The sequence below is a fragment of the Corapipo altera genome, unplaced genomic scaffold (assembly GCF_003945725.1).
Source record: "Corapipo altera isolate COAL_440 unplaced genomic scaffold, ASM394572v1 52, whole genome shotgun sequence".
NCBI lineage: Eukaryota > Metazoa > Chordata > Aves > Passeriformes > Pipridae > Corapipo > Corapipo altera.
In genome coordinates, this window is record NW_020884930.1 from 2,820,714 (window position 1) to 2,964,892 (window position 144,179).

Genomic DNA, 144,179 nt, shown 5'->3' on the forward strand with positions numbered 1-144,179 from the left:
TTCAGATAAAACCTGTGAAGTATCTAAGTCCCTCTGCTATTTGGTAGTGAACTATTTATAGACACTCTTTGGAAAATATAGTGCTTAGGTCAAATCAGTTGCTTGTTGACCTCCTGCCAATATGATGTCCGTACATGGACAGCCATGACCTTTGTTCTCTATATATATTTATTTTTTCATACCACTCTATTGAATTCAATTCTGCTTTAATTGCCTTCTACAGCAATCCCCTAGTTCTGCCCACTTAGTGGAATACCAAGCCATTCTTGCCTTTATCTCAGCTTATTATATCCATCTACTGCCAGTAATTCTCTTGATATATTAAGGTACTTTGAATTAGCTTCTGCCATTAATAGCTGCAACTGAATCATATGTACAGAGCAGGCAGGGTATCTGCAAGCAGTTGTCAGCAAAAGGTACCAAGAGGAGAAGAGCATGCAGATTTCATATTCCTTTTTTCATTTTGTTTATTTTTCTCTCCGGTAGAGCACCTGTATTAGTTGTAGTGCTTGCTACAAATCCAGACAGCAAAGAGATTTACATTGGCCTACTGACCTCCCTCCACATATCTCAACTATTCACTCTCCAGAATATGTTTAGTCGTAGCAGACTTGACAGCATTCCCACATTCCATTCATATCCTCATTTCTCAGCTATGCAGTTTCTGAGCTCTGCTGGGTTGCTTGCTCGGCTCAGCTAACAGTGTGGTGGCACTTGGGTCATTTCCCATAGAACCACTTTACATCCTTGCACTGCACGAGCCTTGCCCCTTCCTCCTGTGGGACACACCTTTAGACAGGACTGTTTGGACCTGCTGCATCTGAGGAGGAAGTTACTGAAGCTGAAACATTTCCAGTTGACCCAAAATGTGCCTCGTTACCTTCTGGATGGCCTTGGCTGCCCTGAGCACATCAGCCCTGATTTCATATTGGCTCCTATTTAGCAACAGAGGTCAGTGAGGAAGATTTATTCCTAATACTCATTGTAACTATTAGATCAAATCCCAGATATACTAAATATTGAATTAAGACCTGCAAGTCACTAAGGTGTTTCTGCTTTTTTGGGACACTGCAGATTACCAGACTTCATGGGTATTTCAGTCCAAGAGAAATGTTCTTTCTTAGAGCTTTGAGGCCTTCTGGAGAGAAAGGTTTATTCAGTAATCTATATAATCTGATTCTTGTTGCAGGTAAGAATTTGACTGTACAACAAACTTTCAGAGATCACTGGGCCACCACAGGATCTGACCAGTCTCAAGTGTTGCTGTAAACATCATCTTTTGGAGGTCTTGGGAGCAGGATGGAATGAGAAATGAGGAGATAAAAACTCTCCAGAAAAAAAAAGAATGAAGATGTTTATTCAGCAAACAGTAATTATTTTCTTCCACAATAAAATGTTAACCCAGGATAATCAGATGAGCACATTTATTTCTCCAAAACACAGGACACTAGAAACTAAATAAGATGGAACTGCCCAGGAGAGGATCAGGGAAGAAGAAACGTGGCTATGATTTTATCCCCTCTCCTCTGTTATACTAAGTTGTCCTCCTACAGTTTATCAAGACAAACTAGGTAAACATTTTGACTTTGAAAGTAGAAAACATTTACTTTTACAAACAGCTTCACAAGCAATCTAGCTGCTGTCTGGGGACTAGTCATGTAGTAAATGACTGCCAAAACAGGTTTAAACTGTGGGAGTGTGGGGCAGAGAAAAGAATCCAAGAAACTATTTCTTTTTAAGACATTTCATGAGCTGACTACATGAAGTACCTAGTTTAGTAAGCACCATAGTATTGGATGCAACCTGCAAATAAACAGCATAAATATTGCTAAAAGCCATGCTGGCTTTACTGGAACTATTCCAGCCTTCTTCAGCCATGCATATTCTCAAAGTGACTTGTTTTAGGTTAGGGGTGAAATGTGTTGTTGTACATTCACACATCAATATACCAAGATTTGTAATTAAGATTACATGAAGATTTATCGAACTTTTCCTTTTTTTTAATTTACAAACAATGTGGTCATTACTCCTAAGTCTTTCTGTGTTGTTTTTTTTTTTACTTAATTTCCAATGGACAATATTAAAAAGAGAATAAACAGTCCAATATTTGTCTCAGAGAGCTCGGGTTTTTTTGTACAGGCTGAGTGAATCTGTCACTTCTGTTACTCTCCTCAGTGGCACAGTCCTACCACCACATCTGGAGTGAAAGGGCTGGTGCTCTCTGATGTGTCAGACATCTCAGGAAAGTGGACTGAATTTGTTCATTTGTGACTTGATTTTAAGAGGTGGCCTTTTGTTTCCCCCTGCTCTTTTTGCTGGTTCCCCTCATTTCCTAGCAATATGGACTGAGCAAGGTTTCCAGCAAAGTCCATCAACACAGGTCAAGCTCTTGATCATATTGAAATTCCTGTGAACTGTCATCCCTATGTGGTGTTACACAGAAATCAAATGAGCACAGGTGAATCCAAAAGAGTCATAAAATGCATATAAGCACAGCTACATATTGCAGCACTGAATGACTTTTTGTGGCTCCTCAAAGAGCCCTTGCTGAACTCTCCAACACTGACAAATATTCCAGTATGCCTTGGATGCCCTGAGAGTCTATAAGAAGAGCTTGGTGCATGTGCACTGGGAAGTGCTGTGATTATCAGTCTAAAGAAAGGCAAGTGAAAAGTTTACAGTATCTGAGCCAGCAGTAAATGCTCACCACATAAAACTATTCAAAGTCACATTTTAAAGGTTAAATGCAGGAACAAACCTGCTTACTTTCTACTTCTATAGAGATTTACTTTATATAGATTTATCTGTTTTTATATAGATTATATACAGATTCCCACTTCCAAATGCTGACCTGATTTTATATATGGTCCACACACCACTGAAAGCTGTGTCTTACTTAAGGAAAAAAACTCAGAACATAATAACTCTGCCTTCAGGGCAGAATGAAGCATGAAGCAGAAAGGGAAGAGAAACAACACACAGGAGATGCTGATATTTGACAGTTTTATGACAGTTTACTTGGACATCTCTCAAAGTGCTTAGAAACCAAACCCAGTAAGTTAAACTTTCAGATGGGAGTCTGTTGGAAATACAGTCTGCCACAAAGAAATTGTTCCTGAATTTCAGTTACTTTTTTGCTTTCCCTTCTCTTCAAGCCCTGTCTCTTTATGTTGTATGTATTATACTTCCACTGTAAACATCATGCAAAAAGGATAATCTCAGCCTCAGTACTGACTTCAATTTAATTTTCACCACACTGACATCATGGGATTCACCTGTCCCAAAGGAGGAAGGGGGTCTTTGTTTACAGGTTAGCATGCCTCATTGACAGAGTTTTAAACAAGACTTGAAGGGGGAGAGGATAACATCAGGCTTGCCTGTGACAAGTTGTTGGATGACATGCAAGGTTAGAGGGACACGGTGCTAGCAAGGGTCCTGTTGCTCTGAGGTGTGCTGGGTACCCTGCACACACTTCAAGCTTTACAGAGATGAGCCAGGAGCTCCTGAGGTAAGAGGAGCCAGGGGAGAAACACTGGTGAAATACCTAAAAGGAATTAAGATATATTCCTGAAGGATGGTTACATGTCTAACAGCCCAGCTGAGTGCCTCTGCACAAAGCATGGCCAGCAAACAGGAGTAGTTGGAGGCCACCATGCTGATAGAAAGCTATGACCTAGTTGTCATTACTGAAATTTGGTGGGATGAATCCCATGAATGGAGCGCAGCTCCGATGGCTACAGGTGAGAAAGGAGAGGCAAAGGGGTTGTCCTCTACATCAAGAAATGGAAAAAAGTGTGAAGAGCTGTTTCTGAAAAACAGCCATGAGTGGGTTAAAAGCCTGTGGGTAAGAATCAGAGACTGAGGCAACAAAAGGAACCCTGTGGCTGGTGTCTGCTACAGACCACCTGCCATCAAGGGGAGCCTATCATGAAGCCCTCTTGCTCCAGCTACAGAAGGCATTGTGCTCACAGGCTCTTGTCCTGCCGGGGGACTTCAACCACCACAACATCTGCTGGGAAAGCAACAACATGAGCTGTAGGCAATCCAGGAGACTCCTGGAATGCATGGAGGACAACATCCTAAGCCAGGTAACAGACAGCCCTACCAGGGGGGATGTGATACTGGATTTGATGTTCACCAGTTTGAGTAAACTGGGGACATCAAGATTGGAAGCAGCCTGGGCTGCCTCTGATGATCATATCCCGAGGGATATGGGTCAGGTAAGGAGTAGAGTTCGGCCCCTGAACTTCAGGAAAGCAAACTTCCAGCTCTTCAAAGAGTTAGTCAATCAATTGGACTCTCCTGCGAAACAGTCCTTGGGGGAAGAGGAGCAGAACAGAGCTGGCGGATCTCTAAGGATACTTTCCAAAGTGTGCAGCAGCTCTCACTCCCCTGGTGTAAGAAATCAGGCAATGGCTGAATCAAGATCTGTTGGTCAAACTAAAGGACAAGAAGGAAATGCACAGGCAGCAGAAGCAGGGACAGGTATCCTGGTAAGTGTACAGTGATGCTGCTGCCCAGTTTTGTGGGGACGAGGTCAGGAAGGCCAAGATGCAGCTGGAGCTGAACTCGGCAAGGGGCACAAAGAGTAATAGAAGGGTTGCTGGAGTATGTAAGCCAGAACAGGAAGATCAAAGAAAGCCTTGTCCCTGGAAACACTCAAAGGTCAGGCTGCACAAGGCTCTAAGCAACTTGATCCAGTTGAAGATGGCCCTGACCATGGCTGGGTGGTAGGACTAGATGATCGTTAAAGTTCCCTTCCAACCCAAACTATTGTACGATTCTAGGAGTCTGAGTCTATGATTCTTTGCTACAGCTATATTGCCTTTCTTGTTTAAGCCAGTTTTACCTGTAAGGTCCATGTTAAGGCTGAATTTTCATCCAGCTCAAGCATCCCTAAGCCACCAGAGGTGCTTTTGATGTTTGGGGATTTGAGACATAAGCTGTGCAATGAAAAGCAGTCTATCTACCTCTTTCTAAGTCTCAGTTCTTTAAAATTATGGTAAGAGGAGTGCTTTATGGTAAGATTTTTTAAGCCCATACCAGAATGATGCCTAGATATTTCAACAATAAGATTTTAATACATACTGTCTTTAGAACTACACAGTCTGTAATACATCATCCAGACTTTTCTAAACCTTCATATAATATTAAAGATACAGCTTTGCATTAATTTTTCGAGTGAGTCTGCTGCATTATAGAAAGACTGTTCATTCCCCTTCATTTTTATAATAGTAGAGGTCCTTTTTTCACACTGCTGAATATTTCTAAAAGGAATATGAGATTTGGGGAACCTAGAAAAGCAACTATAATTCAGTACACACACTACCTCTCCTGTCACTATGTAGAAGGATGTGAAAAGATATTTCTCAGTACAACACAAACGCAGCATTGAAAAAAAGCAGTCCCAGACCTTTATGCTTTTGAGGACATTCTGACAGCAATTGCCTGGGCAATGTAGGACAAGATGTGGGGATGCTTCTCCAAGGCACAGTGCTGTGCTGGCAATGGTGGAGCTGGGACCATGAAGGAGAGCACAGGATTGGATGCAGGAGCAACGTGGGATGTAGGGGACACACACACGGGAGCCCAGGGCACTGTGCACTGTATGTTTTTCATCCTGTTGACAGCCATGGCACCGTAATATTAAATTACAGGTTAAAGAAAGGATGTGAACTGACAGCAGCTCAGTCTCTCATGTGACTGGGAAGATGTATCAGCACAGGTCAAGGTAGGGGTAACGCAGCCTCCTGAATACAGTGCAGGCAATCCATTTCTGCTAATGGCTCAGGGCAGGGTGCTTTTGCAAAATAAGGTCCCTAGAAACAGGACACCAGTGGTAAATCTAGTCTTTTTCACTGAAAAGATGAGTGATGGATAGTACAGGCCTCCTTTCTGTAGCTGAACTTCCTTATAATGTTCCTTATAGTGTTCCATATAATGAAGAGAGCCATTTGAGACCTGAGCTAGTGATTTCATAGGAATGCCCTGCAAAGCTTAAAAAAAATCAAAACCAATAGATCTGAGTTTGCTCTAGGAAGAAAGGATGACCAGAAAAGTGAAAGGCTGTGGAACCATCAAAATAGGCTAGTTGACAAACACCATTAAAACTGCCACTTCTTTTTCAGAAAAGTCATGCTTCTGTAAAAAGTTTCAGACATGAAAATCTTCGCATTAACCTTCACAGAACTTGACTAAAGTTTTAATTGGTGAGCATTCAAAATTTTTTTTTTCCTTCATTCACTCTAAACTGGGGTAAAAGGATAGAAGAAAAGTTACTGAATTAGAAAATTATTTTAAGTTGTGATATATTTTAATTATCAGCACATCACTGATGCCAGATAAAAATAAAATCACATTTTCATCTGCTATAAATGGGAGTAGTTTATACAAGTTGACATTGCTCTATTGCCACGTAATAGTCCAACCAAGACATGAGGATTTAATTTATATTTTTTTTGTCTTTGATTGCTTGTAGTATCTCTTGTTCATTACCATCTCATTCCCAACAGCACCTAGAAACCAGCTTAAAGGTTTTAAAAGGTATCTGTATCTTTATTGACCTAAGTCCATAGACTTTTTGCTCTGATTTAATTCCAGACTTTTAGATTTATGAGACCTAGCCTGACAATTTTGCTCTACTTTCTCATTCCTGAGGGTGTTCTATATTTCTGTCTGTATTCACTCTTATGACATCCAGATTTGCCAATGGAATGGAGAGCTGCAAAGACCTCCTGCAGTCCTCACTAATACATCATCTCCAGAAGCAGGTTTCCCTTACTTAGTTCTGTGTAGACTTGATTCATATGGGGCTTTTCCTCCTTAGGAAGGAATGATAGAATGATTAGAATGATAGAACCATTTAGGTTGGAAAAGAGCTTTAAGATCCAGCACTGGCAAGTCCACTATTAAACCATGTCCCTAAGCACCATGTCTGTTGTCTTTTAAATACTTCCAGGGATGGAGACTCAACCACTTCCCTGGGCAGCCTGTTCTACTTTAATCAAATTAAAACACAATGTAAAATATATAAAATTATTAAAAAATATAAATAAGAACTACACTACTACAAATATAGTACTCACTCTTTTTTCAAAAGGAAGATTTAAATAAGATGCAGAAAAAAATTCAGACACTGCTATTGAGAAAGGCAATTAATCCTGCTGGTGAAACAGTTCTTGGCACCAGCACTAGATCTGCCCTATGGCCATTTTACAGAGTGTATTCTCAGGCTAGTACAGCTTTCTCAGTGCAGACATAACAGGGACATTTTGCAACTCATCCAGCAGAGCCCAGCAAAGCAGTACTCTTTTCTCCCTTCCATATTTCCTTTTCTATCCAGCTATTCCCCTCCCTTCCTATGGAGCTTGCAAGGGAACTTCTTTACCTCTTTCTCCTTCCATTCCCTTCTTGGTTTGCTAATTCCTCCTTACTGTTGCCCTAATGATTGCAAGCTGTCACATTATTGTCTATGCAGCTGTATTTCAGCCTTCATCTGTCCTTTCACCCAGTTTTGTTTATAAGCCCTACGGGATGTGGAAGCTTTTGCACAAGGTATTGCACTTGTGATTATTGGTGATTTTTGCAAACCTATTGTTTATAATGCACACAGTCATCCTAAGCTATTTGCAAGTTCCGAAGTTCACTATATTGCTGTATATTTACAAACTTTCAGCTAAAAAACATTCCTGACTGTTGTTGTAACCAAGTATGACCATGTAATTTAAAATTAATTCAAATACAACTTAATAAAACTAGACTTGTGCCAATAAATGGTAAAAAATGGCTGAGAAAGGCCTGATATCCACTTGTCTACAGTACAGTTTCCTTCAGAAAGAAGTAGGCTGCTAGGTCATGGAGCTTGGTTTACTGATTGTATTGATGCTGGCTTACTCAACTAATTAAAATCCTCATTAGCGAACTTAACTGAAAATTTGCTATTTTCAGGTCAGGTTTCTGTCTGCGTTCATTTGTCTGATCCAGGGGTTAAGGAACAGAGACTCAATAGCAGAAAATAGCTTTTCCCAGCTACCTCACTGTCTTCTGGTGCGACCTTGACAAGAGAGTTAATCTGTTTGACTTTCTTTGCCAGGGTGTAAATGTGAAGGCAAGAACTTCCCACTTGTCAGACACACAAAAGCCGATTTCCTAGTCTTTGGAAAATCAGATGTCAGATAAAAAGGTGTTGGTTGTATTTATTCAGTCATATGTCTGAGATGTTTGAGAGCATAAACAGGGTGACTGGGTAAGTACCCAGAAGACTTTGTGTTGCAACAGACTTTAAGCTGTGCATGCAGTTGTTAAAGCACCTCAAAACACCATGACTGAGGTACCTAGCAGTAATACTATTTTGTGCAGAGAATACAGACTTGCTCGATTAAAAAGGCAGAGCGGAGGACTCGCACACAGGTGTACAGGATGGTACATGAACACTGCTGTAAGTCAAGTACTGAGTCATCAGTTTCCCCTAAAGGACACTGATCAAATTAGTTTTCCTTGGCTTAGTATGTCTTTAAAGATCTGAAAGGCTTGTGTTCTTCAGGTAATCAGTTCACAATGTTGGGTTGATGCAGTGTACTTCAGGATTTCTGCCTTTAAAGAAATTATTCTGAGCCATGTATACTAAATGGAACTGCTAAGATTCCTGCTGATTTGAAATAAATGAACCTCTGCTAAATAAACTGAACATAGCTACATAAACCAGAAATGGTACATTTGAGTTTTATGCCGTCTACGTCCTCATTCTTCCATGAACAAAAGTTAAACTGGGTCTAAGAATATTCAAAAAATTTGTTTCTGTGGTGGAAACCTTACCCTGTTATGTTGTCAACAATGATGTTTTGCAGTTTGTTTCACCCACATTTGAATATGTGCAGTCCACAGTTGCACACACACAATTAATGAAATAGTGAATAAATCTTCCCTTTTTTTTTATGTTGTACATTATTTGTCTATAATGTACAACATATCTTTAAACATTGCTGATTATTACTTCATTTTCTAATTAAGACTTATTATCAGTTCCCTCTTGTAAAAGATGGGAAGCGCTAGTGTAAATTGTACTTTAATGGAAAATAACTTTTTAGCTGTTGCTTTATTGGAGAAGAATTGCATAGTACTCTCAGCTAATAACAAAACTACATGTTTTCTCTTGTTTTCTAAACATGGGAAAAAAGTTCTTTTCCAGATGACAAATCTGAATACTTTATAACCTGACATGGGTCATCCAGAATTAAACCATCTTTTTATATCTCCGGTAGGATATAACCACACAGACATATTCTGAATCATGATTTCAGAGCCTGGAAGAAAAAAAATCCTAAGCAAAGAGAATATGTAATTTTTTGCTAATTTAAATGATATGTTAGATAAATTATTTTCAAAATAACAACTGAAATGTTTCTTCAGTCAAATATTTGTATTTGTATATTTCAAGAGTTCTAAGTGACAACATTAGCTTTTACAAGCTGTATGATAGCATTAAAAATGTCTATATTCTGTTTTATTTTCCCTACTGAGTATTTTCTACCCATAAGTCCAGATAAAAAACATCAATACAGCTGCATGAATCAGCCCAGGGTTGTCAGAGAGGCTGAGTCACTGGGCAATGTAGCCATACCAGCCATTTCATCATACTCATGAGAGATGAAGCCTCACCAGTGCAGCAGTGCTCTGAGGCCAGTGACTGCGTCCCACGTCTTGCAGAGGAAGCTGTTCCTCCACTCCCAGTCAAACCCTTGGCAGAAACATCCCTGTGCTGCCATGGGAAGGGCCACCTCCAAGCTTTTGGGTATGGTGGTTACCGAGGACTAGTGCAGTCTGAGACAGACAAACTGTGTGGGGCAGCGGCACATCCCACACAACCAAATGGCTGTGCCTGAGTGTGCTGGGCAGGAGAGATCAGGCCTGTGTTCTGCACAGAGTGTAACCACATAACACTGCAAGTTCCATGAGATCTGGCATCTCTGTAGAGATTGGGGTCTGGCTGATATATGAGCAATCCCTCACAGCATCAGCCCAGGTTCTGAGCTCAGAGTCCTGTGTGAGGAGAAGGAGAGGACCCTCAAAGGTGTCACCCTGGGAGAGCCTCTTCAGGTATATTCTTGGTTGCTGGTTGTTTCCAGAGAATTTGTCTTCCAAAAAGCACTAAGAATTTATGTCATGTTATATGTTGTATTAAACACACATCATTAGCTTTACAAATGGATTTCCACAATGTATATGTCTCTACTTGGAAAGAATGGAATGATTCTGCTAGAGCCAGATGAAAATTAGAGAAAATACTGTGAGAATTTTTGTCACAAAAGAAGGTATAGTTTTAAAATAAAACATATCTGCTCAATATTTTGAAATCAGACTATAAAGTACAGGTCACAAGAGCTTCTATTCTTAAATGAGTATTCTCTAAATGCTGAAAATACCAGTACACTACAATGCCATTACTAAATACCGGAGGCTTTTCCATGTTCCTTATGTTTTTATTGGATGAAAAAAAAAAAAAAAAAAGGAAAGACATTTTGGGAACATATCGTTTTCTAGCTGGAGATAAAAAAATTCCACAGTTTGAATTGCTTTGGATGTGTCTGGCTTATTGTGAGAAGTAGAAAGTGAAACAACTTCAAGGCCAGGAAGCACTAGAGTTCAAAAACTGTTGCAACTCCCCATGCTACTTTTTACTATTATTTTATTTTCCCGTGGAGAAGTGTTATTTTTATCTTCTCAAAATCCACAGTTTGCCTTGATGTTTCCACTCTTTTTAACCAAACAAGCCTCCGAAAAAGTGCTGCCCAAACTGGAAACTTCCAGCATCAGCAACCAGAGGTTGCTGAGATAATTTTCTCAAATGTAACATGGTGAGATCAGTTTCACTGCCTTTTTCAAAATAACTACCAGCTATTTTCTCTTGTGTCCCACTAAGAAATGTGACAGCTTTGTGGAAGTTCTCCTACAAATCACTGTCTTCTCCAAATTCTGAAGAATTACGAGTGCTCATAGCACCACTTCAGTACATCTTCCAAGCTTTAACACTAAACAATATTCCTAATATTAATCAGTGTAATAGTGATGTTACAAGCATCACAAAGGCAAATTACCCACCTCTACTATCTACTTGATGAAACTCTAAAGACTTCACTCTTGTGGAAAACTTGGTCATGTAAGGGCAGAATATACATCTGGAGCATCAGGGAACAAGAATTTGAGGAAAACATTTGGCTGAAAGAGAAGATATCATGCGACAGCTTTACGAGAAACCAGAGAGAAGCAGATTACAGATCATTACCCAAATAGAGGAGGCATTTCTTGGAAAAGGCTAAAGTAGTATATACAGTTGTGTGGTTATTTAGACACAGATTGGGTGGACTACAGTGAAGAGGACAGTGTAGGCTGTTCACTTAGTATTGACACTGTATGTCAGCATTGCCAGAAGTCACCAAGAAGGACCATTGGTAGCAGAAGTGAAAAAGGTCGATGAAGATGAGGTTAACAAATATCAACAATGCTCATACACTTATCATCATGCTAGGTTCCTAACTGAACAGGAAGATTTAGGGAGAAGGTTAAATGTAATACTACTAGTAGCAAATCCTCCCCCACAGAGTGATTCAGATGGTTGCATAAATGTTGTTTTAATCAGAGTGCAATCAACATACTTGACACATGGTGACGCAGACTGTATAAAAGCTAATCTTAGCATCATTTATTCTATTTTCTTGCTGTTAGGACCTGTTTTTTTAAAAGGCAAGGGCATATTCTTTTTGTTTCTATGTATTAATATATTTTATACGACTGACTGCTACAAGTAGAAAAACAAGACCAACTGTTGGATATGCACAATGTCGAAATGTTATAGAGGTAGCAGATCATCAAGTCCTTGCACATTCTTCCCACTTGCAATTTCATGTACTGCAAAACACATACAAGCATTGAAAGATTTATCAGAAGACAATCCTCTTTTGAAATCAGATTATCCAGAACCACCCTTCTAATTACGCTGGCCTCAGTCTCACTAAACCCACTATGAGAGGCAAGTTGCCTGTGGCCAAAACAAACTACATGTATTTAGGCCCTTCACAAGTACAAAACTTAACCAGCATCTCTCCACAACAAGAACAATAAATATGCCTTTACACAGAACAATCAACTCCTGTGCCTGTACTTCTGGGGATATAATACCTTTCATCAGGTGCATTGAGTGCTCTTAGGGTAACTATGCAGGTAAAACTAAGCAACTGTTGGGCACCAAAAGGAATGAACATAGACAAACTGTAAAGAACATAAGTTTCCCAGTTATCAGGGAAAGAGTATTTCTCAGAAAATAATCATTGCATTTTGAATATCTTTTTGAGGAGAAACAGAAGAGAAAACAAAGCTGTAACAAGAGAAGGAGGTAATTTGTCAAACAAATATAGGAGAGAATACAAGCAAGAGTGAAAAAGGACATAAGCAAAATAAGTCAGGACTGTCAGGAGTGTTTGCATAAACACACACTAGGAAAATGGAAAAGGGAGGAAACAAAGGCATGCAAATATTTTTACTAGATGTACAAAAAGGCAAAAAAAAAATGCTGACTCTTAGAAACATGATGTAGATCAAAAGGACCTAGTGAAGGAGATGGAGGGGAATGACACACAGCAAGAGAGGAAGATGATTCCTGTGGCAGCATTGTAACCTCCATCCAAGACCACACAGCAAAGAGAAACAGAAATAATAGTTTTACTAACCATGCATCAGAAACAGAAATTTAAGAAACTGATTTTTATCCACTGTTTTCACATAACTTCTGTTTAAAAAAATGTTAAAATTTAATCTCAAACTTACAGCAGATATTATGAATCTCATTTGTTTCTAGACCTGATAAGTGTTTCACATATTCAGATTAGTTTACTTTATTAAATGCCTGATCTGCTAAAGGTAAAGCAAACACTGCCACATCAAACTTCTTTCATTGAATACTGTATTTCTTTCAGTTAGTAACAGCAACCTGTTTCCCAAGTGTCTATTTCCTTGAATAAGATGGCTATTTAAAGAAAGGTGTGGGGTTATCTTCACATATATTTTCAGACTTCCAGCTTGCATCCATCAGAGTTTTAGACGCACATTCATTCTTCTGCCTTCTCTAAAGGACAGTCATAACAACTAGACACCTGGATTCCAGCACAAGCATGCATCCCTACTGAGCGTCATCTTCCACCCAGATGCAATTGTACTCAATGGTCAGTGTTATAAAAAGAGGATTAGTCAAAAGAATTAGTCAAGAATGCCTGTTACAGTGCTCCACTCCATAAAGACATGGAACTCTAAACAAAAGCTCTGAGATATGTATGCATTATCTATTGTATTTGAAATACCAATTTGTGCTCTTCCTGAGGATATTTGAGACATCAGTCCTGTCTGAGCAGCAGGAAGATGGTATGTTTTCAAAAAGGCACTGAAATGACCAGTGGGAGCATAGTATGGTCACAAAATTTTCTGCATTAGTTTTCTTCTGCAAGGTAATGCTCCTCAGCTGACCCGTCGGAGTTTCTTTTCTCTGTTTCAGGTACCTTTGTCTTTGAACTTGTTCCTTCTTTCATCTTACTTTAAACTACCAGGAATTCATTTTTATTTCTCATTTATATTTTAAAATACAAACCATGCTTGCCAACTCTCTTGCATCTCATTTACTTTTTTAAAGTTTACAGTTCTCCTGTTAAAAATAAAACTCCACCACATTAAAAGCATACAAAATACCTCAGCCTTCATGTTACATGTCCAATTCCTTTTGTTTCACCTCTCCAATATCATACCACCTGCAAGCCACTGCAATGCCTACCTCACTCTACAACCGTAGACTGAGTCCCCCAAAACCTAAACTTTGTGGATTTGAAACGTTTCAAGTACTGCGTTAATATAAAACCACAAAGTTTTATAAAACCAAAGTCTCACCTTGTGAAGCCTCAGCAGCCTCTATGCCTACTAATCCTGAGTTTTATTGCCCTGGGGCATTGATAACATCAGGATAGGGCCTGCTGAAATCCTACTGAATGTACATTCATTTTTTCTGTGCTTTTTAGTAAGTCTCACACATCCACACAGAGAACTGAGCTAACTACACCAGTGGGTTAATACAAATCCCTCAGGTTTTTTCTCAAGAGGCTCAACAATTGCTAAAGATACTATGTTACAGAAAGATGTCTAATTTCCTAAAATAATGCTGCTATTTCTTGCTTTGTGGCCTATTTATCTACTGATATATCTTACGGGAGTATTCTCACAGGAATTCCTGTTGGATTTTCTGGTCATGCTTTTCATTTTCAGTTCATGTAATCATATTAATGAATTACTTGGGCAACAGCTTTCCTTCTCAAGAATGAGGTGTCAGTTGAGTTCACTTGTAATCTGAAGTATGTCCACTTAGCAACCAAGCTTAAAAAATGCTTTATTAAAATTCCAAAACCTTGTATTCAAAATTACTTCCAGAATTCAACAATCGTATCAGTTTATTACAGAAATAGGAAGTCTGACTGCAAATGTATGATGTCAATTTAGAACAAAACTATTTTAGGAATTTTTTTATTCCAATTCAGACAATTTTTTATAAAGGTTTCATTGTAGATTCTCTCAAAAAAAGAAAAAAAGCAAATAAAATATCAAAATTTTTGCTTTCTAGTGTCTCTATGTTAATACTGAACATCTATCTACATGTTGAACAGTTATGTAATTTAATATTTATGGAAATAAAAGTAATATCTTAATAGTTCTACCAATATAATAAACTTTGTACTGTTCAACATTTATTTTTATGATCATTTATATCTCTAAACTGTGACATATGATCCTTTAAACTCTTTTATTAGCTAAAATCTGTTTATGTATGAGCTCTTTCTTGACTGACTCACATTTAAGCAATTACTGAAATGCATGCTTGTAGTAAGACTACTATGCTCAGGTAACCAAGCCACAATAATGAATTCCCTGTCTTTACCAAAAAAACAGATGAAGGTTTCTGAGGTTTTTTGCAAGTAGTGTCTGTTCAAACAGTCATAACGTGGGACTTGATGAAAAGACTGTTCAACTAATCCTGTGATTTGCAGTGGAAACCTACTGCAAATACAAAAAAAAAGAAAAAAAATGTAGCCTGCAGTGGAATATGACCCCGACATCAAAATTCATCACTTTCTGTTGTAAAATAAATTATTAATAATACTTGCAGAAGAGACTTCTAAGTTAGAGCTTTTTCTACTTTCATTTTGATGAATCTGTTGGTATGGAGTCTTACAAAAATAAGATTTGTGGACTAAAATCTGAAAACATTTGCACCAACAGCACATTTAAATATTAATATTTGCACAGTTGCCATCTCATTCCTGTTTCTAACCATAGGCAAACTCTGCAACGATGTATCCACCAATTATATTTCTTATTTGAAACATAACTTAAGATTAGACTATGTTGATGTATACAGGTTTGTTCCTACTTGTCTGTGTGTAACTTTTTTACTTAAGGACTGTTGTGTTTCTGCTAACAATGTCTTCTGGAGAGCAGTGCTTAAACATAGCATTTAATTTTTAAAGCTGTCCTGCTTCCAGACCAGAGCAGAATTGAAATCTGACCACCATAGATTACAGGTTACCAACTGCCTTTCTGGATATACCATTTTATTGTTCTACAAGACAGGAGATGCCTTACGTAAAATGCATGCTTGGGGGTTTCTTTTCCAAGTATTTGGCAAAGTATAAAACTGAGAATCAGTAAAGTAACATTGTAGTAAATTCAATAAGGATATCTTTTGCAAACATAATAAAAAGTAAAACTCGAGAGGCTGATAAGGCTGAGAAGACTGAGAATCATTATAAAGATATATTGCTTAGACTATCAAATCTGATATGGACACAGTTTTTACAACATACCTCAGGTTTGCACAAATAAAAGAAATTCTGGCAATATTTTTCACCTAACCAAGAGTAACTTTTTTCACCTTCAGTACACACTTTGTATCATGTACACTTATTGTCTGATTGAATAAACAATTTAAGTTATATACTAGTGGTATGTATGAAGTTTTAATTTTCCACTAAGCTGAACTTGAACGTCATTTTTTTCCCATTGCTCTTTGTTCCAATTCGATAGCTCTTCTGAGCAGATGGCATCTTCAGAAAACAACCAAATTCCAACTGTTGCTACTAAAAGAAGGTCTGGATTCAAGGAAAAATAAAAAGTGTTTGCTAAATGCCAGTTACTACCAACTCCAGATGTGGTAATTTAAGCTGAACTCAGCTGACTTGGATGAAACAACAAATTGACCTACGGGCAAGAAAGAATTCCCGCAAATCTCTGCTCCCCAGCTGGCAACTAAAGTAGGATGAATGGTTTGGTCTGTTTCTCCAGAGGAGGGAAAGGGAAGTAAAAGGAGAAGGAACTATATCATTTTTTTCACATAAGCCTTCCAAAAAATGCTTGAGATTTAACATACACAGGAGAAGTGGTTTGAGCAAAGTATGCCATGATTTATTTGTAAATTACCACAGATGATACATAATGTGAACCTAGATTTAATAACAATGTCTACATGCTGAAAACATAGGTGTGCTGATGACACCAGGGAACTGAAGGGCTTTAAAGTGTAATAAAAAGGTACACAAAACATGGATGAGGATGTGTGTTTTACAGTTGCAACTCCACTGCAAGTAAGATGTTTCAATATGTCCCAAGAACCTTGGAAATTAAAAAAGTCTCCTCTGTTTAAAAATTATCTATTACTTTTGCAAGTTGGGGTTTTTTTTTGCTAAAGAAATTAATTGAACATTTAATCAAGTGTGGGAAGTGTTAAAATGCGATACTAAGAGCACTCCTCTTATTGCCAATTTGAAAAGTATGTATTACTTTGTTTTTTTCTTTCGGGGCTAAACACTGCTTTGCTTACAAGGTGAATGAGTGGTACTTGTGGACCAGTCAGTTGAATAGCCCTGTGATCATAAGACTATGAGATTTTCCAGTTATTTGAGTCACATTAGTAACAGCTCAGCTAATTAGCAATTTTAAAAGGATCAACTCACTAACAAATTAAAAGAAGTATCTGTATACAAAGAGGGATTGTTCGATTTGGCTCCAGTCTTGATAGTAATAAATAAAAGCATCTATTGTGTGAAAGCAGGGAAATGTCTCATCTGTAGTGATAGGGATTCATTTTGGAATGACACAGTCGCAGTTTCTATTTTCTCAGTGTTTTGTGGGGTATGTTTTGGTTTCTGCTTATTGAGAGTGAAATTTAAGGTCAGAGGCTAAATGATGTCAAAATGCCTTCCAATCATTTGATGTGACAAGGCAGCTGAGCTGTTCAGGATGTGTCCCGAACACTACAAATATGTGGCAGCATTTAAAGGAATAGTGTTGGTGGGCTTACTGCTTCTGCTTGAAGCTAATTTTTCAAAAGTAAAGTTATCAAGGACATCTCTGAAAATATTGCCATATCCCTCTAAAAAATGGAAATGCTTTTATTCTAACACAAAGAGATTGCGGTAGAAAAAGTGATTCTAGAGGCATTGGCTGGATGCCCCATTGCCCCAAGCACTGTGATGTCTTTTATAGATGCTATGAAACATTTCAGTTTGCCTTGGATTAGGACACTGGCAGTACAGAGCATGTGATTCCAGCCTCAGCAAAGCATTCTTTCTCTTCAGGATACAGCTATGGAGTGATTTTTCCTAGGAGATTAGATGAATCTAGCCCGGGCATCTGCAATACTTTTTTCTCTCACATAATGGAAAGCTTTTAATCAGAAAAGCAACACAAGCCAGTAACAGAAGCCCTCTTGGTTTTTTTAAAGCAAAAGCAAAGAAATCAAGCCAAATAAAAAACTCCAATGACCTTAAACTAGTATCCTAAATATGCAGCAGAGAACACTTATAATTTGGAGAAAACAAAAAGACACATGTTCCAAAAGGAGATTGTTACTGCAAGTTTTAAAATTATTCTAAAGGCAACCATGCAAGCTACTTGCTGGTGTAACATTATCCTTGCATTACAACTGAAAGCTTGTTAAAATAACTTCAGAATGCTAGTCTGAACATACCAGGAGTCCTATGAGCACAGTGCTCTGACTTTCAGGGGTCTGGTATCAGGCACTGTGGAAAAAATAGATGGCCAAGGATACAGGGCCTTAGTCTGTAACTAGTAAGTCAGTAGATTTTGTAAGCAAATGCCAGAACAAGACACACAGACCATAGCTCGGCAATTTCTGAGAGAAGATTATGAAAATACATTGCTTTTAATGTATTAAAGGCTATGCTGATTTTTCATTCAAAAAGCTCTGTCATGATCTGCCAACTCCTGAGGTGAGATCTTCCTGTTGTTTCATACTGAGAGCATTAACTCACTGCTGCCATCAGTAATATCACACTAGAAAAGGTAAAATTTTGGCTAGTGGATCTCCAAGGATTGATTTTATATTTCCCAAGAAGAGCCCAACCACAAAAGAGTCCTGTAGGTTTTTATTGTAGTTGGAATGATGTGCAGTTATATATATTCTGCTAAGATAGACAATTTCTTAAGGTGATGGAATTTCGTTGTTCTCAGTTTAAGCATTTCTAAACTCTGTTAGATAAATCAATAAAGCAAATAAAGAAAAGATATTAGCACAAAGGAGTCCTGTAGGAAAAGTAACAGTTCAATAGAAGCAACCCAAACACACACATTCATGTGCTGGTGGCCTGAGGGAAGAAGGGTAGGAGAAAGGGATTAGAAAAATTAAAATTGTTCTAAAGCAAGAGGAGGAAAGAATATCTGACATCTAAAATGAAAACAGTGTCATAAGCATCTTCAAGTATTTAAACCAAAGGCATGAACAGCTGAGGCTGAGTGGAATTTTTTTTATATAAAGAACACAAGAGTGAAAATAAACTAGTCCATTTTAGAACAGGCAACTTTAAGAAAATAAAAATCATATAATAACCTTATAATAACTATGGAATCAAGAAACTAAATGCAAACAAAAATCTGGTTTTCATACCTAAAATTATCAAGAGGAATAATTTTAATTGTAGCAACTCGAAAATTAAAATCACAAAAATGAAATTCAAAACAAACAAAGAGTTGCTTTTCTCCTTCACCTGTCTCTAATTTACTTTACACCATCTTTTAAATGTAGCATTTGCAAGCATGAGCAGGTCAAGGACCCAAAATGACAGCAAGTGCAAATAACACACTCTACACTATTTACATCACAATTTGCTAAAAATTCTTTGCTCATTTACCAATGCCTTTGCACCCAGAAGAACTAGATAAGGCAACACTCAGTAGGAAAGATGATGATTTTCACTAAATCAAGTGGCAAGCAGACCTGACTGGCTCCAGCTCCACTGATGCAGACTGCACCTAACTGAACTCTGTAGGTAGCAGCTAGAAATTGCTCCTGATTGCAGTACCAGGTGGGTTATAGGAGCTGCAGAATCTCATACTTTCCTTACTCTGCCAGTCAGTGTAAAATGAGCAAGCCTAAATTCTGTCTAAGGGTCCCTGGAGTTCCCGAAAATTTAAAACGATATCTTCATTTTCATCTGAATATGTGACAACAAAATTGAAAAGTATACAACATGCAGTTTTCCAAAGATGAGGTCACCAATATTGATTACAACAATGTGTATCTCTGCCATTTAGCAGTGTGGGTGCATCAGGGTATGTATTCAGATCCCATATTCCCAAGCAGTTCGGCTTTATGTGTACTGAAATGCTAAATGCTTGCAATTGTTTGCTGTAATATGCAAAGGCCAGTTGGCCAGCATGTAGAACAGTTAAGCCTTTATTGTTACTAGACTTAACATTTTAAGCAAGGTTGAAAAAAGCTATTATCATTGAGACTCTCATCTGTTGTTTCAGTAATATAGGATGGGGCTTTTTAAGCAAATGCTGAGATCTATGCACATTACTGAGGCTGAGCCCAAAACAAAGTCATACCAGAAACATTAAGCCACTTAAGAACATGCAAAATTAAGAGCCTTGTCTGCTTCTGTGTCAATTGTTCACAGCAACTTGTCCCCATAGAGTTTCATGCAATACTGCTGAGTAGCTACATGACTTTATTTCCAACATGCAGTCATTCAAAAATACTCTTCAAAGATACAAATCAGTATATCTGGTCACCAGGAAAGTATATTTGACTACTGGAATAAATACTTTGGGGATGTAACAACATCTGCTTTTATCTGGTACTGAACGCTGCTTATTCATTTAATTATATATTATAATAATATAATATTTATAATAATCATATAAATATATAATAATTATAATAATTATAAATATGCCTTTATATTGTAGTATCCCAACAATTACAATCCAGACTACAGTATACATGCTGTAGAAACAAAGAAGAAAACATGACTTTTCCCTCAAATTGAGTATAACTCAGCACTGAAGTGACAAAACAAAGGACAGAGAAGATCATCCTGTAAGCATTAGGAAAATAGAAACATATGTCATAAGCACTTTAAAGCATTATTATTAAATATCCCTTAGATATTATTTCCCTACTTTTTCCATCAAATTAATTGCTATTTTTTTCCTTCAGACGTAACTAAGGTGAAGCAAATCTTACCACTGGGTACAGGTAATGCGTCATGGTTCAATTTGATGGTTTTGATTTTCTTATCTAATTTCATCTTCTCTGTGTTAGTCATGCAGATTTAACGCAAAAATCAGATAGTCTGTTCAGGGTGGGGTTGCTTATTTGTCTTCCACGTCTCCAAAAACGATCTGCACTTCCACAGTTGAAGACTCCCTAAAGACATAAAAAGTACACCATTGAAATAACAGGTTCCAGCCTCAAAACATGAGTAGGAGGTAGCCAAATGTTTAACTTTGCTCTACAGTTTGCTGGGAAAAAAAAATTAAGATTTTCAGTGATAAAGTTGCTAATTTTGACAAACTGAAATGCTCTTGGAGGAATGAATGTCCTTATATAATACTGACCTTAAAGTATCTAATAAGTAGGTTTTACTAAGCTTTCTTTATGAAATTAATCACAGATATTACAGGTGGCCTGTGACATGGTCAGTCTTCTGTTTCAGAAACACGTGACATTAGCATGTTTCATACTATGCTATTATAGTCCAGGAGTTGGACTCAATGATCCTGATGAGTCCCTTCCAACTCAGTATATTCTGTGATTTTGCATTTGTCTTATGGGTTCTCTAGTTTAAATTGATTTGCCACGCCTCACCTCTGATATTAAATGCCCTTTGGTTAAAAAAAAAATTATAACAACATTGGGTCGCGTAATTTGCTTGGATTTTAACAGCTGTTTTGAAACATGAAAGCTTTAGAATAAAAATTTTAAATTGAATTATAAAAACCGAAATAAAAATAATTCCAAAACATATCTATACCAAAACACATCAGATGTATTCGTTACTTAAGTGCATATATATATATATATATATATATAAAATATATATATATGACTTTTTTAGAAATTGTGATGGAAAATTTTACTATATAAATCTAAGAAGAGAACCTGGCAATATTTAGATCCAAATTTTGTTATCTCCCAAGGAGCAAAACTGCATGAAAGAAATTGTGGCCCTTAGCATTTCACACCAAAAGGTCTGTCTTTACTCCTAAGATATGTCCTTGAAGTTGTAGTACATTCTGTATTTCTCCAACATGAGGTAAAGAGGAACAAGTGCCTTGCAATTCACTAAATACAGAACATTTTATGCAAACTACTACTACATTTACAGCAACAAGAGAGGAATAATCATATATACAGGCAAATAATCCTTTAGTCCATGTACAAGGAAATCAGAGAGACTTAAAAAAAAAAAAAAAAAAGAAAGATTTTGGAATAATCTATTTACTCAGACAGAAAAACATATAGTCAGTACTTATTTATTTATGTGTCTTTAGCTACACATTTTCTCAAACTGGTCCTTAAAAATGCCCATCTAGTACACTACGTATTTTCTCTAGAAAAACAAAGAAGCCATGAGAACAGTTATTACTGGCAAATGCTTCAAAAACTTTTGCCAAGTCACCACCCAAGTCAAATCCCATTCTATCCTCCAACACATGTAAAACCAAGTGCAAGCTGCACACCACTCCTGTGGTCTGAAAAACAAGACATAATGCAAACCAAAACACTGGGTTACAAAAGAGTGAGGAAAGTTATGGTTAGGCAGGCTAGTAAGAGGCTTGATAAAATATTTGGTACAGAAGAGAAAATCCTGTTATTGTTTCTAAAGGTTTCTGAAATAGTTGTTAATTGGCTGGTTTGTTTTTTGAACTGGATTTTGTAGTTCTTTTAGGTCACCTGTGTATAGTCAAAGCACACACACAGGTACATAGGTCATGTGAACACCCTTTTGGTTCCCTCTCTGCTTTCTACCCACTTATCCCACTACCGTCTGGTCACACCTTATTTCACTCTTTAAATTCCAGGGTTTGTGCAGTCTTATGCCTTTTACAGACCTGAAGGAGTTAACAGATGTGACAATTAAAATAGTTTGACTTGAAATAATGAGGCACATTCATATCAACTGCAAAGCGTGGTTAAAGTGTTGTTGCTACGGAGGTGCAGCTATAACCAAGCTGTCAGTGGGTACTGGGCTCTTAAAATATAGAAATCTAACATTTAAAGAGATAAAATGTTTTGGGGGACAGTTGTTTTGTTTCTTTTGGTGCTAATGGAAGGAAAGGCAGAAAGTTTGAAATAAGCATATGATAAGTGTTGGGTACTGTGAAAAGTGACTTCCCTTACTTTTTAGCAACTGCATCTCCCATTCTGTGACAAAGTTGCAAGTCACTGACAAGAGAGGAAAAAATCCAGTATTTGTCACTTTTAATTATTATCAGTCAACTTTAGGAAATGAGAGTGTCAGAATAAAAACAGAGTAGCATTTTGATCATCTTGCAGCAGAATCAAAAAAGTACTGATGGTCTCAACTACACTAAAAGTGAAACTGACTGTGACACAAGTGGTTATAAAGTTTAGTGAAGTGCCAAATCAGCAATAACTGTGCTTTTCACCAAAATATTTTGTTCATTTAGTTTTTTCCTTTTATTTTCATTGTCACTTACTGAGTTTGGTTTGCAACACAAGTCAAAAGGCTTAATCAGAAACAAGGTTCCAGAAGAGCAGTGCCCAACGAAACACACATCACTCTCCTAAGAACGGGATAAAAAATAAAAGGCTACAAATAGATGTGATAAAAGAAACAGCTGTTATTCTATGACCCAACAAATAATTACAATGCCTAGTTCAGTGAATGAAAGCTTCTATTTTCCTTTTTAATTAAATACCTTTAAGAGCTATTTTTGAATGCTCTGTCTGTCACTACTTGATACTCTTTTTTTGATGTTTCTCTCCTGCACTCTCCTTCACTCCCTGCTTGGGCAATACAACAAAAGTGTGATTTAAAGAAATGTGTGAAGTAGCAAACGCAATAGGATGCTTATGACAGCCGGATTTCAAATAGATGAAAGGAGGGAAGAATGCAGAAGCCGCAACAAAAAAACCCAGTAGGTTGGAGTGCAATAAGCTGCAACCTATTTCAAGTGAACAATTTCAGCTCTTTCAACCCCTGGGGTTTTGTCCTTGTTTTGAAAACTATTGTTATGATTCTTTATAATATTCTTCAAATCCCTTGTGCCTTCATATATGCCAGTCTTGATCAGTCTGCTTTGCACACAATCTTCTCCTTGTCCTTTTTAAACATGTGAGTACGCAAAGCTTCCCCATGGATCTGGCACTATCCCTAAGAGATGGAACGTGACTTTCAGAACAGGCAGGTTTGGCAGTGGCTGGGAACAATCTGTGTTTCAAAACAGAAGAACTGAGAAACATGAAATTCACATGAAGTCAGTTGCAATTTTGACATCTTTAGAATTATGTTACTCTTTTACGCACATCTCCTATGACAATTCTCAGCCTCTACACAGTGTGCCTGTCAGAGACTGAAATGGTTAATGATTTATGCATTCCAGGAGTTTGGAGGCTTTGACTGTTGCCCTAAAAAGGCAAGAAGATGCCTCAGATGGGCAGTTGGGCCCATCCCTCCCTCCAGTGCTAAGCCCTAAAAAGGCAAACAACTCCTCATCCCAGGGAGGTGCAAAAGCATGCTGAGGGTATATAAACTGACTGGTGACTTTGGGATTTCGGGTTCTCCTTCTCCCCCACCACCTGCGAATCAAGACCATCGCTCTCAAACATCACTGGATCCAGTGGGCGGTGACTATGTCCATTGCTTTTGCACTCTCAGCTTCTCTTTTCCATTACTCTCATCCTGTTTTTCCTCTCCCCTAAGCAGTTTCTCCCCCCACCCAAAGTTATCTGTATGTTGCATTGTTGTATGACAACACCCAAAACGCTAGCATACCTGTTGATACAAAATTGTTAAAATAAACTTTGTTTTCAGACACCGATTATTCAGTGTCGTTTCACTTTAATCCACCCCAAGGGAATTATTGATAAAAACCTCAGTTACCCCCCCCTCCCCTTTTCCTGGGGCGAGTCGTAACAGTGCCCCACTGACTCTCAGAAGGCACCACAAAACATCCGCTGGATACTGTCCAGAACAAGCTGTACATTCTCATATTTATATAAAAATGCTCTTAATATCACAGTGTTACATCTAAAAGAAAGTAAAGCAACACAATAGAGCTAGTCCCACCTATTGAAGAAACTATGAATCAGACTTATATAGACTTGAAATTAACGCATATTTTAGGAGTGACTTTTGACAAAGTTTCTGCACAATCAGAAGTATGACTGAGACATTTTTCCAGATTTTGGGGAGATAGAGTATTAGATTAAGCCCATATGATGATTTATCTCTAGGAGCTGGACTTTGGTAAACGAGTGAGCACAGACAAAAATCTGGCAGTACTGGGTAGGGAAAGTGGTAAGGATTGTTTGACAGCAAATTGATTAAAAGCAAGTCATCAGTCCACATTTCAAATAACACGAATCCACGACTACTTTCACTCTGCTCTGTTGTTTTTGAACCTGCTCCTGAACTGCAGCATTTTGTATTTCAGATCAGATACAGAATGGTTTTTAATAATTTATGTCTCTGTTCAGAATATTTTGTCTTTGTTTTATTTTTCCTTAATATAAGACAAGAAACCTCCACAGAATTGGAAGAGCAGATGTTCATTTGGGTCTATAAGAACTGGTATAACTGATATTTTTCTTGAAAACAGTATCTTGTGCTCATTACCAAAGGCAACTGAAGTTGCAACTCCATCTAGGAAAGACTCAGAGCTGTCTTACTGCCTACCAGAAACAGTGTGCTTGTATTAGTAGAATAATCCATATATTTACTATTTTCTAATAATTACTAAGCCTAGGTTTATGTTAGAACTCTTAAAAACAAAAATTCATTACAGGCTGTAGCTAGCTAAATGTATGCACCATTAAAGACATGTCAGAACACAATCTTTATACTTTCTTGGACATTTATTCATGTTACTTATCATGGATAGTTTTGTACACGAACTCCAGAGTAAAAAGTCACAAATCCAAAGCTAAATACAAACTGTACAAAAGATTCACTTGTTCTGCTGCTGAAACAGTTGCCTCAGGGATTAAACTGATTAAGTTTACAGAACAGGTCTAGTATATGCATAGACTGCATCCTCACCAGGTGTTTTCTACACACATATGTACTCTAGCAAACAAATCTGTGGCAATTTTGAATAATTTGCCTTACTCAGAAATATGTTAAAAAGTTTTTTTTCCTACCTTACAACATGTTGACTTCACACATTTGTTGAAACCATCAAATTCACCAGTTGCCCAAGGCTGTAACTTCTGACCCTACCACTTCTTATGAGTCTTTCAAGCATGGGAAGCTGCTTGCTCCTTTACACCCTCTTTCCTGGCACATAGCCCCTTCCCAGTCTCTCTCAACAGTAACTATATCCTGGTTAACTATTCTCTCTCCCATCAGTACCATCTTTCAAACACACTTGAAGTGTATTTCCCATTGTGCCAAAACAACAAAAACCTTTGAATGCTCAACAATGACAAAGAATATCCAGCTTTCTGTGATAACTAGTGCAGGGCCTGAATGTGGGTGATTTGACAGTCTGGAGTGGTCCCACTCCGTACAAGGGCAGGTAGCTTCTCCTGTGCCTTTCAGCAGTAGTTTGAGAAGAAGGTAATAGCTGCCATTCCAGTAAGCACAAAAGGAGACTAAGCTGTATCGTCTGTAATTGGAATTATATTAACAATGAAGTGCTCTCGCTGCATTTTTATCCATCCTTCTCTCTAGGTATTTGTACTTGGAAATTTTTTATCATTTAAGAGATTTTTACCAGTGTCTATACTAGCAGGTTAGTATTTATATTCAATTGCTTCTGGAAACTGATGTCCTGACACTCCACGACCATCAAGAAACTCCGAGAAGTTTTGGCATCACTCCTATTTCTTCTAGAGTCAGGTAACACCAACTCCCAATTACCTCACCATCATCTAATGTCTATTTAGAATTCTATTCCTCTACCTTGCAAATGACAATCATGATTGAATCAGAAGCACACATTACCTGCTCCCATGGAAGGTTAGATCTATAAACTTTTAAATGTCTACAAGACTGACAGCATCAGCAAACTTCAGGTGGTTAAATCCTTCCATGTGAACTTTTTTCCAGAGATCATTTATGCCTCTACCTATCTGTCACGCCATGATCTCTCAGGTTTTCTCCAATTTGATTTTATCCATCTGTTGAAGCAGTGCAGTTCGGTGCTAGGGAATGCTGATTCCTTCCACATACTATGACAGCATGTGGTACATACAATGATGCTATCACAGCTATGTAGTTTACCACTGGCTGGGAATTTTGACCAGGCATTGGCATAATTCTTCTCAAATCCTATTGTCCTGGTTTTGGTCGGGATACTACTGCATAGTAGCTGGTACAGTGCTGTGTTCTGAATTTAGGATGAAAATAATGTTGACAACACCCTGATGTTTTAGTTGTTCAGGACTAACACTACATTAAAGATTTTTCAGCTTCTCATACTGCCCTGCCAGCAAAGAGGCTGGGGGTGCACAGGAAGCTGGGGGGGACACAGCTGGGACAGCTGACCCCAACTGACCACAGGGATATCCCACACCATATGGTGTCATGCTCAGCATTTAAACTGGGGGACTTGGGCAGGGAATGGCAGGCCACTGATTGGGAACTGGTTTGGTACTGGAGAGCGGGTGGTGAGCAATTGCACTGTCCATCATTTTCGTATGTTGTTCATTATTATTATTAATATTATCATTATTATTTTCCTTTCCTTTTCTTTCCAATGAAATTGTATTTTTCTTAACTTGTGAGCTTGACCTCTTTTCCTGTTCTCTTCCCCACCCCACTGCAGGGCAGTGAGCAAGTGGTTGTGTCGTGTTTAGCCTCCTGCTGGGTTAAATCATTCTTCACCATCATTACAGAATACTACATAGACATCTTTTGGGATATTCAGGCAAATTGTTCTCTGAAGTGAAAAAGGTCAATAAAGACCCTCGTGTCAATACTTCTATGCTATTCAGATAATTTTTGAAACAGAAATTGTTGCATCTTTATTCTCCAAGCAAGTATTATTTCATTAGCACTCAGTAACATCTGAAGGGAGCTGCTGAAAATAATTTTATTTACAGATGATTAAAAGATTCCAGGAACCTGACAGGCCTGCTTCTTCAAGCTTGTTTCATAATTGTCTTTTCTTTGTCCCTCTTGACAATTATCTTGACTTTCTGTCAGGCTCTGTTATAGCTGCAATAGAACTGCTTGGTTGAGATCCTCCATCTTTACAATTTTTTTTTTTTAACTTGACCAGGCAGAAAATTGTTTTGCAGCTAGATTTCCTAGTTTTCATCTTGCTTAACAGTATTGAGCAAATAAACTCAAGCCTTCCTAATCTCTCCTGGCCTTTCTTCAGTGCCTCGTGCTTCAGGCTCAGTGCCATAGGCTTGTGGCAAACTTTCTGTTTGCTCATCTCAGAAAATGTTTCACTACATTGTCACTTGCTGGGCCTTGCAGTTCATACATCTTTCAGAGTCATTTACTGTTACAGGGAACAAGTTTGTCATTGAAGAGACATCTGTCCTGGGCAAGCCCCAGCACTGGGATACTGCATTATTCATCCAGACAGTTAGCATATTCCTGTGGTGATATCTGAAGCCTTGCAGGTCTATTTTCTACTTAGTTTGCAGCGGGTGGAGGCATGGGAATCTTACCAGGATGCCGTAGTGTTTTTTCTTGTTTCCCATGCTGTATTACAAGGTGCAGGTTGCATTCAGCACACAGCTGGTGTCATCCTTCAGTTACTCAGTGACCATGTTGGTTCTACCCAAGAGGATGAAGCCCTTTTTTTCCATTCTGTGTATCATGGCTTGAGACAACAGTCTCCTGCTCTGATGCTCTCACCTTATGCAGGACTTTTAAGAATTATGCAGCATCAAATACTGGTACTAAACTTATTTATTTATCAGTCAGTTGATCACGAGAAGCTATAAATATTGTTAAAAATACATTGTGATTAATAAAAAGCTATCTGTTTAATGTATTTTCCAACATCATTGGTTGAGATAATGACTTACCGAACATTCGGGGAAGAAATATTTTTAAATTCAATTTTAGAAAAAGATAATTCTTGAACAAATGCACAATTTTATTACCTAAATCAGTATAATGAGTGTTAGTGAAAGAAAGGAGATTTAAATTAGCTATTTGGCTAGCATGATTTAAAATGTAAGGATTTTGAATATACCTAGCAGCCAAAAACTCCTGAATCTGTTAACAGAAATGAACCCAACAGGAAATATAAATCCCTTTAAAATGTGATTAGTGTTTGTATATGGGAGGAAGTGTTTGCTATCATTTGGTGTGTTTTAGTCTCTTCCCATTTGTTCCTTCCTTACTGTTAAATAACTAATACAAAGGTACATCTAAAGAAAATATATTTTATCATGAGACATGGATTTGAAATAAATCCTAAGCAAAAATCTAAGACATCTGAAAAACCTAGGCTAGAATTAAAAGGAACAGAAAATTTTGCTTCTGGGAGAAACATTTAATTAATTGCAAATCAGGACATCTACACAGAATATAATTTCCAGAGAAGTCCTGTTTGTATTTTTTCCAAACTGCCTTTTTATATCACAAACTTAAGGTCCAGTATAACTTTTTCAATTTTAAATGTAAAAATATGCTGGGGAAAGACATGTCCCAGTCATAGGTGTGGACATAGGTATGGTTGTTTTTCTTCTCAAGTTTATGTCTACAAAGATAAGGGCACAAACTAATAATAGTACCAGTATAGCTGAGGTTCTGTGTTATATTCCAGATAACCAGATTTGTTTATGGGAGGAAATAAAGGTCATACTTAAAGCCAAATATGTCCTTAATACGTTAATTTTTAAGTCAGTGTCATCTGACACTGCCACCAAATAGCTAGTGGAACCTGGAAAACTTTTGCTTGATTATAGTTAGTTTCCTTGAAGTGTGAGGTCCACAGACCTGGAGATTTGTGTACAGTAGGAGGCTGTCCTGACTATGAGCAAGATATTATGTGGGAAAAAAGATAAGATTTCCTTTCAGTTTGTTTTGTATTTTTCCATAACTCATTGTAAAGGAGAATGCAATTTAATAAAACAGTATGAATACTGAAGGCAGTATTTTGGGGGACAGCACAAGCTAAATGCAGCTTCAGGTTCTAAATTCTGGTCTAAAGACATACTAGACCTGGTGCCGGGTATACTTCAAGAACAGTGTGTTTAACTGAATTTGTTTCATCCTTTGAAAATAGAAATTTTACATCAATATTCTGTATTTCCTCAGTGGTACAACTCAGCTCCTGTGTTCTTTTCCCTTAAGTTTTTATAGAGCACATATCTAATAAATATAAAGCCATCCTTTCTACTGGATCCAGAGCAGGGTTATTAAGCAGTAATTATTTGCTGACTACAGACATGACAGTCTGTTCAATGAATAACCTTGAGGTGAACTGGACTGTCAGCTACCAACAGCCACTTTCAGACACAGTAACTACAGCCGTTTAAGATCCTGCTATTGCGGATTTATGGAATAGATTCACAGAGAAGACATTTCTAATTGTCAAGTTTAAGCCTGAGTGAAAGACTGTAATTGTTTAACAAATAGTAATAGATTTTATTGGCATTCACCCTTATTGGTTGGTAGATTTTGAGAGAGAAAATCAGTGTAAGACATGGGGCTCTCACATAGCAGGCCAACTACTATGTGCAAAATCTGAGAAAGCTGGGACTGTTCAGACAGTGGAAGAGAAGGGTTAGCAGGATCTTAATCCATGTGTATAAATACTTGGTGGGAGAGAATGAAGAAGAGTTCATCAGAAGATGGTAGGAAACTCAGTGGTTCTCTAGGACAGGATGAGACTTAATGGGCACAAACTGAAATAGAGGAAACTCCGCATGAACATAAGGAAACACGATTTCATTGTGAGGGTGGTCAAACCCCTGAGCAGGTTGCTCAGGGAGATCACGAAGTCTCCAGCCTTGGAAATACTCAAAATCCAAGTGGTCATGCTCCTGGGCAGGGGGTTGGACGGGATGACCTCCTTAGGTGCTGCCAACCGCAGTCACTATGAGCGGGGAAAGTCTAGGTAAGGAATGCTGTATCGCAAATAAGCAAACCTGCAAAATATTTATAAGAAGACACAATTTAAAGCAAATGACTGATCATATATGAAGCATTGCTCCCGAATAGGCCAAAAGGTCAGTCAAAAGGTGCATCAAAAATTTTTAACTGGCCACCGCCGGGCGGTGTAAGTCGCCTCAGGACCCGCAGCTCCCTCCCCGGCCCAAGGAAGTGTCTCCCGCCGCTGCTTCGCCTTCCCATTCCCCCTTCCACCGCGCCAGGTCGGGGCTCCCGTCCTTCCCCCCCTTCCCGGGGAGAGGCGGCGCATCCCGCATCCTGCTGAGGAGAGCGGGCGCGCGGGGCCGCGGCGAGGCCGGGAGGAGGAAGCGGCGCTCTCCCATCCTCTCGTCTCCTCACCCCGCTCGTCCCTCCTCCCTCCCTCCCTCCCGGTGCTGGCGGCGGCTCCTCCTCCCGCGTGTGACCCGCTGCCGCCTGTGAGCGGGGCGGGGGGACGGCGCCGCGCCGGCCCCACTGTGGCGGCGGCGGCTGCAGGAGGCGGAGGAGCGGGATCCGGGGCGCGCTGTCCCCCCGCAGCCTCATCGCTGGGCCCCCCCGGCGCTCCCCATGCCCGTGTGGTGCTGCCGCTGCTCCCTGGCCAGTCACTTCAGGTGAGGCGGCGGCACGGAGCGGGCGGTGGGTCGGGGCGGTCGCAGGGGAGCGGAACGGGCACAGGGGCGGGCGGAGAGCGATGCCGCGGCCTCCGCGGGGCTGCTGCGCTGCCCGGCCCCGCACGGCCCCTCCGCCGAGGGAGGGGATGGCGGCGGCGGGGCCCGGGCGGTCGCGCCGTGACCTTGGGCAGCGCCGGGAGCAGCCGGGCCGGGGGCTGCCCGCGCCTCCCGGGGTGCGCGGTCGCCGCGGGGATGGCAGAGCGGCACGGCCGGGGATGCCGGCCCTGATGGCACCGCGCCGCCTCGGGCACCTGGAAAAAACCCAGCCGTCTGACGGCGTGAAATTCGCTTCCCGAAGTGTCAACTCGAGACCAAATTCAAATTCCGTTTATATAACGAGTTTTTCTGTTAACCGCCCATCACAGTCCGCTTCTTTCTTTTTTTTTTTCTTTTTTTTTTTTTTCTTAAAAGTACGTAGGGGATTCTAGGATCCTTCAAAACTGCTACCTGAAAATGGCACCACTTATTTCAATAACCTGCAGCTATTAGTAGGTATTATTAAATAATTATTATTACCTTTTTCAGATAGGAGAAAAATTGTTATATATATTATGTGATTTTCCTCTTAAAGATTTTTTCACATTAAAAAAAAAAATATTCACGTTTGCACATTTTTAGAATCTAGGCAGTTGACAGAATGTAATTCTCGAGGTTATTTGGTGTGACCAGCATAAGATAAACTGAGCACTAGCGTTGGAAGTGACTCATCTTGTACCCAATTCCATCTCCGCAGGACTAGAGCTATAGATAATTGTACCCAATCCCCACCACTGCAAAGCTGCCTACCATGAGTTTATCAAGATAAAAATTTCTGATATTTTGTGGCTTTCAGTGTTGTTCAGAGGTTAGGAAGATAGTGGCCCCTAACTTAAGGTCTTGCTGGGTTCTGATATGATGCTCTTGCAAAGGAAAAAACATGCTCCTGACAACAGTCCTTTGTATGCACCATAACTGAGAAACTGCTCATTGTATGAGGATGTTTCTGTGCAAAATTACCAGTTTGGTAGTTTGTGATGCACTGAGCTACACAGAAGCAACATTTTTATTGTTAAAAGATTCTTTTGTAGCCTACAGCATTGTGCATATAACCATGAAAGAGGTTTTGACATGTTTCTTTTGGTTTTATATTCCATCTGGCACAGCAAGGATGATAAAACCACACTAAAATGTGCATGCTTCCTTTAAGCCTGTCTTTCAGGTACGGTTGCCTGAGTTAACTCTAAACAAAGGGTGGAAAGTAAAATATTCTACCTATGCCTATCTAAAAGTGGAAGTGAAAAAATCAGTATGATAATTAGATATCCTCTCCCTACCTTCTTCTCATCCTCATCTAACTCATGCTGTTTGTGTGTTAGGCGTCTTCAAGAGCTAATGTGCAGCTGTACTCAAACAGTAAGCATGTACTTTGCAAACGTTTTTTGTTGTACTGCAGGGAATACAGATACCAAGTACTTTCCAAAATAAATGCAACCTTAGAATAGCACCCCGCTCTTTTTAACAAAGACATGGCCATCAGAGAGACGTATTGTGGAGTGTACTAGTGTTGTTGTTACTGTCCAGCTCTGTCTCTAGTTTACTTCAGACTTCCCTGTTGAGGAAACAGAACCTTCAGTACCGTGGGAGTTGAGGCAGTATGGAGTCTACATGGCTTCTTGAAGGCCATGGGAATTAGATCATTGTCTTACGATTTTGGTCCTGTGTAGAAAATAATTCCCGAAATGCTAAAATAGCTTTAAGATATGCAAATTCTTAGGAAATAGATGAGTACTTTTATTTATTGTTAATAATTAAAACTGTTTGTAAAGAAAAAAAATGTTTAGAACTGTTGATTTGGATATTTTTAATTAAAAATTTGTTGCCTTTATTTGGAAGACTTTACTGGTTTTAGTTTGCCTCTGCCTTTCTACCTAAACTGATAGTGTGTTCTGCTTCAATGTCCTGGAAAGGATTCGGAAAAGACTCCTAAATAACTAAAAAGAAAACAGTATAAAACGAGTCTTTGAAGTCTAGAAGCACATTTAGATGGTGAAGAGTTATGAGGGAAACTCAAGTAGATGTTGCTCAGAGAAAGAACTGAGAAATCTAGGAAAATGGCTAGGGATGAAAGCCGTCTGCTGTGCAGGAGCTGACCTGACTGCACGGCCATTCCTCTTGTAAAGGCTTTTCTTTTAACAGTGGTAGGATGGGTTGTGTCTAGGCCTTAAAGGGATCGCTTCACAAGGATCCATCTTCACACCACCGCCAGCTTTAACCAGCATTACTTCTCCCGGAATGGAAATTTGTTGAGGCGAAGTCCTGTGTGCTGCCCAGCCAGCGGGAAGAGGCACGAATACCTTAGCAGCTCCATCAGGCTTTGGCTGGCCTTAATGTTGTGAATTGGCTAGGCAGTGTGTATCTCCTGCTTTGATAAGGATAATGAGGAATGAGTTCTACTGGGTGGGGGATCAAAATAATGCTTGTGGTTATATTTTGGCTTTGTATAAACTGCAATTAGAAATATGCATTTCTACAGAGCCATCTGTGCCTTTTTGTTATCCTTCTGCAGACTTGGTAGGAGAAAGTGGACTTTTAAAAAATCTTCTGTTAGGAAAGCTGTGCTGAAGAGTAAAATTTCGTAGATTGGGTGAAACATATCTGTTTTGGTCTCGATTTTGCCAGTTTCACAGCTCTTAAAGTACAACATCAAAAGCGACTTTGTTTTTGAAGCGAGTGTTCTGACAACAATTCACTGTTTCATTTTAGTTTTCTCCCATCTGTTCTTCTTAATTAGAACGTACAGCAGCACTGAAACCGAGGGACAGCTTTTGAATTCCTTTGTCCAGTATTTTGGTGACAGCCTTGGGAGGAAGATTAAAAGAATGCCTTTAATTGAAGAAACTGTTCTGCCTGGAGACTCCCTCCTTACTCTGCCTGTAGTAATAATAGGTGAGTTTTTTCACTTTTTTAAAGATTCTCTGTCACTGACATTGGCTTTAGACCTGCTGCTTGCAATAATTTATCATTAAATAAGTAATGCTGAGCATCCTTACAGTGAAGATGTTTGTTAGAGTAATACAGTTGTTGTGATTAACAACAATAGCATGAAATTATATTGAGGGACTTGTGGGAGTATATTTGAATTCACGTTGTGCTTTGACAAGATGAGCTGTGTTATTTGGCAGCACATATGGGAGTCTTAATGGAAGAACTGTACTGATTCTAGGGTTTGATTAATGTGATATATCTGCTTCAGGATGCCTGGAGATTGTTGATGGTACACTGCTAGAAATTTTTGGGGTCATGGGACAGTGAAAAGCATAATGTGAAGTGTGTGCTGTGTGTTGGTCAGGTGCTACCCTCTCATTAATTGTCTTTTTCTCTGTTTTATCAATCACTAATGTCTAAGTATTTCCCCATCTTTTCCGAAATGAATCCGAGTCAACTCATCCAGTTTAAAACAGTAAATTGTAGTCTTGATTAAACACTTAAAGGCTAGTACTTGTAAAATGTTGCTGAATGACAGGATAGCAGAGGGAGCAGACTCCATAGGTACATAGCTTAATTCAGGGTGCCAGGGTGATGTGTATTGGACCAAGGTTTTTAAGCAACAGCTGGTCACTAGCTCCTTATCACCATGACTTCATGAGGGGATAAAGAAAAGATCTGGAGTAAAGAAGGTTTTCAGTAATCTAGTCCAAAGCTGTTGGGACTAGAGCAAGGACCGGACCTGCAAACAAGCAGAGATTGTGGAGATTGATATTTCAGCATAATCGTGTTCACAGTAAGTTTCCACAACTTTGAAAGACTGATGTTTCTACAATGCCTGTTCTCAAAGCTCTCTTCATGATAGTTTAAAATAGACTTAAGTGGATGTGACAGACGTGAGTCACTTGATAAGTTCTGCATCATAGTTGAAGAGCAGCGGTTTCCTGGCATTTTGTCAGCCTTAGGATAGGTTTGCCATATGGTTAATGACTCAGTTTTCACTGTTTAGGTTTGCAAATCTGCTTTATGCAAATACCTGCGCTTAACATTTGTTTTGTCTAGAGTGCCTTGCTAGGTGCTGACACCCAACACAGCTGCCTTGACTATTTCTTCTTGAAAAACAAATACATTGCACCAATGCTTTTTCACAGATATATTTGAACCACTGTGCAAGCTGATCTTCTTCACTGGCAGCCTGTTATCACTAATTCATTGTCTCACCAAAGAGCTTTCACAGGGATATAAAAATGATTTGATAATGTAGTAGAAGAGGATGAAAATAGAGTTGTCATGCCCCCCCATACAAACACACTGTGTAGTGGTTTAATAACTTCTGTGCAGTACCTGTCTCTCGGGAAGAAATGGTCCATTCCTTTTGAATGAGTTGGGATTGAAGAGTTTCATGCTGGAGCTGTAAGTTTGGAGCATGTTCTGCAGCTGAACCTTTATCTTTTGTGTTCTTGACAGCGTATCCTCAAGGAAATTTCTTTACCTTGGACACAGTCTGCTCAAAGAATAGGAACTGGGTTTGGATCAGCTCTCTGGATGGTCCCACGGAAGTTGCTAGGGAGCTCAGTGACAGTAATTCACCTTAACATAATCCCACCCTCAATAATTTCCTTGTCTTTTGCTAGCCCTTGTTTTTGCAACCTTTGTTGTCTGTTTGGTTCTTTTTAGTCTTCTCCAGTAGAAATAATCTTTAGCATGACATGCTTGGATATGGAACACATTTTTCCATTGTGGACTAGCTTTGTTTATGCCCCAGTAGGACAAAAAAAAAAGCTAGCTATGCACTTGTAAAAAGACAGAAAATTCTTTACTGTGCGCAAGTTTATAATTCTAAAAACAGTTAAGAATTTACTCAGTCGTGGGAATGCTTCTGGACTATTTGTGTGATTACAGTGTGTTCATAATTTCATATGATTTTGTTATGGGTGGTTTCACTATATTGCTAAGGTTCTCTCACTTCCATCTCATGTGGCAAGTGGGTGACAGGAGGGGCTTGTATCAGCTGTAAGCTTTAAATTCCTGAACTGGAGCATATCCAGCAGATCTTTTTGTGGGAGGACAGAACAGTGTGAGAGTAAGCAAGACCTTTTTCACTGTCTTTAGATTCTTTATTGGCTTTTTTGTAAATAGCAAAATAGAAATTGAAGTGGTTTGGGAAATAATATAGGCAGGATCACCAATATTTAAACCTTCTATTACAGACTTTTGATTTAATTATCTTATAGTATCTACTGATGGAAATCGACAGCTTTCCTAGACAGACTTTTTCCAGTGCTTTATGGCCTTTGCAGTAAACAGGCACTCTAATGCTTTTATTTTTGGGTCCATGTTTGGATACAAAAACTAAATTGTTTGATAGGAGCACTGTGCACTCTCACATGCTCACTTGGATTCTAGGCCTTTGCAGAAAACGTGCTTATGGAAGATTTCTTGTAACTTAACAGTCTTAGCCTTTGAAGAACTCATCTGTAGTGAGCCTGCTTGATTTTCCTGTAGGCCATGGCTGTGACCAGTCTGTGTGCACTGCACTGTAATAAACTATGGGATATTCTGCCACTGAGACCAGATGAGTGTAGGCTGGTGGAGGAGGAAAAAGAGATCCAGGGTATGAAGAGAATGAACAGGGTCTCAGCAAACTCATGGGGGATTTAGGAACTGAGGAATCATAAAAGGCAGAAGATGCAGGCGTTGAAGAAGTGAGATTTTTAACAGGTGATGAGAATAGTGTGTTCAAAGGTGCTGGGGAACAGGAAATGACATGTGAACTCTTGACATCAAGAGCTGAAATGGTTGGAAGTAAGAGCTAATGTCAGACAATGAGTACAAAAAGCATGAATAAATTAGTAACTTAAGCCCAGAATTTGCATAGTGTGTGCTAAATACCATGAGTGCCACTCTAGAAGGCAAACAAAGACAAAATACTGATGAGTGCCTCATTAGGAGAACACTGTGCTTTTCATTCAGTTAATGAGGAAAAGGAGCTATGGAATTAACAATACATAGTCAAATATTTAAATTCTCTATCATAGCACGTACTTTCCTGATTTGTGTTTTGCATAGCTTTCGATATCTGACTTTGCCACAGGAATGTTCCTTCTGTGTTTGCATGTGATAAATATGGTCTCCTACTTTGTTTAATGCTAGTCAAATAAATAGAGATGTTTACTTTATGGTAATGTTATGGTCCTATCTGTTTTATACCTTAGTAACATTTTAAAAATAAGTGTCTATTAAAATTGCAGCAATGCACATGTACAGATTATAAAATGCTACAAAGAGGATAAAGGTGTTTGACTTGATATTATTGCTGAATGATGAATGTGGTCTTACATGAGTTTCTTGTACTTTACCACTTAGTGACTGTATCTGTCTTCACTTAGCATTTATGTTGCTGTTTTGCCATGTCTGTAACTTCTCATCTGACTTCCAGTCTTCAGCTTTCTGCTTATCTCTTTCTTCCTTTCATTTAATGGGCAGACCTGAAGAGCATATACTCTGAATTGTCTTTCTGCTCTGTATTGTACAGTGCCTGTGGGAATACAGAGTTGTAAGATGGTAATAATATTCAGATATCACTGTGATTGACAGGCAGACTGTTATCCATTGGGCCACTTTAACACAAGAATAATGCATTTGACGTACTAAATTATGGAACTCCTTTATATGCATTTTGTTTTGTGATGTAAACAGTCATACAAAGGTTCTTTGTTATCTGGAAAAGATTTTGCTCTGTTTACTTGGAGGACAGTCCTATATAAGGCTTTATTTTACTGCAGGGTTTATAAGATGCTTTGGCTCAGGACAGTATGGCTTTATACTATTCAGTTTTATTTTGTTGCTGTATCTTTTGTGACTTACAAACTATATATTATTGAAATTTTTACTATACCAGTAACTTCTTTCTTTAATAGGAAATGGACCTTCAGGAATTTGTCTTTCTTACCTGCTCTCTGGATACAGGCCATATTTGTCTCCTGAAGCTATACACCCAAACCCCATTCTACATACGAAATTAGAAGAAGCTCGACATCTTTCCATTGTTGATCAAGTAAGCTTTGGTTGCCATCTTATCTGGCTCTTTTCCTACTTCAAGCAGGGTTATGAAACAGTGGGCTTTCTTTAATGACCCTGTTTAAAATGCTTTTGCAGCTTTATTAAGTAGTGCCGTAGACAAGAAAAGGCTTAATATTCTCACTCCACAAAGAATTAGAGCACAGTAAAGCTCAGTAACTGTGTGGCCTCAAAAAACTTTTATCTCTTGCTCTCTTTTTTTCCTACTTGTAAAATAACGAGCAGTATATACCTTCCTCAGTGGCTTGTAACAAATTACATGTAGAGAACTGCAGATGAAAAGAATGGATTATCCAAAAACATTCTGCAGATTGCGTCATGAAGAATCAGCCTATTTACCTAGTCACATTTGTAATGCATTAGTAAGGTATTTTGTTGTTCTGCTAATTGAAATAGAATCAGCTCATGACTATTAGATGCAAACCTGTGGCATGTGGGTGTTTTGGTGGTGTTTTTTGGTTTTACAGTCTTTGTTGTGTTTGTACTGCTTGACAGGAGTGTCTAAAGTTACCACTTGGTCAGTGAACGGCTCATGCAGGAATTGCACCTTTCATGTCCTGGGATGTTTGGGCACTGTCACCAAAGAACACGTGCTGCTAACACACTTCAAATATACTTAGTTCAAATTAAAATCTTCCCAAATACTCCAGTTGTCATTAAGATTTCAATTTTAGTAATATTAGGGGCATATATCCTCTGTTAATGCAATATATTTTTCCTTTAAGAACAGTATGCGTCCTTCAGTGTTTGTGTTGTACTAATAGTTGCTCTTGTTCTGTATTTGTTACCCTTGTATACATCCAGTTTTTCTGCCTGATTTGATAAGTTAAATCTTCTCCAATGTTTTTCACTCCACTTGTCATGTTATCATTGTTTTCTATTCGTTTCACTCTACTTCTGATGGATACTGACAATGCTGTCACTAACTGTATTGACTCCTTTGTGACTAATTTGTTTGAAATACAAACATGGATTTGTGTTTGTAGGGGGTAAGTAGGGATTTGTTTGGTTTTGGATTTTGGAGGGTGTTTTTGTTTCAGTGCTGTGCTGTTTGCATGTAATGTTTACATTAAGTCTCAAGGTCTTTTTTTTGGCAGGAGAGTAAGTTGCCTAAGCTTTTGGCTACAGATGTTTCATGTACTTCATCCTCCCCTGACCCCCTGATATTTTGCCTAATTAGGAAGCTAAACTGTCCCATCTTTGTCAGCAAAAATTGGCCTTATGGCCAATTCTTCCTTCAAATCTCTATTATCTCTCCAAATATTTGCTATTGCATCATTAACTTTTTAGAACATGGATTGTTAATAGATACTGAAATGTGAACATTTTATAAAGTTCTAGAAATTTTTCTCAACATTGCCTGCTTCATAAAGTAATCCTAATTTTAATGTTTAAAAATAATACTTATAATACCTCGATTATTTTAAAATATAGTAAAGTTAGTGTTGGAACTAGCTAAGAGCTGTCAAAGGAGCTTTTCTACTTGATGTTTAAAACTTAATGGTTTTAGATTCCAATTTTGCTTGATCAAAATGGGGCTCCTAAAAATATTAAAAGCAGTCTGGTGTATATATATATATATATATATATATATATATATATATAACTAAGTTGCTCTGATCTCTTAATGTTTGTCCATTGCTTCTTGTTCTACAAAGAATTTCAAACACTGACTTGCCCAAGTATTACTGGTTTATTAATATGTAATTTTTAAATGAGTGAAATGTATTATTCAGAGTTACAGAAGAACTGAATAATAGCAGTTATTCCTGAAAAGTATTTTGATTGAATCTCTACATAAAATACTTATCTCTACTTAAAATGCAACTTGAATTAATTGTGCTCTGTGTTTCAATTCAACTTCTGTATGCCAGAACAGCATGATGAAGAGTAGAAGTTGCATGAACATGTCACATTTTTTTCGTACTTCAGGACCTGGAGTACCTGTCCGAAGGCCTCGAAGGACGCTCTTCAAACCCGGTTGCAGTACTTTTTGATACGTTGCTTCATCCCGATGCTGACTTTGGGTATGACTACCCACCTGTTCTGCACTGGAAGCTGGAACAACATAATTACATTCCCCATATAGTGCTTGGTAAAGGACCACCTGGCGGGGCTTGGCATGTGAGTAAAAATTTCATATCACTTCTGGGCTAACTTGATAACTTTGTGGTTTGGGATTTTTTTTGCTGTCTAATTTTTATTTTTTTTTTTTACTTTCTATTTTTTTACTGTCTTTTACTCTCTGTTTTAGATGGTAATGCCAGTTGTAGTTTCAACTGCTTGTTTACCCAAGCCCAAATATGTTGCAGAAGTAAGAAAGGAAGGAAAAAATTGTCCTTTATTTGGGCATATGACTGCTGTCTTATATTATTATTATATTAAACTAGTTTTTTACTAGTTTAAATTTATTGAATTATAAAATTATAATAAAGAATATTTTCTGTAACCTTTATTCTCTTGTCTGCATTGTTCCCAGATGATTTTATATAAAATCTTGATGTCTTTATATGCTTCTGGTTTCATGTTTTTCTTCCTCTTTTGTGTTTTAAATAATTTGCTTTTAGTTTCCCTTTCACATGCTGTCTCTTTGCTTCCTTCTCTATTAGCTCATGTAGTTGCTCATTCAAACAGTATGTAACTGTAACACAGAAGTAGTTCATCAGTGCTTCATGTAATGTCCTGGTCTTCTGTTGTGTTCTAGTATTTTATTGCTCTAAATGAGTGTACAGTGAGAAGAACTTTTTTGTTTTTTACATAAATGTATGCATTTGAAATGTGTCTGGTTATGCATCTTCATTTTTTCACTACAGTCCATGGAAGGCTCTATGCTAACCATCAGTTTTGGAGACTGGATGGAATTGCCTGGCCTCAGCTTTAAGGAGTGGGCAGCTAGCAAACGCAGGTAGGGATTGCTTAATCTGTTTGGGAATCCTAGTTGCTATAAAAATCCAGATAACATTATTTGAAGAACTGGAAAACATTCAAACTTCACTGTTCACAGGAGGGCTTCTTGTTTTGTTTGTTAAATTGCCTGATGGCACTGGAAATTCTTTTGGTGGTGTGTGCTCTGATGGAAAAAAAATGGACAATGGTCAGGCAGAGTAATTGCTTGTGAGTGCACCGAAAGCATACATACTAGCAGCATTTCACAAAGAGGCACTGTTACTGAAAGCAGTTCTGATCAGAGTTGAGGGAAGATGGAGGAAGGAATTTCAAATCTACAGAAGTATTGCAAGTTCCTCTTTCAACACAGATGCAACAAGTTGCTATGGACACTGGCTTTCTTGTAATTCAGGAAGTTGTACATTTCAGTATTTGCTTTTACAGACAAAGCTGAACAACATCTGAAAAGTTGTTATATATGAATTTTAATTTTAAGAGCATAATTCAGTATTTCACAATGTTATTTTCTGGTAGTAAGTTTCTTGAAAAAAACGAGAAGAAAATTTACTTCAGTCATACAATTAGTTCATAAAAGTCTGTGTCAGCAAATGAACCTAGGAACACTCTATGTAAGCTTTTTCTAAAATTTTAATTTTTCTGACTTTGTTCTATCAATATAAAAGAAATTTTTCTAGTACTGTGTATGGGAAAAGAAGTAGAATTACTTAGGCATATGTCTTTAAGGGCAGACTGTACTCATTTCAGGACACCACTTACAGTGAAGAAACTGTACCTTTGTTCTTTAATTGTTTTCTTAGATAACCAAGTAATCTTGCTTCCTTACTAACTGAAATCCCATAAGCTGCTTATTATCAGAAGCTAATTTGTTTATTTTATAGTTTTTGACAGTGCTAAAACCAGAAATGCTGACCTGTTATACTACAATTAAACAAACATATTTAAAAGAATTGATGCTAGTGAAAATTTCTAGTCATTAGTTTCCTAAGTTTCTTTGTAGGAGGTGTCACACTGTCATGTTATGCTCTTCAATAAATACCTCATGAGGATTTTCACAGTAGTAACCTGAGCATTTAAAAGTACATATGCTATTATTCTGTTAGACTATGAGAATGAGTACTTATTTATAAGATTTTAAGTGTAATTCAATGTCAGTCCTGATGTTCACTGTTGTTTATTTTGCCTTCTTCCTAGAGCTTACTTCTAAAGAAGCATCAAAATTCATGCACTTGTTCCAAATAATTATACTGTCAGCTTATTTTTTTATAAATGAGAATGCAATAAACATGAAAAAAGCATAGATGTAATACCAGGGTTACAGTGCAAAAATGTTTTTTATTGGACACTTCAACATCACAATCCTGTTTGTATTGTTGCAGTAACACTCTTGAGCCATACTTGCTTTATGCATTCATGTGATACGGAAGTACTTCATTTGATACTTAGTGAACTTAGCAAAGGAGAGGTCTTTTGCAAACTATAATGAAAAATACCTGGCTCCAGTAAGGTATTGAACATAGAGTTTCAAAATTAGCACTTAACTATGATATTTTACTAATTACATCCTAAGTAAGTGTATTCTCACTGAGTACAGGTTTAGCCAGTATTGTATTGTTGATAGTTGTGATGTTAAACTGTCTTTATAAAACATTTCCATATGGAGGTACCATGATGCTGCAGAGCTTTGTTATACCTGATTAGTTAATCACCATAGCACTTTACATTGTATAAAGACTTTTAACTATATAAAAACCCACTACCTTATATTGTGTAACAGGAATCAAGACAACAAATAAATCAAATGCATTTAAAGATGCTGAACTCAGTGTCAGTTACACTGACAGATTTAATCCTCATAAATTTGACTTGTCTTGTGGCATGTCATATATGATATTCAGATTACCAATAAGGTCTGTATATTAACTGGAACCATTCAATTTTGTTTCAGAAATATAAAGAGTGATCGAGTAATGCCAGAGGAAATAGCTTGTTATTATAAACACTATGTTAAAGTCATGGGCCTCCAAAAGAATTTCAGAGACAATGTTTACATAACATCAGTGTCCAGACTTTACCGAGGAAAGGATGATGAAGACAGAAGTCAGCGAAATGAAGATATTTCAACACAGCATTTGGAAATGGAAGATGGACAGAAATCACTTACTAAGAGAAACTGGGAAGTCAGAGGTTATCAGCGAGCAACAGATGGTTCTCATGTGCCCTTCTGCCTCTTTGCTGAGAATGTGGCTCTTGCCACAGGAACCTTTGATTCTCCTGGCCGATTACAAGTTGAAGGAGAAGACTTTCCTTTTGTCCTCCATTCCATGTCTGACTTCGGAGCTGCAATCAGCAAAGGAAAGTTACGTGGGAAGGCAGACCCTGTGTTAATTGTGGGTGCTGGACTTACAGCAGCTGATGCAGTACTCTGTGCCTGTAACAACAACATCCCAGTAATCCACGTGTTTCGTAGAAGAGTTACCGATACAAGCCTAATTTTCAAACAGTTACCTAAAAAGCTTTACCCTGAATACCATAAGGTGTATCATATGATGTGTACTCAGTCCCATACTGTGGACTCTAACCAACATTCTGCTTACACTAGTTTCCCTGAACACAACGTACTTTCCTTCAAGCCTGAAATGAAATGTGTTCTTCAGAGTGCCTCTGGACTGAAGAAAATTTTAAAGTTTTCTGTAGCCTTAGTTCTGATAGGTTCTCACCCAAATCTTTTCTTTCTAAAGGACCAAGGACATAGCATAGGTCGTCACTCTAATCAGCCCATCACATGCAAGGGGAATCCTATAGAGATTGATCCATACACTTATGAATGCACTAAAGAAGCCAACCTCTTTGCTCTAGGTCCTCTGGTGGGAGACAACTTTGTACGGTTTTTAAAAGGAGGTGCACTGGGCATTGCACGATGCTTGGCAATAAGACAAAAGAAGAAACATGAATTGATTGAAAGTGGGGATGGAGGAGGTGATGGGGTACCATAAATGAGACATTAGAAATTTTCACATCCAGGATTACAGATGTAGTCTAACAGAACAGTCACTGGCAGCGAAAGTTGATAGCAGTCTCATTTCTGTCATGTGCAAGTAACCTGCGCTTGTATTGCTTGGTAAAGGATGCTGATACTACAATACTTCACCCTTTCAAAATAGAAAAACTTGATCTGCTATTTCAACTTATTTCAACTGGAATTATTTCCAGATAAACAGAAAATGAGACTAGACTAACTTATATTGACCTGCCTGTCATCTGCTCAGCTACGAGAGCAGATTTCCTTGGGAAAAGCAATGCCTACCAGAGTGGCTTTATATTTTAGTGTCCAATGTGACAAAAGCACTCTTACCATGAAATTAAAGTAACTTCTAAAAGCAGAAAGCTTGTTTAGTACAAGGTGATTCTTGGTCCCAAAGCAAATTAAGAGCCTTCTGCTCGAAACAAGGATTCTGTTTATTTGCTACAGTAATACTTGGAATGAGCACTTAGTAAAATGGTTTCTATTGTAAGAACGCTTTCTGTAAGCAAATATTCCTCTATAGTTTTAAGTTATCCTTATAATTGGAATAAAAGAATAAGCATTCCCATTTAATCTTTAACAATGATTTGACACAATTCATTAATGTTTTTTCACACTATGCCTAGAGTTGGTGAATACACAAAGACTACCATGACATGTTCCCCTACAGTGATATGAACATTTCTGAGAATACACATTAACATAAACAGTAATAAAGTACTGATGTAAGTGCTCTTATTACAGTGTCAATATAGTGAATATCTAGTGTACTATCAAAAGTTAAGTACATGAGAAAACTAAAGATTTTTTTGCTTCCTAGCTCAGGAAGGCTGAAGGGGATCACTTGGCTGATGAAGGTGGGCTGGGTGATAGATATTCTCATCTCCTGTTTGACCAAGGATTGTTTTTTTCTCTTTCTTTTTTTATAAAGCAGCACATAATTGTAAAATATTTTATCCTGCAGTTTTTGAAACTTAAGAAAGGGTCATTATCTCACAGCCAGCGAAAAAATAAACCAAACTCAAAACAAACGTGCCATAGTTTCTTTAAATCTTAGAGCTTGTCATGAAAGATAAAGGCAACTTGTACCTACCTCTGAATCCAAGTTTCACCCTTCTGCTCCATTATGTAAGACCTAGATTTCATTTGCTGGGTTTTAGAGTATTTAGTTTATCTAAACACACTCCACCATAGTGAGGTTAATCAGCAGCTAGTTAGAAAAGTGAACTTCCAGAACTCTCAATAGACAAAAGTGCTTGGGTTCAACTGATTTATTACTAAACGTCCAATGTGATGGAATAGATGTTTTTTTGTTTGGGACTTTTTTTGTGTTAAAGAATGTCATGTTAGTTCAAGGTATTGTGTTTGCATGATTAAAAATCTTCATATTAGAGCCTAGACAGATTTAAGAAAGGAAATAAGGCTTAGGCTTTGTGAAACTGCTAGTGCTTGCTGGTTTCCCAGCTATCTTAACTTTCATAAGTTATATATACCTGTATTCAATTCATGCCTGCTTTCTGTGCCTGCTGAATTACAGGGTTCTGTGGCTACTGCAGGCCCTTACGCATCTGAGTAAGTTACTCAGACTTTGGACATAGAAATTGAAGGTACAGTATGTAAGGATTAAACTTACTTACTTTCAGTGAAGTCCAAAGCAATTTATGACATACTACTAATAATAATTTTAGTTTAGAGCCACTTAATAGCATTAAAATAAACACAGAGGAACATTTCCATCAATTTCTGCATTGCCCACGTGGTTGGCTTTAATCATACATTGTCGATACTAGTTATGAAAATTTTTTTTACTGATATTTGAGCTGTTTTTAATTATGCTAAATTCTAGGCTTATTCACTTATTCAATTCTAGGCTTATCTCAAGTCAATTGAGATTCTGTAATTTGCCTTCTTTGGCAGAAGCTGTATATATAGAAACCTATTCTAAACCTGTGATATCTAATAATTTTAACTGAGAATTGGTTACAAGTGCAAAGTACTTGATTATAGAACTTATTGGGACTACACCTGCACTGTGATTAAATTCCTTCAGTTTTGTGTCAATATAAATATCCAAATACAACATACTGTGACATTACTGCTTTTTCATTTGTCATGAGACGTGTAAAATGCCAGCAAAACAAAGGAAGAATTTACTTAAAGAATTAATTTGCAAAAAAGGGAAGAAAGCTTCAAGCAGCCGGATTTCTAGCTGCAGCTGCGAACAAGCTGTGTGTGTTGTAGTGGCAAATTTGTAGCAGAGATCTGTGACCTGTGACTTATTATTACAGATTATTATCTTTCACTGCAGTCTTACGGCACCTTGAGGTTTAATTGCCTTTTTCTTTTTATCAATCTTATCATTTTTGAGATAAAAAGTTGCATGTGAGACTGCTTAGGTGGGCAGAGAAATTTTCTCAGTGTTAATGTTTATTAAGCCGTTATAAAGATACTTTTTTGAACCAAAGCTTTACCAAAAGATCATCCTCTTTCTTCTAGGAATTGCTAGATTTAAAATTGTAGCCAGACTTTCTCACTTTTGTGTTTCTTATTTTGAGAAAAATTTGTGTCTCTCTCCTCTTTGGTATTTTGAGGGACTAAGAGATGCAAAAATTCAAGCTTTGCCTTAAGACAGTTTTACCTAAAGCGCTGCATTTATTGTGAATTAGATGTTGGCACTGAGTTGTTGTCTTTTGGGGAAACACCTTGTTTCTCCGATTTAAAAAAAACACCACAAACATTTGAACTTCTGTGTTTTAATAGTTCCCAGAAAGGAGATTGCTTCTTTCAGCTCTTCTTTCAGTGAGAAAGATAAGCTTTTAAAAATCCTGGATTTTAAAAGGATGCTTCCTACTTAAGCTTTATTAATAAAAAAAGACAGGAAGAATATAATTTAATTTGAATTTAGAGAATTTGTGAAGCTGTCTTAACCCATACTATGTATTTGCTAGTAGGTTAGTGGAAAAACATCTCTTACATTTGGATTTGATTCTTAATGCTGTGACTGTGTTTGAGAGTTAAATTATTGCTAAGATTATTTTAAGTAGTATCCAGCTGTTGAACTGGGACTACGATTTGTCATAGTAGATTTCCTTAACAGTCTTTGTCCTTTCTGGTGCCTCTTTTGATTGAATTCTGCTTAAAACATTTTCCAGAAAGGAGTAAATCTAAGTTTAACTCGGATGAGTAAACGCGGAAATCCTTTTTGCAAGTAATCCAGAGAGTGGTGACAATAACACCAGAATTTTTCTCTCAGGAAAATGTATTGCTTTGGACTAGCAGCCTGGGCTTGCCAGTGAATGCATGGAATGTGTATGGCTGTACACCGAGTAAGGGACACCAAAGTGCATCCCACAGCTCTAGGTCCCTAGTCGGTCCCTAGTCCTCAGCACTTTTGTTGGAGGAGGTGGCTGTAACTTCTTTCTCTCGCAGCTCAAGAACTGTGAAAAGGTTAGAGCTAGAAATGCAGAGTACTTACTCAAAACTGGAGGATTAAGACCCAAACTTAAGAGCCAAGCCTGAGCTGCATATCCAGTTGAAAGAAAAGGCCATTTTTAGGCCAACTGCTCTTGAGAAAGAATGAAAGGGTGTAAAATTTGCAAACTGCTAGTGAGTATTCACTGATGACAAGAATGACGAGTGAGGAATGATGGGAGGAAAGCTGCAAAGAACCTTTGCAATCTGAACTGCAGATGTAGGGGTGCTGAAGTGTGTCCACACAGCTTTGACAGGCTGGTGGTGTCCCATCCTCTTGGGTCAGGATCTGTGTACTGTGACTGCAGAGCTCTGCACCGCAGCTGGTCATCCTACGTGTTGCTGTATGTGTTTAACTGAAGTGCACTGAAATGCAACATACAGACTACAAGCAATTGTATTTGCTCACTGAGCTGTAGGACTGATCAGTAAGGTGGTGTGCCAAGAGATAAGGCTTTGTTGCTCTGCTACCGTATTTTCTACCCTCTAAGAAAGCAAGCAGGTATCTTCATGTTATAACAGGATCTGGGGCTGTACAGTGCTCCCAAACATTTCTAAACAGCAAGACGTAATACACATATGCCTTAAACTCGATTTCATTATTGTCCATGTAGTAATGATTAATTCTAAGTAAGTTATGGAACAAAAAAAATGGAACAAAAAAAGGTTTATACTGTTATATTTTAATTTAGAGTATATTTTAGAGTCTTACAATAACAATGTTCTGTCATAATTTTCCATTCTTATTTTAAGGTGAGAGCAAGTTGGGAGCACTCAACTGAGAGTTTTTTGTACTTCCACCATTTCCCCTTGCCCAACCTGAAAGAAAAGTCATGCTTTGTTTGAAATAACCATAATAGTTGATTCTGTTTAGCAGAAACAATGGAAATTAAAACATCTTTGACAGAGAAAGGAAGGCTTTGGTGGCATTAGGGGTAAAAATTTGAAGTAAGACTTGAATTATAAAGCGCTCTTTTTCTGCAAAAGAGTGTCTGTTACTCTTAGGTGTTTCACTTAATTTCTGAAGCCTGAATTACACAGGGAATTGTGCAGTCAAGGATGAATTTGGTGTAAGGAACAAGGATTATGGGGGGAAAATAATTTATAGTATAATTTAGTCACAGTGAAGCTAAGCACTGTTGTAGAGATAGCTTTGTCTTTGTAGACACTGGAACATTTAATCTCAAGCAAACCTTGAACTTGAGTTCACATTATACCTGTCTGCCTATTAGCTCATTTTATAACTAATGATTTTGTATTTTCAGGGCACATTAAGCCAACTCTTAAAACTTAGTGGTCCTCAGGAGTCATCAAAACCAGGAAACTACTTGTTCTGGAGACTAAATTATTCTAATTTGCACTTTCCCATCTCTTTATTCTGAGATCACTGGCAATGTGTAAGTACCAGCCTATGCTGCCTGCAGTGGATGCTTCAATAAACTAAAATTCAGCTTCATGTTTCTGGACACCCTCTCTAGATTTACATGCCAGCATAAAGAAAATTAACAGCTAGGACTGGTATATATTCACAGAATATTACAGCATCCGGCATTTTTAGGTTCTTTTTTAACTAGGTATATAAAGAAAAAAATAGTCGTCCACAAAGACAAAGCTAGAGACAAGATGAAAGAGGTTTGATACAGTTCCAAGGGATACTCTGAGGAGAGGGAAATGGTTCATTTTTCACCAGTCTGGATGCTAGACCAGCTTCTATGTGAACATCAAGTTATTGCTGTTCATGAACTGATCCTGCTACCTTACATCTCCCTGGCACAATTTACAAAGATCTTGCCTGTTTCTCTCTTAGTCCTGGTATGCTTGTTGTGGAATTCCAGTTCTAAATTAGATAAAGGCTTATATTCATTTACCTATGTGCATGTTCACACACAATGCATCTGAGCTTGGAAACACTATGTAAAAGTCATTTCTGTGTGTGTCAGTGCTTCAGTTTTCTGCTTTTGCTGGAGTATGTTTGGGTTATACTATTTTTTTCTAAGATGAGCAATGTAAATGTGTACAGAACTTTTGCTGTCAGCGGCAAGCAACTCATGAGCAAAATCTCAGCTTTGATTAGACAACAAACATTCCTGAGGTTTGCATGCCAAGCTTGTTTTATCTTCATGTGTGAAAACTGATGGTGGACTGAACGTGCAAAATATTAAAACAGTTTCACCTAGAAGTCAATTATTTTGGTTTTGAGAAGTGGGGAACTAGTAAGTCAAAGGAAAGAACAAACTGGGGAGGAAGAGGCATTCATAAAGCTGCAGTGTTCAGGAAGAGGGAGAAGGCATTGGTTTGCATGGACCTGCTGCTGTAGCCAATGACAGAGATAACAGCAGTCAAGGTTGTGGCAGAGTGGTTTGGGCAGAGAGCTAAAGGAAGTGGCAGGGAAAGTTGCTAGTTAGGGAGATCTGATATTGTGTCGCATTTTTTTTAACTATCTCACTGGAATGTGGTAATGGCTGTCAAAGATTTTAAGAGGAAGAAGAGGAATAATGGTAAGGAATATGGTTCATGTTTTACCACACTTGGCTTGAGTTCTAAGGAGATACCAGAACAACCAGAACACAACTGGAATTTGTGAATGAAACACCAGGTGTGGCCAAATGTGACTAAGGATCAATACAAGAAATGGAACAGAGCAGGTGAAGAAGGTGCAAAACTCCCTCCAGTTTTATGAGAGAGGGAGAAAAACAGGAAAAATAAGGACTGAGAAATCACTTGTATAATATGGACTGGAGAGAGAGGTGGGAGAGGGTTGGAGGTAGGTCTATAGCAGAAGCTTCAGCTACTGTCTCAGGAATTAATATGTGGCATAAAGCCTCTCAGACACATCGGGGGTGAAGGCAATGACCTAGCACTTTAGAGGAAGTTGATGGGGTGGTCAGTGGATGAAAGAAACTGAAGCAAACACATTCCACATATGGGAACTGGTGCAATGATCCACAAGAGGCCAGCCCTGCTGCACCAGCCCCACTGTGGGGACTACAGGTATGAGAAAAAAGGGCAGACTCACAGATATGAATGGACAGAAATAGAAATCAGACTTCAACAGTGAGAATATTGTGGTAGTCTTGCCATAAAAAGGCAGTGGCTTCCCCAGTTGATGTGGGAAAGACGGGAAGTCAGCTGAAACTACTATGAATAAGCAGAAAATTAAGCATGTTGTTCCTGCAGGGATACAGTATCCATCCTTGGTTTTAGTGGTAAATGGAGTAATTCAATCTGCTTTAAACTGTTTTCATCAGCTAAGCTGCTGAATGCAAGACTGTATTTTAAGAGCCTTGCTAATAAAAAGTATATTTAGTTTATATATTGTGTGCATCTCCTTCCTGTGAGCAGTGGCAACAAAGATAATAAATGTTATAAAAAACCCAAACCAAACAAACCCTCAAACGGCATTACACACAAAAATGCAAGAAACGAGATCTGAAGTTTCTGCTCAGATGTATGTTCAGGTGAAAAACATAATTTTGGCAAAATGGTGAGTATGCTTGCAGACTGTGGTTTGTGGCAGATGAGAGAAACCTTAGATACCATCTCTGAGTTACTGAACTTTTTTTAACCTAAAGAAAATAAACACCACACAAGTTCTCTCTGAAAACTGAACTTACTGTTGAAACCACAGAGTACAAGCTCCAGAGTGAAAACAGAGCATACAGCAAAACTTTTGAATTGCAGAATACAAAGTTGAATGCCCTTGCTTGTGCTCAAAGCTTTTGCTTTACCTATAAAACTGTATCTCAATGCACGAGTTTTTCCACTTTCCCATTTCTACTTCTATGATTCTCCCATCCTGCTGTGGGGGAGCATGTGAGTGGCTGCATGGAGCTTGGCTGCCTACTGGAGTTAGCCCACAACAGTATGTTTTATAAAATAAAGGGAACATTAGGTGAAGTTAATGCAATATCTACAGGGGTAAGGCAAATACTGATGTGATTTATTGGATGTTCAGGCTCCCAAGACTTGGATCATGTAATCATGTCCTTTATCATCTACTTCAGAAACTTCAGTAACAGAAGGCCCAAACCAGTAAGCCAAGAAGTATGTTTCCTCTAATGTCTTGACCTGAAAATTGTGACAAAAGTAATTTAAAATGGAAGAAAGACTTCAGAGTTATGAATAGGACCTGAATTTGGAATTACAATTCAAACCATGGCTAAGGGGTAGAGGTTTCCATGTCTAAGTTTTTTGGATGCAAGCATAACTTCATGTTGAAATAGCAGAAGGCTCAAGTGTACTAATGTACAGGCTTCTCATCAACCAGACAGCAGCTGCAATTGGATTACAAACCAAACTATCATCTACTAGGCACCCTCAAGTCAGACCCAAAACAGGAACATAAACTGGGTGTACCTTTACCCAACTGCTGATCCTAGGCTCTTTTTTTTCTCAGCACTACAGTGGAAATCCCCACAATTCTCTACTCTCTAGAGACCACAGAGCTGCCTGTGAAAGACTGCAAAGAAATCTGATGTTGGAAATGTTGATACAGAGAAGACATCTCAAACTAGATCTATGAAGAAATCTACAACGGTTTGTGGATGCTCCCCATCACATCGTGGGATGAGTCCATCAGTCCTGGGACACAGAGTCACACAATATTCTGAATTGGAGGGGCCCCACAAGGATCATCAAGTCCAACTCTTAAATAACTAAATAAACCAGAAAACCTAAATTCAGCTGTCTGGGGAACTGGATTTGAAGAGTCCTAAATCATAAAAAGTGAACAGAAGAGTGCTCTCAGCTATGCCACCAGGGTTGCTTGAACCCTAGCAGACTGCAGGTCTGAGGAGCAAAGGACTTGGCCTTTACTTTCTCATAGAAGGCCTCTGTACATTGTATGTTTTGTCATTTCACCTTGGAAATTCTCAAGTTCTGTTTTTTGCAACTGTAAATACAACCTTTCTGAAGAATCTTGTCCACTGATATTTAATCACAGTAATGAAAAACGTCAGCAGTCTACAAGAGCTGCTCTGTTGGACCAGTGGGTCTTCAACCAGAAAACCTGGAGATTCTCACTGTGACAGCAGAAAAACTCACCTGAGGGTGCAACAAACTGCAGTCAGTCACCACCTCCAGCAAGAATTTCAGCTGCTTAAGAGCAGTCTTTTTAAAGATTTGGACAAGATTTGATGTGCCCTGATGCAAGTTACAATACCAAACTAGTGTTGTGGCTTATTGCATAACTCAGCAGTATTGGTGTGCTGTGTAACAGTCTGGACATCACTGACCAGGTGATCAAAAAGATACCAATTCAGACCTGAGGAAACACTGACTCTTGAAGACTAAATACTTTCTGCATGTTGCAACCATGTTGACTTCAGCATATCTGCTATCTTGATATACACAGATCTCACAGATTTTCAAATCTGATACACAACGGAGCATCTTCAAACAGCTCAGCTCATCTTGCTTGCATGCTCTGAGCTCTTGGCAGAGGAAGTAGTTTTGTTTCTGTGTACTTAAATTCAGTTACATCAACCAAATTACTTCCTCACATAAAGAAGGAGATCCTACCATCCTGCCTCTTGAAATGGATGCAGTGGAGCTACTGTTCATTTTTATCTGCATGTGATCGCTTCATACAGCTGAGTAGAAGTCTGGAAGGGTTTCCTCACTGTACTTCCAGGGGAATTTCTCAAATTGCAAACTCTCAGATCATTAAAATGAGGTCTCGTAACCCAAGAATGTGTAGATGTTTTGAAGCCATATATTCACACAGTGATTGCAAAAAGTAAAGGCACAAGAGAAAGAAATGGGTCAAATAATTAAAATTCCAAACTGGAATGCAATAGCTCTTGAAGACTTTCTCTGGCTTGGAAGTAGGTTTTAAGAACTGAACATTCACACACACCGATTTAAAGTTGCAAATGAAAATATTTCAGTTCCAAGATCTTCTGTAACAGTAACAACAGTACTTGCTGTAAATCATGAACCACAGAGAAAGCTATCATGATCAAGTATCAGCTGCATTTCAGTCTTTCTCATCAGACTTCCAATTCTTAAGACAATACCCGTGAAAATACCTAATTAACAAAGCCTTTCTAAAAAAAAAAAAAAAAAACAAAACAAATAAAACACAGCCTGATGGTAACTTCCTTTTTTCCCCCAAAACAGTACTGATTAGCAAACACTAGAAATAGCCTAAAATGAAATCCTAAGTATCTACAGTATTTTACTGAGCATTACTCTGAAGTAAGTAGTGTTAGTCTTGAAAATGTGCAATCCATAAGTATTAAGCAGTGAAAGAAATTTTTCTTTTTCTTTAATAAGAGCAAGACTTAAAAAACAAGTCTTACAATAATAGATAGTTCAAATGGTCATATGTAGGAACATCATACACACTGTAACACAAGAAACCTAAGGAACAGAAAAGCAGGTTTTGCTAGAGAAACACTGTAAATCCAGGTCACAATTTATCTTCTCCTTTTCACATTAGGATCATATCTGCAATAAAAAAAAAAAAGAAAATTTGTCCAAATAAGTTAATGATATTCAAAAAGTTAACAACATGATGTAAATAGCTTTGTTATGTACTTACAACAGTGTTCAATCTTTTCCCTGACTACACTCCTGTAATTAGCTACAGTTGCTACTATTTGACTGAAGGATGTGTAAGGTAGAACCTGTGCATGAACTAGAGATAACCTTTAATAAAATTTTCACTGACTTCCCAGCTACCTATAATCTTTAAATCTGATGCATGAACAAGTTTCTCCAAGTTTTAATGACCCAACATTAAGTTCCTTACTAAAAAAATCTCACCAAAAACCAAAAGAGGAGGAGGGGAAAGGGCTACTGTATATTCACACTAATATACAGCATTTGGCCACAAGTCATTCAGACAAAACCTTTCTGCTGCTTCCTACTCCTACATAAAACATTTCCTTGCCTTACCTTCCCCTTTATTACCTTCTAACAATCAGTTTCAGATTGATTGTTAGAAATTTAGAGCTACTTTCTGGATATACTAAATAGTTACCTGATTTACTGTCATTTGCTTAGAGTTTGCCTCTGCTTGACACTGCTATCCCTTGGCCTTCCCTTTGTCTTCATTTGTGCTTCATCACTCAAAATCCTATGTCGCCTCTTTGAAATTCTGATGTGTTTTGTACTCATGCATGAATAACTTATGGACACAACTGAATGATCAGGCAGTTTTACTTCCACTAGTTCTGCTCTCATTCATCAAGACTTTTTGCTTAGGCAGGAAAATGCAACAACTTGTGAGCCAAATTACATCACCACATAGCTGGAAGGTTATTAGAAGTCACTGTTGTTCCTATACAACTCAGACTTCTGACAAAAATAAAATGGATACCCTTTGAAAGAGATGCTCTACATTAGCTGTTAATTAACAGAGCAAATTGTTAATGTTAAGATTTTCTGAATGTGTTGATATGTAGTATCATGTTTCTTTGATAGTGATTTGAAAAAAACATCCTTCTTCACCATATATGTTTTTCTACCTAAACGCACAATTTTTAGTGTCAGTCAAATGCATTGCAGGTGAGAAGTCAAACAGTGGTCCCTTGTTTCTTCACATAAAAACCACAGAAAGTAACGAAATCTTTGCTAAACAAAATGAGATCCTTATATTAAATCTCAAACCATTTATTTGATTTTATTTCTGTAGCACTGTAACATTAGTTCTAACTAAATGTGTCCTGGGCACCAAATTCTGTGGAAGGGGAGAGGGGGGAGGGACAGGAAGATAAGCACATAGGAAAAGGGGATGATACATGATGGAAACCCCTCATCAGAATAACAGCAGCTTCAACCCTGTCTGTGACCGTCTAAAGAGATGCTGACACAGACAGTCATGAACTGTCTTTCCATGTTATATCCTCCACCTCACCTCCAGCCATTTTCCATGTTAAATGAAGCCTGGATGGTATTTGTTTTCTGGAGGGAAAGACATCAAACAACATTATCTGAAACTGTACAGTGCCTATGGCCTGAAAAGGCAAAAGGACTACAGAGAATCCACTACTGAGAGTGAATGCACAAAGAAACATAAGACCTTGTTAGGAACAGGGAGTGGAGGACACAAAAGGCTGTTACTGAACATAATCCATTTAACTGTACTGTTAGTAGATAGTATAATATACTTTCCCTTCCTCCTCTGTCTCAGTATGTACCCAGCACAGCTTTTCTTTCTAGCTCATCTTCTCACTGGAGTACTTCATGACTCTTTCTAATGGCATCTTCAAATGCATTTTCATGGGAAATTGCAGCTGTTAACATTATGCCAAGTAGTTTTATTCGAGATTAAGGTCAAAATTAGAAGGTTACAAACTGCTGAATGTTAAATTGTGTGTTTTAATATTTTTGACTGTAGAAACTTCATGCTTAGAATTAACTTTCATGCATGCAAATTATCTAAGTTTGCACTGTTGCGTTTCGAAAGGCAAAAATGAACCAAGACATTTCAAGCCAGTTAATATTCCAGCACAGCAGTTCAGCTGCATCACATTTTTATAAATGATAACTGACATATATATATATATATATATATAAAGGTTGCATTGCAGATGTAAAAACTGGATAAAGTGGCAAACTTGGCTTAAAACCTTTTCTAATTAGAAAGGGGTTAAAAATCATTAAATTAGGATTGCAATTGAAAGTAAATTGGATAGGAAATTAACTGAGCAGGATGATTCTCTCCTTCAAAAGAGACATTAGGGAAAGTGGTAGACAACTGAAGTGAAGGTTATTGAAAGAAAACTGCTGAAACAGACTGAATTTTAGAGGCAAATGTAATGTGTAATGGCAAAAAGTAAGGGCAAACAGCCAAGGAGAACCTGGGCCTATCAAAGAAATCTCCTGTGACATAAGAACTGATTAAAGCAAAATCAATAACTCTTCTACACTGTCAAAAGCACAGCATGATCCGTTTCAAAATGCCACCTCTGTCTGTACACTGGAAAGATGGTAAAATGTTGAGGGAGTTTCTAACAGTTAAAAAAAGGTAAGAGCTCTTTCGTTGTGAATGGGTTTGAAAGCAGCTTAAAGTCTCAAAGATAAGGGACACAGAGGGGGCATACTGAAGGATTTACTTATCTTTTGGGTTTTTTTTTTTAGTTTTTACTTTAAACTCTGGGAATCGTTACTTCAAAGACCCAAAAAGGAAAAAGCAGTTGCGCCAATCACTTTTTCCCAGAACTAGTACTCTGTTGCTTTAGCTCCCTCAAGTGACTCAGCACAGGGACAGACAAGTGCCATGGCCAGAATGAAACAGCGGCAGAACCCATCATTTTGTTTTCCACAATTCAGATGACTGACAATGGTAAGATCAAAATGCTTCATTAGGCTCTAAAACCACCCTGGAACATCTTCTGGCCTTTCTGAACAATCAAGCTTGTGCATATCAGCCAGGAAATAGCAACATTTCTGTTTGAGAATACTCTTATTAAAAAACTGAAGCAAGTCTGAATGAAATTAAAAGTTTAAGACATAAGAAAATTTAAGCTAAGTTGTTGAATCACTTTGCCTATATTCCCTACATGGGAATATGTGGAATTTTGAAAAGAATAGTCAAAGTAGTCTCTTACAAAATCAAAATCTGTCCAATAAAAAAAAAGATGTGATGCAAAAAATACACTTTCTTTAAGTACAAACATAAAATTCTTACCTAAAGAGATCATCAGCAAGTGATTCTTCTCTTGCATATCGGTTCTGCTCCTGAGAAAGTAAGTTTATTCAATATTTGATTGTTGAGGATGAAGCTAATGAACCATATAGCAACACAATATATTCTTGCACTAACAGTTTTTCCACTAAGTTCTAAGTTAATTAGCATTATTTATACCTGGATACCAATTAGACTGTAAAAACAGTATATGACTCATCAGCAAGTATTTTGAAGGAAACTACTGGGAAACAGTGCTATAGAACTGCGATGATAAAACAATATTTTTTTAGAACTTTTACATATAAAGGTGAATATTTCTAGAACAGAATTTTACTCAGGTATTTTCTGTTCTGTTCAAGAGTAGAGTATCAATTGTACTGCAAAACTATTTGAACACAGCTGACCATACAGAAGTTCCTTCTATCTCCCTGTCACGTTTTACAAGTCACAAGTTTCCACAATGCTTATTTTGCTCACCAAAAACAGGTCATTACAAAAAAAGTCATTCTCTTTTAGGTTACTGAATTTTCTTTACATCAGTATTTCTGATTATATGAACGTTACGCATAAAATCAATTCAAATAATCAGCAAAAAGATGAGCCTTTCCACTGACCTCTGACTTTCAGTGACTTTCCTAAAGTACATGTTCCTATGGGCACGTGTGGACAGTTTACTGGTTGAGGTTTTATTTAAAAAATAAAATCCTGAAGTACTTCAGTAACAACCACAGGGTAGTATGACCACTTACATAAGTCAAGTTTTTATTTGATCATCTTTAAGAAATAATTCCTTACCTCCATTTCTTGCCTTAACCACTCTTCTAGCTCTGAATTCCTTTTAGCATGGTGAGCAATCAAATCTGATCCTCCAATAATGTACGGAAGTTGTCCTGCCCCTGGATAAGCTACCTGTTGGACAATAAATTATTACAACTACAAGGCAAGCATAGTACAAGCAAAAGATCTGAGAAATTCAGAAAGTCTATTCAGATATCACAGAAGAAAGTCAGCCAGTCTTTTCTTCAATAACATTCAGAGGTCATATTTTAAAGCAACTGAAGTGAAAAAAGCATTTACAGAAAGCTGTAACTCCCTCATTTTACCAGAAGAAACAAACAACAAAAATCTGAGAAGTTAAATATGCTAAATAAATCTGATAGTACATCAAATGGAGTTTGAAATATTGGTAAAAATCACTTTATATTTTATTGTCCGACTGCATAGGCATCTATTACAAAACAGCAGAAAATAATATCAGAAATTTAAAATATTTTCTAAAAATGAGACCATGCTCCCTAAAAGTTAACAGTATAATATGGTATTTAAACTGTTTCTTTCTGTAGCTAGCAATTTATAAAAAAATAAGATAAAAATAAAAATCTTTAACATATTTCTACAATCTCAAGGCAACACTTTTTAGTATTTTTAAATAGTGCCATCTTGTGACCATTTCAAATACGCACTAACCTTTTTGAAGGTTTTGAAATTTTTCTTTCCCCCATAGCTGGTATTTGCAGTAAGGCAACTGTTCTGTCTTGGACGGCTGACAATCAGTGATCTAAACTCAGTCAACAGAAGCCTGCTAGGAAGACTGCTGGAGTCATCTTGCAGTTTGCTACAGTTCTTATGGGGGAAGAAAAGGGAAGAAGCATTCAAGTGTATGAACAGACGTACAGCATATCTAAGAGTATAAACTTTAGGGAAATTATCATGAGCAGGGTTTAACAAAAATTATGATTACGAAAGGGTGAGGGGAAGCAGCAGCAGTGCTAGAAGCTAAGAACATGTATGAACTTCTCAGCTCCTTATATACTATGGATAGAGCTGCGAGCTCAGTACATTTTCTCTCATATTTAAATACATTGAAAAGACAGGACCAGTAACAATGCTGAAGTCAGTGTACGTTCATTTCACTATGATTTTACTTCAGAATAAAACTTAAAGTAAGACTTTTTTCCCCCCATATTAGCTAATATCTAAGAGTTCCTTCTCTCCTCTTCTTCACCTTGTCTCTTACCTGGACTAATTCAATCAACCATGTTTACTCCAATGGCAACTCCAGCTAACTCCATGGAAGACAAAGTTAAACATCCTCAGCTCAATTCTAGCCTACAGATTTTTGGCCAGCTCTAGGACTGTAAGCTGAATCTGATCAATGAAGCAATTTTTTCTCGTACATGAGAATGTTCCTATGCCAGCAAGTTTGCATGCACACTTTGCTGCCTGCAGCTACATTTCTGTGGATTAAAAAGGACGTGTGGGCGCAGGACAAGTTCACAAGTAACAAACTATCTTTATGGACAGTTCCAGCCCAGATGCAGTACAGCTCTTCTACAGCAAAGTATAAACTAAAAGTCCTTTAATCTGAGCTGACCTTGCACAGCATTCCTTCTTCTTGGACTGTTCTCTGTATGTATGCAAAAAAAGGTATAATTCTGCCCCTTGTTGACTGGCTACACTCTACTTTTTCTCTTCAGAATTTTTCAATTCCAGTTTCATTTAGCCTCATCTCCTTTTCCTCTGCCTCACTGCCATTCCAAGAAATTCTCCTCTCGTTTCTTCCTTCACCTCCCCTATAACAAGTTAGCATGCTATCTACTGTTAATCAGTCAATATTACATCTATTTTCTCAATGGTCCATCTCTTCCATTCTAGTTGTGATCTCCTTAGAGCAGACAAGGAGATTATGTCCTTGGCTGATCTTTAAGCAGCAACCTAACAAAAACATCAGTACAAGCATTAACAACACTGAAGGATTAATACAATTACATTGTGTCTGTAGTTTCAGTCACCTTAAGCACCATCCAAACGCTGTTACAGAAGCACACAGATGAAATACAGGTGCTCTGGTTTTCACAGTCAGTAAGTTGGACTGTACTATTCAAATTTATGTATGATTATGTTAAGGAGTATGTCTTCTGAACCTCCTTTATTCTGAAATAGGATCCACAAATATTATGTTCTTAAAAGCAAAATTTTGATGTGTTTTTGTAATGCTTCTTAAAGTTCACTGTTCAAACTTAAAATTAACTGGTTTCTTACCGAGACTGGTGACTCTTGCTTGATCTTACATTTTATTTCTGAAGTTACAACTGATCCAAGTTCCTCTTCTTTCTATTTGATTAAAAATTATTTTAAATAAAACACTGAAATTAAACGGAAATTTAATTACAATAAATAGTTAAAAAAACAGTTTTCTGCTCTTTACAGTGCAATAAGCATTTTCAAAAAATGTAAATGTTTAGACAAGAAAAACTGCCTTGTACTTTAAAATTTTTATGATTTTATGTATATTTAACAATCATTAGCCTTTTTCTCTATTAAAAACTCACTAGTATTTTCTCACTTTTTTTTTCTTTCTTATACCAGTAGCAATTTTTGTCCATCTGTATAATCTTCAAAATCCTGACAGTTTCTGAAAACTGTAAAAAGTAGCATTTTCAATTTGATATTTTAAGTGTACATGTGTGCAGAAAGGACATTTTATTACTAGGATAACAAAGTATTCTGCAGGTTGATTACCTCCTGTAGCTTGAAACCAAATTTTCCTCACATAAATTATATTTTACATGCATAAAATAGGTCCTTATTAATTAAACTATTAGAAGACTTCTTGCCAGCAAAAGTCATTAAGTACACATCAGATAAAGTAACAGCTTAATTCGATATAAGGAATTTTTTCCTTCACAATCCTGACAAGAAGTTGGACAAAAAAATCTTTCCAGACCACAACAAAATTCAATAGACTATTGCAAGCAGTAATTTTAGTCTCTCAGTATGGTCAGGGCCAATAAAAAGCACCTACTATTTGACAGTATAAAGAGTAAGAAGCAAAATTCTCTAAAATTATATGATTCTTCTCTTAAAATTTGCCTGTTAGTAACACACACAAAAAACAGCATTATAATGAAGTTTAAAATTCACACTTTGCCAGAAGCAAGCTCCAATTAAGCATCACCAGAGTGTTAGGCTGGTCTGAGCTAAGGATGCTCAGACAATTACTAATTCTCCCATGATCCAAAGCATCTTGCAAATTCCAGTTACTCAATCATATATTCAAACTTTTAAACACTTAAACACTGCCTGCACCATATAAGAACTGGACACTTTAGGATATACATTTTATATATACAAAAATTAAACCTGTTCTTTTCTTTCTCTCTTATTCCCTTCTTCACCATTAATAGTCTAGCGCTCTCAACACTGTTTTCCTCTACAAATCTGCTTTTGGTTTTTTTGTTTACTCAAAATCTGTTGTCTTCTTCATATCTCTCAGAAAATACCCTTAGTCTCAAAAAGAAAACCAGAGCAATATTCAAGAAAACACAAACTGTGTTTTGGTTTTGCTGTTGTTTTTGTTGGGTTTGGTTTTTGTTCTAAAATTTCTCATACAGGAACTTTAATAATCTTTCACATGATGTCTAAAGATTCTGGCTTGTTCTGCTGAACACTACTGTGGTATTCAACAGAAGAGGTCAACTGAAAGTTTCTTCAGAAAATTAATGACATAAAGGTAATTGAGTACTATTTTAGTATAAATGTCAACATTATGATTAACACAGTAACAAAAAATATGAGAAGTTTTTCTTGGACCAGGGATATATTCTGCTGTCCTACCTACAGTATTTCTCGTAAAAAGAGAGGAAAGATTTCAGAATACAAGCAGCTTTCAATTCACAAAGAAAAAATGCCCTGAAGATAAAAAGACATTTAGGTAGGTGGAAAATTGCAATATTCACATGTAATAGATTAATCACTCTGAACTGAAAATTGTTGTATAAAATTTAAGCAAACTTTACAAAGCCATTTTCTGTATGCAGGCAGCCTCATCCTTAAAGGAGCTAACTGCATCCTTCTAACAGAGTTGCAAATTTCAAGATTAGGCATACGAGAAGAATATAAAACTTACCAATATTTTATTCTCCTGTCTCTGATTTACATTTACTTCCTGAATCCTGCTTCCTTTGGCTTCCAAACATCTTTTTTTTCGTGTATTTCCTTGAGCTTCCTGGTCATGATCTGCCACTTGATCTTCCCAGTCCAGGTCTCCACTTCCAAACACAATTTCCAGTGCTTCTGTATCTTCAGATAAATCATCTAACTCTTTTCTCTTCTGTGGTGCATGACTTTCACTCGAAGTGGTTTTAGTGTCTGTTTTATCACTTGTTACTTTGACACTTTCCCTCATAAGCTTTATACCCATGTCTTCTAATGCAAAATTTGGGTTTGGGTCCAGGATGTTATTTTTCTTTTGATGCTGTTTTGCTTCACTATTCCAGACTGATGAAGTTGTGGGTTCAGTGCACTTGGAAAGAGGCGATGACCTTTCTTCCAGTTTTGCTAGTTTGGGTACAGATGTTTCCTCTTCTTCTTCAGCTCTTTCCCTTAGCCAGAAAGAAAGTACAAAAGCATTTTTGAGTATGACCAGCTGTATCCGCAACATAACAGCTTCCTCGGCTTTTAGGGACTGCATTGTGAAATGTAAATTACTCTTGAGGAAAAGCTTGCCATTCTAGGAATCTGATCTAAAAGATTACCTTTTTAAGTATGTTTCAACCTGAAAGCACACTGATTGAAGTAAAATTAGTTTCCAGAAACAGCACCAACATAACAATAAGGGAAGCAATGTCAAGAACGTTTCAACGTACCTCTTTCTAGCTACCTGGAAGTAATTTGTAATTGAGTTGGACTGGTGACGTGAAGCACACTCGCTGGGTTTACCAGCTTCTGAAATTTTAGATGGTGAGACAGGTTGACTTTTTTGACTCAACCCAGATGTTCTGTTCCCTCTAAATATGGCTGTTCCTGCATTTACACTGCCACTTGTCCTAGTGTTTTTCTTTACGGTGGTTGGATCCTGGAAAGCCATTTTCCGTTGTTTATCCATCTGGGGAGTATTCTCTACCTCCATACTAGATTAGAGAGAAAAAAAATACTAAATGACACACAGGAAGTTACCAGAGACACACTGAGAAAACCACTTTTTATTAAAGCTGTATCTGTACTTTATATTTATAAACGATGTGCTAAAAACAAACTGTAAAATCTGCTATGATCAATATATTTTTATAATTGTGAAATGGCTTGAAAATTTGTAACAGTTAAGACAGTCAAATCAGATACACAGTATCTATATTTGCATCTGCAAAAGTGATGCAAGTTCTGTGTGATGAATTTTGCTATCTAGCACTCAAAAGCAGAAATTATCTCACTGCAGACAAGTGACAGCAATTTAGTAAATGCCATTTCTAACACTGTGTATCTTTGCCCTTGCCAATGATACAGTTCCTCTGCCACAAAAGACTGCTTTATTTGCAAATACTAGAACCTATTTCCATGAATACTTTACCATGTCTGCTCTTCTGTATCAGCTATGTACAATGTGCTGCTATCTGCAGCAGCTGGCATTATGGTTTCATCCACAGCCAAACTCTGAGAAATGGCTCGGCCCACAACACCTGATGCAGGAGTACTTTCTGTTACAGCTGCAAGATCAGCACAAGAGAAGAATTAGCAGGTTAATACCAAATCTGTGTTTCTTCGCACCTGTTATCACCCCCTAGTAACTGATCAGGTGAGATATTTGTAAAATTATCTTAGAGTAATTTTAATATAAAAATTAAGCAGATTTATTAATTTAAAAAACATGAAAAAAAAAACCCAGTTCCAAAGGACCATGTTCTTGGATTCAGCCTTAGTCAAATATTCCACTAAATTAAGTAATGGAATTTTGCTTAAATAAAAAATTAAGCATAATGAGAAATCATACATTAACACAGATATACATAATAAATCACGTGATACATATTTTATGCAAAACTGTCAAAGCACAAAATTACATTTACTCCTTTATGGTGTTCTCTAACATGATTATTGTATGTGGGATACAATTTTTTCAGTTGTAAACATAGCTCTCTTTAAAAGCCTGATATACAGTTCACCTACACAACTTAACCAGATGACAACTTTTACCCAACTGAATCATTCAGACTGGAAATAAGTCAGTATTTCTGATTCATTCAGTGTTTGCAGGGTAAGAATTTTAAAAATTTAATCTGAGAATTGTGTATTATTTTCTAAACTAACTGTTCAGACAATACATCATTTACAAGTTATTCATACAAGAATATCATTTGACCAAAATATTTTTCATGGCTCTGCAAGGTACTGCATGTATGTCTTACTCAAAAATGTGTTTTGAAGAGAGAAAGTAATGCTCCCACATGTAAAGACAAATTTATGGGTTTTTTCTTTTGATTTTTTTAAAAATAATTGTAGGATTTGCTACCTGATACAACACTTCGTAGAACAAAGAGAACCTGTAAAACATAACTGTGAAAATTTTACAGAAACAAAATACAGAGTAACATGAAAAGAGACTTCAACAAACAAAACCTCTTTTCTGTCTCTCAGATTTTTATTACTACCACATTAGCAAATACAAGCCTCAAGTCACAATTTGGAATGTCTACCCCCAAACTATTACTTTAGCTAATATGACAATTGTGTCTCATTGTTTTTACTTCTTTTGACAGGATTATTTTTACTTTTGAATTGGGTAGGAGGTGCTTGAATTTTCCTAAAGCCAATTCCTTTTTGTGCAATGACAAAAAAAAAGCAAGCCTTTACAAATTAATTCCACTCTTATTCTCTTCTAACATTGATCTTTTAACCCCTCTATTACCCCAGTCTTGTATGAAAAGATAGAACAGCATGGAATTCAAACTACTACATACATATGAATTCAATGGCCACTACAAATATGGACTTCAAAAGATTTTTTTGAAGTACCTTTCTTTTCAAGATCAATGTATCTCCTTTTTATGCTATTTTACATCTACTTTTTATTTACATCTAAGCCATGTAATTTTCATTGTAATTTATTGTAAGACCTCTAAAAAACAATTACCTCTTCAGCATTGCATACTTTTTTCATTTTAGTGGTCTTGCAAAACAAAAGAACTTGAACATTAGCTGTTCATGACGCCCCTACACAAAAAGAAATTTTGCCTCTTTAAGGCTGTTAACTTATTACTACCCTTCTTCCAATTACCTTTGTTGGTACCAGCCTGCTTTTGAGGGTTGCAGTATTTTTCTGTAGACATGAAGATAACTGCCAATCCAATTTCTGCCTCTGGAATAGCCCTGAGATTCTTGCTGTTAATATACAAATAATAAAAAAAAAAGACAAAAAAAAAGTTTCTCAATACATATTCAAAGATGACTAGGCAAATGGGCACAGGTATGGCAAAGTACAAAATGTTCCATTCCTCCTTTCAGCCTACACTACAATTTTTCACAATACAGTAAATCAGCATAATTATCCTTTATTAGAGCCATGCCCTACACGTATGAACTCCCATGTTTCCTGCTCCTTTAGCCACTGTCTAGTCCCAGTAATCTGGTCAATACACCTCTCCCTTCCAGAGTTTTGGGCATCTAACTAACTGTGCTCTCCCTCTGATTCAAAAATGTGTGAATGGAAAAAGTGGCTTGAAAGATCTAAGCACTTCTTACAAGTCAGGTGCACACCCCCCATATCCCCTCCTTCCTCTGTACTGCAGCCATAAGAAGAGTTTGAGTAGTCTTCTCTATCTACTAGGACAATTTAGGGAAACTAGGTTTATGTTTTCTTTCATTGTTTTAATAAAATGGCATAGTGAAAATCCTAAAATATATAAAATATGCAGTCTGCCCTCTCAAAGAAAACCTACCACCAAAACAAAAACTTATTTTCATGAAACAGAAGCTGCTCTTCAGAAAAACTGTATGTAAATAATTACACAATGATGAGCCACACGACCTCAAGGTGCCATCTCATTTCTTTTTGATGAAGTACATACACTTATTGAAATATCATAATTATCTATTTTCCATTCTTAGACTATATTGATTTTAACTTCTTTTAAATAGTAGAAGAAAAACTATTTGCTGTCTGTAATTTCAAAGAAACTTCATGACAATGAATTTTTGTAGAACTGGATCCTCCAAAAAAGAAAAAGAAACAATATCCCCATCAAATCCTCACAGAACTGCCAAGTCTCTTCTTTCCTGCTTCAAGAAATTTTAGTCCTGCTAAGTACTGAAAGGAATGAAAAAATGCCCCCTTTATAAGCAGCCTCCTGCTGAAATACGTATGTGAACACCATGACTAAGTCTCTGCAGAAATTCTGAAATTACCCTTCTGCTGTACAAGAAAACAATGCTGCACCTTTGCAAGAGAGTCAGAATGGAATCAGTCCAGTTTCTCATAGAGTCAGATCCTGCAATCTGAGAGTTTGTCAAACCCACATCAACAACACAAACTTCAGGAGAAATCAGTAAAGGTGTTTCTTTTCTTCCTTCTGTCATCAACTTTATTTCTCCTCCTCCAAGAATAATTGCTGGACCCAGTTTCTTGTGCTAAAAAGAGATTGCAAATAAAAAAAATAAAATCTTAAAATACAGTCAGCTTAGAAGCATCAGAATTCTGAACTATGATCATAGTGCTTGTCACTGACACACTGCTGCAGATGTACTGTGTTCTGTTTCTCCCCTACACTTCATCTTACTTAGGCCACTGTATTGTAGGATAAGTACACAGAAATCCTTCTTTCCCAACAAACGCAGAATGAGTGTGAATTCAGAATATGCTGAGTTGGAACAAAACCACAAGGATCATCAAGTCCAATTCTTATCCCTGCACAGGACCATCCCCAAGAGTTACATCATGTGCCTGAGAGTGCATAATTCAGAGAGAACAAATCTGTGCTTAGCCACCCCTGCAATATTTTTGCAATGTAAAGCCTGATTACCTGCTTAGCAGATAGAAATACAAAAGTTTTTCCACTGAATATTGTTTTCCTTTCATGATGCTCAGATAAATCCAGTTTTTCAGTGCCAATGGAAGGCTCATCAACTGGAGGATAAAAGCTGCAAGAACAGAAAATTAAAGTTACAAAATTCAGATGTGCTTATCAGTACTGACTCACAGTCCTTTCTGTTTTAGAGTAAAGCTCTGAAATTAAAATACTGCATTGCGCTGTTAAAACTATTTAGATAAATATTTTTTTCAAAATGATTGTTAGGAAGAAACAGAGCCCCTGATTTCTAAACATCTAAGATTAGACCAAGACTTTCTACTTCAGTAACTAAGACAACAACACTAAGGAATGTATTCAACCAATCTGCTGCATACATATTCACATTCTCACTAACAATACTGACAAAACCCCTCATTCTCTTCTGCTGTGTCAAGAAATCCTGTACCACTACACTCGATAAGAGCCAACTTATGTGACAGAAGGCAAGTACACTTTTCTTGCTAGTGGGATAGAGAATTCCCCTGCAAATTCTCAACTGTTTTGTCCAATACAAGCAAAGTCAGCAGGAGTTCAGCTGGGGAACAGATTAGGCAAAAGTAAAATTTTACCCTGAAGCTCTCATTTTTGTCACAGCCTGTGATCTCAGCTCCAGGTAATGATGGCATGCCCACACCTAAGACAAGCATCTAACTCATAATTTCAGCATAGTATTTATGGGATCTTTGAGCCACACACTCACTACTCCAGCAGTCCTGACAGAGCAAGCTGAAGGCACATGCTAGAAAGAAGGGAAACTATAGGTCAATTTTAACCATATTATACTACATCTGTACCTGAACAGCAGTTTATGTACATTGTCTGGCTGATGACAGAACTACTTATCTTTATTCTGACTACTGATTACACATTCTTCTCACACTATTACATAGGAAAAAAAAAAGATCCTGAAACACACTAACAAAATCTGCTTTAACAGCAAAGATTAGCAGACTCTAAGTAAGAAACATATTCCATGAAATACTGAAATATTGAAGTTCTTGGAAAAAACAGAGAACCTGTAAACATAAAACCATTCCTCAGACACTGAATATTCATATACTTTTACCTGAAGAACATGCATGTAAATTTTCTACTGCATCCAAATACATAATTCAATTACAATAGATTGGATCGTACTACATAATTACAGTTCCTTTTAAATAATCTCTTCTTTTGTGTTCTTCACAATCAATTCTTCAAGCTTTATATACTCAATGAAAATTAATCAGCCTGAATCCATCAGGTTTCAAAACAAGAGTATTTGATAAGTTTCAGCAGCCTGTTCAAGGTTTACAAAAATACTGTTCCACTGAAATTGAAATAGATATGAAAAAGCCTACTAATTTAAGGAAACAAATAGGGCAACTCAGACTTTAGTTATAAGGCCAGAAGACTTCTGACACTGAGTCCCATAGAGACAGTTATTAAGATAAATACAGGGAACAAAGTCATCTTTAAAGACAAAAGGATGAATACAAAAGGAGAAACAGCAGTTTCCACGACACTGAAACCAGACTGTAGTTTCTCTATAAATACATTTCAAATCTATGTTTTTTTAATTTCAGCAGACAACTTCAACTGATCGTCTCCTCCTCAAAAAAACCTTTGATTTTCCATAGAAACTCTTATCCAAAGCTGATCTGTGCTCAAAAGACAACAGTCTTTTACCGTCTTAGGATTCCAAAGTGCTCCTTGTACTCAGGTCCCATAGGTTTTTAATACTAATACCAGTATCCAGAAAAGACCCATTACAATCTTGAATCTCTGAATGAACAGATTTTGATTCTTGGTGAGTTTTTGTTAAAGATTCAGTTACTTTCCTATGTTTCCAAAGCCCTGCACTATTAACACTGGACTGCAGGAATAAAATATATTATTTTATACAGGGTTGCACTTATGCAGCCATTAGTGAAATTTTCAGTTATTGTTCTACCTTGTACAGGTTGTCAGAGAGTACCAGAGGACTGGGGCAATGCACTTCACCATAAAAAAACCTGAAGTAAGAAGTCTCACATTCACACAGGAACTGTAGGTTTGCAATTCCGTGAAGTCTTAGTACAAACAAAAAAGCAGCTCTTTTTGGCTTTGTTTTGTTTTTGAACTTTAGCATAATATTTCCCTCGATTTTTTCAGGGGACCAGATCTCCAGTAACAGTAAAGATTTAGTTAACAGTGTCACCCTGTATTACCACGTCAATATACTTTTCTTATTTCATACCCAAACTAGCATTGCCCCAAGTGGTTTAGTGTCCTGCAGATGTACCAGCTCAGGTCAGCTCTAGCTACAATGCACAATGTAGAGATTCCCCGTCAAAGCTAGAAGTATTTCTGGAAATCAAATTAAAATAGCTGCTACATAAATTTTCAGTATCTTCCCACAAACTACATCTCAAAAATATTAGCCATTTAAAATACAGCAATTATTTTAAACATAGATCTGTGTATGACACCAGCTGTCTCATTTAGCTTGATGCAGAGCTCTCTTTGAAAGCTACACGATGGATATAGTGCTAGTGTCACTCAGTTCCTCTCAGGGTTTTAAGAGGTAGCAGAAACATTTAAAAAAGTGAAACATATCTATCTGCTTCCATTTTAGCAGCACTTAACAGCTCAATTATACTGTCACTTCTGTATTAAAGGAATGGACAACACATATTCCAGTTTCAAGAACCTGTTTGCTTGTTACTGTAACAGACAGGAACAGCAGTTTTACAGTCAGGGAACATCAGACCAAGTAAGTTTCAGATTGCACAACCAATTAAATAGCTTTTGATGGCTTGCATAACCTGTACTAAAAAAAAAGACCAAAACCCCACAAAAGATCTGCCAGAAAAAGTATTTCAGAGAGGACTAAATAGTTTGTTTAGTTTTCTCACATTCTTATAAAACAAGGCAGACTTCTAAGTAGAAGGGAAAGTTATAATTCATTAAGATTCTGCCTTTCTTCTGAAACTGAAGAGCAAATGAGCTTTAAACCACTCACAGATGACTGATTTGACATATTACATAAACCCTGCAAATGTAAAGCAGCACCTAGAAACTAAAGAGTACTTCCTACCAATTGCTCCAGATTGGCACCTGTATTGTTCTAACCAGGTCCTGTCACGTTCTGTGAAATATACTTTACCATATACCAAGAACAGTTTATTGTGAAACCTCTGTAGTTTTGTGTCCATTACCACGTGGGCACCACGTTTGCTCAGCTGCCCTTCCCCCCAAGCCTCTTTCTTCAAACTGTTCTTCAACTATTCTACCAGCAGACCCACTAAAGAAAATATTTTAAATTGCTGTGTCCAAACACATATGCCTATGGATACATATCAGTGTATATCCATAGAGATGTAAAATCAATTAACTCCCATTATTCTTCACCACTTATTTCCCCCAACTTGAACGAGTAGCGTCCAGCATTCACCTGGTTGTAACAACACATGCAGAAAAATCATGATGTCATTTACAGTAATTTTACAAGTTTTTAACGTCACTTAACAGGAAGAAAAGTTCAACACTATTTTTCAAATGCCAAGTACCTTACGATTTCCATTCATTACCTATTTAATTTCACAGTATTGTCCAAAGCATGAAGAACATGAAGAACAGAAGCAATAAAAAAATGTACCCACGCGGTTTACCTCTTAAAAATACATAATGAAAATTTCTCACCTGCATAAATCATGTGTTCCTACAAAAAAAAAAACCAACCACCACAACCCCCAAACAAAACACAACCCTTTTCAAGGTAAAAATAGTAGCAACACAGGCTCAGATAAAATTGTCAAATACAATAATGGGACTATTTTACACTTTCCCACACAGAGAAAATAACCAGAGGGTTATTTCATCATATTCCACGGTATTTACTTATTCCAAAGTAAGAATTCCCTTTTCAAATTAATTTAACCATGAAAACAATGAGTATTTAATTCTCATCTAGTGAAGATCAATGCATATTAGTATCACTTCATTTCATAACAGATAATTAAAAACCTCTGATGTTTCAGAGAATTCAAGGGTCAGACTAACTCTGTTTTGACCAAAGTTTACCATAAACTCAGTAACTAATCACACACTGGGAAAATATGTTTACATAATGAAATAAGCTTGACAAAATTTCTTTTATAAAAATGTAATTTATTTTTATGTATCGACTCCCAAAAGTGTTTGAATCAACATTTAAATTCACTAACAAAACAAGTTCTTATTTAGAGACAGTAACACCTGTAAGTGTACAGTCAATTCCAAGAGCTCACTTTATAAATCTAGGCACAAGATCAAGAAAATGGTCTGACTATTAAAATATGTGTCATGTTAAGCATTCTTCCACAAACCAAGTTACTGTGAATCATATATTCTATCAAAAATTATCAGATAAACTGTAGCTTTGATAATCTAACTCCCATGAATTTAATTCCGTGACATAGTAAAAATGATGATCTGGCAACTTACCTTTCATGATTTGGCAACTGTTGCCTGGACTGAATAGCTCTGATTGATTCAACAAAAAACTCTGGTTTTATAATTGGTCGAGCACAAATCAAAGCACATATAGTCTGAAAGGTCAGAAAATATATATTTACTGCATGGAAAAAATTCATACAGAATATGGTTCAACTGACATTAGCTTTCTGAGATCTTAGATGTCGAAAATGTCACACAAACAAATAAAACAATACTGATTTTTGCTACCAAAAAACAGGATAGTTTTTCTTCTAACAGCCTAGCTCTTTTAACTGGTGTCTTGACAAAAATTATGAAAATGTAGAAGGCAACTGATGAAAATCAGTAACTCTTCAAATTTGGCTTTTTTTGTTTTCTTTCCCTCCAATCTCCCATCGACATATACCTCTTCTAAACTTGGAAGAGCTGAGTGCATAGTTTTGTAGAGAAAAACCTTGAGCAGATCTAAAATTTAAGTCGCATTTGTGGGAAAACTGCGAAGCACCACTATCGATATGCAAAAGTTCAACATACCTTAACAGTAACTTTTACTGATACCATGACAAGGTGGGTACACTCTTTTGTCCATTCATTCACTACAAGGCCTCCAAGTTGCTGAATGGCTTGATTTAAAGCAGTTTTCTGAGCTACATCTAAACATGAGGAGCAGACAACCAAAGGTTCATACTCCACTCTGCAAAGAACAAGTAAAAGTGAACTGCTTTAGTTATTCCAGCCAATCATTACGATGGACAGAGCTGACTTAACTGTCATGTTTGTGTCTCAGGGAAATCTGAAGTAAAAATAAAAAGACCCATACTCTTACCTAGACAAAAGACTGTGCTATAAAATTTCCTGAAGAGAAATTAAATACCAATTTTTATTCAGAAAAATTGATGACACTTTGACCTGAGGTCTCAAATATTTCTACAGACTTTTGGATCTTTCACAGACATTATGCAGAATTAGTGCATCAAGAATATTGCAAAGTCTGGGAATATCAAAAGAAATTTGAGTGTGTGCTTCCAAAAGTAAAAGTATGTTCAACACAACAGTTCATCAACAGATTAGTACTTAAAAAATACAAGTGTCATAGAAGGTGAGTTCAAGTAATTTTTTCCTAACACTGTCATTACCCTCGACCATAAGGTTATTTATAGATCTTCCATATGGAACTCAGCATATCAAATTCCATTATTTGATTTGTTTTAGTCTACAAAGTAGAAAGAAATGTAGTACAACAGCCACGATGTATCTGGTCTCATGGCATGAATCCTGTACCACATTTCAGGTATGTTTCTCTAAAACACAAACAATAATTTATTATAGTACTTTGAGGAAAATGCTGGGGTCTTTTCTAACAAATAATACCAGCAGCAGTGATAAAACTGAATCAAATTTTAAGGCACAAAGCCACCTGCTCATTGCTTTAACATTGACTTTGATGGTCATTAGACCTTTTCTGTTTACCTGCCACTTCACTTCAAGGAATGCTTCCTATATGTAAACAGCACTGGTTACCATGTAAATTTGAAAACAATAACAAGCTGGGTTTGCTGAAGAGAGCAGGCATACGTCACAGGAACAAGCATTCAACAGCTAGTACTGCACAAAGCACCCTCCAGCAATGTCTGTTCTTTCCTCATTACATTATCAGCAGCTAACAAGGGCTCAGAAAAGCTCCCTCCATTCCCTAAACCTTCCTTAGAATCATGAATGTTTTAGGATGTTTTTCTTTGCCTATGATAACTTGAAAACACTCACTGTACATGATACACCTTCTAAAATGCCAATGCTTTACTATGAACAATTTAAACCTCTTAATGTCAAAATAAATTATACTATAAAAATATAATGGAAGACTATTTCAGAAACAGGTGTGCAATACAGGCAAAATACTACTCGTCTCCTTCGCTTTCTAAAAATTCATCACTGCTGTATTGCTTGCTGAGTTATATGATGTGCTAAAATACTCTTTTCAAAAACTGAACTTTTTTTACTTGATATTTTATAAACAAAGCACTTACCTAAACTTACTCTCAAATACTCCAAAGTTGATTCTGTCACCAGATTGCAAAGACACTGAAGTACCATTGAGTTTTGATCCATTAACAAAGGTACCATACTTAGATGTATCTTTTACTGTTAATATAGGGACTGAGAGAGATTGACTCTGAAAATAAACATAAACAAATCATTATAGTTTATCAGAATACGATAGTTTTGTCAGAAACAGGTTACTATTATTATGGATCAAAGCAGTGGATAAATAAGAAGTATCCTACAAAATACCATCTTAAATAAAGACTTTGGACAATAAGGTTGACTAAATTATTCACCTTCTGGTTTTCACTGTGGAAGAATGAGAGAAAACACCTGTGTTTAGCTTCAGACTGTCTGTGCTTCTTACATTCAGTCTTTCTGGAGACTGTGCAAGGCAATCATTCACTGGCCCAAAGCATCTGATAGCGCAATTTAGCAAGGCTCCCAGATTTATTATCGATATTTTTCCCTATATTTCAGCCCTTTCCCTCACTTCCTTCCACAAGGACTGCTAGTCTTCCCCAAGCTGCAGGGCATGGAGACATTGGTTTCTTTTGAGAAGATGTTAGACACTGCCAGATTTCCAGAATGGTTCACAAGCCAATGAGAACATTGTTAGCTTGGTTTTATGACATTCTGCCACACAGTTACACGTTCTTTCACAGAATCACAGAACGGATAAGGTTGGAAGGGACCACTGGAGATCATCTAGTCCAACTGCCTGCTCAAATAGATTTCCTTAGAGGATGTCACTGAGGGTTATCCCCAGGCACTGTTGTAGTATCTCAGGAGATGGTGACTCTACAACCTCTCTGGGCAACCTGTTCCAGCGCTCGGTCACTCACACAGTAAAAAAATTTCTTTCCTCGTGTTCAGGTGGAACTTCCTGTGTTCCAGTTTCAGTCATTGCCTCTTGTCCTATTGCTTGGCACCACTGGGAAGAACCTGGCTCCATCCTCTAGACACCTTCCCTTCAGATACATATAGACATTAATAAGGCCCTCTTTCAGCCTTCTCTTCTCCAAACTAAACAGGCCCAGATCACTCAGCCTTTCCTCATAAGTGAGGTGCTCCAGTCTGCTCATCATCTTTGTAGCCCTCCGCTGGACTCACCTAGTATGTGCAGTATTAAAAGGACAAATTCATGTTATGTATTTTATTTTAAACTCAATATAAGGTTAATAAATTAAATTCCTACTGACTGGCCTCAAAACATCCACAAACGCTGCAACACCTAAGTAACAGTAAATTGCTGTTTGTTAATTCTCCTCAGTACATTTTTATTTTCCACGCCCTAGGCAAATACAGAATTAATGATGTGAAATGAAACAGAAACTAAGCCTGCAGTAAGACAACTGAAGCACTTTCCAGAACCAAGACTTAAAACTTGTCTATATAATGAAATTTAATTGCATAAATATCCTGCTATGATTATTTTAACAAAAATTGCTAGTAAATCTTCACTCTGGGATAAAAGGGAGCTTGGACCACTAGAATTATGCCACTATATTTCTCAACAAAGGCAAGCAAATCTAAGGAAACAACAATAAATTTCAAGATTAAAAAAAGGCAGGTGATCAACAGTTCTACTCAGGGCATAAAATGCTGGTGAGAGGAAAATGAGAGTATGCATGGTCATGGCAGACTGAATTGTCACACAGGCCACTGATAATGCAGTAGAATGCTGGCTACTTACAGGGCTTGTTTCAGGACGACTTACTGTCAGAACTGCATGACTTCGACTGATGGACTGATCATCCTGAATTAAAATGGCACAGTTTTTGCGTCCAACAACATATTCTGTACCACTTAAAAGCCGATATGGCTCTCCTGGAAATAAACAAGAAACGGAAAAATATCAGTTTACAAAACATGCTAAAATACACAAAGCACATAGACATTCAGAAGTTTGTAGTATATCTGAGACTCAACTCTGTAACTAATCATTTATTAGGTTGACTAGAATTATACATCTAGTTTATAGATGAAACATCTTTCTTCCTCTCTCCCTTGATTTGTCCATCATAAAAGGACACATTTTATGATAAACAAAGCAGTTACAAAAGGGGCACAAAGCAGTTACAAATGGGGTAACACATTTTTTTCAAAAACAATATATTTTTACTAATACTCTGTCTTTTAACTTTTCTCTGGTATTACTTTTTGAAGACTAAGTGCTGCATATGGAAGAAAAAAAGATTATAATGTAAGATACCTTTTCCAAACAACACCTTTTTAAGAGTACATCATTTTTTGAGGGTATATAATTTACTTACATGACTGATTAAGAGATTAAGAGAAAAATGTCCTCTTAATGAATCTAAGGAGATCTGCAGCGTAAACCAAACTGATCCTTAGTAAGTTCAGCCTCTGACCAATGCTTTAGCATATCTGTGGTACCTGTCACCTGGACTGCATGGTGGCTTCCCAGTGAATGGACTGACTCGATCCTAAACATGTGCTACTACTGGTAAACAGAGCCAGGAATGCTTCTTAATGGAAATGAGTAACTACAGATTAAATTCTAGTTTTCAACCCTGGGCAAATAACTTTGCAAATGTGAACTGTGCAGAAATAATCATCCTGAATACAATGAAAATAGTAGTGTTTTGCCTCCTCATTAAGATTTTCCAGGCAGTAAGAGATAACTCAGTTCATTTCAATAGGATTAGGTACTGTTGCCACTAGGAGATACATCAAACATCCCAAATTCAGTCCCAGTGAACTAGGAAATAGAAAGCAGATCCAATTGCGATAGAACTGTTCCTTACACAGCAAACACTTAAGAAGGAAAGTATATATTGCATGATACCTACTATTAAAGCTCCTATGGACAAGAAACAGTACAGGGGCAATTTAGTTTCAAAACTCTGCATCCAAGAAACTCCCTGAAGTTCAACACTTAGTCCTTGAAACATCAATACAATAGTTAAACATCGCTTCTGAAAGACACCTGAGGTTGCTGCCTCAAAGCTCAACCCTTCAGGCATTTCAAAGCAGAACTTGAAGACACCCCATACGGGTTCGAAAAGAAGCCCTATTAGATTTAACAGGAGCTGTGGTCTGCAGTGCTCCAGGGAAAAGAGGAGGCTGAGCCGTGGACGAGCACCCAGGGCAACGAGGACTTGGTCACCAGCGCCCGAGGCGGCCCTTCCCGAGGAGCCCGGCCGGAGCCAGCCCCGGCGGCAGCCGAGACAGCGGCACTCCCGGCATCCGAGGGCAGCGCCCGGGCCCGCGGCTCCGGCCTCACGCCACCCGGGAACCCGCGCAGGCGCCAGCCAGGCGGGGAGGGGGCCCGCCGTGCTCGGGCCCAGCCCGTCGGAGCGGCAGCGCCTGGTGCTCCCTCACCTTTTCCTGAGGCGGGCACCAGCTTCCACATCCTGGAGCTCTCCGGCGAGCCGGGACGAGGCCGGGACGGGGAAGGAGAACCCCGCGCGCCACCGCGACCACGCGCGCGGGGCCGGGCCGAGGGCGGGGCGGGGAGGAGGGCGCCGCCTACCGGGGCCGTGGAACTGCTGCAGCCACCGCCCCTCGCGCGTGCGCGGCCGTGGGCCCGGCGTGTCCCGGCGCGGGCCCGTCACGGCCGTGTCCTTGTCACGGCGGCAACCCCCGGCACCCCCGGGGAGCTGCCGGCCCCTTCCGCTCCGTGTCAGCGTGGGCCCGGACTGACATCTTCAGCCGAGGCCCTGCGGGTGGGTTGTGTCCCTCTGTCCCGCCCTTCTCAGGGCGCTCATATCCCTAATAAAATGCATTGCGTGCGGAACAGGAAACGCTCTGGACATCTCTTAACTGAAAGAAAATTTTGGAAAAAAAAAAAAAGAATTTTAAATAAAAAACACCTGGGAGTTCGAAGGCCATTCGGCAGATTACCAAAGACTTGTCTTACACTGACTTTTCTGGAAACAGCAGAGGAAGCCACACGTGCATGTCTGCAGCCACACACAGCTGAGGAATGGCTCAAAATACCAATTTCTCCTTGTGCTCGGCAGCTCACGGGGAGCAGGGGATCAAACTCCTCATGTCCGTGATCACATCAGCCGCAGCTGGAGAGCAAATTCCTTCCTACCGGGCAGTCGGCTTACTTCTCAAATAATGAATATTGGTAATTGTTTGCCCCTTGACTTTGCAAAATAGTGAAATCTTTTGAAGTTACAACCACAGTTAAGAAGTTTTAGTATATAAAAAAAAAACCACTGTGGAGTTGAAATGGGGAGGGGAAACTCAGGATAACATTTTTCTAATAGAAAATATTAATCTAAACCATACAGAAATGTTAATGTGAGCTGTCAGAAATGTTTCTCTAGTATCATAATCTGTTTAATCTCCATGTGACTTTAAGTATCCTTGGTTCTTAAATGTTCATTTAGATACCTTTTTATATTTTCCTATGCTTCTAAGATAAATGATCAGTCTCCTTAATCTCTTTCCTTCTGAGTTTTCTCCATTTTATTTGCTTGTTCTTTTTAATCTCTCATAATTTTGCCATTTCAGTTTTGAGCTAAGGTGACCAGAAATATACAATATAACCTGAATGAGACTATTTCTCAGCTTTATATAACTGTACTTAAGTATTTTCTGTATTGTTGTCATTATTTTATGTCTTATTTATCCTATTGGCTTGACTTCTGTGACCAACTCATATGACAAATCATAATCATAAGAAACTGTATGAATCATATAAACCCCTTTAAATTTTCCTGTATTTATCCAATTTTATTTTACTTTATTTTTCTGGTATCATGGTTTCCCATTCATTTACCTTCTACACTTTGTGAGTTCTTGCTGTCTGACTGACCTAGCTGTCTGTCCTCTAATATTTGTTGGTTTTCTACTTGTTCCTTTTTTCAATTCACAAATAAATGATTCAGCAGAGTTCAAAAGTTAGAGACTATCAGAGCAGAAAGGGGTGTTTCAGACACTCATATTGTGAGAAATAGAAACCCAGTCGGGTGATTTCCAATTAGAATTTATTATATGATAAAAGCAAATTCAGTGCTGGGTGATCAGGGAGGGGTTTCAACAACTCCCAACGCCTGTAACACCCAAAGAAGACAGTTGTTCCACATTTATTTCCAACTAATTCATGAATATTCATTATACATAAGCATAAACATTACATATGGTTAAGTCAGACATTCAACAGATGTTTTTCTTAGACAAGAATATTATCTGTAAGTATCTATAATATTTTGTCAAGTCAGACATTCAGCAGATGTTTGCTTGTTATCTATACAAAGTTATAAATTTTTAAGAAAGGTGCTATTATCTAGCTAACTAAACAAAATTCCTTCACTATAAATCTTACACAAGGTAAAAGGGAGGTAACTTGTTTTATCTCTTTATAGGGGCCCAATTAAGTTTTACGATTTGTTTTTCTTTTCTCTCTCCAGGTCATATTGACCTTACACTGTTTTCTTTTAATTAGCCCGAATCATTTTCTCAGTTTATCACAATATGGACCGCAGGCTTAACTTGCATCTAACTTTTGAAATAGTACCAGAGTTGACGCCTGTGAAACTGTATCTAAACAGAATATCAACGCAATCTTTCATTAAACATTTGCTCTCAACAGAAATTTAGGTCAGCATTATGTCCATATTTTATTCCTGACCTAGGATTATTTTTTTCCTTAGTAGTCTTTTGTGTCAAAAGTCTCTTTTTTATTTTTAAACTTTATCATCAGGTGCTGTGCATTTCTTTCAACAAGGTAGTTTGAGTGGCAGAAACAGCACTGGCATGCAAGTTTACAATGGTGACTGAGGTTTCTGCTGAACTCTGTTATACCACTTGGCTTAATCCGTGAAAGTCTAAATTATACTTGCCAGCTCTTACATATTCATCACCTCTTAGGTATTTCTGTAAGAGGTGATTAAGACATCATTACCTTTGCAGAAGTCTAGTGACAGACAGACACTTTCAGATCATGCTTTTCTAGGTATTACATTTTTTGATTACTTTTTCCCCTACAGATGTTAGATTTAGTCTTATAATTTCTCATGTTATCCTGGAAGATTAAAAAATGCAAAAAAAAAAACCCACCAAAAATCCTAATAGATACTTTCTGCTTTAAACCTCCTGACATGCTTTAAAACAGAGATTGGATGCTTCAATATTTCACTTAAGCTGTTCTTAAACTCTTTCTAAACTTGTAAATCACCCAAAATGAAGTAGAATTTTAGAAAGTGGGGTAGTAGCCTATTAAGCCAATTTATTTTCCTTATAAAATGCTGGTAGTTCTTCCTTCAATTATATTTTTAGATTTTTTTGGTTGGTTAGGTATTTTGGTTTTTTTTTATTTTTAGTTCAGTGATTACGTATCTCTTGAGACTCAGTATGTTTTGAATTAATTAATTTTAATGAAATGTTACCATGTAAATCTTAGAATGTCAGAGTCTCTGACACCTATCAGATATGCAGTTTTAATGGTACTGTGGAAACTACTGCCTAGTGGTGTGGCACTATTGCTTCAGTGGCTGCCAGATGATGTTCAGCAGTTACAAAGATGTTAGGTACTCTAGAACTTACTGCACCAACAGAGCATCAACATTATTTTTTTTGTTTTTTTCTAAATGTTGAACATTTAGAAAAATAGCTGTTTGGCCATTTGGCAATGAAGACTAAGCTGTAAGATGTGAAGTCTGATGCCTCTGAACTCCCATAGCAGCGTGTATTCAGTTTGCCCTGAAATCAAAAATTGACAGTATAGACCTAGTGATAGTTTTTTTATCTTTCATGTCAAGTTTTATAACTGCACAGATTCATCAAGTGTTGTCTCTTTCCCTCAAAACCAGCAGCTTTGTTAAATCTCTATGTTCTTACAGGTAACATTCATCTTCCCCACACCCTTACCCTCTCATTCCTTATGGGCAGATATGACTCTGCAGGTTTCTCTGCCTTATTACCCAGGCTGTGCAAATGGGTAGGTATCAGTCAGTCATTACCTTTCTGGTTGGCCAGTCTATGTGCTTAACACAGATAAATTGAATGTCTTGTTACCTCAAAATAATCCCCTGTCACGAATGGCTTAATGTTCACAGACTGCTCAGGCCTTTTCTGAACTCCCTTGGCAGTGCTGAATTTGAAATGAGGAATCTTGATCTTTCTGATAAACTTTGCCTCATGGCAGTCAGCCAGTGTTGGTGTGTGCAGTGGAGGCAGCACAGAGCCTCTGTGCTGCTGCCCAGGAGTGATCTGTGAATGCACAATCTCACCCCAAATCAGGCCACATGTTACCTACTCCATTTGAAATCCCAATTATCAGACAGCTGTGCCACCCCTTTTTGCGCATTCCTTAAATAAACAACTCTCCTCCCCCAAAAACACACACCAAAAACTGGCCACCATGCTAAGGGTAGAGGGCACAGAAAATCCTGGGTTTAGATCAAAAGGAAAAAAACAACAAAACAAAACAACAACAACAAAAATCCCAACCAAAAAAAAAAAAATTCAACAACCACAAAAGGAAGAAGATAGTCATTTAGTGTCCTTTAAGTAGTGTTGAGTAAATCACTTGCAATAATAAAACCCCAACTCAGTGAAGCAGTTAGCCTGAACCCTGACCCTCACAGCTGGAACTGGAGGTGCCAAGGTGGTGGCAGTGGCCATGAAGGTGCCCCTGTGTTATCCAAAATACGTTCTTTCTCCCAGTGTGCAAGAGGCCAAATCCTCATTGAGTCGAGGTATTTGATTGATTTACAGTTCTGTGCAGAAAGGGGTGCTGGGTGATAAATCCACAAAGCCAGCACAACGACTACCAAAACTTTTCACTGAGTATACATTTTAGCAAATAAAGACATTAACATTCATTGTCCTCTTTTTAAAGAGTATTCTATCTTCTACTGGTTAATGATTCTGTCACTTCTCAAGCTAATTAGTCCCCGGGCTCAGTCTTTCTCTTTTGGGTCCGTGGGCGTCTTCCCCTGCCAGAATTAACTTTTACCCAGTCGGAGTTGATTTCACCACAGTTGCTGAGTTGTCTTTATTAGTTTTTTTCTTGTCTTCGGGTTCTGCCAAATGTCCTTGTGGCCTGTAAATTCTGCATTCTTCGTGTCCACTATCAGTGCTACATCCTTTTTCCCGAACTTTGTTAACCTCCCGTCTAAGATAGCTGAAACTTAGACAGCCTTAAACCCTTAACAAGGCAATTTTACCGACAAGTAATTTGCCATTCTAACACCTGGACGTCGCTTATAGCTTGCTTATTAGCTGCTGTTTCACGGACTAAATCTCCTTTCTTGTCAATTACGCTTGAAAGTGTACAAAGATCAAACACCAAAGGACATGCTCTCTTAAGAAAATTTTTACGAATTCCACATTTCGCAACACCTGGGGTGGCGACGGCCTCGCCCCCCCCGTGCCCTCAGCGGCTCAGACGGGCGTGGCCGTGGTGCCCGCCCGGTGCCGCCCGCAGCGCCGCCCCCGCGGGGCAAGATGGCGGCTGTGGCGGCGGCGGGGCTGTGGCGGTGCGCGGTGCGCGGCTCCTGTTTCCGTGGCACCGGGAGGGTAAGGCGGTCCCTGCGCTGCTGGGGCTCAGCGGGGACGGCGGCGCCTCGGGGGTGCTTCGCCACCTCCTGCCCCCCTGCCCCGGTTTGCCGGGGCGCCCTTGTCCCCTCTCAAGGCACGGCGGGACCCTGCGGACGGTGCTGCCCGCCGGGCTCCGCCCGCAGCCGCGGAGAAAGCGCTCTTGCTGTCGTCGGAGCTGTGTCGAGGGGCGGCTCAGGCCGGAGGAGGTCTCTGGCTGCTAGTCTTGGGGAAACAGCCAGGAACCCCCCCCGAGAGTAGGGACACCCCTCGGTTCTCCTCAGCTCCCGGCTCTGTCTCGGAGCCCCCGCAGAGGACGCGGCCCCTGCCCACGGCCGGGCAGTTCCCACGTCTCCCGTTTCAGTGCGGGCTGTGGGGGCGTTGGCGTCGCCCTTTGCCCCCAATACCAGAGCTATTTGGGTAACGTGGTTTGAATGTTGCTGTCCAAACTGTGGCTTGTGACCGTGGTGATCTTATTGCAGCATTCCAGTACCTCGGGGGAGCCTACAAAAAATCTGGAGAAGGGCTTTTTAAAATGGCATGTAGTGACAGGACAAGAGGGAATGTATTCAAACTGAAAGAGAGTAGGTTTGTATTGGATATGAACAGGTTGCCCAGGGAAGTTGAGGATGCCCCATCCTGGGAAGTGTTCAAGGCCAGGCTGGATGAGATTTGAGCAGCCTGGTCTAGTTGAAGGTGTCCCCGCCCATGGCAGGAGTTTTGGAACTAGATGATCTTTAAGGTCCTTTCCAATCCAAACCATTCTGTGATTGGGGGTTGCTGGACGCTGTTCCTAGTGAGTTCTCCCTGGGCACAGTGCTTCTTACCAGTGACCGCTTGTGTGTTTCTGAGATGACTTTCTACAGTAATTTCACAAGTCAGTTCTACCTCCTGAGTGAGGGTTGTTTTTTGGCTTGTCTATGATTTGGATGTTTGTTGGGTGTTTTGCTTTTTTTGTTCTGATTTGGTTTTGTTGAAACAGTTTCCTGGCTTCTTTATATCTCTGTTTACACATGAGGCATAATTTAAAACCTTGACCTTAAGTAGTAGAATGATTAAATTGAGTGGATCCTGTCATAGAAGCCCCTTGTGCAAGCTAGTAATGAGACGATAGCTGTCTAATGAAAAGATTGCTGAATTATACCAACTTCACTTCACTGGCTGCTGGATATCATTACAGTACTTTATTAGTCTTGGTGCAGTCTTCTGCCAGCCCCTGCTATGGCCTGTTTCCTAATCTTCCTCCCTGGAGCAGAAGGAAAGCTGCTTGCATGGTTTTGTGGTGGTTAGCAAGACCAGTGGGCTGTGTCTGTCATTTAACAGAGTGCCTAATCAGGGAGCCTTAGTACTGCCTAGGGGTTATGTCCATATCCTGAAGGAAGAGGGAGTCCAAGTGCTGTCTTGATTTGCAGTCTCTGCCTTCAGCTGAAGTTCTCCAGTGGGAGCTTTTCTCCTGAAGAAGGATGAGTAGGAAACTAAGAAAAGTCCCAAGAGAGAACCTTTACACTTCCCTTTTCTGGAGGCTTAGTAATATTGTGGTACTCTGTCAAAGTATGCAAATTTTATTTTCACTATAGAATAAAAAAAAAATCAGTATTTTACAAACTTAACAATTTTTTAGAAGTGGATCTGCTCTGAAGAATTGTATTATTTCAGAAAAATGCGATATTCTTCAGAATTTCCTTTTGGTCTACTTGTGTTCCTCAGAACTATCTTTTGTTTCTTTTTTTTTTCTTCTCTTTTTTTTTTTTTTTTTTTTTTTAGTTTGGTGTGACAAGCCTATTGCACATAGCTGAAGAGTCCAAGTTCCAGAAAGAATCCCTAAAGTACACACTTGATACAAATGCTGTAGGACTTACCGCACTGCTTTACTTTTGTGATAATTCTAGCTTTAGTTCAAGCTTTACTTTCTGAATTTTGTTACCCACGGCCCTTCTTCACTCTTAGTTTTTCACAGAATATTCTGAGTTGGGAGGGAGCTACGTGGATCATCGAGTCCTACTCTTAAGTGAATGGCCTGTACAGGGATTGAACCTGCAGCCTTGGTGTTATTAGCATCATACTTTAGGCTCCATTAAATTGTCACTGTAATTCCATGATTGTTCTCTCTGTTTTCACTTGTATTACTTATGCAGATGTATTACCACACAGAAAGATTCACATGCACACTTTCTCACACCAGATTTAAGCCCTGTGAAACCCCCAGTGCATTGTAGCTTTGGCATGTACAGATTAATTGTCTACCACTAAAAGTAGACTAAAAGTGTTATTTTTTAATTTTAGTGCTGAAAATGTTAGTAAATGGAACAATAAGTTGTAATTTTTTTACTATTTTAAAACAACCTTTCTTCTTCGTGTCGGTCTGAATTGAATTGAACAGTTGCATGTTCTATTAACAATATCATACAGGAGTAACCATTCAGTCTTCTTTCCTGAAATTGTATTAGAATTTCTTTTGTATTAAAATAAACACATTATGGCTCAAGTATGGATTATATTTAGAGAAAATAAATATAATTTACAGTCTTCCAATTTTTTGCAAATCAGGTCTAGTTTTGTCGTACTTGAAAGTGTTTGCAGCTTCAGGTTAAGGTAATTTTTGTATTCTAAATAATAAGGGAATTTCTGAATTATTACTGTAATGCTGCTGTCCCAAAGCATTGAATTCAGTCATTAGATTAGGGCTTGAGTTAGTTTAATGTATTGGGATGCTAGAAATATCCTCTTAGCTGTTTTTGTTGTGACTTTTGTGATGACATCAAAATTGCTCATTAGTGGGATGTTTTCTTACTGGTATAGTTTGCTAGATGTAATATTGAATTTTCTTCTCTTTTCATGTGTGTTTTTAAACACATTCCAAATATGTCTTTTTGCAGGGACCAATTCTTGAGAGGCTAATTTACTGTAAATGGTATTTCTGCTGGGACAGAGTGTGATGCTGGTAACCTAACCATGCTCAGTTTTGTCTGAGAGATGACATTGGTTTCCTTAGCAGCACCAGTACCAATTGGGACGGGTCTTGTGGAGTTTGATTCTGTGCCATTCTCCAGTAAAGAAGGTGGTTTTGTTGCCTGCAGTAGTAGAGGATCGACATCTTTAGCAGTAGTAAAGAATCAAAAGCTTTTGAATTTGTAAATATGTACAGATGTAGCCTCCAAATCACATGGATTTGTTTATGCATAAAGTTCAGTGCACATATGAATCTGAAGCCCAAATCCTACTGGGAGTCAATAATTAGTTGGTAATGATTTTCCATGTGCTTTAGTAAAAACTATAGACAAAAAATGCACAAAATAGCAAGAATCATGGTTAAAATATTTTTTCAGTAGTTCTCTAGTTGCAATGGAATATCTAAAAATAGCTCAAGTGCTTTCCTAGTCTAGTGTTAGCATAAAAGTGAAGGTCCATGTGTGTTGCTACAACACAATCTGGTCATTCTTACATTCAGTTTATAATTAAGGCGGTTATGGTTGTTACTTCCACTGGCATAAGAAAATCTGATCTTGCATAACAGTCCTGTATACAGAAAGGATTAAAAAAGTAACTTTTCTCTTAATTTCTTTCAGTTTTTCAGCCGTGGGCCAAATGTGCTGCATCAAGACAGCAGTGCACCACAAGCTGCGTTCTTTTCACCTCTTCAAAAAGTGATGTTGCCACCAAATACCTTCCAAGGGAAAGTGGCCTTTATAACTGGTGGAGGTACTGGGCTTGGCAAAGGGATGACAACAGCTTTGTCCAGTTTAGGTGCCAAGTGTGTTATAGCAAGCCGGTAAATATTAATGGAGATGTTTTAGAGCTGTCATTTAGTACCAAATACTGAATAGATCTGTTTTCTTCTTCATAAACTGGAAAAAATTATTCTATTTATTCTACTTCAGTGCACTTTCAAGTTATAATGTCATATTCTGGATTCTATAAACTTGCAGATCCATCTACAGATGGCTAATTGGGTAAAAAACAATAGGAAGAAATAAACTAAATGCTTTTCTGTGAAATGTGGCAGCAAACAACCCTGAATATTAAACATAAATTCAACTAAAACCTTAGGGAGAACAAAAAATAATATATTATTACAGGTGTTCTTGATACAGGTTTGAATCGCAATAAAGAATTAAAGCCATTCCTCTTCTGACTTTAACAAGAGTCCTGGTTTTCCCTTGATGAAGATGATCTTTCTGCAACTCTTTTAAGTAGCACTGCAGTAAAGTCTAGAAAAACAATCTCGCTTTTAATCAGATTGAACAGAAACATTGTGACATTCATCCAAACAGTGGTTTAGTTAGTTTTAAATCTCAATATGCATCTCTAATTAGTGCTGGTAGAGCAGTAGCTAAACTACGTGTGATGATTGTGTGTTCTGAAAGAAAATACTTCTTCTAGCTTGTGACATGTGATTAGCTTTAGAGAGTCTCTTACTGTAGTCACTTCTGAGTTGCTTTGAAGTAGCACTAACCAGAAATTACTTAGCTTTGAAGTTTTCATTCAGCAAGTTAGTGTCTAAACATAGTCTTAATCTTAAAGCTCAGTTTTTGTGAAAATCAGCAACATGCGTGTGCACAAACACCTTTTTTAAATAGTAACTCATCCTTGCTCAGCAAATCATGAGTTTATTAATCTGAATGGTAATTGCATTTAACTGAAATAAGGGATGTTGTCTACTTATTTCTAGGAAACTTGATGTTTTGAAAGGAACAGCAGAAGAAATTTCTTCTAAAACAGGGAATAAGGTAAATTTTTAAGGAACTGTGAATATGTTGCTTATTGTACTTTTTAGAATTTTTTTGCATTGATGTGCTTCTGTGGACTTGTTTAGCCTATGAGTGACATAGTTTTCAAGTCTAACAACTGCCCTTCGATTATTATGCAGGTTCATGCCGTCCAGTGTGATGTGAGAGATCCAGTTTCAGTTAAGAATGCTGTTGCTGAAACAATCCAACTGGCAGGACATCCTGATGTAAGTGTTTTACAGAAAGGAGAGAACTTCATTTTTCATTACTGAAAATACTTTGCATAGTAGGTATGAAGAAAACTACTATGCTAGTAGTAAATCTAAAGAGACACTAGACTGAGCAGTGGCAGTACTTCAAGATAAAGCAAACATTAATAGTTAGACTGGTTACTCTATTCCTATGGTTCTTAAAATACTTAGTGGCCAGGTAGACAAAACATCCTTATCTTTACTCTGAGGATTGACATTTTCTTTTAAACAGTAGGACAATTCTGATGGGATTCTTTGAATTAATTAAGTGAACAGAATATTGCCCTTAAATCCTCCTGAAAAGGTGACTTACCTGTGTTTACTGAATTGCAGCTGTTGCTTATTAACAGAATGTCTCTCAAATTAGAAATGGAAGTTATCATAAACATCTTCTTTGATCCTTGCTTAGACTTTTTAATGTACACAAAGAAAGTTCAAACTTGAAGACTAGTTTCTCATAAAATCAAGAAAAAAGTATTCAGCCAAGCTAAGCATCTGTTCTTTAATAGTTTGGCCCAAAACATAGGGCTCTTTACATCAGACTCTGAGAAGGGTGGTCTGGTGGAGTCCAGAGGATGATAGGCACCAAATTTTGATTTGATTATGAGGTAACAACTTTGATTCTACTAGCTGATAGAAAGTACGATGAGACTGTTAACCCTGTTGTAAAGGATAGTCAGATTTAAAACTGTTTACTGTAGATTTAGAATTGCTGTATGTGTATTGTAGACAATTTGCACTCACCAGGAGCTTCCTATAGATGTGGTAGAGAAACTACTGAGTTTTAAATATATTAAGAAGTGGAGAAACTATTTCTTGCAGCTGTTTGCTATAACAGTGCTAGAAATAAGGCCTGATGTGCTCTGTCCTGATACATTCACTGTCCTGATGCATAGACAAGATACTCTGGGATTTTTTGACTACTGCTAAATGCCATTTTTGGCCAGAACACATTATGATCTCCAGATTTTAAGTGTGTGCAGAGAGAGAGGAGGCTTTTTCCTGTATTTTATGTTTTTAGTACACCAGTAGTTTTCTGAATAAGTACTTCCCATGACTTGTTCTTTACTACCATTTACTTTCTCTTTAATTTCCCATATTCTGTGTATTTAAGATAGACTACAGAGTAAATTGAATATTCAGTTCTTTTTGTCCAGTTTTTCTTTTAGTGACAGACAAGAGATGTAAATTTATGAATACTACAAACCTGGGTATCACTCCCTGCCACTGTGCATGTGAGGTGAGATCTCAAAAATAGAAGTTAATGGCAGTATGATAGTCCTTCTAGCTTTGCTTTATTCATTCTGTCCCTAAGACCATTACTCCCAATTAGAAAGCAATCATTTTTTTGTTATGGATTATTTTTCAGTCCTGTATATCTCAAAGATTGTATTGTGCTGTCCTTAGTTCACTAGTTTTGTTATTATGTCTTTGCTGTATTTATTGAGTGATTCAAGTAACCACCTCAGTATCTTGAGATGTTTGGATTTTTTTTTCTTCATAACTCCAGGGAGGCCTTTACATTATATTTACTATCCATATGTATAATTTATGAGTCTTGAATATTACTAGTCTTATATTCATGTTATATGTGCTGTGCTCTGCTTTGTTATTGGATATTCTGATGTCTTCATTTAGCCTGGAAGTTCTTCAGGACTTTGTTTTACATGCAAACCTTCATGAATCGAGGTGCCATTCTTTAACTAATACACCATTTTATTGCTTCAGCACATTATATGATTAAATATACAGGGTCTGGCCACATAGGTTTTGGTTTAAAAACTGCTGATGTGATGCTTAAAACGTTATCTACTGTACTGGCTTGAAGGGCTAAGCAAATGGTAAAGTGAGAGTATTCTCTACCTAATTATTGTTTATAGAAAAGCAGCAAGTGAGGGATGTACATCTATTCAGTGAAAGTTTCATAGCAGTTGCTTGCGGCACAATGTATCAGAATCTCCTTGTCATGACTGATTTGACTTCCTGTTTTGCATGAGTCAGCCAATCCAGACTTTAGTTACCAGGTTGCCTGAACTTCTTTTGCTTTTATTCCCATGCATCCATTATATTAAATATATATTATATTGGAACTTGGTGGGGACAAGCTTTTCTGTTAGGATGCACTTGAGATACTGTGGAAAACAGTGACTTAAGTCACTCTCTACGGTTCCTCAGTACTAGACTAGTAATTACAGTAGTTTGGAAATATGACTCATTTTCTATTACTGACACATGTCTGTGCTGCAGATGTTAAAATTCTGATGGATTATTTTCTCTCTCTCCCCACCCCCTGTGCCTCATTTGATGAGGATATTTTTGCTTTTGTACCTGGAAACGCTAGGAAGTTTCTTGTAAGTTCTTTGTTTTTGTCTCGGGAATAGTTCTTTTTAGTTAACTCTCAAATTTTCCTTTTTTCAGGCTGTGATAAACAACGCAGCTGGAAACTTTATTTCCCCTTCTGAACGACTTTCTGCTAATGCATGGAGAACAATAACAGATATTGTGCTTAATGGTACTGCTTTTGTAACTCTGGAAATCGGAAAGGAGCTCATTAAAGCCCAAAAAGGTATCTTAAGATAAGCACCATGAGATGTTATTACTTGCTTTCCTTGCCTTACTATTGTTATAGTAGTTGGAAAAGAAATACAGTTTTTAACATTCTTCTAGAAAGGAACTTCACTATCAGTGAAAGCTGTACATAGGTATCACACAGTAGATCTGGCTAACAATTATTTCATTGTAGCATCAGGCCTTACAATTGGATCCAGAGGTCATGAGGTTGAATATAAAAATGGGAGTTCTAGTTGTAAAACGTTTTTAAAACTAAAAAAATAAGGCTTTGTGTAAAACAAGTGCTGTTATTTCTTTTAAATCTATGTTGGTTTCATTGAGCAACTAAACATGAGATATTTATTTACGTGAACAGCAAGTCAGGATATCCCCTTGAAATTTCCTCCTACACTTAAATAAGTAAAATTTACAGCTGTGCTATTTGACAAATAGTAGTAGAGAATATTACCTTTGAGATAATTTGAAAGATAAACTCTAACACTGATTTCAGTTTTGAAATTATTTTCCCAGAACCCTAGTTCTAGACTACCTAGAAGTTTAATCCAATATCATAGCTTTACCTTAAAAATATGACAGTTCTTTCTTATAGTTTAGCCAAAGATTTGCTTAACCAGATTATTGTCTTTAAGGGAAAGATAATGTATGCCCTTCTATGTTATTTCATAGATTATATACAAAGAACTGCTTTCATTTTATATTATCTTCCAGTTACAAATTGAAAAACAGTGAGGGTGGGTTTTTTTGATCAGAATTATATAATCTCAAATTCATTTAAAAGCAGTAGCTGTATTATGGTTTTACATGTGCCCTCACTTCTGAATCTTGTTTTCTAGGTACAGTCACTGTGTTGCAGTACTACTTTGGTATTTGCACTGTATTTCTCCAACTTCTGAATTAGTTGAATTTCTTCAAAACTTCTCTCCAAAAAGTACTCATTGAGTTTATACTATTTAATTATAACAATATAAAGATAATGTTATTTTGGTAGGTCTGTAACAGTTTTTGTTAGTATATGGGTATGTCCCTCCTCTATTTTAGCAGCACATGAAAAAATCATTCCACCATTCTGATGTTGATATTCCCACATTAGAAACCCATCCCCAGTTCTGACTTACTATATAATTATAGCAGACCATTTTAGCAGTTTGCCTTATGGCCTTCCAGGTTCATGCAGTGTCTCTGTATAGTAATGTGAAATATGGCTTCAAACGTGCTTTTGGCTTTGTTGTTGTGGAATGAAAAACTAGTTTCCTTTCTTCCATCCTCAGATTTGGTAAAATTCAGAAGTTATTCACCTTCATGTCATCTCTCTTGCTTTCCCTTCTAAGCTTATAAAACATGTGAATTTCTTTTGCTATTACTCACATGCCTTCTTTCTAGGGGATTCCATCTGTAAGTAAGAGTTTTTATTTAAGGCTTTCTTTAAGACATATTTTTGCAAGTAAATCAAGTGTACCTCTTTGCCCCCTCATTCTCCACCTTCCTTTTCTTCTTACTTGCATGCTTTTTTAATTTTGAGCAGCTGCCTTAGTTTCTGATGTGATGGTGATGCTAACTAATGCAGATATTTTAAAGCAGTCTGTGAGGATACTATGAATCTGACAGTTTTTAAACTTTAGGTCTGCAGCATGACCTACATTAAATCTAATGTAAATAATAAAACTTTTCTGCTTTTAGACTCCCAAGTTTTTGCTGGTATTTAAAAGGAATTTTTATTCTCCTAGTGCATTACGTATTTTTACAATGAGGGAGAAGTTAATTGCTGAGTTGTCCATTTTATGAATATAGGCTTTACAAATAAAAGTTGTGTATGAACTGAAGTGTACTTTAAACTTCAGAGATGTAAATTTATCAGTTATTCTTGCTTCTGTATTAGATTCACCTAACTCACCTCTACTTAACTTGTATTTTAAAAAAATCTGTGGTTTAATTCTGTGAAATGTATAATTAGCAATCATCTCTAGATAGCTTCAGAGTTGTTCTGTGTTTTGTTTCCTTGTGTTGATTTTTCTTTTCAGAGTCTCTCAGTGTAGATTACATTTTTATAAGCAGGGTCCATGGTTTCTGGATATCTGCTGGCATTTCAATCATGCTTGCTTATGGTTCTTTTTAGTTTCTTTTGTGTAACACTGTAATTTTTTACCTGAGTTTCTACTTCACATACAGTCTATCAGTGATGTATATTGTTTTAGAAATATCCCCTGGGTAGCTTTTCTAATTAAATTATTTTTAAAATATAGAAAGTAGAACACTTATTTTAGTTCCTGTGGCATAAGAGTGAACTGTCATCCCTTGTCCTCCATTTCCCAGTTACAGTAAGCTCATACTAGTCATTGACCAGACAGTTGGAATTTGCAGAATTCTATAAAAGAAAGATTAAATAAACAGTTGCAGTTTCCATTATTTTCCAGAATGTTTTTTGCTAAACCTGTTACAAAATACAGCATATAAAAGAAAGTAGTCTTTTTATAACAGAGTTTGTTGTGATAATAACGGAGAACATTATGCAGGTTAACTTTGTAATAGGCTCTGCTGCAGAAAAAGCTTTTGAAAATGTCTTTAAAAAATTACTTTTTTCTGCATAAAATTTTACTCAAGGCCTCAACTGTGTCATTTTAAGATTATGCCCCCCAGGAATTGGGGGGGGGGAAATGCTGATTTCCCCCCCCACTCCAGGAATTGATGAAATTAGGGCAAAATACCTGGTTACTGACAACTAGACTAATGCAGCTTCTGAAAAAAACAATGTAAGATCTTAGGACTTCACTCCAGTTAGACTGATTTGTGCATTAAATTCATTAATCAGTAGAAGTGTGAGGCTTTAGACCTTTGGAACCTCACTTACCTGAAACAACTCTTAAAAGTCTTGCAAAACGGGGAACTGAAATAAAAAGGCTTGAAAATAAAGTTTCCAAGACTGTATTTCTAAAATGCCTTTTCACAACCCAGAGTGAAATGGCATCCCTAACACTTGAACTGCTAACTTCTATACCACTGATATTACTTTTACCTTAAGTTCAGAGTTTGATCTTCATGTATTTTTGTTTGTTTAGTGTGGGAATTTTTTTAAATGTGTTTGCAACTTCTAGGAGCAGCGTTCTTGGCTATTACAACAATTTATGCAGAGAGTGGTTCAGGATTTGTGTTACCAAGTGCCTCTGCCAAAGCTGGCGTAGAAGCAATGAGCAAGTAAGTAATACAGCAAAATGTGTGTTCTGGTTTTCACATCCTTTAGGTAGAGTAATTGGTGTGTAAAAGTGGAGCTAGTTGGTGTAATCCTCCTAATCCATTGTACCAGGCTCCAGTCTTGTCTTAGCAATATCTTAGTATGCTGACAGCTTCTTACAGAAAAAAGTATTAACTGTTATTGTTGTGATAGTTTCTATCACAAGGCAAAGATACAGACAAGTAGGACTACTACTTTTGGCAATAGCAAGTTCCAAAGTTTCAGTTTTAAAGAGTTTTGATATTCAGATTCTCTTGCGTTCTCGTAGGTGAACCAGCACTTTAAGACAGTTATTAAGGGAGCTGTTCAAGGTCTATAGTACCTTGCATGTTCTTTTGTCTCAGGAAAAGATGTACTTGCATTTGGGTACACTATACTGTGAGTTCACCTCTGTTTAGTTTCATCAAGAAATTTGTTTCCTGTCACTATTTTAAATTAAGGTCTGCAGTTATACTTAATTCAGAACAGTGTTGTGTAAGGTGTTCATGTTAGTCGGCAAGCAAAAGGATTTCTCTCATTATTAACTTCAGGCTAGTCCATAGCACATAGACCTTCCTCTGCACTTCAGCAGAAGGAATTGAATAGTTTGGCAGCTTTCTGCTAGAAAAGTTACTGCTAGAATTCTTTATCCAGAAAAAAATGAAGGACTGAATAATGATTTTGATTTCTGTTCTATAGAGCTATAACTGAAATGTGTACTTTTCAGAGACTTTATGACTCAGCTAATTGATTCACCATAATAAATCATCTATCCAAAATACTTGTTATGCAGACAAAATGTCATAAAGCAAAATAATTTTGATGGTCCCATTTTAGAGTGTGTCCTCTGTTTTGTGTTATTTCAAAACACTCAATGTGAGAACTGTGTTGAAAATGTTAGAAAAGTATACCTGTGGGATAGTCCAAGTAGCCAGAGAAAGATGGTGGCCTAACAGTTGTTTGTCAAGGAATTTAGGTGCTGAAATCATCTGTGATTTTCAGGGGAGTAAGACTTGCTCCTTAATGCTGCTTTATCTATGATGCATCTATTAAATCAATATTCCTATTTGTGAATGCGTTTTTGTTTTGTTTTTTTTTTCTTCTCTGAAATGTTTTTGTTAAGAACAAGAATAAAACCTTAATAGAAATGCTTGTTTCAGAAAAGTTCTAATGTTTTTTTTCTGAATGGGATTATTAAAATATTGTGTTTAAAATATTGATGCGTTCTGTTAATGAATTTTTAGGTCTCTTGCGGCTGAATGGGGTAAATATGGCATGAGATTCAATGTGATTCAACCAGGTCCAATAAAAACAAAGGTACATAGCATGAAGTAAAACACAACCTTGAATATGCTTTGTAGTACAGACTTAACTTTAACATAGTCTAACCTTTTCTATAGCTGTTTAAATTCAAGTATGATTTTTTTGGTAGTCAAGACTGTGCTGGAATATTGAACACGCTTTTCACTCAGATTTTTTTGTAAGATAGGATTTCTTGAACTTCAGAAATGTGCCACTGCCCTTTCTACTACAGCTGATTTAAACTGAACCCTTTTTAATGTTTCAGAGAATTTGTATATCAAAATACTTAATGTTGATTCTTATCAACTCTTCGTACCTAGTTTGTCAAGTAAAGTGAGTTTGGACAGTTGGTGGAGTAAAGTGCCTGTTTCTGCCTGAACTCCTAATTATTAGACAGAATATTAATTCCAAAATCTCAGAATCTGTTTTAGGTATATGAGAACAGAATCTCACTAGTTTTCTTGAAAATCTCAAAACTAGAAAAACTTAAGTTGGCAAGGAAACGAGAACCTTTGATGTGAGTGAAAAAGAGGACTGGAGGGTTTGAAGGAAGTAATCCAGACCAGCTGGAACAGGAAGAATAAAGAGAGCAGTCCTGCAGGAGGAGAGAGGAGGATCCGTTTCCCATTGAATCAAATTATTACAATTATGAGCAGTAACAGCTAATAATGGTATTGCTACTACCTGTAAAATGTTTCACAGTTGGTTTTACTGTTGTTTTGGGGGTAGGGGTGCAGAGTTGCTTTTCTTTTTACTTTTTTTTTGTCTTTTTTTTCCTTTTCTCCTCTTGTCAGTTTTAGATCCGCTGTACGACTTAGTTAAAACTCATTTGACTGTAAAGAAAAGCAAATGGCAGAATCAGCAGGGTTATAAGAATGTTGAAATAGCATTATAAGATCAGACCAAAAGTCCACCAGGTCTTGTATCTTGTGGATTTTTAGACAAGAGTAGAAAAGAAACATTTAATAACATTTCTTATTTGTGTCATCAGCCTCTAGCATTCTGGGGAGTTTGATACAGTTGGTGTCTCTTCCTATTGCAATTATCTTCGTAGATTTTATTCTTCCATTACTTGTCCTGTTCCTTTTTGAATCCATATAAATGTTTGACATCCACTATATCATATCATGAGATCTTTTCGATTTATAAATTCTCATCATTTTTGGCAAGTTAAGTGCTTTAAATGTCAATATTATTACCTCCTGTTAATGTTTCTCATTTAAATGAATAGTGTAAAACACACTTGAAATACTGTGTGTTCTTAATAAAGTACTATATTTGTTGTACTGGTTCCAAGTTCAAATTTCCCTCAAAACATAAAAAGGCTTTACTTAAGACAGCGTTTTGCAAAATCAAGGTTTTCTGCCTTAGGGGCTGTATCCATTTATTTAAAAAATACTGTTGTAAGTCATGATGGGAAAAGAAAAAGGCATACAAGCTCAATAGTGTTAAGGTTATAAACTGGCTTTTAAAAACATGGCAATAGGCGACTTAAATGGCATAACTATAGCCATATTTACATAAATTACAGTGTGCTTTAACTCATAACTTCAGTAGCAACGTAAATATTACTCTTACATTTTTCACATTAGGAGGTTTTTCCTTGTGGAGGAGCCAGGAAGAACAAAAAAAAACCTTTCTATTTTGCATGCCATTTTAAGCTATTCAAATACTAAAACTTCCAGTGGCTTACTTTAGTTCTAACAATTGCTGCAATTTAACTGAACTTGATTTTTTTTTCTTTTCCGTTTTATTTACTCTGTCACATATAATTTATTTCTGGCCACTTTCCTACTCTCTTCTCCCCTGATTCCTCTCCCCTGTCCCTGCAGCAATTTTGAGTCTTGCCTATTTCTTCACATGTTTACCAAGGGTGTTTGAGAAATAAAGGTCATTAATCCCATATGTGTTTCACAGATAGATGATGGGTGAGTATCCCAAAAGTGTCAAATTCCAACTTATCATCCTCAGTAGTTGCAACAGGGATAAATTGTTTTCTCTTTCCTACTCCCTACTTATTCATGCTACTGACAAAGAGGGTGTAGGCAGCTTACTCACAAATGTTATCTTCCATGTTGTGTCTGCAGAGTCAAATCTCCCTTGGATTTTATTTTCTGATGTAGTTATAACTTTAATGTTTCCCTTAATTCTCAGGGTGCTTTTAGCCGCCTTGACCCAACAGGCGCATTTGAGAAGAAGATGATTGAGAGGATTCCCTGTGGTCGTCTGGGAACTGTAGAAGAAATTGCAAATCTTGCTGCCTATTTCTGCAGTGACTATGCAAGCTGGGTTAATGGAGCAGTGAGTTTTGGTTGATCTCGTTTGTAGAATTAATCCCATGATGGTGTGAGTTTTGCTGATATTATTTAAAGCACTGGTTTCAGAAATGAAGCAAAACATCTTACTTTGAAATCCTTTACAAGTATTATTCACCTTTTGATTGTAGTGCATGGTAGTTACTACTTTTAAAAAGAACTTTTAAAAGTACTTTTAAGTACTTCTTTTAAAAAGAACTTTTAAAAGTGATTGAATTGCATTATTTTGAGCGTGGGGTTTTCTCACCCAAATCAATAAAAATTACTTTCACAGTTCATAACAGGGGAAGACTATAGAAAACCCACTATTACTAAATGCACTGTTTATGTTTTTTCTAGGTTATTAGGATGGATGGTGGAGAATATGTTTCTATGGCAGGAGAATTCAATGATTTGAAAAGGGTATTCATTTCCTTTCTTGCTATTTTACATTCAAACACTCGAATGTGTAATTATTATGTGGAATTCAAATAAAATGCTCTTTTTCTTTTATTAGGTTACCAAAGAGCAGTGGGATATGATGGAAGCAATGATTAGAAAAACAAAAGGCTCTTAAAGTACGTAACTGTATGGTGGAGATTCTTGGAAATGAACCACTGCTTTTTCATTAATATTTATAAATAACCATTTGAGAAATAGCCTTCAAAATATTTTGTATGCTAATTTTAATAAAATTTTTTGAAATTGTTGTATTTTGAATATAGCTTATGTGTTTTTCCCCATCTAAAATCTAATCTGTTGCCAATAGTGAACAGTAGTTGGTATCTGAAATTTTACTGTTCTTTAGATTGTCTTACACAGCTGTGGTCTACAGTTAGCTTTTTTTTTTTTTATCTTTCAGAGGATTTTTTCCTCAGATATATGCAAGTGTCTCTTAATATTGTAATTTTAATAGTGTTTCAGCACTGTCATAACAGAATGTGATTATTAATCTGAAGAAAACAACCCCCAGAATTAAGTTCTAATCTTCACACTTCAATAAAAAGTTGTAAACTTACAAGTAAAGTTTCAAATTATTAGCAGGACTAAATACACTGAGACAGGATGTAACTCTTGTGGTTCCTTACAAAATCTTGAAATGTCTAACTGTCTTGGTCTCATCTTTTGTGGCATTTTCAGTCTGTTAATTAGCTTATGCTGAACTTTAAAAATGGCATTTAAGGACTTGAAATGCCTTTCTGAGAAGCTCATTCTTTGTCATGATTAACAGTGTTCTTGAAAATGAGAAACTAAAAATCATTTGTTATTAACATATGTGTGACTAGGGGAGTCTCTCCATAAAAAGCGGTTTGTATAAGACTAGTAACAGACATTGGTAAATTGGGACTGAAAGTGTTGTTACCTCGTTTGTTGAGATTTAGAAAAAATCCCTAGGTTTCATTTACATTCACAGGCTGGTACTAAAGAAATTTTAAGATGACATTACCTCTGAATTTAGTCAGTTTGTCCATCCCAAATAAGCAAGTGATAAAAAAGTTGCTGTCCCTCTTTTAGTATTATATTTTCCAATTACAGAGTTGCCAGTTGTTTTCCCTCCTGCTTCAGACAGTGGTTGGAATTCTTCAAAGAAATTGTCAGGCTCTGGCCTTTACAGCCTGAAATCAATGCCTTTTTTCTTTTTTCTTTTTTTGTATTTAACCAGAGCTCCAACCTGTCTACACACACACAGGTGTGAACCTAGCTTTGTATGCTTTGAGACTGACACAGTGATTTAAGAGTCCAGACCATAGAAGCAATTCAAGGACGTCTTCCTCCAGGTGCTGGCAGTGGTCATGTGTTTTTCCTCACAATTCAGGACATATTTACATATACCAACATCTGACTTTGAAGTCACTTGATTGCCTTATTACAAATCTGAAGCAAGGTAGTATGTGTTCTGCCTGAAGTGTCGAGTACGCTAGTGCAGGCTTCCATGTGCCAGCTTTCTCCCATGAGTGATGGTCCTGTGGGGGATTGAATAGCATCTCTGGCACTGTCCTTCAAGGTGTCTATTGAGCATAATGCAAAGATTTTTTGTAGTATCTTGGGTTTGTTAGGCCTACTGTCAAGATTGAATTCTGACATGATATCCATGTCTTATCCCCAAAAAAGTGATTTAATTCAGAAGTTAGGCCCATATATACTGTTTTTTGCTCATCATGCTTTGCATATGCTTATGTTTTCTCTTTGTATGGCACAGTTGCCTATAAGACTTTGACACTTGAAAAACAAGTGTTTCAGAAAAAAAATTCAAATATATGTTTGTGAGCTGTGGTAACATCAAGTATTTCTCTACAGTATTTAGTAGGTTATCCTGTGGAGTTGGGCTGTGCATGGTCTGTCCTTTGTTTAGAAAGCAAACTTGGCAGAGCTCATTTTGGAAATGTTTCTCTTCTGCAGCAAAAGCAGTGGGTTCCTATGCAAAAGTACTTAAAGAGTGTCAAGGGCTTTTGCAGTTTAAAATGAAGACTGATTTTTGATCTAAAAATTAAAAAATGAAAACATCTTTTCTTTCATTGTTTTACTCATCCAAGAGATTAAGACCAGCTTTGCATCTGGAAGAAACTCAATTTATAGTGAACCATCAGAGTTACTGCAACATATCCTTAAAGGATGGCAGGAGTTGCTTTATCTGATAAGGTCAAAATATTGGAGGAGGGCTCTTAAAGCTTGTCTTGTAAATAGATACTGGGGATTTATTCAATAACAGAACATTTGTCATTTGCAGAAATGGGTATTTCTTCTGAAATATCATCTTCTACCTGTTTACTGTTCATAGCTAAATGAATTATTAATTGTAATGTGACAACAAAACATTTTTAAAGCATGTGTTATTCAGTGATGGAACCAGAAAGCACATTTTAAATTTTAATGAGCGTCTGTAATAAGAATAGACTTTCTTTTATCTTACCTATACCAGTGACATCCATTTCAAACTGCACAAGTTAGTTGCTTTTAGTTTCTGAACATTCTATCAAGATGTATATAATGTGTTGATGCTGATTTTAGAATTGGCATATAATGTTTTAAGAGTTATATGTTACTGGATAGTTTATAAAATATTGCCTAATACATAGACCTGGTTAAGTGAAAAAACATAACTCTGGTCTTGTCATCCACGTCTGCAGGAAAATGGAATAGTCTGACTGGGATGCATTTCTTTCATTAAGACTTGGTAGGGACAGGAAAGGAACATTACAGTGATGACATGAATCTTAAACATCTCTTAAACATCTCAAGTTTTTGTTTTGCCTAAATACAATTTAATGTATAAATAGAGGAGCAACGTATGACATCTGAGCTCAGGAAAAGAGCAAAAGCAAGTGACTTTATAGCAACTGGTTTGGCTTGAAAATTTCATAAGAATCTGTTCCTAATGCTAATGAGAATTAGACTGTCCTGAAAAGGCATAAAATATCCCAAAAACCCAAGAGGTGCCCAATCCATAAACACGCTCCACAGCTGGGTATTGCACACTGACTGACATAACTCACAGTCATCACAACTGCTTTATTCCAAAGGTAGCAAAGCTGGCAGGAGTTAGTGTCCTCATTAAACATGCTGTCTTAGACTGGCATATTTACCTGAGATTGTTACATTCCTCATCCTATCTGAGATTGCCAGTGAGCTACAATGTAAAGGGAAGTGTGAAAAAAAAGTATTTATTTGTGGCATAATCATTCTATGGAGATGAGATTGGAGGGACAGGAAGGTAGAGAAATGAGTCAGAAAATGTGATGGTATACATTGGAGATTGCAACAGGAGTCAGTAGGGTTGCAGAAGCAGTTTAATTTTCATGAATCGTAAGGAAAACTTTCCTGGATTCCAAATACCTTTTTTTAAAATGATTTTTGCATGACCCATCAGTCAAAGGTGTTATCACTTCCATGAATTAAACTTGGAGATGCCCACAAAGGAGATTCATTGTCTGTTTTCAACTGAAAAGTACATCTTGTCTGCTTGATTAAATCTTGTAATTACCCTTTTTATTTCTGCTGGTGATTTACTGTCTTTGAACCTGGTACAATTTCTTAGATTAATTCAATGCTGTAAGGACAGTATTGTGCTATAGTAGAGGCTTATAAACAGGTTATAAAAATCATTTAAGATTGCAAATGTAAGAGACCAGTTGTGTTACCTCTTCACTGTGATACTAGAACTGCCATCAGTCTTTGATTCTCCAGTTTCTGGCAATTCCCTCCTCTTAAATATTTTAGTTACTGTTGAGAATATTGCTAATGGTTTCCAATTCAAGAATTTGCTTTATAAGCAGAAGATGACTCTATTTGAGTGGTGTTCCTACCTGTCCATACTGGCTTCCATGTTCATTGTCACATGAACTGCTCATTTATATTCCCTTTTTTTCACATATTGATAACATGTAAGTAAAGACACCGAATTGTAAGATAGTTTGTGCCTTTATCTGATTCCAGGAGCGTTTTGTGTTGTTACTGTTAAGCGTGTAATCCCACTTCAACCAAGGTAGCCCCACAGTCTTTTATGTGATTGTTTAATATGCAGTAAAATAGTCTTTGGGGTTTCAGTACACTGGTGCACACGTGATATAGAACAACTTCAGTTGATTTCAGAGGGATTTGGATGTGCTCAGCATTTCAAAAAATTGGGCCAGGTATGTTTGGGTGCCTGAATAGGGATTCTGTGCTTCCTCATAGACACTGCAAATTGATGTGGATTTCAGTTTGCCTCCATAACCAGGGATTATAACCATGATTATGATGAGGGCTTAGTATAAATCAGAAAAAGCAAACCTTGTGTAACGAAACAAAGACTTAATCCAAGTTTAAGTGGAGTCCAGCAGCAGCATGTATGTATCTTGTTCGTTGGCGAGGTTCATTTTGCGTAAAAGCGCTTCTGACTGTCAGTATCCTGATCTGTATTTGACATTTTATCATGGAATGTGCTGTTCTGAAATTTTGTAAGCTTGCATGGGTAATCTTTTTAAAGATGCATAACTAAATTGTAAACAGGGAGGATTAGATCAGTGCTGTGTACTGGACATGAACTGTTGAGGATAGAACAGTGCAGCAGTGAACGAACAAAAGCCAAATTACTTCGAGGTCTGTGTTCAATCCCAGTTAAGTCATTGGTGAAAATTCACGTGATATTCTCCATAATGGTCAGCTGGGCAGTGTTAGTGACCCCTGAGGTGGGCTGAGGGACAGTGGTGTGGGCACAGCTAGAAGCAGGCACTCACTTTGCCTGACCTGGTACTGCTAAGGTCTACTTCTTTCAGCAAACACTGCATTTATAATGCCAAAGGTTTATGAAGGGCCTAATAGTTACTGTTCTTGTTTTTTTCTTTCAGTATTACTGAAAATTTGCTGGCTTGTGCTTTAAAATTATTTGAAAATCACCTTCTTTGATTTGAATACCTAACACTGTGTTAAATTTTAATCTGTACACATCTAAACTAGAATGGGCTACAATTTTTTACAGCATATGTGTGATTTGTAGGACAGTTTGAGCCTTTGTTAGCTTGAATGCTTATTTTGAATGTTTATTTTAATAAAATACGTATTTTTAGACAGCAGAAATGGTTAATAGCTTCAATAAAGTGGAACCCAGGTAGCTCTGTGTTAGTCAGTTTCTCTGTTTAGCTGGAATATGGAATATTTGCACCACATCTTTTTGCATGCTACAGTTTTACTTTTCTTTGGTCACCAGATATCTGCCAGAAGAAAAAAGCTTGCAGTCTTCCCTTTCACCACCTTTCTTTTTGTTCTTAGCCTCACATTTTTAAAAGCTCTGCCCAGGAGTGATTTAGAGAATTTAAAACCTGGAGTTTTTACAGCAGTTTGGACTTAGCCATACTCGTCAGGCTTTAATTTGCACTGACATAGTAGGCACCTTTGCTAGAACTGGGATTTTTAATTGCTGTTTTCTAGTCCAGGTTTTATTTATGAGAAATAACTGCAGGAAACAGTGTCTGTGGGTGACTGAGACCTGGTTTTGGTGCCGTGCTCCACAGCAGAGCCAGCTCGTGGGCAGCAGCAGTAGCAGAAGGGTGCCTTCAGAACAGATATGTGACACTTTACTCATGTTCAGGAAGACAGATTTCAGTTTCGGTGGTAACTCTTTGTCAAAACACTTTAAATGCTTTATCTTCCACTTAGCAAACATCATATTTTGACACACAAGGTTTAGGGTTTTTTCTTTACACTCTTAAAATAAAGCAAAATCCAGGGTTTCAAGTGCACAGTATGAACAAGATGAATCATTTATTGTACTGATAGGCAAATTCACTGTTCCTTCACTTAACGTACACAGTTGTATTTCACATTGCATAGAGAAAAGAGACAAGCAGATGAGAAGTTAAATCACTGTGCGTGGAGTGGGAGTAAAGCAGTGAGAATGAGCTAGCTTAACCTTACTTTAATGTTTTGTGTGGTTTTTTACCAGCAAGACCCCATCCAGCACCACCTACTCCTTAACTTTCCAAGGCTCAGCCTGGAGAGAGCCCAAGGCTATTAAGCCTTTCCTGACATGGTACTTAGTTGCCTGAGTTCACCTGAGGAATTTAAGGATTCATTTCAGTGGGAGTTCATTGACTGTAATCCCAAAGGATCTGAGCCTCATTGTTTGAGACACATTTCAAATAAAATGCATTTGCTTCCATTTGTTAAATAAGATGCAGAGATGCATCTGAGAAGTTGCACATAGCTAACCTACTAACCTGGAGTTGCTTCCAAAACAGTTGTGCATGGAGGCAGCACAGGTTTCTTGGCCTTAAGACAGCCCAATTTCCTTTCTTCTCCAGTACTTACTGAGAGCAATGGCCTGGACATTCATGAAGTTGTCTGGCATAAAATTAGTGTAAAGTAAAAAGGGAGCCAGGCCAAAAAAAAAAAAAAAACAGATGCAAGAAGACAGGGCTGCTTCATAGTATATAGTTCCCTTTTAGAAAATACATCTCTAACATAATAAAAAGCAGAGCCGACCATGTAAATTAAGTTACTATATTGTTACAAAATCTTTACTATTTTTTTCATTTAGTGTCAAATTTTAACACTACTATTGTAGACTAGTGATTCAGTGTAAGATCCAAGGAGGCACATTTTTTTGGAATAGTCAGTTTGTCCTTTACATGGTACAGAAGTAAGAATTCAAGAGATACACAAACTAGACACCAACAATCTTAGGATATTAAATTTAATTATAGATTACACAGAATATGATGTAAAAACAGCAATTGACTAGAATAATTATAACCTGCAAAATGTGAAAATAGTTTAGAAAATGGATTGTCATATTCTCTGACACAGCAATAGTCATGAAAGGTACACTTATAATATCATATGTTAATCTGTGTATTAACTATACTACCTGTCATTTAGCCAGGATTCCAAGATGGATTAAAGGCATTTATTTATGAAGTGCCTATGTTTAAATTCAGTAAAACAGCTAGATTGGAAACACTATATTTTTATCAACTACTGCATGGAGATCTATTCCAGATAAATGCTTTGTCTATATGCTATGAATTCATAATGAGAAGAGTAATTGTAAAACTGCAGAGAGCACAGACCTGAAAGTGGGTGACTTGACGACTGAAAATATTTCTTAGTGCCTTATTAAGTTTTGGAAATCAGACATACCAATGTCTCTTTTCTCTTTCAGACCTAGATCATGTTTAATCTGAATTCATGTTATATTTAAAAACCTCACCTTTAGTTGAAATGGGAAAGATGCCTGTAGATCTTTTTGTTATGTAGTTCAACAAGAAATGTTGCAAGTGTCAAAGGATATGATGACCACAGCAATGTCAGCAGGTTTAATTTTTATCCAGCCATGTTTTTGAAAGCAAAAAACCCAACCAAAACCAACCCTGGCATATTTTAGTTTCTTTTTGAATATACAGACTGGCCCAAACATAGACATTCTCTTTATCAGTCTTATTGTTACAAAAACTGTACATTACAAACAGTATAGAAACAAACTGAAAGGAATGTGCCACACATCCTGGCTAATTTTCTATATGCAGTTTAAAAATACAGCCTACTCCCTTACAGTGCACAGTTATTGTGTAGAGTACATCACTAGTTAAGTGGACATGATAGAAGAGCTCTAGTTTTCCTCAGCACAAAGAATAAGAGCCAATTCTGCTCGGTAAAGCTTTCCTCCATCCGACAAGGCCATGATGCTTTTCTTGTATGTTGCAAGGTTGGTAATGTCTAATTCCTATTTAAAGAACAGATAATGCTTTATAATCCTGTTTAGTTATCAGCATGAACAAGTTTACTACCAGCGGCAGGAAATGAGAAGAAAAAAAAAAGGGTATTCTCAGCCTATCCAAACGTAACACATTGGAAATGTTATTTATTTGTGTGTTATCTATGTTATTGCCATATGTTAGCTTGCTGGTGTCTCAGAAGCAAGCAAGATTTTGACAGTGTCATTGTGTAATCACAACTTCCCTAGTTCAGGATTTACACTGCTATTATTTCCACCACAATTTTTAGTTGTACTTTGACTTCAGGAATTATGACTTAGAAGCTCTATATTTATCTTATTAGGATGGATTAAAGTGTCCTTAAAATCCAAATTAAATCTAATCTCTAAGGGGAAAAAGTCCTCTAGGATTACCTTTTTGTTCTTTTCACAGAGATCCTTCAGTAGGGCATCAAGTTCATTTTCATCTATATAGCCATTACCATCCTGAAAAATACCATTAAAGATAATTTAAAAAATTTATTTTTCATTTCTGAGGTTATGGCTAGTTTTCCACAGATTCAGAAAATAAGTGCCATTAAACTACACTATTACTGAAAAGGTGTTTTGAATACTTACTTGATCATACATCTCAAAGGCTTTGTTGAATTCTTTTGCACACATTTTGACACCCTAAATGCCAAAAGGAAAAGAAATCCATTAATGACACCAGTCATGTGTGATGGTGACAAGTTAACTGAAGAATGTGAATATTCATACCTGAAATTTAATAAGAAAATTTTCCTGTACAGGGAGTAGTCTTTGGAGAGAAAAAACAAAGGTCAAAATATTTAATTGTTTCCATTACAGCATTTGGTACATGGTATTTCTTATGAAAAGAAACAGAAGACATACCTGGCCAGTTCAGTAAGCTCCAACTTTCCATCATTGTTTGCATCAAACATCCTGAGCTGAAAAAATATATAATTTTACATTACTCATGAAAAGTAATCAACATAATGAAGAAAACACTTACTTAGAAAACTTAAAATCAATTATCTTTATCCTGAAATGATGGCCCTGGGTTTTAATCTGTCACATTTGCTGTGTAATACATTTATTTTAAGTACTGACTAAGTAATTTATAGTAATTCTGATTAACCTACTGTAAGGTAAGTCTTAAGACCATGATGAATGTCCTGTATGAGAAACTCACGTGTAATTGTTTATAAATGAGGGTAGTGTTGATGTGATAACACTTTACTTTTGACTTCATGTCATGACTTGATAATAGAATTATTATTCTCTATTCATAAAGATGAAAAAAACATCAGATAAAGTTCAGTAGAATCCCAGGCATTCAGCGCTACTTAGACAGAAAATAATAGACATTTCATCTAATAGACTGCTAGGTCTAAATATTTAAGTAATGATAATGTTCTGTTACTGTGATATATTAAAAAAAAAAAGAGTGAACAGATCCTTCAGATGATGAGATTTTGTTGATGGTATTAAAATGGGAAAATAAATTTCTCCAAATATACATAATTAAATTACAGGAATAAATATATTAATGTAATTTGACCAAATAAGTGAATAATTTTTAATAACTCTCTTGTATTAAAGTATTTTACTTTGAGGCCTTGAAAGTATGATCTCCTGCTGCTTGAGAGGCACCAACAGCTTATATTAGCTATTAGAACTAGATGGAGATATTGCTCCTGCGTGGGACTTCCTCTCCCAGTATTTATGTCTGTATAGGTCCATTTTTCTACTTTCAAACACTGTATTGCCTTTGCTGTATAAAAGAGTCACAAAAGCAGTAGACTACAAAACGCTGAAAGTACCTCCACCAACACTCCATCCCATCACTTGCAGTAATTTTAGATGTAATTTATACACGAGGAGAAGCAGCATTCTGTACTGACATATCTACCTAAGTGTATATCCTTTTAAAGAGAAAACTAATGCAATGCAATGGAAAAAGACCTAATTTCACTTTAGACAATAAATGGCAAAATATACCAGAAAAAGTTACCAATTCTACAAACATTTATTTCTACGTAACACCCTGGTTCCTTTTAATACTTCCTTCCTTTTGTATAAAAGCATCTGCCTTGCATGTGTTTCCCATGAAAGCAGATTTGCATTTGGGCAAGGTAAGCGGTGGCAGCTGTGAAGTCACCATATTTTGTATTTTGATGGGTTATTAGTGGCTGGCTGTACCTGCCAGCAGCTGCTCAGGAGTGTACATTTTCTATTAGTCTTTTGTTTTTTGAGGAGATTGTGGGAGAGCTGGGCTTATATTTTTTTTCTTATAACAAAATTCTTTGTGATTGTGTATCTCCACAGAGGCCAGAACTTATAAAACACTTTATGATGATGGTTAGAAAGCTCTCTGGATGAAAAGGATACATTTTATCTTCACCAGTGAATAAACAGTGACAATTCTAAATAAATAGTTTATTCTGGTACAACGAACCAGCAGACTTCTTCCAGGAGAAACACAAGTTTTTTTCAACCATTCTTAAGCCAGTGTGAGGGTTAGAGTGTTTACCTAGCATGTTTTAAATTGCTAAAAATATTTTAGGCTGAAAACAAGCTGATAAAACAATAAATGTAGTGATACACATTTCCTGAAGACCAGAATTCTGTCTTTTTTTTTTTCTTGAAAAGCCCACACAGAAGCCAGTACTGGTCCTCACTGTAGAGTACCATAGCAGTGGGATGGAAGGAGTGTTCCAAGGATGGGCTGATTTAAGGTCAGGGAAGAAACAGTTTTGTTATAGTGTCTATCTAAAACATCAATTTCTCCTTCTTGAAGCAGGCGGAGAAGGAAAGTATGAGATGTTTGTAAGTCTGGTAAGAAACCACCGTGCAGTAGTGGCTTTTAAGACGAGACAGACATCACACCACTGTAAGAAGGCAAAATATAGAAAGGAACTCCAAATTAATTTGATCTAAACATAATAATGTAATTATGACAGTAGCAACAGTTTTTCTCCTAACTGTGAAGATTTCAGTTTTACAACTAATGGTACAAGGAAACAAAACAGGAAAATAGCATGATGTACCATATATATACCAAGAAGCTTAGAAATTCCTGGGCTTTTATTTTTTAAGCAGCACTGAAAACTGCCCATCGAAACTCCATAGCTGCAGAAGTACTTGCAGTGCCACAGTTGTCTCTCTGTTACAATGACATAGTTAGCCTGATTGGGACCTAGTTGGTCTCCAAGTCATTTGGAGCCTTCCAGTGGCTAAATGGAGTTTAGATTAACCCATTATTCCTTTGAATAATCTTACCATTATTTCTGTGTATTCCGTTAGCTTTGAGTCTTCAATCTGCTTATTTGCTTTCTGTAATAAATCTTTCAAGAAGCTCTGTTAAATAGAAGAGTAATAGGTGAATTTTTATCTACAGTATAAAATATTTGACTTGCTAACTTTGGATTAAGGTAATGGAAAATACTGTTTTACTTCACTTTAGTATTTACCGTTGAAGTTCCAAATAAGTATGAAAAAAAATAGTTACAGCTAAGAATATAAGTTTCTTTTGATAAGTTCAAGTACATTGCATTTTATTTGGAAAAAGTGACTCCTAAAACTTTCTGCATTGTATGCCATTTGTTGTATTGTGAATTTGGAAAAAAGTTTGGCTTTCAAGAATACTGCTTCCTAATCAGCTCTATCAGTAAACTAAGCTAATTAACCTTGGGTCTCCTTTTAAACTTGGATGCCTATTCACTTCTTGCAACATAGGAACAATTTTACAGAAAGGATCAATGATTAATCAAGTTTTGTCCTTGCCTATGGCAGTACCCGTAGCTAGATATGAACATTGCGCCTTCCTACCTTGTACTTTAAATGTGTGCAGCCAATTTCATTGCATTTTAGAATGAGAATTTGATGTCACATTACTTGAAACACCAACCATTTTTACTTTAAAAAATAAGATGCTTCTCACCTATTCAGTGTTTTAAATTTCTGCACTAGATCTGTGCCATTAAAAAAAGAAAGATACCAAATTGTTTAGCAAGGGCATTACAAGACCTGATATGTCTGTATGCCTGTCAATGCTCAGTGAAGCACCTAATTCCTGTCATCAATTGGAGTGTCATTATCTTTGTGGAATTTAGGGCCACATTTCAAGATAGAAAATGGGAGAGCATGTAAGAAAACATACTTGAAGCATATAAGAAAACATACTTGTTGTTCTGAACTGGAATGCAACCATGTCGATAGTCATATGACTAATACCTGCTGAAGTTGTTTGAGTTTGGCCTCTTCCATGCTGGAGGCCCTTCCTGGTATTTTGTATAGGAAGAAAATGACTGAAATGCAGTAAATGGATGTTGTGGAGACACGTTTAATCTTGTGTCCTTTGATGGAAAATAGAACTGGAAAGGGCATTGAAAGGCTATCCAGTCCATCTCCATGTCTCAAGAAAGGATTCTATTTATCTAAACTTCCTGAATTACTGTCTGATCTGAGCTATTGCCAAACCTTTCCAAAACACAGTGATGATGAGTTTGCCTCCACCTTAGACAACATATTCTACTGCCATTACTATTGTTAGAAAGTTTTCCTGATTTCCAGCTTGAATTTCGCTTACAAAGTCGTCCGTGGGTGTACTCCTCACATAGCAAATACTTAAAATGCTTATGCTTGTCAAGAAATGCTGATCTAAAAATAAAACTGTGTATTTATGTCTCATTTTCAACATGTTAAAATGACCTGTTTCTCTTAGGCAGACAAAATCTCACAACACAAGAGAGATGGGACCATTAGGGATTCAGTTAAAATGTCTTCATTCTTCAGCTGGTCCTCAATCAGCCCTACCTTTTTAAGTCTATTTTAAATTATAGCAGTCAACAGCAGTCCTTAAGGCATTATCTAACAGCTGGACAGTTTTCAAGGGCTACCTCCTCCTGATCCTACCAACTTTAGACATACCAACCTCCTGCAACCAGTCATCAGGAGAATGGGCTCATCTGCCTGAGGGTTACCTTAAGGTTAAATCCTCAGCAAATATCACACAGATACCAAACTCAAAAGAGGAAGGGAAAACGAAAAAAGATGTGAATTTTCTGATGTGGATTCCTTTTCTGAACAGAAGATCTGTAATGATTTTGGACAGTTTGATCTCCTGGTGCTTTAGTTAATAAAATTTACATAACTCTTCTTTATATGACATATGGGGAGAATAGTCCAAATTAGATGGATAAACACTGCTAGGCCTTTTTCTTGCTATGAATCGCTTTGATTTCCTTGAATGTAAAGCTACAGTAATGAATCAAGTGCAATTTACTGGGGAAAATGGCACCTTTCTACTCAGATGCTATTGAATATGACCATCTGTCCTATGAGGAAAGGCTGAGAGAATTGGGATCTTCAGCCTGGAGGAGTTTCAGGGTGACACTGTGAAAGCATATAAATACTTCAAGGGAGGGTTCAAAGACTATGGAGCCAGGCTAGTGACAGGACCAGAGGCAATGGTCACAAAGTGAAACACAAGAGGACCATCAGGAAACATGTTTTCACTATGAGGGTGACTGAGCAACTGGGTTTGAGTGGCTCTTCTTGAGTAGGGGGGTTGGACCAGGTGACATCCAGAGGTCCCTAACAACCACTCTGTGATTCTGTGACAGAGAATCACAGCATCTACAAAGTGCTGTTGGTTGTATAACTAGGGAAGTAAAGTCACTCTAGTTTTAATGTTTCTGCAAGTCTGAGATGACTAATGGAATAATCTCGATTCTGCTGTTATTTGTGCATATTAAAGCTGATACCAAAATCCTACTAGGTTAACCAAGCAAGGGCAGTCCAATTCCATTTGTACTAACAGTATGACAGAGGAAACTGTAGGGTTACATGGTACTTGAGAGAGCATAATCTTTCCAGCAGCATAGTGATTAATGGTAGAAATGCCCTTAGGAAAAATCCAGCAAAAGAGCCCTCCTCCGTAATGTACCTAAAAAAAGTAACCAACATAGCTTCCAGAGGCCCATCTTACTTTCTTAATCTTTCTTACTTCTAAGCTACCTGCTACCCTGAGTCACTTGAGACAAACTTGATCTGAATTAAAACATGTTTTAAACCACATTGATAAGATTAGGGTTTCGCTTTCAATAATTTACTGGTGATAAAAACATCAGCTAATTATATTCCTTTTTTGTTGTGTTTGAAATGCAAAAACATGCATCTGAAGAAAGAGATAGCAGCAAGGCTGTAATCCAACACCTGTTCTCATGTCATGCATACTCAGAGATATTGATTTACCTTAAGTTCCTCAGAATCAATGAAGCCACTGTGGTCGCTGTCATATTTCCTCCATGTCTGCAATCAGAATATGAATGCTTTAATGATATATTTATGGCAAGCAAGTCTTGGATGGTTTTACAGCAGGCAACTTTTCATACTGTACCTGCATGAAGTCTTCGCTTGACTTTAGCTGCTGGCATCTGAAGAACAACAGGAAATTCTCTTCTGTTGGCAATATCTGAGCAAGCTGTAACACAATTTATGCAAGATTAAATTTTGATTCTTCACTAGAAGAATCCTTAAATATAAGGAAAAGCCAGGAGAAAAAAAACAAACAAAGAGGGTAAGGGTTGGCAACCAGTGCTCAATTGTCGGACTTGGAGATGTGTTCAAGAAGAGCTATAAATACCAGAAAGAAATCAAAAGGGTTTTTAGCCCTGCAAAACCAGGGATGGTTCTTCCAGTGCCTCTCCTCTACAAAAGGCTTTTTTAAAATCAGACACATTATTGTACTGATTATTGCAAATGTTCATTTACTATAACTCAATTTTGGCAAGTGACAAATGGAGAAGATGGAAAGCATTGCTGTATAATTTAATGTAAAATCACGATTTGTTTTTAACAAAAGCCCAATATTTTTTTTCTGTCCTCAAAATGTATGAAATGTGTTTTGATTAAAGAAAACTTTTTACTTGAAGAATAGGCCAGCTGTGCTTACTAGGAAGAGAAAATGGAGAAAGACAGATTTCTTAGCTGAATTCTTTAATGAAAAATGACATCTGCAGAATTCCTGGAGTCCCATCTTAAAATTTCGATTCAAATTTTTGTTTTTCTGCCTTCATTTCACATCCTCAAATCCCTTGTACTGCCTATTTCAGTGCTATTGCCTAATTGCTGAGGCTTTTTTATTGGGATCCAGCAGAGCCGTAAGTGAGTTCTGCTCTCACCCCACAGGCACAAGGAGGCTATGGAGACATATCTCTTGTTTCTCTACAATTATCTATGCAAGGAATCAGTTATATTCTTTAATTGGTGGTACATCTGAAAAGACACAACAGAGCACTCTCCTTACAGAAATGGCACAGCTGATGACAGGCTGTCAGACCCATCAGAGCCTTCTGAGTACTTTTGCTAAATGGTTGAACACCAAACCAAAAGCAACTTGAACAATGTGTTTTTGTCAGCAGCTTTCAAAATCTACTCCATTATAAATGGCATATACACATGTGAGTAAGTACATATTCATACAGACTCAGTAGCTAAATGTGTCTTGATTTATGGAAAAATGTTTTTATTTCTCCTATGACAGACAAGCTTGATTTTTAGAGTACATTCCTATTTAACAGCAAATGGAATGGAAGAACTGCTTAGAACAAAAAGCAGAGTTGGGGGAAGGGACTATTATGACAGTGGGAAAGGGTTTGCATGTGTGGAAATTATAAATAAGATGTCGTTCAGTGACATAGGTAACTCCTGTGAGTTTTGCAAGGACACTGTAAAATAGTACAAGGTGCAAGGGTGAATGTAAAATAGTAACTGTCCAAAGAATCATTAACAGCTTATTAGCAGTACCAAACTGTATTTGAGGTACAGAATATGTGACCTTATTTTAAGCTATACCTCTCCCTCTTTCTATGTCTCAGGGGAAAGCATTAAATTGTTTTTCGTGGAAAACTTTGCAGTATTAAGGGATGAAGAGGTCGTGTGGAAACAGGCTCAACTTCCCAGTTTTATACTGCTACCGAGAAGAAAGATGGAAACCTATTTCAAGTCATGACTTCTTTGTGAGGATAAGCATAGGGGGACTTCATGAGAATGTCTGAGTAAGAGTGCAGACCACTGCGAGTCTGTGTATGGCAGCAATAGTAGTTTAGTGAACTTTGCTGCTTTTATGGAGAGCATTGGTTATTTCTGTATCGCAAATAATAGAGGACAATCACAAAGCCTGACACTGGTTTGACTCCTCTCTGCTCAGCTGCAGGCTGAGATGTGTCTTTATAGGTTACCTAGCAGAAAAAATACTCTCATTGCCTAAATCATAACTCTTCTAGAAATCATTCTCTAAGTAAATTCCATTATATTTAATGCTATTTAAAATTCCTTTCACCTAATACAGTGAATTTTCTTTTTAAAATCCTTTAATAGAGCATGGGAGGACAAAGAATATTTTAGGCTAATGAGTAGTTATTTTTATGGCAGCAGTAATCTTCAAATAATTTGAATGTAGAATTGCCGCAGTTCTGAGTTTTGAAACCTTAGGTTTCACAAGCACATTTTAGTGAAAGCGTTGGTCTGAATGAGTACAAAAGGTGAATTAAAGGTCTCTTACACAATGACAAGAAAGTGAACAGGTCAGACTTTGCCTTTAGCTGGAGAGCACTGGATTAAAGCCAGTGAACTAACTGCATTGTGCTTGCAAAGACAGAATCGACATTTAATCTGATCTGAAAATCCACTCCTTCCTTTGTGAAGCCACCCAGACCTCCTCTTTATCTCAGTCAACAGATCTTTCCTGAAAACTCATTATTTGCTTGCACATTTTTTGTCACATACTGGGATATTCATTATGAATGGTTGGGAGGCTGAATGCTTTACATCATTTTGTTTTTTAAACAGGATTCATACACGTTTTGTAGAAAAACTGTTTGATATACTATATAAATGGGAGCAATCTGGAATAACTGGACTTTTTTTTTTTTTGTAAGAGAGGAGAATCAAATCCAAATACCAACTTTAATTTCATACTGCTCTGCATGTACAAGATTTTCATGAGTTCCATCAGCGCTTTCCAAATCAAGCTTCATGCTGATGTAAGTGAAATAAAATATAGCTATTGGGTTTGGAAACTGCTATATTAAGGGAGAAAGTCCCTTCAGTCACGGGACTCAATACTGTCACTATTCAGTGGCTTCCGTGGATGCTGAGCATGCTTGGCGCTTCACTGGGGGTGGTGAGCCATATCAGACCCTACTGGATTTGCTCATCTTTACCCATTAAGTCAATACCAGAATCAGAAAAATAATTTGAAAGGTAAATGTTCCAGTTATCTTTCCTAAGTGAAGAAGCATAGTCTTTTTCAGGCACTGTTCATAAATTCTTCTTGCATCCAATGCTTGCTATTACACATATTCAAAAAGACTATTTAAATTGGATTTCTTGATACCAAATAAATATGTGTTTGTTAGTCCAAACCCAAACATTTTGTTAGACCAAATAAACAGTAATTCTTTCTAGATGCAGAGCTATTTGATCAATACTAAGTATCGTCAAAAGATGCATTTTTAAAAATCAACTACAGCTGCAAGTGAAACAAACTGATCATATTTCTATGGTAGTTTAGTCATAATTACATAGGTATTTAAACAAGTATATGAAATTGAGACATATGCAGAAAAGATATCTTTACATTTTCTATTATATCAGTAGTGATACTTCCTATTGACTTTTACAGATTCTATTCAGTCCTCTATTTTAAAATTAGCTACTGACCCAAAGTTGGTCACTGTAGAATTTTTCAGGCCTGGCTTTTTTCCAGGTGTTCCCTAATTAGCTCTCTAGGTCAGATTTCTTATTATCGGGAAAAAATATAATATCATTTAATAATAAAACTGCAGTCTCATTGCACTCAGAGTGACATAAACGAGTTGTCAATTTAAGCTCAAAAAAGTGACTTCTTAAACTGTAACTCTATGAATTCTCCTTTTTGTCTTGCAGCACTGAAGAGTGAAAGTGAGAGAAAATCCTTTCCTAGCAAGTTGCGTAAATGATGAAATTGTTGAGCAGCTACACAAGGAAAAGAGATTGGTTATCTCGTGTTATGTTCATGTTGTTCTGTGTTAAATGTATTTTCTTCAAGTAAACATGTCAGTCTTTTGTTACAAAGTAACAGTCTTACCTCGACTATTCCTATTTTTCCATCGGTAGTCTTCCCATATTGGTCCACAAAAGCTTTCATTTCAGGTGTCAAATCCTACAAAGTTACAATGATAGAATCATTACTTGAAGATACAGAGAAACATATGTAAACTTACTTGAATGTTCTATTAGTTGCAAAATAATATGCTACATTTAATAAAATACACTCATCACGGCTAGACTCCTCAAGTTTAAATGAAAATTACTATTTTTTAATCATGAATAATGTCATTGTGATAAATTTTACTTCCTAAGGAGTTATATTATAGTCAGTGTGAATGATTGGCATTTAAATACTTAGAACTCTATTTTAGTTTACAGAATGAAAAAATTATAAAGACAAGTGTGTTGGAAGATGTGTATAACAGCTCCATTGTTTAAGAGCATGACAGTGTAGTTCATAGGCAATTATTAGTCCATTTTCTCAGTTTTCATTCTTAAATTAGTAACTTGAAGGCAGTGTGAAATCTTTCAAAATAAGAAAAAATTCAGCATAAGATATCTGAACACCAAAATAGCCTTTCCACATCTTTGAGTGGATTTTTGCTGAACAATGGATGCTATTTTAGTCCTAAAAGAACTCATCACAGCATCATATTTTTCACTGTTTAGTATTTGGTTATCATGGAAACAGAGTCAAAATGTCACTGCTGAACTGTAGAGAGGCAGATTTAGGGGGAAGAAAACTTTGAGCAAAATCTTAAATCTGACAGAATAAAGCCATCATTGTTCTTCATGTAAATTATGGTACCCGCTATACACCTGCTCTCTTAAGGCTATCCTCATTCTAGACTGTGAAAAAGATACCAGCCTTGGGGTGAATATCTAAATATTTGATTTCACACTTTAGTTGACTTGTCTTGCTTTGATATGAGCTACCATCAACCTTCAATACTGATCAAACTTTTAATTTTCATTGTATTTCTTATAGGTGTGAGCTATTGAAACCATGCAGGATGAATCAGGGTTACAGTTATAATAATACAATGGACAGTTCTATGGTCATAGATGAAGATACAGCAAACTTTGAAAATTAAAGGTTTAGTTCCTATAATAAATCTGATTATATAGGACCTAAGTGATTCTCTCACTGGAGACATGGGGAATCTCAGCTGTACGAAGTCCATTGTAGTTTGTCCCAAATTTCACTACCAAAGCTAGCTAAAATGTCAGTTCCTTGTAGCTGATACAGTCACGGCCTAGTATCCTATTTCGGTCAAAGTCATCCATGGCAGGTTAGTAATTTGCCGTGGCTTTAATTAGAGATGTGGTTATTAATACAATGCACTTCAAAGTCACCTTTCATCTAATGATCCCAAAGTGGGGACAAGTTTGCTTAGCATGTAGAATGGAGAATTTAGACACTTGGATTTTAATTAGTCTTGGTTAAACATTTTACTAATCTTTCTAATAGCAGCTCTGCAGTGCCAGACAGTGTCCAGCCATGGAAGGAGGCAGAGTCAATTACAGGTTAAACAAAACAGGATGCATGTCCATTATTCAGAAATGATTGTGGGGTTTTTTGTGTTCACTTCACCCTCTCTTCAGCTGTTTGATGAGTTTTTTGAGTTATATTATTCAAATAAATTTTTTTGGTCAAAAAAACTTGCCTAAATTTAACCAAGTCTACTTCTAAACTTGATACAGATGCAGTATTCAATTTTTGAAATTAAGAAACTAGCCCTTCACACCTCAGTCAGACACCTCAGAAGAGAAGTTTGTCCAACAAGTGAAACTGTAGAAAAAAAATAGGGGTTTTTTTATATAATTTGAAAATGTAAGGATAGATGGCACTATAGAAACACTTACATGACCATATTCATAAACTGTATTTCTGTGGAGAAATATTGTCACTATCTATATATGCAGGGAAAGTGAGAAACGAATGTGGAATAGTTCAGCCGACATCCACCTATTGACACTTCATCAGCTTCTGTATTAATCACTTATATCCCAAAGTTTCTTTTGACAAATAGGGAATGTATTGCATAAATGTGGAGCACAATAAATGGAAGCTTATATACTTATATAACTTTTATCTTTAAAAAAGAGGCAGTTCTTTTAACAGGATTGAAATTAGATCAAATCAATGTCTACCATAATGCCTAATATTACCAAAGCCCAAGCCCTAAAACTTCTGAATACACATTCCCCCCATTGGGACTAGCCTGAATCAAGCTGCATGCTCTGTCTGAGAAAAAACATCTGTGAAAGTACAGGCTTACTGAGTGGATTAATACAGGGATTAGCATTAGAACATAATTAGAATAGTTCCGTGGTTGGGAAGAATATTGGGAAATATTAAACCATCATATTTGATGACAGAATCAATGTGATTCTTTAAAGCATATGGCATGACTGATGCAAAATCCAGCTATGAAGAATGCATAATTGAATATTTCAAAAATAGTGAGAAGGAGAATGACCTGAAATGCAGAAGTTAATGATGACAAAGAAGTTTTGGGGTGTTAAAAGAAGGACAGACAAGGAAATTACATATAACCTACACTAGTTTTTCAATGTGTCCCTTCTGGCAAAAAAATTAGAAATTCAACGCTACTGAATTAGTGTCCCACGAGACAAAAAAATGAACTAATGAAATGCTTGTTTGGCAAATGAGCCTTAAAATCCAAGAATCAGGTTAGATTTGAAATATAGATGACATATAGCTGTACTCCAGAGACCACAGACCAAGTGCTGAATTTGATGTTGCTACTGTAGATTGCTCTTAGCAGAACACTCCAAAGTTAGGTTTGAATCAGAGAAATGGGAAAGGAAAACTTAGACACCTGAGCATTTTTAAAATATAGCGTGAGATACAGACAGGTGTTATTTTAAAAACACCACATAAATTATAACATTTGTAGCAGATAAGAATAATCCTATGAAGCTTTCTGTGTTGCTTTGAATAGGATCTGTTTTTAAGAGATGCATGCTTAATTTGAGAGAGAAATTAATCTGACTTTTAAATGATAAATACTTTTGTCCTTGAGCTTCTAATTATTTTTTTAACTACTGAATAATATATTAGCATTTCTACTAACAATGCCATTCATACTAAATATACAGAGGCTTTAATATCGTCTTTCTACTGAGTATACTTAAGTTTCCTGCACTTTAGTATAGCAGAGAGATTTGTTCTGTTGCGATACTTTAAATGTATTGAAGTTGAGTTTAATCTTTTCTGTGAAAAAAATATACTTCTTCCCTCTAACCCCCCCCCCCCATTCCACTCCCAATTAGCTGTTTTGGTTTGTTTGTTTGTTTTTACTTTAGATTTGTTTTATTTTTAATTTTAGTTTAAACTTACTTGCATTCACAAAAACGAGAGCCTACACCAATAGCTCTAAGAAGAATTAACTAGTACCTAAACTGCAGTAACATTAGAGGCTCTACTGGGAGACAGATTTTCATATATGTAAAGTTTACACTCATACAAGTAATAAGAAGATACAATTTTCCACAAAATCAATGAAGATTATTTTTTTCTTTTTGCATTTACTGCTAAAATATACAGCAACTTTCAAAGCAAAGGTAATTATTGAAATGCTATTGCTCAGTTTGGAGGCATTCTTATTATGAAGTATTAATCTATTTCATCCATGCATATGTGTCATCCAGTTAAATTATAATTTTATTTTCTGTTTCTTCAGAAGTCTTTCAGCATAGATTAATTTAAACCAATTCTTTTAGGTTATATATTGGAGTTTGGTGCTAAAAGTGGCCTGATTTAGAAACTGATTATTTTAAGGGCAATTTATTTGTTAAAAATGTTCCCTTCTCTTTTAATTCAAATCTTTACATGGAATCTTTAATTTCTTTCTTTGTCTCTTTTTTTTATTGTTGTTTTTCCCATATGGCGATAGTTTGGAGGAAATGAATAATTAATGTTTCGATAACTCATATACATAAGAGTTTTGACAACACTGTCAAAAGCTTTGTTGTCTCTCTGAACAATTTAAACAGCCAGGATTTGGTACTCATACTCCTAGTGAAGAACAAGAAATGATTAGGAGTCATCTGCAGATCTATTTAGTGACCACCAAGGGGCAGGAATGCATTTCAGCCCATACTGCCCGTTAGGTATGAAAATAAAACAGAGTCCAACTACCTTGACGTGTTGTTTTTTTCTTTTTCTTTTTTCTTCCCCCACCCCCTTTATCTTTTCTTTTTTATTTTTTCTTTCCCATTTTAGTAAGAGTACATATCTAGATCAGATAAGATTAATTGCAATGGGATAAGGTCCCATCCAAGACAAAAAGACAACATCCATGTATTTCTTGACTTTTCTTTTTTTAGCACTGTCAGAAGTATCAGCTTGTAGCCTGGCAAGGCATGAGCGGGACCCGCTCTCCACGGGGGTGGACCCTGGTCTCACCTTTCCAAAGTAGAAGATTTATTTCATTTGCAACCTGCTCATTTCTAACCGAGCTACTTCCCTTTGCCTGGTGAGGCAGGTGCATGACCCGTGTCATGGCAAGAGAGAACAAAAGGAACTGGGGCACTGGAGTTTGCTCAAGAAAACTCTTCTTTCCCGAGAAGATGGAAAAGTGGGGCCAAACATTAACCTACCAAGCCTGCCTTCTTCCGTGCCTGCTGCAGCTCCTGGATGAAGTTTTGTAGCTCCTTCCCATCCATGAACCCATTGCCTACAACACAAAGAGTTACGGTTGCCGTCACCGCTCCCTCCAAACTCTCTGCTCTCCAGCGCCGGCACAGGGACATCTCCGACCCGTCTCTCGCTCCCGGGGGAGCGGCGCCCGCGCCCCTCGCCCGGACCCCTTCACGGCTGCGGGGCTGCGCCCCGAGGCTGCGGCGGCGGCCGCCAGGCGGGGAGCGGAGGGGTCCCCCCAGCCTCCCGCGGGCCTGCCCCCCTCGCCCCCCGCTCCCCCGCTGCCCCGGGGGGAAAGGAGTCACCGTCGGAGTCGTAGTGGTGCCAGATCTCGAAGAACTGGGCGGCCGAGATCTCCACGCCCTGCAGGTGGGTCTCCGCCGTCATGGTGGGCGCGGGGCGGCGGCGCGGGGGGGGGGGGCGCTGTCCGCGGTCCTGACTCGACTGTGACCGCGGCCGGCGCGGCGGCGGCTCCGACGGCTCCGACAGATCCGACGGCTCCTCCCGCCGCCGCCCCGCCGAGGGCTATTTATGAGGCCGCCCCGGCCGGGCCACTCCCCCCGGCGCTGCCCTCCCTTCCTCTCCGCGAGCCCCGGCGCGCCCTCCCCGCCCTGCGCGGGGGGGCCCGGGTCTCCCGACGGCGGCACCGCGGCTGGGGCCGGCCCGGAGCTCAGCCCTCGGGAAGCGACACCCTCGACTTGGCAGGGAGGGAGGGAGGCAAGGAGGGGTGTGCGTGTGCCGAGCGGGGAACCCCGGGCAGAGGGAGTTGCTGAGGATCCCTTGATGTAGAAAGTGTGACCATGAGACGTGAGGACAACCTCCCAGATTAGCCACGAGGTTTCCATCTGGAAGAGGGTCCTTGAATGTCAGAATGTGGCTGGTAGCACCTCAGGACGTCGCAGTACAAAGAAAAAGCCACTTGGGACACCATGTAGGGTTCAAGGAGCCCGATTTTCACTGCTCCATCCCCAACCCAGACCTGCAGACAGCTTTGCACAGGCTTAATCTTTGAAGAGCTGAAACCTGATACTCCCTCTGAGATATAACGGGGTATTGAGATATCCATATTGAGACAGTATACGTACAGTGCATAGGTGTGAGGGACACTACCAGTCTACTCTGAGTGGGTAAGAGCTTTTTTTTGGTAGATCAGCTTTGCAGACATCTCCTTCTATAGGAGTGGGTTGGTGGGAAGGGACAGCACAGCTCACAGAAGTCTTCCTTCTGCGATGGGGTGACCTGTTGCTGTTCTAGTAATGATGATTAAGTTCATTTTGGGATGACTCATTTTAGCCATTAGGATCACTGGGTGCTCTGAAGCACTGAACCTCACTTTCTCCTTCCAGCACTATCTCTCAGATGCTACACTGAGTTACAATGTGTGATGGTCAAAATGACCAAAACTTACAGGACACTGCCAAATTCAGTAGACAGTATAGTAAGGATGAGGGATGAGAACAGCTGGGAAAAACAGGAATCTCCATGTGTTAAGAGAGCAACATTAGCAACAGTAGGACAACAGTATGTTAAGACTCATGTACAAGGTGAACATAAAAATAAATAGGATAATGCAGAAGACAGCAAAATGCCAATGGGGGTGGATAACCCAGCGGGATGAGAAGTGGATGCTTAGTAAAGGCTGACATGTCCTGAGAGGGATTTCAGTAGATTGGGTGGCTGAAATCTTGTATGCATTATGGAACAAGATGTGGGCATAGCGATTAAGTAATCATGAGACCTTATACTTGATTCCCTCCATCTTTCCATTCTCCTATTTCTCCACCTGTTATGTGCAGCTTTCTCTCCTGTTGCTGCTGTTTGGCTGTGAGTTCTTCAAGAGATACACTGGGTTGGCCTGTGTTTTGTTAGCTGATGAACAAAGCAGCAACTAAGAGGAAAGATACAAGAATATGAGCATTAATCTCTTCAGTTTAAAATATTTGTATTAGTGAAAAGTGTTCAGATTAGTTTTGCAGTCACAAATACCATTATACTTGCAAAAGGAATGAAGAAATTTTAAATATTTCCTTACAATCCTGCTCTGTGTTTCACCATGTAAAAAAAAAAAAGAAATAAAAAATCATGACCAGTTCAGTTTCCCATCTAGGAACCGTTTTTCAGGCATCGCTTTCTCAGAGAAGTAGACTTTAGTGGGAACCCCACCCTGAAACTTCTGTAATCTACCTACATCTTGCCTTGAAAATAAAAGACTGAAACTAACACATTTCCATAAAGTAGTAATGATGATCAGAAAAGAGAGATTTCATGAGGCTTTTTTTTACAGGTGCAGATCTGGCCTTGAGAATTGTAAGCTTAGTGAATTGAGCTTGGCATTATCCATTGTGCTTGGAAAAGACAATGGGGTGCCAGTGACGCAAGGACACTGGAAGGAGACAAAGGTAGAACTAGCATTTCCATCATTTTTAGATAGAAGAGGTCTGTGCCAATGAGGCAACTTCTTATACGCCAAACATATTGAATTACCCCATCCAGTGCAGAATTTCAGCTTCCAGCAAGCCTGCAGGAAAGGAAACCAAGTACTGAACCTGTTTCAACAGACCTCTGACTTGCATCTTATGTTGATTTGCTCCTTGCTGCATACCATTTTCCAATGGCACATCAAATCTTGTGCTTGTTCCTTTTCTCTGACCCAGAAGACTGTAGCTGAATGGGGGCAAAAAATTTAACATTGTTTGGGGCCAGCTCAGCCTTGTTCATCTGACTGTTCAGACTTTTAAATAAACAGGAGCTGCAATGTTTACATTTTCAGAAGTTCTCAGAATAAAATATTTTACATAGGTCATATGTGGCCAGGAGGATTTGAAAGAAGTCTCACCAGAACTTTGCAAATATGATGCTTCTCCCCATAATTTTATAACTGAGAGCGGGTACTTGGACATGTTGACCTCTCATTATGCTAACATCCACAAAACCAGTATTGGCTACAGAGTATTTGTATATTTTTTTGTGTGTTCTTTATAAAACAGTATATCAAGGTGAATGTGTTCATAAGTTCTCACTGCTGCACTTGACATGATCCCTCTGCACAGGCATAAAAGTAGCAGACATTTCCGTGCAAAAATAATCACTTATATAACTAACTGCACACCATATTTTCATGTTTAATAAATTACCAAGCCAGCATTCATATTTAATCCCACTGGACTCTGCTTCTTATGCAAAACTAAATCAGAAACTGGTCATTTCAATTCCAAGAGGCTATTAATTTCCATCGAAAGAGGAAGCACTGGAAATATTTAAAAATGTAGATATATACAGGATGTGATCCATAACCCAATGAAGTCCATGCAAATTTTTCCAGTGATTCTAGAGGGCTTTATGCAAGGACAAAATTCTTCATATTTTCAGAATTTATGTGTATTGTGATAAGCATATATACAGAAGCCTAAGCCTTGCCATTCATTTTAGCTAAAGCTACATGAGCCAGATCCATATCTGGCAGAAATCAGAAATGCTACACTGAAGCCAGGTAGGAATTTGACCCAGAATCGAAGTGAAAATTACTGTCTTTGAACACATTTGTTGTTCATAGCTGTTCTTCAAAAGGTTTTCATTAATATTTCTTTTTTTTTGTATGTGGCTTTTCTGAGATGACTTCACTCTGACTACCAGACTTCTGTCTTCACTCTCAGAAAGGCACCTTGCAGTGCCTAGTAAGACCCCAAGGGTTTCTCAAGACATGTGGAAATCAAATACGCCAATTATAATAGCAATCCAACCTAAAATATCCCCCAAATAAAAACAAGAAATAACAGGGCAAGTAATTTTCAGTCAGAAAACACCAACATTCCAGCATCATGTCAAGCATCACAAACTTGATTTTGTGGAACAGAAATCAAAAGAGACCCAAATGCAAGAACTTTTAAATGAACACATCCTTCATAAAGGACACAAAAGTTCTGCCTTTCTATAGAGAACCATAGGAGTAAGAAGCATTTTGAAGCAGTTGAATTCCTGGATTGTAACTATAACCTTTTCATGATTGTCAGATACAGAGAGGGTCTCTCTTACTCTTCTGTGCTCCTACATTAAAATACGTATCTGAAAAACATCATAACTGGAAGTCTTCCATAAGAAAAAAAAAGTGTGTAGATTATGTTAATTTTGAACAAGGGCAAACACCTGTACCTATACAGAGTGTAGTACAGTACATTCTGCTATTGCAAGTTCTAATGCACAGACCAGATGATAGGTATGGGCTGGTGCTTTATAAAGTGATCCTAGGAACCCAAAACCTACAGAAGACTTTTTTTTTCTGGGTATATCTTTGATCCAGGTACTCAAATAAGATCCCTAAACTTACTCCTGACACATAAACCAGACAGAGAAGCTGTAACAGCATTGGTACCTGGTTTGGGCTGTGGTAGGACTTGCAGTAGTAGTGTTGTGCCCTAGAAGATATGTACAACTGCCATCAAGTGTGGGTGCCCATGGATGGAGGAATGTGTCTTTTCAGAATATTTGGCTAATACCACAGAACAATTTATTGCTTACTTTTTCTTTATCTACATTTCAATTAGTATTTTTACTCTTTAAAAATGAAAAGGAAAATGCAGCTTTGAAATTCACACTCTGCTTTATGCTGCCATTGGCTTATATAGTCCTTATGGTAAACCACTATTGGTACAGGAAATATATTATGGAAATAGTGATGTACATGAGCCTTCACTGTTTTTCACAGACAGCATTATATACAAATATATTTTTCATGCACAAGACAGAATTGTCCAAAACAATTTTGAGGACTTGAAATGCATTTTAATAGAAACTGCAAATTGGTGAGTCATTTGTGAATTCCAGCTGTGCCTTGACAGGTGAAACTAGGGCTTAATTCACCCCTTTTTAACCTATTTTATACCCTTACAGTCTCATCTATAGCTTTCCAAGGAGCAGCATAATGACAAGGCAATTTTCAACAACAGTTTTCTTAACATTAGGAATGTCCAAAGTCCATGTCACCATGTTTTGCTTCCCACCCCGTAAGATCCTCAGAGCCATCAGAATATTTCATTCTTTAAATCGCAGCTCCCTTCTTTCAAGAACTACATGGATGCCCAGCACAGCCCCCATGGGTGGCACTGGCCCGGCAACTTTCTCTAGCCCAGCCATTCCCAAGGGCTTGGGGCATGACAACCCGTGGCTGCAGGAATGGGGAAAGAGCATTTATCTTGAAGGAATACACTACCACGTTCGTGCTAGATATGCATGAAGGGCTATACTGGGTTATCAATGCATCAGTGCCACCAGGAAAAGCACCTGAGGTGGGTGGGATCTGTTTGATGATCTACATTACTAAAGACCAACTAGGAAGGCAAGAAGAAAACAAGTGAAACCATGCAGCATTCTTGTACTTGGCTCCACCTTTTCCAAGATAATGCCTAACTGTATTTTCTTGTATTTTGCTGGTAAATACCTCCCTTACTATGAGATATAGAAGAGTCTCAGGGATAACTTAACCAATACCAGTAGAAAGCAGCTTGGGAATGACCAAATTCATGTCAGGAAAAGCAGCTCCTCTTGCTTACCTGCCACAATACCACAATACCTTTACACTGGTGGCATGTGAGGTGCTGTGAAGTTACTGCTACAGCACCTCACATGCACCTCACATGCCACCAGTGATACTCCTGGCACGAGGAGATCTTCAGCTGTTGCCTTGAGCTCTCTGCATGGCACAGACTGACTGGGGTGGGCTACAAGTCACTGGACCCAGTGCTTTGTGTGAGAGCCTGACCCAATGTTATTAAAATCAGCGTTTGTCCTTGATTTTCAGTGAGTTGCCATGGGATTTTTAGTGGCTTATGTTGCTGTATGGCAGATCACATTTTTGTTTTATTTTTTATTAGATTTTCTTTCTGTTCCACTATTTGGATCATGTATATTTGCATATAATTGCAAGTGGATTCAGCACAGTTTAGTTGTCCAGCAAGTTATTATCTGGGATGTTCGTGGTGCTAGTAGAGGTGGCAGTTACTGAAGATTTCAGAGACCCACCTTGTAAGACATCTTACTGGGAGACAGCTGGAAATTTAGGATCCTAATTTAGGAGGTTTGCTTGTCTCTTTGGAGGGTTTTAGAGTGCCTTTTTTTAGTATTTAGGACACTTTCACTTTACATCCTGGAGAACTCAGACTGTGTCTGGTTTACTAGGCAGTATGCATGCTTTGGCTAAGCATTAGCTCCACAATGGGAGGAGAGCTGGATGTGTGTCAGTGGTCCCTGTTCCCAGAGTCTTCACTTCCTGAGATGTGACTTTTTTTTTTCAAAGAAACTTGAGCTGACAGCTGAAAGGAAAAATAGTACACCCACAGGTCCTGCAGTCCTGGTGAGTGAGGGACCAGGGCTATGGGGGTGCACCCTGGGGCACACCTACTCTGCAGTCCAGGCACATCCATGGGGCATAATTGTACTTGGAGGAGAAGCTGATTGTGTGACTGAAACTTGGGGATGCAGTTTAGGAGTACATTAGATGTGACAGGGTCCATGTTAAATGTTTTTATAGGTCAATTTCCTGTGGACAGAATGGGAGAAATATCGTCCTCTCTGCTCTCTGTACATCTTCTTAACTGAACTCAGTGATCTTTAAGAAGACCATGAATCATGAGAAACACAACCTGTGTCCCAGAGTAGCTATGCAGGATGATCACTTACTGTTAATTTGTAACTAGGAAATGCAGTGTTCTTCATAAAGGTTGAATTAAAAACTTAAACCGCAGTTTTATTCTTGTTTGAGTTCACAGCACAGATCTATCCTATTCAATCCGTGTGCTGCAAGGGCCTACCACAACATAACAGTAGCTTGAAAAAGTATTTATTTTAACACAGTTACAGAATATGAAGGTGTTTAATAAGTAGCCTCAACCTTTTGTAAGTAATGGAAAAACTTGTGTTATCTCATTCCAAATTCTTTTATTACAGTTATAGGTCAACCCACACAACTTCAAAGCCGTAAAATTACATGGTGAGAGTCTCAAAGGGTAATATGGAAAAAACAATAAATAAAGCAAACAATATTATAAGGTGAACAGGTTCATCTTCTAACTGTGCTGAACTCAAAACTAGCTCAGCAAAAATGACGTAAGTGCCGTTGTAATAAAAATCTCAGTCACTGCATGCTGCTGCACAACAATGTGGGTTCTTGGTATGGACAGAAATCTGTGTGATCAATGATTACTGTAATTGGAAGTCTATTGAGGCACGCATGTAACTCTGTTTACTTTTTCCATGCAATTACCATAACTGTAGTTAAGCCGTAAGGTCCATTCTTATGCATGGCTCTCATTGAAGATCAGTGGCTGGTAATCTTGCATATAAAAGGGATAATAAGTCTGCAATATACTATTTATCCTCCAAATTATGTGAACTCTTTTTGCATAGACTTATGGATTCTTTTATTAATTCATATTTTTCTTTTTACTTTTAATATTTCCACCATCTTATCTCCTTTCTTATCCACAGATTAAAATATATGTGTGATTTTATCAAGAATATAGAATGTTACATTGGGAAAGCAGACTTGCTAACAGTGTTTTCCATCCCTCTGATCTATTTAAAGAAAAGTTTAATGTTCTTTAGAAATTTAAATAATTTACTTTGTAGATGAGTTCAAGATCAGAAAAGAGAAATTTGGTAAGGAATCTCTTTATTAATTCTCTGAGGCATATCACTTCTGAAGAGGATTGACAGCTACTTCTGAGTAACTCCTGGAAATGATTACAGCACCTGATAAGCACAATGGTTTCTTGTAAGCTTGTGAATGATACATTAAAAAGCATTAATTTTGTTTTATTGCAAAATTTGATCCATTCTGCCTGCCTGCACTCAAGTTCAAGATTAGAAGCTTTCCTTCTAACAATTCATAACATAACCACTTATCAAAATTGTCCAAGGTTTACAGTAAAATTATGATTAGAAGGTTTGATATAAAAGCTGGACCCTTTTCTGAGCAAAGATCAGGGCCTCACTTTATGATCATGGAAAGAAATGACATTTACAACAGCCAGAGAATGGAAAATGTTAGCAAGTTAAAGCAAACAGAAGCTAAACGTTAGGCTTTCACAACACAACAGTGCAGTGTGTCCAACCTGTTATCAGTTTACAACTTTAGCCTCACAGCCCTTTTCCAGACTCACAAAGTTCTTTGTTACTTCTGACTGAGGTCGACTTGGACTGCAAGTTGATTCCCACTGTGCCTCATGTGATACCAGTGGTGTGGGAACAAGTAGGAATGTAAGGGCTATGCAGACCAACCTGCTGCATTATTCTTCATCAGTGAATGACAGTATTTACTATCTGTCATGAAAAGATTTTGAGGAGCTTGCTTTCTGTTCTCAACTGAGGACTAGCCACGGCCATCAGCAGGACTGCCGGTTTGACCAGGTGGAAGCAATGCAAATTCGAAAAAGTTAACCCTATATTGAAACGGCTCCAAACTAAAGAAATTACATGAAAAAAGTACATGTTATGGACATACCAACTGATCAGGTTTTGCACTCAACCATACAGGAAAAATGTTTCATGAATACTTGAAATTAGTTCTGTCCTTTCAGGGCACAAACTTACTTGCCCAGGTGTTTTTCTCTTGGTCTCACTAATTGCAACACAAGACTGACCTCAGCTCCAGGTTTCTAGTCCCATATCTGCTTGTGAAAGAAACATAGGAACACTCTTAGAAAGCCTTCCGTCTTCCACAGTCCTATCAGCAAGATTTTTACGCTGATTTTCTTTGTGATCCACTATTAGCTGTAGTGGGGCTCTTCACCTGAAACATAGGAATCCCACATATTCAGGTTCCTGGGCTGGCTCCCAGATGCCAGTTTGTCTGCAGTGAACATATCCCAAACTCGCTGGTAATGAGAATAATATCCAGAGATTTCCCACAACTTTTCAGCAATGTCTCACTGGCTTTAACAGTTACTCAGTTTCAACATGATTGTTTTGAAATGTCTGTCCCTCTGCTTTTCATCACATCCATGCTCTTCCCACAGCCTGGAGGAGGGTAAGGAAGAATGGAGGACAAAACTGACAGATAAAAGCTGTGCCTTCAAAATGAGGTACTCTGTAGCCTGAATCTGTGAATATGTGAATCTGTGACCAGAATGGGCAGAGAAAAGCCACAAAGAACTGAATAAACCAACTGAGAAATAGTTAGCACCACCATTGCTGCAGCCTGACAGACCTGTGTTAGACCTGAAGGAGGCCCCAGTAAGGGATTATCCTTGTCCCTCCACCCATATGAGGGTGACTTTCTCCAGCCATATGTACGAAGACAAATTACTCTGGCTCTGGTGCAGACAGAGCTCTAGTAACTTCTCTTGAAGTCATTCTGCATGCTAAAGGACAGACATACCAGAAAGTAAATATCTGTGCTGGTGCTGAGCTCCATTCAAGTCCTGCTTTTACCCTACGGAGCTTATGCTTCACTGACCAAAAGCTTGCACTGTGGGTAGCTCATTTACTTTACAGCAGGCTCATTCTGTTTTTCCATTCAAATTTGCATTGTTCTCTTTATTTCATGAATATCCTACATGGCTTTTGGGCGGATACTTCTCCTCTTCTCTGATATTATCTAGGGCACAGATAAGTGGAAGAATAAGAAGTGTTTTGCATGTCTGCTCTTCACTTTCTGGTACACTTAGAGCCTTTGTCTTTGAGGAGAGTTTGCTAACTTCAGTGAGCCTTTTCAACACTGTTTCTAGAGACTTAGAACAATCTTTTTCATCATACACTTTCCATTGACGAGCCTAGTTCATAGAGTGGGATTAATCTTTAATCTTTATAATTAATGTTTCAAGTAACCTGAAGATGTATTATTAAATATTGCAAACCACATCTCTTCTCTGGATGCCGGGGTGGGACTTTTTTTAACTCACAACCACAATGAACATGTGTATGTCTGGCTTCTTGATGCTTTGCACATTGATATAAAAGCCTTAGTACTTCTCCTGTTTCTTACACAGGACTCATGTTGTTCCCTTTTGCTACACATAAATCTTCAAGGTCATCTGTTCCTAAAACTAATATAACAAAGCAGATACAATTCAAGAAAGTGGGAGGAGGCTTTAATTTCACAGGATGGCATAGTGGGCAGTCTGGATTCTTTAGGTAATAAAGTTGGCGGAAGCTTTCTTCACGGTGACTTCTTCATGTGGAGATCACCGGTAATTGTGATTCATGATCTTCTCTCCACATAATCAAAAGACGGTAAGGCACAAGCAAACAGCAACAGTGTACTCCTAAAAATGCTGAAAACCAGAAACTTGGAACTTGCATGTGGAAGACACAGTCCAGGAACTCCCACCAGAGGTGACCCACACAAAGCAGCCTGAGTTCAAGCAGGATTTTTGCACTTATCCTCAGTGAAGACCATAGGAAAGCACTACTTCAGTCTGGAAGGGATCTGAAGACAGTCTTGAATGTCATAAGAAAGTCTTTAAACCTTGAGAAAAGGTCTTTTTCATTAACTAGTATGGTTGTAATATACCCAGACCTATAGCTCCTGGGGCTTTATCATTCCCCTGTCACAATGATCAGAAAATATGTATTTGAAAAAATACAAACATGCTTTTGGGAGGAAGAATTATGGATTTATTTGTTCAAACTGGTCTGCTTTCTGGTTTTATGCACAATCAGCCCATAGCACTGGTGTATGCAGGAATCTATACATTTTTGTGTCCTGTGCTGGGGGAGGAGCTGGCTGGGCCACTGGTAGCAGGGACTGAAAGGACCAAGTAATATTCACTTCCTCCCATCTCAGTGGGGAGGGTTGCTGCTGTGAGCATATCTGATATCATGAGAAAAACTAGAGTGTGAAGCTTAATTTTTAAAAGTTTATTAAAAGAAGAAGGGAGACAAGTTTTTTTTAGTCAATAAAAAAGTATCTTAAGATTGCTTCTGGATGAACAACATTTTCTGCCTGAATAGCAGCAAACTAAAAACCTCATTTCTTCAGTGTTTGAAACTTCTTAGGGAGGAAAAGTTCTGGGCTTCTGAGTCCTGATGTTGTGATATAGAAATATTTTAAGATCTCTTGAGGCTGGATAAATTTATTAATAATGTAAGCTAGATGGATGCCCAATGTGATTTTCTGTTCTTTGAATCAAAGTTGTTAACAAATGCTAGAAAACAGGTAAAAATGTAACACTTTGCACCTCAGTTTTTCAAATGGATCTTTCTTTCTCCTAAGAGAAGAAAGACTGGCAAAAGAATAATACGTATTGTTTAGTCAGATTGCCTGATAGAGGTAAAACAGTTTAGAGATTTATATCAGACTCCAAAGTCTATATCTAGGCACCTGCGGACACACTGTATGACTTTCCAAAACTCAAATGCACAAAAATCCTATTAAAGCAGTGGAAGCTGCAGATATTCACCATCACTTCACAAAGGTTTTTCCTGCAGGCAGAAAAGATTATCATCCTCATCAGTTTCAGGACCTTTTGTGGGGTGTACTGTAGCTCAAACTGGAAGAAGGTGAACTTCTTCCTAAACCTCCAAAGTGGAATAAAATATTTTTTTTTTGATTGGGACCATAGCTAATTTATGATTTCAGCCGCAATGGCCACTGAAACACTCATAACTGTGCCTGAATGGTCTTCATATCTAAGTGTCTGTTTCATTTAACTCCACTGAGCTCAAGCTATTAGTTTGGAAAGTTTACAAATTTCCTGTCTCTACAATTCAATACAGGTTACATAATGATCATGACTTTATATCAAATTGAGATCAAATTTTCCCAGCACCAAAAGAGAGGAGATGAAATGGAATTGAATAGTCTAAGATAAAACTAGTCAGATCAGACATAGTTAACTTGAATTCCTTGTGAAGATCTATTTTAAACTTAAGATTAACAAGTTCGTATTGCTGTGGGCATCACACTATCAGACTGGTTAACACCAGTTGCTCTCCCGGACATGCTCTCTAGATGAACCAGACATGAAGTAACAGAACCTAAATATAGGTTTCTATTTTTGTTAGAAGGTGTTATCCTTTCTAGGTAAAATTTCTCATTCCTTCTCTTGGTAACATATATGGTTTTTATGCAGTCAATTGCTTTAAAGTAGAGGCAAAGCAGTTATAGAGTGGTCATTTCTAAGTATTTTACACTGGCAAATTAAAGTATTTGGAACCATCAAAAATAATTTGATGCAACTGTTTTAGTAGCTCTCCTTGATGATGCTGAAGTCTTTCTAATGCCTTTAAGCATGAGGCATAAAAATATGAGTTAAATCACTGCTCCTGCAAATGCTATTAGCTGTCAGGCAGTGCTGGTCTGGGAGATATACATTGGCTTCAATCTTATTTATCAGCTTTTCCGTTTTGTTTGTTCGTTTGTTTGTTTGTTTGTTTACATCTCCCTTTGGACCCGAGTTCTTTTCTAAGCAAACATTTGTGCATTGGTATATAATTCAGAATATTCTGGAGTCCTTTATTTTATTTTATTTTATTTATTAGTTTGTGAAAAAAAGCCAACAAAACCCACAAAACCCTTAAAATGTGTCAGTTTCTGTAGCATTAGAAAACATGAAAATTACTCCTTTTTTTTTTTCTTTCCTTCTCAGGACTTTAATTAGGAGGAGGTAAGGAGAGAGGTCCTTTAAGCTTTTAGCAGGAAATATCCTTGTTTTATCAGGTCCTGCAACCTTGGCTCGGTAAGGCACCTTATTTCCAGTACGAGGTCACCATGCCCAGGAAATCTCACACCACTGGAAGGAGTCCCAAATACTGTTGCCCTAACACTCCTGCAGCTTGGTTCTGTATCATCCACACAAAGCAGCCCTAATGCCACTTAAATGGCATCCAGATGATCCCCAGCTCAGGGAGATCCATGGCACTGGGAAAAATGATTTTGACAACTGCCACGGCACTTCTATGAACCAAGGTGGCTGGAGTAGGTGAGCAAAGAACTGTGAGTAATTAGAGAAATCCTTCAGCAGCTCTTATGACCAGGCTAAGAGCTGCAGGAGAGGCTAGAAAAAGGGTGAACCCCCAGGTCAGAGTGCACAATAGCCACCTAAGTTCCCCCTCATAAAAGTGATGAGCAGTACCAGAGGTCTGTAACTCATATCTATACAGGTTAGGTATAAGTTGAGTATATATAGTTGTATTAATGGATTGAAACTCGGATTTGTCTATTGCATGTTAGTCCATATTTGCTGTTGGATTAGTGACTAATCTGCTTGTAAATGCCTTAGCCAGTTTCTTGTTACCACTTATACTAAAAAGAATTGGTTCTGAGAGGGAAAAACTATTCCTGCAGAACAGAGATAATAGTCTACTAAAGGAAGGGAATTCAGAAATAGAGATAAGTGGGTATCACTTTTATGTTAGTTGCTATTATTTACAGTTTGTTGGCATTTACAGACTCAAGACCTGTAGGGTCAATATTCAAGATTTTGGCACCTGTGGTAAATATGTCTCCAAAATTGATGTGTGTACCCTGTTTCCCATAAACCCCATGTTTCCTCATTTGTATCTAGGCAAAGCTTAGAAATACCTTGTTTTAGTGTGTCAGCACAAATGTTGCCTGCAGAGCAAGAATCTGACCTGGAAGGAAAGAATACTGTTTTCTCCAGACAGTTTTGAATAAAGCCTGAAATGCATTTGTATGAAGAAAAATGTTGTGCAGATTTGTCCCAGCATTTCCAAAGGTATTTCTTAAAGCCATCTAAGACACTATTTCATACCTAGTACAATTGGGTAATATGAAATGCAAGAAAGGATTAATCAGTCTTCTATGATACATGATATAAAGTTCATTATTTACATGGTAGATATAAATAGTTCCAATAGATTTGCTTAATACAGGGTTGAATTAAGTTCTTATTGTATAAGTGAAGTTCTTGCTGGTGATCTGCATCTGATGAAGGACATAGAGCTCTTGCCATGCTGGTTCTACCTGCTCATAACCCTGTTACCAGGATTTGCAGGGTGACAGCCAAGTATGGTATTGAATAGATGTGACAAATTCTCTTTATCCATGTCTCGTCTTTCATTTCTTCTGCATAACCTAAGAATCTAGAAGGCACTGTGGCCTATGAATCACATTTGAAAATAAGATTATAAAGAACATAGGCAAATTTTTCAAGGAATATTTTCCCTTTTTCATGGGTGACTCAGAGCTAAATAACCAGGGACAAAAAGCAATGCTTTTATTGATGTATGGAGTGGACCAAAAGGCAACTATCAAGCTGGGGCACACAGGTTCTCCACATCTCCAAAAGTAAGAAGAGCAGATTTGCACTCTTCCTTCTGCCTGTGCACTCAGTTGCAGGGGTGAGTGCCCTAGCAGCAGGCTGTGGGGTACCTCAGGCTGGGACTCCCCCATCCTCCTCTTGCAGCTGTTTGGCACTGCACTGTGTAACTGCATGTTCCTTTGGCTGAAGAGAAAGACTATTATCCCAGCCACTGGGCACTCTCCTGAGCTAGAGGAGAGAGCAGAAGAGACATCTGCATTCCTGTCCCTGTGCAGGCATTAACAGGAGGCAGGATAGAAACACAGTTGTCCCCTTGTCTAAACGGGTATCTAGAGAGTGATGCTTATCTTCTGGCCAATTAATATTTAATCATCCTGTATAAAATGAGCAGCTCCAACAGGAAAAATGGGATTTCTTCCTTCCTGTTACCCCCAGCAACCTGTGGTAACCTAAAAGAGATAGCTTTCCTCCCCTGAAAAGTGTCAGGCACCATGGTTTTGAGTTCTCGTGGGCAGAGCAAGAGGGTGTAATCCCAGCTCCCAGACTCAGTGAACACTTTGCACAAGCTTGATAGGTCAAGATCAGGGTGTGGAAGTTTCCTTTTTTTTCTCAAATCATGTGCCTGGCTTGCCTTGTGTTACCACAATCCTTGACAAACTTTCTGAGCTTATTTGAAAAATTCAGTTCTGTGACTGCCTTGTTCTTAAGTGTTCTTTATATTGTAGGGGGAGACATATATATTCTGATGAGAAATGTTTTAAAGTGCCCCATCAACACATGACAGAGTCAGTATTTGGGGACTGTGAGTAAAGCCCTTGGGGCCAGAGTGGTCCACACCAGACTGAGCACCTTGAAAATTTCCACTTGAGTTGTAAGAATCTCATGTTATTTCCTTTGTCCATCTTCCAATTCTGGAAGCAAAGATCAGAATAAATGGCCAGAATATTTACTGATGCAATGGCTGGATTTTACAAGGTCTATGCTGAGGACTCTTTTTCAGTAAAGTACTGGCCCATTAAGAATTGTATACTTACAGTGTGGAAAACTTAGAAAATTACCCCTCAAAGTATTTTGCTACCTAAGTAGGAGCATGATAAGACACATTGTTTACTTTTATGGTCAATAAAGTAAAGCCTGTTCTCAAGTGCAGTGCTCTTAAGTGGCTGTCCATTGCTAACATGAGACTTTAGACTGATTTTATCCTTCTGACGTTCAATGGAACAAATATCCTGTAGTTTGCTGATAAGGATCACTCCAGGATCAGTTTCAGTTTGACACAGTTGTTTCAAAATTCACCTTGGGTATATTTTTTCTCTTCAACTTTATCTAAAAAACTAATCAGCCTGGCTAATGAATTAAAGGGGTCAGAGGAATCAATGGTCCTTATTTGCATTAATTCAAATTAATACATACCTGTTTTATTGAATAAGAAGTGGCAGCTCTGGTATTCATAAATAACTGATAAAGAATGAAAATAATTCAGTAAAAATATTCTGTTTTTCTTGTTATGAGTTAACACACACTGAAAATATAAGTATTTTTTAAATTAAAAAGATTTATCATGTGAAAGTGATCTCCATGCAGGTAAATGGTGCTATTGAGAGGAAGGATGATTGAATAGCTGGGGTCCTTCTGTTAGATTGAGGAGATCTAGGCTCAGTGCTCCCTGAACTGACTCTCTGAATGGCTCTGAGAGCTCTTTGGATCTCTGGTGCTTCAGTTTCCCATTCATGAATTTTCTTTCTTAGAGTAGTTTGGTGAAAATGAATACCTGAGAACCTAAGGATGTCAGATCTTTCAGTTGTGCAATATAGTAAGAATAAAAGACCAACACAAAACAAAAAAGGTCAGTCTCTTTCAAATGGAATAAAGAAATGTAGTGGGAAAACTGGAAGGCCTGACAAGGCTTTTTTTTTGTTAAAGTCCACCTTGTTTTTCCATTACATGCTAAGCTAGGTCAGTCTGTAATATGGAAGGCTACAAGAAACCTTACTTGAAAGCACAGTCTGATTTCAGAACTGTGCGGTCCCTAATAATTCTTGAGACCTCTAGAAAATTGCCCTGTATTCTTCTGGAAATTATTACATGTTTTTAAGGTAATTAACTTGTCTGACTGCAGGCTGCAGGGTCAAAAGACTCATGAATATTCCTGTAACATTTGCTCAGAGGAAAAATACCCTGACTTTAGGTCCCACTCCTGCTGAAGCATACCTGCTTTTCATTGCAAAGACACAGGATGTCAGCTGGTAGGACTTTATTAGTGTCAGTGAGATGGCTCAGGTGGGAAACAAAACTCTTCTGAGCAAGTCCCCTTTATGCAGAAGTCATGGACACATTAGTGCTGTACAGTCCAATGCTATACAGAGAAACCTGAACTGTTTCTGTGACTCCAGCTATGACCAAAAAAGATGGGTAAGCTACAGTAGCCAGGGTGTAGTGCTCCACCGACATGGCCCCATTGAGACAAAATGGTTTCATTCGCAGTTACTACTAAATGTGAAACCCTTTCTGCAACCTATTTTGGTTCCTGAACAGTTATAAAAATGGTATCCTTAGGTTATCTGTGGTAATCTTTTATTGAAAATTGCTTGATATAAACCCCATAGCAGCAATCAGGTGTCTTGCCTCTCATATAAGCATCCTCAACCACAATAGAGAAAATTTTTGTTCCCATCTTCCATGCAGAAATGAATAGCTTTTACAGCAGGGAGCAGATGACTTTTTTGCAACCCACAAAGGATGCACAGACAGGGCCCTCTCATGATCAGAGTTCAACCCCCTTAGGACAAAAGTGGAAGCTAAATGTGGATCTCTGCATCTCAGATATCTGCAGACACCAACAGAGGAAGAAGATCCCCATCAAAACTTTGAATGAAAGGACTGTCACGATCAGTTCAGAAAAGAAGTGAACTCAGAGCAAGATTCAGGAGTATTGTGGCACCAGCTCATCATTAATGACACCCAGTGTAACACCTACATCAGAAGAAAATTGCCTGTTACAACATTGATGCCTGAAAGGCCGCCTCCATTTCCCTAATGTCAGTGCTTACCTGTATGGGGAAAGATTTTGAGCTAAAAGTTTCAAGTGGGGAGGATTTTAAGGCACCTTTTTTGGGTTTTTCTGCTTTGCTGACTTGGATACCTTTCCTCTGGATTACTGGTTTTTGCCTATCTCTTTAGAAATGCTGCACTATTTCCAGCCTGTGTAAGCCAGGCAGTCTCCCTCCCCAGATCAGAGGCCTAGAGGGAAGCAGTCTAAGATCCCCTCTGTATTTAACCTTCTGTTAGTTTTAACAATAGTTGAAACCTGAAGGCATCCAGATCTTTTCTGTCTATTGAGAAAGAAATGAAACAAAAAGTTAATTTAATTTAGCAGCAGGGCAGGAAGGAATATTTCACAGAGCTCCATGATGTTCCTATTAACTTTCTCCATGTGCCACACCTTTAAATTTCTTCCCTCTTTTTTTGGTGAAAATTTAAGGACAAAGCTCCTCAAGCTGTTTTTATCTCTGTAACAAGTCGTGGTTTTAATAGGAGTAATTTTGGGGGTAGTAGAGAAGGAAGAGGGAACATTGGACTCTGGGGACACATTCCGTAGGGTAATGCTATTGAGCTGCTTGATTTGTGCATATCATTGTGCCTTGGGATGAAAACCAGGAAGGTGTTTGGAAAGCTACCTACTCACTCAAGATATTTGGTTGAAGTTTGCCATTACCTGAGCGTGATCACAAAGTACCCATTTGTGTTTGTAACTGTGCTGTACAGATTTTTGGCAGATTTGCTGTTACACTGAAATATGGCTCTTTGTTCTCCTTAATAAGCAAGAACTGTTAATACCATGCTGTGTTTCTGGTGTCTTTTCGCTGGTCAGTACTCTCTGCCCCCTTTGTTCCGGCACAAGCAGGAATAGAAGCAGTGACAGAAGACCACTGTAACTCCCACTTACCTGGTGTTAGAGACTGGTAAAGTGAGAAGATGTCTGGGAGGAAGAGCCATTTTCTTTTAATCAATTATTAACTGGTAAGTCACTCCAACCAATCTTTGCTCAGCAGTTGAGTGAAATTTTGGAGCAGTTTTCTGAGGAGATCAGGCTTAGCCAAAACCAAGTAAAAGGAAAATCATATTCTGGGCAAACCTACTGAAAAAAATAAGTAGATGACAAACTGTGGAGAAAATGAGAATATACCTACTTATATTTATAGAAATGCTCTTGTCCTGAGTAACATAAAGCTCTTTAGAAACCTAGAAATGCATGCAGTGCATGGGGACTCTTATTTTACCCCCAGAAACAATAAGTGAATGAAAGAGGCCTTTTTATTACAGTACATGGTAGCACTGCAGTGAAGAATACCTCATATAGTAACAGGATATATTGGCCACATATAACTACCTAGTACCAGCTTGGCACAATGTTGTTACTAGTGTAGTTATTTTTACTGAGAGTGATATAGCACCTGTAGCTAGTATATGTTGTCAAAACACTGATGATGTCTTCATCACCACGATACCCCTTAAAATGGAGAAGTGCACAGATGTAGTACAGAAATAAATCCCTCATTTAAACTCTTTCTTTCCTTGGAAAAAAAGATGCAAAGCTACTCAATTGTTTTTTTCCTTACAATAAACCCCATCTGTTATTCTGATAGGAAGAAAGATGTCTCCAGTTCAGCAGTCACTCTAGCTAGGTATTCTGACAAAGGTCATCAAAAGATGCATATTATTAAAGGAAATAGAGTCAAAGTTTTGGATTTGCAATGACATTGAATGCTAAGGAAGCATGATCCAGATTAAGGTTCATCATAGTAAGTGTCCCAGTTGACCTGCTGGAAAAATTAATTCCTGTAAGTTTTCTGTGGAAAAGCTGATATATGTTCTCTACCTCTGATTCGTGGGTGACACGACATACAAACCTGGTCACCTTTTAACACCAGGAAGACTTTTTATGGCTCTGCAATTACAGCTTTCTTGGAAGAAACCCTCTGGGACCTCAGATTGCCAGTCCTCCTGCAAGTGTATGCTACAGAGTTTAAATGGGAACCTGATGTAAACAATACCACACATTTGTTTGAGGTGATTAAATGTTCTCAGAACACTATATTCTAAAAAAATGCAGCTGTGTATAATTTTTGTAGTTGTCTTCAAAAGAGAACTTACTATACAATCACAGAGGTGTACCATTAATGAACAGCAAATTAATCAAAACATTCTTCTGTTAATGTGCTTGTCTTCTCCTTACATAAGCATTACTTTCAGCAAAGAATTTGCTAATGAGTTTCCTGCCACACTAGGACTTATTCAACAGAAAAAATGAGAAATACACAGAGAGAACTGTTATGAGGGTTTAATGCTTCTAATTCACCAGAGCTGTTCAAATGCAGTCCTTCTCAGAGCACCTCTGGTGTCAGCTGTCTCTTCTATACATAAAAAGTCTGCTTTATATGTTTTTCATTTACTTTAATGCATTATTTTTGTTCAGAAGTGTGTTTTGAAACAAATGTCTCTGCTCACAATTACCATGCTTTGGTTCCTATTGTGAAACAGTTTTTGAAGACATGAACAGGATTATTTTTGCATGAAACCAGAGGGGAAAATGCTCTCTAGTAGTGTAGCTAAGGCATTGAAGCTACAAACAGGTCTTTAGTCTGTGGGATTGGACTAGATCTGCTCTGAAGAAAAAGGCAAAACAAAACCCTGTGTCAGGTGCTGTGTGGATGTTGGGTTCTTAAACTCTTTCCCTTTATAAATCTACTCCTACTGATCCACACAATTAGATAACAGACATGTAAGCTGTATCATCAGGGCTATATCTACAGAAGGGAGTGACAATATGTTGCTTCCATCCTTGCTAAACCAAGCTAGCAAAGCTGCTGTTTAGTTTTGTGTGTCACTTCATGTTTTCTTCTAATCCAGTCATGTTCTAGTCCATTCCTATGTTTAATCAACAGACTTGCTTAATGAAATACAAAGGATAACATCTGGTAATCCCTCTGAAATAAAAAAGGTTGCAAAAGTGTCACTGCCACTGCAGACTACTTGAAATGCCATGGGGTCCTTACATCCAACCTTATTTGACCTTGGTTACCTTATTAATGCTGATGACATGCAAGTAGGAATAACATTTTTAGTCCTGATCCCCTTCAGAGTTCTCCAGACTGTAAAGCATGTACCTTATTTGTATAGGTAACATGGTACAGGTGGATCCTAGCAATACTACTTTTAGAGAGTAGAAATGGAGTTGACACGCAGAAGAGGCCCAAGATAAGAAGCTGGAGATGGTTTTTAATGTGTAATTAATGGACCGAGAGACTGCATTCATAATGACAAAAGACTAAAACTATTTGTTTACTAGAGTTCAGTAATTATTTTCTATGTTAGACCATAATGTGTGAGTCAAACCTTTTGTCTGCTGAAGTTGTTAAAAATATTTCACCTGGTATCAGAAGGACAGAGCAGGGGTTCATTAGGAATAAGCAGTTCCCTGACAGGCATATTCTCTAACGTGCATAAACTCTACTGCACTTACCACCTCCTTGGTGGAAATAATGTACATCTCCATACTAGATTTATATCTCTGTATATCACTGAAAGCAAAGCCAATCTAGATTTCCATAGTAGTAGTACCATGATAATTTATTAGAAAAATCCTAAACGTGTGCATGTCTTCACAAGGAAAATTCTTCAGACTTTCCATGGGCTGGGCTAATACCATTCTCAGATGTACTTACATGCCTTAGAAAACAGTCTAGGTTTTAAAACCACAGATGGAGAAACAAGTGTCTCTTTTCAAGTTAATTTCATTTCAAGTAGTCATCTTGGTAGCGCTATTAATGAATTTCTGTCTCCATGTATATGATATTTCTGAATGTCTATCACCAGGGTACCCAAATGTCATTATAAATTTAATGAACAGCTGCTGCCCATTAAAAGTAAGTGTAACTTCTATTGCTTAAATTAAACTAGTTTAAAGTAAAATGAGCATTTAGGTTAGGCAGGTGTTGCTGCTATTTATATCCAAAAGTTGAATTTCTCCTAGACCAAGGGCTAGTTTCAAGTTGCAATATTTTTGCCACTGTTATTTTGCTAGAAAAAAGCTCAATGAACTAATTTCTAAACTGCAGGGATGGTAAAAGAGGCACCTACATCACAGCTCGGGTCATCTCTAAAATGTGAGTATTCATGGCAGAGAATTGAATGATCTTAGATGAGGAACTTCTAGCATTTGCTTTTTACATTGCCAATTGATGATATTATGCTGAGGTTAATTGGACCATTCAATCGTGTTCTGCCACTTTGTCTTTCCTTAAAGGATTCAGTAAGATTGCCTGCTAAAATACCTATAATATCTGTAAGAAATCTTAGTTTTACTACTGCTGGTCTAAGAGCAGAGAAAAAAATTGGGGCAACTCCACAGCAGAATCAGTTATTGTCCTTCATGCTCTTTTGAATTACTCAGTTACCAGAGTTCGTAGGCATGTCCAGAATCAAACTTCATCAGAGCAAACATACCAGGACAATTATAAACTCTCTGCCAGGTAATTAAGAGCAGCAAAAAGGGCCAGTTTCAGTGTATCTAGGACTGCTTTTCACATGTGACTGAGCAAGGTTCGGCCCCAAATCACAGAGCAACGCCCTGTAAAAGCAGATCATTCCCCTGCTCTCTCTAATTGTAGGAAATCTGTTTATTAAGGCACAGAAAATGGACATAATTTGAGGGAAATAGAGAAGCATATCACACATGCACAAATATTGATAGCATCTGCAAATCAAGAGGAAATGATGTTGTAAATATGCCATTTAGCATCCTTCCTCTTCACCAGAGTATCTCTTATCACTCCACTTTAGACATCCACCCCACCCTCTCCTCAGCTTAGCTCGGTAAAGAGCAACTCTGTGAAGGTCTCTTTGCCTGTCTTGGGTCCTCAGGAAGCTTTTTCAATCCAACTGTGAGTCCACTGAGTGATGTTTTCCACCCCACCTTCTCTCATCTGAAGGATTTCCTGCAGTGTTTCCTAACACATAGCATTTCCCATCCTGGGGAGGAGCAGTCAGGGCTCGGCCTAGCCATTTAGAAAGGAATGGGGATAGGGGAAGGTGAAAGTGGAGTCCACAAACCTCTTTTTTCTCATGGTAACTTTCCAAATGTTGCTGGAGGACATGTCAGCCTATGCCCATTGCCAGAGAGGTGCCTGATGCCTGGGTCTGGGGCTGCCCCAGATGCCCTGTTCCCTGGCAGGGGCACTGGGGTGAGTGCGAGCTGCCTGGCCCTACTCTGCCACGACTGTGGGGAGCCCTCAAATCCTCCAGCCCTGAGCAGACCGTGGCCTACTGGAAGCTGTTTGAAAGACCCCCAGTTTGACCGTGTGTCTGCAAATTTTTCCATATACTTTTCAGTGCATAATATTAATTATCAGAAGACTTTTAGCACATCTAAAAGAGCAGATCTGCAAACAAATTTGAAGGGATAGTAATTTTTCATCATCTGTCTGTGGTGGTTGGAGCCCATGTGTTTTGACTGCACTCCTGGTGTGGGACGTTTGGCAGAAGTCAGATGGGAGAGCTCTGTTAGGTCCTCACCGCCTGAGGCTATCTCAGGTTGCAGCAGATCCAGCACAGAGGTCCTCTGCAGTTCTTCAACAAGCAGACACCCCCTGAATTCACCATCTTATTCAGATGAGGAAATGTAATTTCCTCTTCCACAGTACTGCTACCTCCCTTGGATTTTTCCTACTCTGAGTATCAAGCTATTGCTGGCCTCATTAATACACATTTCTTCCTGCAGTTTGACCTAGTATTTGATACTTTTATTTTGAGCAGAAATAAATGCACTGGGTTTCTTTATTAGCCTGACAAATTCTGGCTTTTGAGTAGCAAAAGCAACGTGATACCTTTGTAATTTCTTAGTCTGCTGGGAAATTATCTTTCTGTCCCTATGAACTTTAAACTTGGCATTTGCTTATTGCAAGGGAGAGCCGGCGGCTCTGTGAGACAGTGCCTGATGTCTAACCATGGTGCAATAGAGCAGGTGCAGGTCTCAGTAGGGCAGTAAAGAGTTCACGTGGCACTGTGCCTCAAATGGAAAAGGGAAGGACTCAGTGGTCAGGAGATCTTTTCCAGCCCTGTTATTTTTACCTTATTCTTTGCTGGATTTGGAGGATCATCTCAGAGGATGACAGACAAATGACAGGTAAGAGGGTTTCAGGACATACCACAGCCTATATGTCAGCTATTATGTCAGTCATTCTCTCACAATATTTTATTATAATTGCAAGTAGTTCAGTAACAGCTGGGTTTGGTTCATCCTTTATGAGTAACCGGAAGTGAAGAAGGAAAAGAATTGAATGATGGGTGACAACAGTCAAGCACCATCAGTGTGTATCATATATTTTAACCCAACAGAGGGGCAACAGAGGACCAGAGACAGAAGTTAATTACCATATTAAAACATCCTTCTGTGATGCGAGAAAACCCCAAATTTTTTACACATCCTGAAGTCATTAAAACACATGTCCTAAAGCAATAACTTTGAAGCATATTGCTGAAGAACAGGACACTTTGATACAAGAAAAAACCACGATGAGGAAAGTCCTTGAGATACTGTTGTATGAATTAGAATGTAAGATTTGGAGGTTTTGTCCAAGTTGTTTGGGAAAACTGAGCTCAGAATTTCTAACACGTTTAAAAAGACTCTAAGAAATGCAAAAGTACTTTATTCAAATTTCCTCATTTGATTGCTAACACTGTGTAAATGTATCTTTTCACGAGGTTTCATGTGTGTAACTTTCTTATTCTGGATGAAGACATATTGCTTCAACTGGCTGAGTTTTGAATATGAAGACTCTGAGCTCCATTCCAGATGCCATGTACAGCAGAAGTGACTTTTAAAATTATTATATATATATATACATAGAATCATAGAAAGGCTTAGTTGGAAGGGACTTTAAAGATCATCTAGTTCCAATCTCCCCATCATGGACAAGGATGCCACCCACTAGATCAGGTTACTAAAAGCCCTATCCAACCTAGTTTTGAATACTTCCAAGGATGGGACATCTACAATACCCTATACAATGCATATATGTACAATACATTACAGTTTATTAGTCATACTGCAAACAGTTTCCTTCAGTGGAAGTAGTCATGCAAATATATATCCTCTGCAGCCACTAAACTCAGTGTCAGCATGACCTTGTCAACATTAATTCAACATCAAAGTGGAAGACCTCAGTGTGGACTGCAAAATTACTGGAGATATATATATATGGAGATAAATATATGGAGGTATATATATGGGGATAGATAGATAGATAGATAGATAGATAGATAGATAGATAGAAAAGATTTAATGAAAATGATAAGCAGTTCTGTTCACTCCCTCCCCAGCAGATATACTCTATGCTTCTAGCAGCCATCTGGTTTATTA

The 144,179-nt window shown here is 37.8% G+C and overlaps 4 protein-coding genes and 1 long non-coding RNA gene across 10 annotated transcripts; 3 read left to right on the forward strand and 2 right to left on the reverse strand.

The window, feature by feature from the left end:
- The first annotated feature begins 31,110 nt into the window (after positions 1–31,110).
- Positions 31,111–50,408, forward strand: OSGIN2 (oxidative stress induced growth inhibitor family member 2). Of its 4 annotated transcripts, XR_003530272.1 has the most exons (7): positions 31,111–31,249; positions 34,080–34,234; positions 38,194–38,330; positions 40,286–40,477; positions 41,167–41,258; positions 43,206–47,378; positions 47,439–50,408. XR_003530272.1 is itself a non-coding variant. In XM_027659070.1 (6 exons), the coding sequence occupies exons 1-6, from the start codon at positions 31,206–31,208 to the stop codon at positions 44,251–44,253; spliced, it is 1,668 nt and encodes a 555-aa protein (XP_027514871.1). In that variant the 5' UTR covers positions 31,111–31,205; the 3' UTR covers positions 44,254–50,408. The 4 variants fall into 4 exon arrangements, 3 of the variants coding, with proteins under 3 accessions (XP_027514871.1, XP_027514873.1, XP_027514872.1); XM_027659070.1 differs by having other exon boundaries at positions 43,206–50,408; XM_027659072.1 differs by lacking the exon at positions 31,111–31,249 and adding an exon at positions 31,559–31,801 and having other exon boundaries at positions 43,206–50,408.
- Positions 50,409–53,862: 3,454 nt separating this feature from the next.
- Positions 53,863–77,183, reverse strand: NBN (nibrin). Of its 3 annotated transcripts, none has more exons than XM_027659068.1 (16): positions 77,061–77,183; positions 75,409–75,542; positions 73,697–73,842; positions 72,204–72,363; positions 71,679–71,782; positions 67,185–67,302; positions 66,602–66,792; positions 65,444–65,547; positions 63,740–63,866; positions 63,039–63,302; positions 62,300–62,774; positions 60,433–60,504; positions 58,858–59,013; positions 58,186–58,299; positions 57,391–57,440; positions 53,863–54,203 (listed from the first exon to the last, which is right to left on the reverse strand). In XM_027659068.1, exons 1-16 carry the CDS (start codon positions 77,089–77,091, stop codon positions 54,173–54,175), a joined length of 2,277 nt encoding a protein of 758 aa, XP_027514869.1. In that variant the 5' UTR covers positions 77,092–77,183; the 3' UTR covers positions 53,863–54,172. The 3 variants fall into 3 exon arrangements, with proteins under 3 accessions (XP_027514869.1, XP_027514868.1, XP_027514870.1); XM_027659067.1 differs by having other exon boundaries at positions 63,740–63,875; XM_027659069.1 differs by lacking the exon at positions 63,039–63,302 and having other exon boundaries at positions 63,740–63,875.
- Positions 77,184–82,130: 4,947 nt separating this feature from the next.
- DECR1 (2,4-dienoyl-CoA reductase 1) lies at positions 82,131–97,545 on the forward strand. The gene is made up of 10 exons (XM_027659077.1): positions 82,131–82,214; positions 85,799–86,001; positions 86,902–86,959; positions 87,100–87,186; positions 89,629–89,776; positions 92,871–92,970; positions 94,231–94,303; positions 96,443–96,589; positions 96,943–97,005; positions 97,100–97,545. The coding sequence occupies exons 1-10, from the start codon at positions 82,143–82,145 to the stop codon at positions 97,157–97,159; spliced, it is 1,011 nt and encodes a 336-aa protein (XP_027514878.1). The 5' UTR covers positions 82,131–82,142; the 3' UTR covers positions 97,160–97,545.
- Positions 97,546–102,789: 5,244 nt separating this feature from the next.
- Positions 102,790–120,022, reverse strand: CALB1 (calbindin 1). The gene is made up of 11 exons (XM_027659078.1): positions 119,849–120,022; positions 119,504–119,580; positions 114,912–114,986; positions 111,180–111,263; positions 111,035–111,091; positions 108,059–108,136; positions 105,668–105,723; positions 105,533–105,572; positions 105,392–105,445; positions 105,188–105,259; positions 102,790–104,782 (listed from the first exon to the last, which is right to left on the reverse strand). Exons 1-11 carry the CDS (start codon positions 119,928–119,930, stop codon positions 104,669–104,671), a joined length of 789 nt encoding a protein of 262 aa, XP_027514879.1. The 5' UTR covers positions 119,931–120,022; the 3' UTR covers positions 102,790–104,668.
- Positions 111,748–114,965, forward strand: LOC113954570. Its single transcript, XR_003530275.1, has 3 exons — positions 111,748–112,839; positions 113,724–113,826; positions 114,731–114,965. It is a non-coding gene; the product is annotated as an uncharacterized LOC113954570 (long non-coding RNA).
- Positions 120,023–144,179: the final 24,157 nt, after the last annotated feature.

Bases quoted from the DNA above. Each gene is read 5' to 3' on its own strand.
- OSGIN2 (XM_027659070.1), top strand. From the start codon at position 31,206: ATGCCCGTGTGGTGCTGCCGCTGCTCCCTGGCCAGTCACTTCAG. The intron at 31,250-34,079 runs GTGAGGCGGCGG...CTTCTTAATTAG, and splicing joins TCCCTGGCCAGTCACTTCAG to AACGTACAGCAGCACTGAAA. The intron at 40,478-41,166 runs GTGAGTAAAAAT...TTTTCACTACAG, and splicing joins CACCTGGCGGGGCTTGGCAT to TCCATGGAAGGCTCTATGCT.
- NBN (XM_027659067.1), bottom strand. From the start codon at position 77,091: ATGTGGAAGCTGGTGCCCGCCTCAGGAAAAG. The intron at 66,793-67,184 runs GTAATCAGGCTT...ATCTCTTTTTAG, and splicing joins TATTTCTATCTGCTAAGCAG to CACAAGAAACTGGGTCCAGC. The intron at 57,441-58,185 runs GTAAGGAATTAT...TTACTTTCTCAG, and splicing joins GGTTAAGGCAAGAAATGGAG to GAGCAGAACCGATATGCAAG.
- DECR1 (XM_027659077.1), top strand. From the start codon at position 82,143: ATGGCGGCTGTGGCGGCGGCGGGGCTGTGGCGGTGCGCGGTGCGCGGC. The intron at 89,777-92,870 runs GTATCTTAAGAT...TGCAACTTCTAG, and splicing joins GCTCATTAAAGCCCAAAAAG to GAGCAGCGTTCTTGGCTATT. The intron at 92,971-94,230 runs GTAAGTAATACA...ATGAATTTTTAG, and splicing joins GGCGTAGAAGCAATGAGCAA to GTCTCTTGCGGCTGAATGGG.
- CALB1 (XM_027659078.1), bottom strand. From the start codon at position 119,930: ATGACGGCGGAGACCCACCTGCAGGGCGTGGAGATCTCGGCCGCCCAG. The intron at 111,092-111,179 runs GTACAGTATGAA...TTCTGATTGCAG, and splicing joins CAAGCGAAGACTTCATGCAG to ACATGGAGGAAATATGACAG. The intron at 105,724-108,058 runs GTAAGATTATTC...ATATTTTTTCAG, and splicing joins CGGAATACACAGAAATAATG to CTCAGGATGTTTGATGCAAA.